Source organism: Myotis daubentonii, chromosome 16 (genome assembly GCF_963259705.1).
Source record: "Myotis daubentonii chromosome 16, mMyoDau2.1, whole genome shotgun sequence".
NCBI lineage: Eukaryota > Metazoa > Chordata > Mammalia > Chiroptera > Vespertilionidae > Myotis > Myotis daubentonii.
In genome coordinates this window covers 48952577-49059254 of record NC_081855.1, presented here as the reverse complement: position 1 = coordinate 49059254, position 106678 = coordinate 48952577, and the positions used below count along the sequence as shown (strand labels likewise).

At 48.0% G+C, this 106678-nt stretch overlaps 4 protein-coding genes across 9 annotated transcripts; 2 read left to right on the top strand and 2 right to left on the bottom strand.

The window, feature by feature from the left end:
- Window positions 1–38010: 38010 nt before the first annotated feature.
- Window positions 38011–50199, top strand: IKZF3 (IKAROS family zinc finger 3). Of its 2 annotated transcripts, none has more exons than XM_059670895.1 (3): window positions 38011–38198; window positions 38437–38553; window positions 48880–50199. In XM_059670895.1, exons 2-3 carry the CDS (start codon window positions 38469–38471, stop codon window positions 49581–49583), a joined length of 789 nt encoding a protein of 262 aa, XP_059526878.1. In that variant the 5' UTR covers window positions 38011–38198; window positions 38437–38468; the 3' UTR covers window positions 49584–50199. The 2 variants fall into 2 exon arrangements, with proteins under 2 accessions (XP_059526878.1, XP_059526877.1); XM_059670894.1 differs by having other exon boundaries at window positions 38192–38325.
- Window positions 50200–62686: 12487 nt separating this feature from the next.
- On the bottom strand, window positions 62687–73242 carry GRB7 (growth factor receptor bound protein 7). 4 transcript variants are annotated; one of them, XM_059670890.1, is made up of 15 exons: window positions 72406–73242; window positions 67521–67723; window positions 67268–67418; window positions 66932–67088; window positions 66683–66804; window positions 66487–66564; window positions 65795–65932; window positions 65338–65448; window positions 65019–65117; window positions 64659–64739; window positions 64437–64553; window positions 64183–64243; window positions 63985–64072; window positions 63795–63888; window positions 62687–63206 (listed from the first exon to the last, which is right to left on the bottom strand). In XM_059670890.1, the coding sequence occupies exons 2-15, from the start codon at window positions 67670–67672 to the stop codon at window positions 63060–63062; spliced, it is 1596 nt and encodes a 531-aa protein (XP_059526873.1). In that variant the 5' UTR covers window positions 67673–67723; window positions 72406–73242; the 3' UTR covers window positions 62687–63059. The 4 variants fall into 4 exon arrangements, with proteins under 4 accessions (XP_059526873.1, XP_059526872.1, XP_059526875.1 ...); XM_059670889.1 differs by having other exon boundaries at window positions 67521–67677; window positions 72406–73240; XM_059670892.1 differs by lacking the exon at window positions 72406–73242 and adding an exon at window positions 72298–72320 and having other exon boundaries at window positions 67521–67677.
- A 3279-nt stretch (window positions 73243–76521) lies between these two features.
- MIEN1 (migration and invasion enhancer 1) lies at window positions 76522–77880 on the top strand. The gene is made up of 4 exons (XM_059670893.1): window positions 76522–76680; window positions 76782–76879; window positions 77275–77351; window positions 77434–77880. Exons 1-4 carry the CDS (start codon window positions 76592–76594, stop codon window positions 77515–77517), a joined length of 348 nt encoding a protein of 115 aa, XP_059526876.1. The 5' UTR covers window positions 76522–76591; the 3' UTR covers window positions 77518–77880.
- A 580-nt stretch (window positions 77881–78460) lies between these two features.
- On the bottom strand, window positions 78461–102354 carry ERBB2 (erb-b2 receptor tyrosine kinase 2). Of its 2 annotated transcripts, XM_059670887.1 has the most exons (27): window positions 102061–102354; window positions 95842–95993; window positions 94578–94791; window positions 93687–93821; window positions 93075–93143; window positions 92774–92889; window positions 92506–92647; window positions 91854–91973; window positions 91448–91574; window positions 88991–89064; window positions 88814–88904; window positions 88432–88631; window positions 87948–88080; window positions 87774–87864; window positions 86348–86508; window positions 84083–84130; window positions 82717–82855; window positions 82517–82639; window positions 82149–82247; window positions 81689–81874; window positions 81402–81557; window positions 81238–81313; window positions 80783–80929; window positions 80343–80440; window positions 79994–80182; window positions 79469–79721; window positions 78461–79342 (listed from the first exon to the last, which is right to left on the bottom strand). In XM_059670887.1, exons 1-27 carry the CDS (start codon window positions 102131–102133, stop codon window positions 78972–78974), a joined length of 3783 nt encoding a protein of 1260 aa, XP_059526870.1. In that variant the 5' UTR covers window positions 102134–102354; the 3' UTR covers window positions 78461–78971. The 2 variants fall into 2 exon arrangements, with proteins under 2 accessions (XP_059526870.1, XP_059526871.1); XM_059670888.1 differs by lacking the exon at window positions 95842–95993 and having other exon boundaries at window positions 102061–102353.
- Between the last annotated feature and the right edge of the window lie 4324 nt (window positions 102355–106678).

Genomic DNA, 106678 nt, shown 5'->3' with positions numbered 1-106678 from the left:
CATGTGATCTACTTGTTTTGGGTCATTTTCAACTGCTGTAGCTGCCTTTGCTATTTCTATCACCTTACCTCTAATACATGTCAATGGATTGATGGAATATCTGTGAGTTTTTCTCAGTTATTAGGGCTCTGGGAGTGTCATACAGTACTTGGTATAAACTAGACGGTATAATCAACCATTCTAAATAATTTGGGAGAGAAGAAATGGTTCTTCTTTCTAAGCCTGATTTAGAAAGAAACGAATAGGTTAACTTTAGTGTTGAAAAAGTAATCCATTATTTCATGATTAAGCTCCAAATTGATTACTGTATTATTAATGTTGGCATTTAATCTGGGTCACATACATTTGCAACAGGTTATAACCAGGCCTCTGCCTTTTATTTTATTTTATTTTTAAATATATTTTTACTAGAGGCCCGATGCACGAAATTCGTGCAAGAGTAGGCCTTCCTTCGCCTGGCTGCTGGCACCAGCTTCCCTCTGGCACCCGGGACCTGGGCTTCCCTTGCAGCCGGGAAGGACATCTGGTCTAATTAGCATATTACACTTTTATTATTATAGATTGATTTCAGAGAGGAAGGGAGAGGGAGAGAGAGACAGAACCATCAACAGGCCCCTGCCTTTTAAAAAAACAATAATATGAACAGTATATTTAAATTATACACGCTAAATTATAAAATAATAGAATTGAAAAGTAGGTGGTGTGGTTCACTGACTTAGCGTCAACTCACTGACTTATCAACCAGGAGGTCACAGTTCAATTCCCTGTCAGGGCACATGCCTGGGTTTCAGGCTTGATCCCCAGTAGGGGGCGTGCAAGAGGAAGTTGGTCAATGATTCTCATCATTGATGTTTCTCTCTCATCATTAATGTTTCTCTCTCTCTTTCCCTCTCCCTTCCTCTCTCTGAAATCAATAAAAAACCATCTGAAAAAGAGAGAGAGAAATGCAGTTAAGGGCTGCATAATTAAGGTAGAACCTCAGCTTTTTATTTTAGTCTTTCTTCCTCTGAAATTGGATGCTCATCTTTGCCATTTCCCACTTAGAATATGGAAGGAAAGATTCTGTCCTGGCATGTATGTTTTGAAGTTGTGATTCTACATGCATATGCTGGTGGCATTACTTTTCTATCTTTGAATAATTAGGGAATATTTATTTGGCTACTAACTCCCTGCATTGAACACTCTACTGGCCCCATTTTCAGCAGCCCCCTGCCAACTACCATTCCTTTCTACTTACACTTGCAGTTTGTTCTGGAGATGCTACGGGGCAAAAAGTACACAGTGTACCTCACTATCCATCAGCATCAGCTATTTACCCTAAGTTGTACATTTACCCTTTGTTTGGTTTCATAGGGCTTCTACAACAAATGACCACAGTGGCTTACAACAACAAAACTTTATTCTCTTACAGTTCTGGAAACTAGGAGTCCCAACAAGGTGTAAGCACAGTCGTTTTCCTCTAAAGCAGCAGTCGCCAACTGGTGGTCCGTGGACCACTGGTGGTCCGTGAGGTCCGAGAGGTTGGCAACTGCTGCTCTAAAGGCTCGCCCTTTATAGGCTCTAGGGAAGAATCCTTGTCTTTTTCTAGCTTCTGGTAGCTTCTCATATCCTTGGTGTTCCTTGGCTTGTGGCAGCATAACTCCAGTCCCTGCTTCTGTCAGCACATGGTCTTCTTCCCTGTCTTCTCTTCTTGTGGGGACACCTGTCATTGGATTAAGGGCCTATCCTAATCCAGTGTGACTTCATCTTAACATTGACCTTATTTCCAAATAAGGCCACATTCAGAGGTTCCTGACAGACATTAATTTGGGGGGATATTCAATGCTAGTACTACATCCTTCATCTCCCAAATTTTTACAACTGAATATAAAATATACCTGGTAACTCATGAAATAGATTTCATTTTAATTAATTGTACAGTGGTGATCAATTAGTGTATTTGTTTAAGTACTTTTGTTGTGTAAGAGTTAGGATAGTACCTAATTCCATGAGAAAAGTTGAACTTGATAATTTTTTGAAAGGCCTTGCATTTTCTCTCTTGCAATACCTTATGTGAAGCTTAAATCAAAGATAAGAACTTTCATTAGAAAGTGTGCTCAAAAATTTTTTCCCTCTTAGGAGATAAAGTTCCCATCTTCAGTAGCTTTCCATGTAAGAGTCTCAATCTCTTTTGAGGTGTACAACTTTTTTGTACTCATGAGAAATACAAATTACTTTGATGCTTCTGAAAGGGGAGAGAAAAAAAACAAGCCACATTTGCGGTTCATGGATGCTAATTACTGCTACATTCAGATGTGTGAAGGAGGGGCCAATGGCTGGAGCGAGCTGGGAGAGACCAAGTAAGCCTCGCCTAGGCGCTCACTGAGGTTCCAGCGGTACTGCTCATACACGCAAATATATGCTTCAAAAGGAAGTGCCGTTTTTTATCAAAATATTACATCTCTCAAGCCCAGATCAAGACCTGTCGCTCATGGGATGCAGGGGTTATCTTACAAAATCAGCAGTACTTTGCTGCAGCAGTTCACTCACAGGGGATTTCTGTAAGTACTCACAATGGCAGAGAGGCGTTATGGCTTCTACTGTGTCAACGGGTAAGTTCTGTTGGTGATAAAACCCAGACACTTCTGCTTGAATCTTTTAAAGAAAAAACATCATATTAGAATTTTTCTTAACCAAGCTGTATAGCACAGTGAACTACAAGGAACTTACAGGAAGATATTTGGCATCTGCCAAAGAGAAAGGGATTGCTATAAAGGTTGACAGAAAAATGGGCCTTTCCGCTGTCCTTAGTGGGTCTTCTGAGACTCTTCCCCTCCTTTTGCTTTTCTTTAACTGTGGAGCAGTAGTACTGGTGCCTCCTAGCAGTGAAACAAGATGAGTATGAAATAAAATGGATTCCAGTCCAGTTGGTTAGCGGTATATGAAATACCTATATGTGCCTGCTAACTTGCCTAGCATCAGTTCTTGCCAAGTGAGTTTTTCTGCTCAAAGTTTGACACCAGCCATCATGTCCTGGGCCATTGTATACCCTGGTGCAATTTGGTAACCACATGAAGGCACTCTGCCAAGAGATAAGTGAGGAGTCCCAGTGTTGTGCCACAGTCAGCTCATAATCCATTGTTAAATTTTCAGGAATTTTGTGAGCTGGCTGCCTTCATGTTGGTAGCTTGAAATAGGCCATGGTGTTTATACCACTGACATCAGCAAATGCTACAGAAAAAAAGCCCGTCCTCCACTCTTTGATTTGTAAGCATTTACCAGCGCACCATTGGACTGAGGAATGAAATCCTGTTCTGGCTCACCAGGTCATCGTTTTTCATAATTTGTCAGAGAGGCGCTTTTTTTCTTCTTGTAATTTGCACGAAGGAGAATAGTTTTGGAGATCAGATGAGTATATGAGTTCTCTCCACAAAAAGGTAGATAGGATTCAAAAATTTCATCTTTAAATATGGAGGTCACATTATTGTAAATTTAATTAAATATAGGAGTTTGGGCTAGATACTATTACAAAAAGCATAAAGCAACAGCGGTGAAGTTTAGACTAGTCACAATTGACCATACATTAAATTTAAAAAGTCCCAAGTGATCATGAGGCAGTCACTTCCCACCGAATCCCATGGCATAAGAATTTTAGCTTGCTCCTGTCAGAGACGGGAGGAGCAGAGGACAACTGGAGGCAATCACCATTCCTGTTGGATCCAAATCCATACATATTGCACTGTGGCAGGGTCTCACTGTACTTTATTGTTTACCAAAGAGTTGATGAGGTGGCAAGGACAGAGTCTTTTTTAGTCTTATTCTTTTATGCTATAGTTTGGGGTACACAGTAAAAGCTCAGTATTTCTTCTTCTCTCTGCCTTTCTACCCAGCCATTTATCCATTCATCTCCTGCATTGTTCCTATTGCTCACTAAATCATTGTCGGTTACATAAAGTGAAAAAGAGCATATTGCGTACATCTTGACAATATGGTCTTTTTTAAGCAGTGTTCTTCAACCTGGGATAAATGGAAGACTTTCCAAGGATTACATGAATGTGGATAATTTTAAGAGAATTAATTGCCAGGTCTTCAATTTCATTATGTGTTCTTTCCTAAAACTCTCTGCCCAATAAGGCTGGTGTAGTTAAGGTTCTCCTTTCTGTCCTCCCTTTTCACAATGATCCTTCTCCATTCTATAAAGAAAGGCGTATCTCTTACTTATTTGCCATGAAATGCTAGTATACATACTTCCAGGATGCCAAAAAAGGGTCAATTGGATAATTCCTTTAATAAAAAACTTTCATAAATGCATCTCCTTTCATCCATCTCATTCAAGAGATACATTCCCCAAATTTTTACTTTTTATATTTAATAATTATTGATCAAGATTTGTAATATACCTATATTTTATCAATTGTATGCTAATAATTATAATAATAACTCAATCGAGAAGAAATTTTCTAACAGAATGTCATGGTAACAAAAATATTTTTAATTTATATATATTGTTGTTGTAGAGACATGTGACAGGATTAACAATAGAAGATGCAAGCCTAAAAGAATAATAGATATGGATAAAATTCTATGAGGAAAGTGAAATTGAAATAAAAATTTAAGAAAATTTATGATTAAAAAACTTATGTATTTTTAAATTTGTGATGGAGTAGATGAAATTACTAAAATGTATATTCCATTAGATACATTTGAAAGGGTGCAATAACAATTTAAACCATCATTATTTATAATAAACAAAAATTGTTTTAGGCCTTTAAAGTTTTTATTCGGGTACCCTTGAAAGAATTTTGAAAAATTTTGTTTCTTATACAAAGTAGATATTAATTGACATCTAAAATTTTTATTATAATCCACAAAAAATTTAAAGGCTAACCATTGTCATATAAAGCATAGCACAGAGGCACCTTCGATTTAAACCTGAGCCTGTTTAAAGGCATAATACAAAGATTCTCACCCTGAGATTTCAAGATTTGAGAAACCTATTAAAACTATGTGAAATTTTGTGTCTATGGGCATGTGTACATTTTTTGGGCAAAGAGTACAGTTCTTAAATGAGGTCTAAAACTCAGAAAAGATGAAAAAGCCCTGACCAAAGTGTATAAGGTCTTAAGGCATCTTAACTTTGCTATTTTTATAATAGTTTCATACGTAATGGACTATAGAATTGCTGCCAACATAACCAATTATGGTTCAGTTTTGTATGGATATAAAATAATATATACTAATTATGAAAAAGTCATGTGGTAGGTACAATCCCCCTTTCTTTAACACCGACCTGAAACCTGTCTTAGAGCAATCTTTTTATTTTGTTCCTTGCTGATTCAAAGCCTTTTCTTTTCTTAATTTTGATGGAAAAAGTTGCAAATGCTTCATCCATAGTAAAATGCTGGATGGAAATTTGGAAAAGTTTTGAAAAGAACAGACATCATCTGCCCTTGACAATTCTGTTATGTGGTTCCTTCCAGCGTCTAGTACTCAGTAGTCTAGTAATAGGTTAGCATAGTGTTCAGGCTTAGAAATAGGAAAATTACATTTGGAAATTACAATTCCTTTAATAAAATTCAAATGACAACACAGTAGTATTAAAGCTTTGGATTTTAAAGTGTCACACACATAGCAGATTAATGAAGATGTCAGTGCCAGGCCTAAAGGAGGGCCCTGGTAATCCACCCCTTGGTGTATAACCTTCAAATACCAATAAACAAGATTATCTGGATTTAACATGTGACCTTTCTCATTCTGACTGGTAGGTCCAGATGTTTTCTCATTCAGCTGCCTGGTTGAAATCTGCTTTTTAACCAACAATTGCAATTGGATCTAGATTTGAGATTTCAGGAAAAACTAGATTTTGCAGTGAGTGATGCTGTCTAAACGGTAACCTAGGGAGACCCATGATTTAATAATTAAAAATAATTTGTAACCTCATGGTAGATATTTCACTGTATTAGTCAGTCTTGATGGCATTAAAGACATTGACAAGATTTGTTAGAACCAACCTTTTCTGCACATGCATCTACAAAAGCAGAAATCCCAGTCATGCCTTTGTTACCCTTTGTTAACCTCAAGGAAGTTCATGGCAGCTCCAGAGCAATAGGAAAGGCTCTTAATTAGCTTCTCTTAAGTCAGTCTAGGCTTGTGGCCATGATTCTGTCACCAAACTTTGGACACAACTTAATGTACCTTTGTTACCTCTCTTCATTGCTTGGAGCCCAGAACTATTTCTGGCTTTTTTGTTAATCCTCACCTGAGGACATTTTTTTCCCATTGATTTTTTTGTTGTTGTTAATCCTCACCGGAGGATATTTTCTCCATTGATTTTTTTAGAGAGTGGAAGGGAGTGGGAGAGACACCTAGAGAGAAACATTGATATGAGAGAGACACATCAATTGATTGCCTCCTCCATGCACCCCAACCAAAAATGGGGATCAAATCTGCAACCCAGGCATGTGCCCTTGACTGGGAATCAAATCCACAACCCTTTTGGTGCATGGGCCGACTCTCTAACCATGTAGCAACACTGGCCAGGGCTCTGGCATTTTTATATGAACTGTTCCTTGCTCATTATCACCTTGAATTTCTGATTCTAGTCCTTCAGGTTATACATGGTTCTCTCTCTGAGACTGTATAGAAAATATAATTTATTTTCTTATGAGAGCCTCAGCAAACCCTCAGAGAACTTCCCCGTGGACTTTACTACTGTTGACTCATAGGTCCAGGACAGTGCTCATTAATTAAATAATAAAGCCTAGTAAAGCATACTAAATTATTAACAATAGGAAGTGAGGCCTAAAAGCACATAAAAAGACATATAAAGCACAAAATATTACAAAGGAGTAATATAATTAGAAAACTATGGATATTTATAGATTTTAGAACAATTTAGAAAGAGCAAAAATCAGTAATTACTTAGGTGTTCTCTGAAGTTGATAATAAAGTAATTAAATGTGGGAGATGTCCTGAGGCCAGCTCTTTTACAGTTGATTATTTCAGCCTGCACCTTGTGTTGTTGTTTTTTTAATCTTCATCCAAGGAATGAGGATATTTTTTCCATTGATTTTTAGAGAGAATGGAAGGGAGGGGGAGAAGAGAGAAATCCTATATAATAAAAGGCTAATATGCAAATTGTCCCCGTGGGAGTTCAACTGGGAAATCAGGAGTTCGATCTCTCACTATGATGTGCGCTGACCACCAGCAGGTAGTGCGGAACATGACGGATGACCAGCAGCAGCAGCGGGGCACTGAGGGAGCAAGGGAAGGAGGAGACAGGGAGGCAGGGAACCTGATCAACCCTGATCACTGGCCAGGCCTAGGGACCCTACCTGTGCAAGAATTTCGTGCACTGGGCCTCTAGTATTTATATGAGAGAGACACATTGATGGATGATTGGTTGCTTTGGGATTGATCCTGCAACCCAGTTTTATTACCTTAACCAGGTTCCCAATGCTCTAACCACTGAACCACACTGATCAAGCTTGCACTCTGTGTTTTTTAACATAACACTCTTTGAAAAGGGCATGAAATCAGTTGTATAGGACCGAAAGGAGTTAAAGATAGTCTTATGAGGATTTATCATATGGAAGTAGCTCAAAAGGCTACACTTATTATGATGTTTCTTGTAGTAGTGGTGAATGAGTAGCCGAACTCTCAAGACAGAGTCAGTATCAGTATAACTAGCTATCAGTTAGGTTTTCTAAATCCTTTTAGGGGTCTTTTAAAAAAAAAAACAGCTTTAATCCTATATAATAAAAGGCTAATATGCAAATCGACCAAACGGTAGAACGACTGGACGCTCAATGCAGGAACTGCCCCCTGGTGGTCAGTGCGCTCCCCCAAGGGGAGCACCGCTCAGCCAGAAGCCGGGCTCATGGCTGGCAAGCACAGTGGCAGTGGCAGGAGCTCTCTTGCCTCTACAGCAGTGCTAAGGACCCAAGGGAGCGGGCCTAAGCTGGCAGGCGGACATCCCCTGAGCTGTCCCAGACCGGGAGAGGGCACAGGTCAGGCTGAGGAAACCCCCTCCCCCCAGTTCACGAATGTCGTGCACCGGGCCTCTAGTGTGGTTATAACTTGAATACCTGTAAGTGTTCAATTCAGTGATGTTCAGTAAATTTATAGAATTGTGCAACTAGTGCTATGTTTTAAAACATTTCTTTCACCTGTTTGCAGTCAATCCCTATTCTTGCCCCTCTGCCCCAGGCACCCACTACTCTGATTTATGTCTCTATAGATTTACTATTTCTGGCTATCTCTTGTAAAAGGAATAATAACAATGTGTAGTCTTTTGCTTCTGACTTCTTTTCATTTAGCATGTTTTTTTACGTTTATCAGGTTGTTGCATGTATCAGTATTTTTTTCTCTTTATTTCTGAATAGTATTTCATCATATTGGCATAGATTTTGTTTATCAGTTCACCAGCATTCTGATTGTTTCCATTTTTTGGTTCTTATGAATAATCCTGCTGTGAACATTTGTGTACAAGTCTTTGTGTGGACATATGTTTTCATTTCTTTTGAGTAGATAGTTAGCAGTGGAACTACTGGATTGTATGGTCAATTTATGTTTGCTTTTGTACGAAACTTGTCTATATTAGTGCCCTGGCTGGGTAGATGAGTTGGTTAGAGCATCATCCTGATACACCAAGGTTGTAGGTTCAATCCCTGGTCAGGGCATGTATGAGGAGCAACCAATGAATGCATTAATGATGTGTTTTTCTCTCTCTCTCTAAAAAAATCAATAAAATTTTTAATAAAAAGAAACTGTCTATTTTAGTTATCAATTGCTATATAACAAATTACCCCAAACCTTAGAGCCTAAAACAATAGAAATTTATTATCTCAGAAATACAGGCACAGCTTATCTGGGTCCTCTGCGTCACACTCTCTCACAGGGTATTGACCTGGACTGTGGTCTGGTCTCACCTGAAGGCTTGATGAGGAAAGGATCAATTTCCAGACTCACTCCTGTGATTGTCAAGATTCAGTTCCTTGAGGGTGTTGGACTTAGGGCCTCATTTCCTCCCTGGGCGTTGACTAGTAACTGCCTTGGGTTTTTGCCTTGTGGGCTCTCTAGTTTACTTCATCAGAGAAGCACCAGAGAGAGAAAATAAGAACAAGCAGAAGTCACATCTTTTATAAACTAATAGCAGAAGTGATTTCCCATCACTTTTGCCATGTCCTGTTAATTAGAAGCAAATCACTAGGTCCAGCCCACATTCAAGGGGAGAAATTATACAAGGATATGAATTCTAGGAGTCAGGAAGCATTCAGAACCATTTTAGAAGGCTGCCTACTCTTGTACCAAACTTTATTCTAAATGGCTGCACCGCTTTACATTCCCACCAGCAGCACATTCAAGTTCCATTTTCTCCACATCCTCACCAACAATAATTGTTGCCTGTCTTTTTGATGATAGCCATTCTAGTGGGTGTGAAGTGATGTCTCATTGTGGTTTTAATTTGCATTTCTCTAATAACTATTGATGTTGAATATCTTTTCATTTGCCTATTGTTCATTTGTATAAATTCTTTGGGGAAATGTCAATTCAAATCATTTTCACAGTTTTAATTTGGTTATTTGTCTTACTGAGTTGTAAGATATTTTCATTTATGAATCATGCTTTGGTATCAAATCTAAGAAATCTTTGTGTAGCCCAAGGTCACGAAGATATGTGTCAGCTACTATCCTAGGCTTGTATATACATTACTTTGCCTACTTTAATTACTGTAACAACCCTGTTAGGTGTACATATTATCATCATTGAAGAAATGAAAAAATTCACAGAAGTCAAGAGACTTGCTGAGATCACACTGCTAGTTAATATAAGTTGAACTGACATTCTTACTCCAAAGCCCATGGTCTTTCATCAGAACTTAAAAACAAAAAACATTCAAATATATTTTCAGTGGGCAAAATAAGAGGGAAATAACATATTGTTCCTTTCTCATCATTACCAATACTCATTCTGATGCTATTTGAATACTGTTAGTAGAAACCTCTCTATCCATGATTTTTCTTTCAAAATATATTTTTTATTGTTGATAGTATTACAGATATCTCCCATCCCCCCCTTTACTTCCCTCCTCCCAGTCCCTACACACACCCCAGGTCTATCCATGATCTTAAAAGTTGCCTTTTGAAACAAAAAGGGGTGTGTATTCTAGTTTGTTGGTTAGATTTCATTCTAGTATTATACTGCCAGACAGTATTTCTTCCACAGTTTCTGGTGGAGCTAGGATGCATCTTTGCTCGAAGCCTTTAAGTGTTACTGGGCAGCTGTTAAACAGTTGTTATACTTTACCTCCAGGGATGAACATGTTCCAGTGACAAGATAGCTTCTTCCCTTATGTGCTTTTACCATTGTACATTCACCTAGGACAAGTGAGTGCTGAGTTTCTTTTCATGTGTCTTCGTGCTCTATTCCATTATTTGAGAGAGAGAGAGAGAGAGAGAGAGAGAGAGAGAGAGAGAGAGAGAGAGAGAGAGAGAGAGAGAGAGAGAGAGAAGAGAGGAAGAAAAGTCCGAATAATATATAGCAGGTGGTAAATTTTATATTATTTTGTACATATTTTCCCCCCAGAACCTAAACCACTCTCTTTATTAGAAAAGAGGTTAAGCCATGCTCCAAGTAAAAAAGACTTGTTATAGATGGTAGTCAAAGTCCTTGGGCATCCACTGGCGCTATTGTGACCACTGAAGAATCTTAGATTTGTCCAAGTGGTTGCAGCCTGAGAACACTAATTGTTAATGTCATCTGTCACTAGAGAGCAACCAATGGGTGTATTGCTGCTGCTTTTTAAAGGGCAGTTTCTCTGACAAAATGTAGTCTTCAGACATGCTCTCATATTTAGTATGAATGTCCGTTTTTATAGTTTTGAAAGAGTAATCCATTTCTTCCTGGAGGCACTAGCTCCTTGCAAATTTCATAAAAAACATTCACTTTGTTGATAAGAGTCCTTTTTTTTTTTTTTTAGCTCCTGTCTCAGCTGCCTGACCAACAGTCTCCTGTATATATTTTGTTTTAATCAATTAATCTTTATTTTGTGTTTAGTTAATTGATTTTTAGAGAGAGGGGAAGGAAAAGGGAGAGGGAGAGAGGAATACTGATGTGAGAGCAAACCATCGATCGGCTACCTTCTGCATGCCCCCTACCAGGGATGGAGCTGGCAATTTTTTGCTGCATGGGATGACGCCCAACCAACTGAGCCACACTGATCAGGGCAAAAAAGAGCAATAATTTTGGGGGAGAGCAAGAATTTTTTAACACTTAATTCTTATATCATTTCCTTCTCTTCCAAAAATCCTATAGCCTTTGGGTCTGGTTGGCATACCTTAAGTAAGAAATGGTATTTATTGTGTTTCTCTGCTTTGACCTAATATACTAGCCTTAGGCAAAATCACAACCTGTGCAATTTTTTTTAACATCTCTAACCTTAATGTTGTACTTGAAGTAAAGAGCAGAATAATTATCTACTCCTTCCTTCCTTCTTGCTTTCCTTCCTTCCATTAATTTGGTAAGCAGTCACTGAAATGTATGCCAACCACAGTGCTAAAGCATAAGGATGCAAATGGAATAATAATGGCATCAAGCAACCGTTGTGTAGATCAGTGGTTCTCAACCTTCTGGCCCTTTAAATACAGTTCCTCATGTTGTGACCCAACCATACAATTATCTTCGTTGCTACTTCATAACTGTAATGTTGCTACTGTTATGAATCATAATGTAAATATCTGATATGCAGGATGGTCTTAGGCGACCCCTGTGAAAGGGTCATTCGACCGCCAAAGGGGTCGCGACTCACAGGTTGAGAACCGCTGGTGTAGAGGGAGAAACGAGGACTACTATAGGAGGAGCAGGTTTAAAAGGAAGTAAAAAGGAGAGAAATAATGAAATAGGTTGCAGATTGTTAAGTGTGAAACAAGTGTAAGAAATCCAAGAAGTGATTGGAAGTATCTGTTGGGCTCGGCAGGAAAGACTAGGCTGGAAATACAGATTTGAGAGTCATCAGCAACAAAAAGTTGGATCAGGAGAATATGTAGAGTGAGTGAAAAAAAACATAAGGTTCAAGAAACAGGACCCTGGAAATCATTCACACCTGAGACAGAGAAAGAGGAATAAACACAGGGGATAAATAGATGAGGTAGGAATAGGACCAGGCATGAATAGAACTCAAAGAAGAGGTTCAAGAAGCAGGGACTGGTCAGGACACCCTATTCCAAAGTGGTGGAGTAGGAGGGGCAGAAGCCAGACCTCTGTGGGCAAAGAAGTCAATTGGAGAACTGGTTGATGCTGATGTATCATGAGGAGAAACTCTGCATACTACAATTCACCTTTAAAATGTTATAGAGAGGTACTGCTCAGTGGTTAGAGTGTCATCCTGCAGACCGAAGGGTCTGGGGTTCGATTCCTGGTCAAGGGCATGTACCTGGGTTGCAGGTTCGAGCCCTGGCTCTTGTCAGGGCATGTGTGGGAGGCAACCACTCAGTGTGTCTCTCTCACGTTGATGTTTCTCTCTCTCCCTCCCTTCCATTCTCTGTAAAAATCAATGAAAAAAAATGTCCTTGGGTAAGGATTAAAATAAATAAGTAATAAAAATAAAATGTTATAGACAAGTTAGGGAGAGGTATGCCAGATTGACTTATTATTTCTTCCCTGCCTGGTCTTATTATCATTAAATTGGTTTAGGTTGCCCAAATAGTTAATTCATTCATTTATTCTTTCAATATCTATAATAGCTGGGCCCTCTGAAAGGTCCTGGGGTCACAAATATTATTAAAAACTGGCCCCTGCCTTGAAGATCTTTCTCATATTTATGGGAAATAAACATGCTGTCATATAACATGATACATATTATGTATACCAAGAACTTCTAAATGCTCTGGATGTAGAAGAGAATTCATTCCTTCCCTTACTCATGATCCTGAGTTTGGTGTTGTGACAATCAGAATATTTTCAGTCAATTTAATTGTATTTGGATGACAATTTTTGGATTTTTCTAAGAATCATGTTTTAATATGCTTTAAAATTTTTTTATTCTGTTCAAGAAAGAGTGAATATTTTATACAAGGGTATTATGAATGAAAATTAAAAAATTTCATCTGGATTTATAATTGAAATGTGTACTAGGTACATACTTTAGTCTATCCTCTATTATGTTAAGCAACAACTAAAGCCTTAACCTCATTAAATGCATTTTCATTCATTAACTTTCATTGGATAACAGTTATTTTTTAGAATACTATAATACATAGGTTAAATGAGCAATAGAAAAAGTTTATAGTTATAATGGACAAATGAAAAACTACTTTATATCTGTGTACTTAAAAAAAGAATACATATATATATATCAATTATATATATATATATATATATATATATATATATATATATATATATATATATAATTGATTTCAGAGAGGAAGTGAGAAGGAGAGAGAGATAGAAACATCAATGATGAGAGAGAATCATTGATTGGTCCCTCCTACATGCCTCCTACTGGGGATTGAGCCCGCAACCCAGGCATATACTCTTGACCAGAATCGAACCCAGTACCCTTGAGTCCGCAGACTAACACTCTATCCACTGAGCCAAACCAGCTAGGGCATTTCTTTATAGTTTAGAAGGAACTTTCACGCATCATGGTTTTCAATCCATACAACTCAAATAAAAAATTCACCTGGTCCCATATCTGAAGAGCTTAGCCCAACTGAGCAGCTCATACCTTACCTACTGCTCATGTGTAGTGTATTCCTGTTGTTAAAAGTAATAAGTCACTGAGCTGGTTTGGCTCAGTGGCTAGAGTGTCGGCCTGTGGACTGAAGGGTCCCAGGTTCAATTCCAGTCAAGGGCACATGCCCAGGTTGCAGGCTCCATCCCCAGTAGGGAGCATGCAGGAGGCAGCCCATCAATGTTTCTCTCTCGTCATTGAAGTTTCTATCTCTTCTTCTCTCTTCCTCTCTGAAATCAATAAAAAAATGTTTTTTAAAAAAAGTAACAAATCGTCTTGTTCTAATGGGAAAGCAAGGAATTGCATTGAAATTATGAAGCAAAATTATTTTTTTTACAGCAATGAATGAGCTATTCGGTAGTTGGACAAAAAGACAAAGATTAGCCTGGCTGGAGTGAGTTAGTTAGTTGGAGCATGATCCCGTGCACCGAAAGGTTGCCTGTTTGATTCCTTGTCAGGGCACATACCTGGGTTGTGGGTTTGATCCCTGATCTCGGGGCGTGTACATAAGGCAACTGATTGATGTCTCTCTCTATCTATCTCTCTACTTTCCTCTCTGTAAGCATGTCCTCTGGTGAAGATTTAAAAAAAAAAAAAAGACAAAGACTAATGTCATTAGTAAAATTGAGGGTGATTCCTTGGTTCCTTAGCAACTGAAACTGTCTTCATGTTTTAATGCTAGTACTCTTCAAGGGAAAATTAGATCTTTAAGGGCAAATTTAAAAGTCTGTGTTTTAATGAGAATTTAAACCAAACCAAATATTATACTGCTATCTCTTATTTCACCACAATTGAGATACTAATATTTTATCACTTATTAGTCTAATTCATCTTTGATAGTTTTTTCCTAACTTTAAAATAGGTGTTTTAAAAATTACTAGATATCTTTAAATTTTAAAGAAGAGAAAAAAGAAAACAGTGCATTGTTTAAATCAATGACCAAAACTTTCATTTTAACTGAAGCTTTATAATTTTACTGGTTAGCAGATATTAAAACTTCTTATTCTTTAGTTCTCACAATATCATTGTTTTTCCCCCTCCTCACTTTACACATAAAAATGTAAATTAGAAAATGAAAATGACCCATAATTTCACTATTCTTGTTCATAATACAAAGAGGCCATTGTGGGAAAAGAGAACAAAATTTTATAAGGAAAACTGTTCTAGTTCATGTATTTGTGCTATATTGGGTCATAGCAACAAACTCTGTAGACTAAATGTCTACAATCCATATATCTCCCATTTTGCTCTTTAGTGCTTTGAGCTTCTAAATCCTATTAACAGCTGTCAAAACCTGGTAAACTATTTAGATGCTTGCACAATTTGTTTAATTGGATAGTTAGAAAATGGCATGCCAGAAAAGCCCACCCCCTTTCTCTTAGCCTGGCTGAACATCTGTAGCATTAGGGCCTCATTATCTCTGAATTGGCATAGCAAATCAGTGGCATCATTAAAATGCCACATTAAGATGATTAAGCTTCTTTGTTATCCAGTTGACTTTTGCATGTGCTGAGGATTTCATGGTTATGACCCCCAATCCTTGTAAAACACTTAAACAACATCACCCTTTTGTGTCTTCCCTGTCTAACAGCCTTTATTTATTTATTTATTTATTTTGGCGGGGGGAAGGGGGGGCGGGGGGCTGGTGTCCCTTCTCACAATATCTCTGGCAAATATAAGGCTGTTACTCCAAACTTTGTCCTTCTTTCAGTTACATCTCATAGTTCAGAGTGGAAATTCAGAGCCCTCTTTTTACACTGGGAAATTCCTACTTACAACATGCTAAAACACCCAACTGGCCTGTTCTCTTTGCCATCTTTGAGAGGTTCTTCTCTCCAACTGAGCATTTTATGTGCCTGTAAAAACAAACTGAGGCACAGTTGGCTGAGACTGCTATTGCCCCTGAAGGATTTAGATGTTGGATCCTTTCCAAGACCCATTGTTTTTGCAATGTCTCAGGTGAAACCAAAAATGTCTACTCTGGAGTGCAAGCCTTTCATGTGATAACCATCACCCCAGGAAATGAAACCATGTGCATCAGCCCCAGTGAGCCAAGCCTTTGTTCTCTTCAGCCTACAAAATTCTCTGGGGTGTGTGTGTGTGTGTGTGTGTGTGTGTGTGTGTGTGTGTGTGTGTGAGATCTTCCTAAGAGGCCTTCAGAACATAGACAAAGATGGAAGCAATTGTACCCTAGAGTAGTTCCTTTAGAAAGAAGTTAATTTTCTGTAGGTTAGATTCAATTTAGACATATTTTGCTCCCCTCTGGGAATGTTTAACAATTACCTTTATCAGCAATTTGTGGTTTGGTATATCCCTTTCTCCACAAGTTCAATTATAAAAGATTTATTCAGGAAACCTTTAACATTCTTTATTGTGGTATGTAGCATACATACAAAATGGCAAATATAAATACATGTATAGTTTAAAGAATAACAAAATAAGTATCCATAAGAAGCAAAATATTGCTAGGGCCTATGAAGATTCTTGACAATCTTTCAAGGGGCAATTTTAGCTGCGTGTCTAAGAAACCTGATACATATAACAAGAGACTGGAATTTACAAAATCAAAATTATTCACATTACAAAAGCTGTATTCACTTTACAAAAGATTTCGGGATACTGTAGGGCAGTTCCTCAGGTATACTCAAGTATTTCTTGCTAGATTTTAAAGATTTTTTTTGTGTGTTTAGATGTTGCCAGATAAACACATCTCTGAATGTATAAGGTAAATCTGTGGAACAATATTATTGGTTATACATATAACCTTTTATGAACACATCAACTATACAAGGTGAATCTGTAGAGGTTAATAACATTATGCTAAATATAAAGTAGAATAAAGTAGGTATATGAGAAAGCACAGGAATTGGAAAAAAATTTCTAATTTAGGATATCAAGGAAGACTGGAAGCAAAAGCATTTAAACAGCATCTGGAAGTTTGGATAGAATGTTGATGTGGGGGAAAGACTGGAGAAGAGGCTTGGAAAACTGTGATTAGTCATATTGCTACTGTGCTTCTCAAACTTTAATGTGCATAACAATCATTGAGGATCTTGATAAAATGATAACTGATTCAGTGGGTCTGGGATGGGGCCTGAGAGTCTGCATTTCTAACAAGCTTCTCCTTCGACCTCACTGAGTAGCAAGGTCCTAGTCTAGGAAAAAGGATGATTCAAGGTGAGTAGTGAGAAATGGGATGATCAGGTATCGTCAGGGCAGGTTCTGGAGAGGCCCTTTTGAATATCTCACTAAGGAGTTTGGACCTTATTCTGTAAGCAAAATGAAATTATTGCAAGTTTCTGAACAACGGTTTTAGTGCAACAGGATGGTTAATCTGACAATAGGATACAGTATAAATAGAGGTCACATACTCTGTGGGCCAGTTAGGAGGCTAATGCAGTGGTATATTCACGCACTGAGTATTCTGTATATACTTTATGCAGAATACTGTGTTAAACTCCACAGCAGTGGTTCTCAAATTTCACTGTGCCTAAGATTTATCCAGAGAGCATGTTTTTAACGCAAATTTCCCAATTAGTAGATCTATGGTGAGACCCCCAAAATTTCTATTTTAAAACTACACAACCTCTGGTCTTACATAAACAGGTGAAGCAATGTTACAGGGGATGCTAAGTTAAAAAACCAAACCAAACCTGTGTATCTTCTGACCTCAGTTTCCATGTTCATACAGGAGATGAGGCGAGTTTATTAGTAACTCAAAAAAGGATAGATTGTTTTGTAGCTGAGGGAACCAGGGACGGCATACTGGGGGGAAATTACATATTAGTTTGGCCTTAGAAGATGTGTAGGATTTAGACCTGTGGCAATGTGGGGAAAGGCCTTTTAGGCAGTAGAAATAATGGCATCAAGAATACTTAGTTGTTTAGTTAGGTTCATGACGTCTGAGTAATCAAAATGAATGCTAACAGCCCTAGCCGGTTTGGCTCAATGAATAGAATCTTGGCCTGAGGACTGAAAGGTCCCAGGTTTGATTCCAGTCAAGGGCACATACCCGGGTTGCTGGCTCAATCCCCTGTAGGGGGGCCTGCAGGAGGCAGCCAAGATTCTCGTCATTGATGTTTCTATCTCTCTCCCTCTCCCTTCCTCTCTGAAATAAATAAAAATATATATTTTAAAAAATCAATAAATATTACAAAAGATAGGTTGGAGCCAGATATTGAAAGGCCCTTTGAAGTCTTTGTTTCTGAGTTTATATTTTATCTTGTTGACAATGTAGAGCATTGAAGAATTTTAACAGGGCGGTGATATGCCAGAGCTATCATTTAGGAAGCACAATATGGTGGTAATGCATAGGATGAGCTGGAAAGGAGAGAGAGAGGCAGGGAGAACAATGTGGAGGCCACCACAATAGATCATGGAAAGGGTCTGATATTTAGGATAATGGGCATGCAGATTGGACAGAGGGTACAAAAACAGAACCAATAAGTGATTAAATGTGGGGCACAAACAAGAGGAAGGAAAGATGACTGTAAAGATTCTAGCCTGGCCGAAACCGGTTTGGCTCAGTGGATAGAGCGTTGGCTTGCGGACTGAAAGGTCCCAGGTTCGATTCCGGTCAAGGGCATGTACCTGGGTTGCGGGCACATCCCCAGTAGGAGATGTGCAGGAGGCAGCTGATCGGTGTTTCTCTCTCATCGATGTTTCTAACTCTCTATCTCTCTTCCTTCCTCTCTGTAAAAAATCAATAAAATATATTTAAAAAATAAATAAATAAATAAAAAGATTCTAGCCTGAATAACTGAGAAGATAAATAGGAGGCCTTTGGAAATAGAAGTCTGAAGAAGGGGAGATTATACCTGGGGATATATGTTTGGGGATTACTCATATAAAATGCTAGTTAAAGCCTTAAGAGTAGATGAAATTGCCATAGGGGAGAGGGTGTGGCAGGGGGGGGGGGGGGAGAGTTAAGGACAGTAGGAGGCAGAGGGAGGAAAAGGAGCTGTAAAGAAACAATCTGAAAGTCAAGGAAAGAAGATAGTTTCATTGGAGAAGTATAAGTAGAGGAGAACAGGAATAGTGATCTATAGTGTCGGGCTCCAGAATAATTGGGGAGAATAGTACACAAAAGGCCATTGGATTTAGGAATCAGGAAATTATTAATTTTCAGGGGTGCAGAATCAGTGAATTATGCAGGCGGAAGCCAGATTACAGGGAATTTTACACCAGTTTTGAGGCTATAGGAACAGTAAGCATGGATTACTTTTGTAGTACATCATCTACAAAATAATTTTGAGGGAGAATGAGTATAGTATAGATATGATGAAATGAGAGGTTAAACTGAATTGCAAATGGAATAGAAGAGAGGACTTGGCATCTTAGAGAGCCTGAGGACATAGAATCTATAGGTCCTGGAGACTGACTTGATGTGAGATTGAAAGGAAAAGAATTCAAGTTTCAAGGCTTGGAGACCAAAAGAAGGAATGCCATTTGTAAATATAAAGAAGCCATACATTAGCTCTATCGGTTTGGCTGAGTGAATAGAGCACCAGCCTGCAGACTGAAGGGTCCCCGGTTCGATTCCGATCAAGGGCATATGCCCAGGTTGTGGGCTCGATCTCCAGTGTGGGAAGGCAGCCGATCAATGATTCTCTCTTATCATTGATGTTTCTATCTCTCTTTCCTTTTCCCTTCCTCTTTGAAATCAATAAAAATGTATATATTTTAAAAAGCCATACATTAGAAGCAGGTTTGGGTTCAAAGATGGCAAGTTTCATTATATATATATATACATACATACATACATACATACATACATACATACATACTAGGGGCCCGGTGCACGAAATTCGTGCACTGGGTGTGTGTGTGGGGGGAGTGTCCCTCAGCCCAGCCTGCCCCCTCTCACATACTGGGAGCCCTCAGGCGTTGACCCCCATCACCCTCCAATTGCAGGATCGGCCCCTTGCCCAGGCCTGACGCCTCTGACAGAGGTGTCAGGCCTGGGCAGGGAACCCTCATTTCCCCCATCACTGGTTCTGCCCCCAGCCCAGGCTTGATGCCTCTGGCCCAGGCATCAGGCCTGGGTAGGGGACCCCCAGACCCCTCCGATTGCTGGCTCTGCCCCTTGCCCAGGCCTGATGCCTCAGCCAGAGGCGTAGACCCCCATCAACCTCTGATCACCTGATCGGCCCCTTGCCCAGGCCTGATGCCTCCGCCAGAGGTGTCAGGCTTGGACAGGGGACCCCCATCTCCCCCCGATCACTGGCTCTGGCCCCCGGCCAGGCCTGAGACCTCTGGCCCAGGAATCATGCCTGGCAGGGGACCCCCATCTCCCTCTGATCGCTTGCTCCACCCCCTGCCCAAGCCTGATGCCTCTGACCCAGGCTTCAGGCCTGGGCAAGGAGACCATCATATCCCCCCAATCCCCAGCTCAGCCCCCCGCCCAGGCCTGATGCCTCGGCCAGAGGAGTTGACCCTCATCACCCTCCGATCACCAATCACCGGATTGGCCCCTTGACCAGGCCTGAGGCCTCCGGCAGAGGTGTCAGGCCTGGGCAGGGGACCCCCAGCTCCCTGCGGTTGCAGCCTCCGCCCCTGCCCAGGCCTAACGCCTCTGCCTGAGGCGTCCGGCCCGGGCAGCGGGGACCCGCAGCTGCAGCGGCCCCGCGATCGTGGGCTCTGCTTTAGGCCCAGGCAAAGGACCCCTAGCTCCCGGGACTGCCAGCTTCGACCGTGTCCAGCTCCCATCGCTGGCTCCACCCCTACTTACTGCTATCACTGGCCAGGGCGGCAAAGGCGCCTGATTCTCTGATCATGGCTGGGGGGCAGGGCAAAGGCGGCCCCAGGGCCGCCTTTGCCCTGCCCCCCAGCTCTTAGCTCCCCCCTGGGTTTCTGATCACTGTCAGTGGCAGGGGGCTTCTTCCTGCTTTCCCTTTCGCCTCCCTGCATTGTGCCTACATATGCAAATTAACCGCCATCTTGTTGGCAGTTAACTGCCAATCTTAGTTGGCAGTTAACTGCCAATCATAGTTGGCAGTTAACTGTCAATCATAGTTGGCAGTTAATTTGCATATAGCCCTGATTAGCCAATGAAAAGGGTATCGTCGTACGCCAATTACCATTTTTCTCTTTTATTAGTGTAGATAGCTAATATGCTAAGTGTCTGACTGTCTGACCAGTCGCTATGATGCGCACTGACCACCAAAGGGCAGACACTCAATGCAGGAGCTGCTGTGATGTGCACTGGCCATTTACAGAGAAATGGCACCGCATACCTGGTGCCCACAAAACACTTGGCTTCCCGCAAGTGGGACACAGGCCCCACCACCACCCTGGAGTGACAGCCCACCAAATTGCAGCCAACTCTGCCGAGACACCATGGCACAAAATGTGGCCCACAACCCAGCCCAGCTTGAAACGGTCATTGTGGGCTCTGGGTAATGATGTCACGTAGCAATGCCCAGCTTCCTCTTCCTAGTGACTAGCCTCCTTGTAGTTTCTTCAGCCCAGGAACACGACTTGCTTTATAGACAGGTGCAAACATTTTACACTAACCAAGTGTCTCCGAAGTGTTTTCCTGTGCCTCATCTCATTTGATCCTCACGGAAGTCCTGGAGTAAGTAGATAGGAGACTCTGTGGAATCCTGTTTTCTTTTCATTAGCCAGAAAATGGAGATTTAGAAAGCTTAGAAACTTGACCCAACTGAAAAGAAGTAAGAAATGGTGGACCTTGAAAATGACTTCAAGTTTTCTCACTGCGCAGAATATAGTCAAACACTGCTACAGTTAAATATTTTACCCTTTGTTCTCCCTGCATGATCTACAATAATAATCTGCTTCGTGTTAATATTTACTGCTGTGTTGCTGACGATTACCTGAAAGAGAAGTTGGGGTGCTTCACTGGGCAGGAAAAAGTTTAGCTAAATCAGAAAGCAGGTCTAATTAAGCAAGTTTATTCTATATTTATAAAAGGCTAAGTTGACTTATGCATGCACGATACATATAAAGCTCTCGCTGACACCAGTCATACACGTGTGTTTCCATCTGTCATTGTCAATCGTAAATTTGGTTGACACTTCAATTATAGAGAAAGAACGAATAGCGATATTAAAATATTTCTTCTAATTTCCTTTCAGTGTGCACAAATTCGTGCCTCAGGCCACTAGTGTATTAATATTTTTAAGAGTTAATAAGTAAAATGCCCTCTTTTTCTCTGTTCCAATAAATCTACCTCCTAGGGCCATGGTTTTCAACCTTCCTAATGCCGTGACCCTTTAATACAGTTCCTCATGTTGTGGTGACCCCCAACCATAAAATTATTTTCGTTCTACTTCATAACTGTAATTTTGCTACTGTTATGAATCGTAATGTAAATATCTGATATGCTATATGTGTTTTCCGATGGTCGCAACCCACAGGTTGAGAACCGCTGTCCTAGGGGATGGAATCTCTTACTTAGAGCAGGCTAGTGTCTTTCTGGTGGTTTTGATGAACTATATTTGGAGGCTGGGCACTAAACCCAATAATCTCTCAGGAATGCCAGCTGTATCTTAGATATTGATATCTTCTAATATTTGACTCTGTTTACCTTCACATGGTAAACCATAATGAATTGTTGATCTCCTATAACCATACAGAGAAGCCATCCAGATTTTTAATCTAAAACTGGTAAGACCCTAGCCCTGGCCAGTATGGCTTAATTGGTTGGAGCATTGTCCTGTCTGCTGAAAGGTCACAGGTTCATTTCCTGCTCAGGGCACATACCAGGGTTCCATCCCTGGTTGAAGTGCATATGGGAGGCAACCAATCCATGTTATTCTCTCACATTGATGTTTCTCTCTCTCCCCCTTCCCCTCTTTACTTTTTTTTAAAATTTTTTTAAAATATGTTTTATTGATTTTTTTACAGAGAGGAAGGGAGTGAGATAGAGAGTTAGAAACATTGATCAGCTGCCTCCTGCACACCCCCCACTGGGGATGTGTCTGCAACCAAGGTACATGCCCTTGACCGGAATCGAACCTGGGAACCCTCAGTCCGCAGGCCAATGCTCTAGCCACTGAGCCAAACCGGTTATGGCCCCCTTCCCCTCTTAAATAAATAAATAAATAAATAAATAAATAAATAAATAAATAACTGGTAAGGCCCTGAAGGCAAACCAGCATCTATACTGAGAACTCTTTTGGTCCAGTAAGTCCAAGGAACTTCTCTAATGCCTATCCATTTTCCCTTAGGGCCCTTGTTCTCAAATACTGTCTTCCTTGTTCTACAGCTAAGTCCCACAGGACAAGCATTGAGATTTTATCTTGAGCCTTGTCAGTGTAGTCTTGAGTTCTAAGTCAAGTTCATTGAAGCCAAAATCCTGAGGGAAGGTGCAACTAATTCTCTTATGTTCTGTGTTTTTAGAAAGACCCAACATGTTGATCTTACTCGTTTTAAATTGTCACTGACCATGGAATGGCCTAGTCTGTTCATATTAACATTTATAACCCAAATTAAAAGGATTATTTTCTGCTGGCTTTTTTCTATCTGCTGTTTTTGGTTTTCTGTAGCTGAAGTTTTCCGTTGAGGTTCTTTTTAACGCCTACATGCAAACTGAAGAGCACTCAAGCTTTGGTGGGATATCACCCACAGCTGGAGTGATGGAGGAAGGGAGGAGAGTACACACCTCAGGTGCATCCTTCTCTTAAAAAAAAAAAAAAAAAAAAGCAACCCAAACACTTAAGCAAACAAATTTCATCTGAAAGCAGGCAAGACCTGTCTAGAGAAAGAAAGGAATGAACCTCTTTCCATCTAGGAAATGGATATCAATTCATATATAACCCAGATGCACTGGATGAGCAAATTTGAAAGATGTTGGCACTGTCCTGCAGTCCTACATCTCTTTTAATCAAAGAGTGAGAGGTTGTGAACCATGAACCGTGGTGAGAAGTGGTGGAACAGTGTTGCAGCAATGGCTCCTCTGTTGGTGGTTAGGCCCTGTCTTGCTCTATTAAGCAAACACAGTTAAGATAGATGAAAGGTAAGCTTGATAGAAGTGAAAATTGAAACTTGGTTGAAGGTAGTAAGCCAGGCACAGCTGCAGTTGTACTTCCTCCTATGTGGCAACAGGAGCTGCACTCACTGGTGTTTTTGAAGGGATGTAGTTTTTTAAAATATCTTTTCTTCAGAGTGTTTTGGTTTTTAACATCTACACCATTGATGAGAGAGTGTGGAGTGTGGAATATGTCAGTAATGAGCTACTTAGACTTTATGTGCCGAGTGTGTGAAGTCAAATCCAACTTCAGCATTCTAATCCTATCTGTTAACTGGCCCTGTAATCTTAAACAAATCACCAAGAACATCTCTGTTCCCAGATTTTCTTATCTGAAAAACAAGGAATTTAGATAATCTCCAAATTCCCTTCCAGCCTTAAAATTCCATTGATTTATGATTCCTCACGAGGAAGTATAACTTCCAGTTTCTAAGTACAAATATTTTAGAAAGTAAGCATTTCTGTAGCATGTTTTAGATATGAAAAATCCCTTACAAATGTTTATTATTATCACATCAGATTTGGTTAGTGTCAGTACATAGATTTGCCTTGTTCATTTCTTATGTTCTTAGGTTGCAACTCTTTTAAAGATAGTACCTGGTCAGCCAACTTAGACCAGACCCTCTTCCCTATCCAGTCCTACAATTCTTGGATCTTGAGTTTAGCTGGTATAGGTCCCTTTCCCCTTGCTTAGGTTGAGCTCCATTTAGTTATGTCAATGAAAGTGACTCCTCAGAAGGTTATGTTAAAGAATTACTTCTCCTTTTATCTTTCTCAACAGTATTTCACTAGTACTGCCAGCTTCCTCTACTTTCATTGTTGTCTCTTTATCAGTTCCAGGACAGATAAGACTCATTTTAGCAGTTCATCTACATGGAAAGAGCAGAGGCAAAGCATGGCTTAAAATTAGAAAAGCTGTAGTTATTATTCAACTTTCAATCTTAGGGGTTTAAAATGGACGCATTAGAAGAATTAAAACAGTACTTTCTTCTTGAAACCAAAGAGCATATCATCTTGGCTTTTAACTGAAGCCACCAAAAAAAGGTACTAGGTCTGAAAACTTTTCTTCTCCCCAGTACTGGAGAAGAGTTGCTCAAAATGATTTTTTTATAGTTGCTTGAGAAGTCATAGCTAAAATCTATTATATCTTATTTTATGAATGGCCTAAAATACTGTCGTGTGTGTGTGTGTGTGTGTGTGTGTTTTCCCTGACTATGGTTCTGAATTTCAATGATGAATGATCATCTTAATGGTATTTCCTTGTTTTGTATATGTACAATATTATGTTAGCTTCATTTGGTATTTAATTGTCAGTTGTGAGTCTGCTCTCTGAGCTGCCTTGATAGATCCAAATATAATCATTGTTTATTTCTTGCATTTTCCTCCCTGCAGACGATTCAACGAAAGTGAAAGATGAATATAGTGAAAGGGATGAGAATGTTCTGAAGCCAGAGCCCATGGGAAATGCAGAAGAGCCTGAAATTCCTTACAGCTATTCCAGAGAGTATAATGAATATGAAAACATTAAGTTGGAGAGACATGTTGTCTCATATGATAGTAGCAGGCCGACCAGTGGCAAGATGAACTGTGATGTGTGTGGACTATCCTGCATTAGCTTCAATGTCTTAATGGTTCATAAGCGGAGCCACACTGGTAAATAGTCTCCTTTATCCGTTCTTCTGAAAACTGTCCTGATGCAACCATGTGAGAAATGAACGTGGGACAACTTTTGATTACTTTCATTGATTTTTGCAATAATTCTGATGTATCTCTCCCTCTCTGCATTTCCATTTACCCAGTAATTTTTATTTCTGCTTCACAATGCATTTGGCAAACATTGCAAATGCTATGAATAACAGGAGTGTAGAGAGCAGTGTTCTAGGTTAGCCAAATATTTTTTCTTCAGTTAATAAGTAGGAATTGAATTGTGTAATATACTTCTTAAGCATCTTTCTTATGTTTTTGCATAACTTCTATGGAAAGCAGATCTCATTATATTGGGCTCAAATTTGGTAGATAAGAGGATTTAGTTTTTATTACCAGTTTTAAAAAATTTATCTTCAGACAATAGTCTATGGAAATGCATACAAATGTAACACCCATTGAGCCCAATAGATTCCATCTGTTATGAATACTTTTAAAAGAAGTATTTCTCTCCCTTAGTAGCTAGTCTGTGGCTCTTTTTTCAAATTGAGATATTTTAAAGGAATGCTGAGTAATGTAAAAATTTACATCTAGAAAGCTCTTCTAGAGCTACTCTTATTTTTGTTTTTTTGCTCTGATTCAAGACAAGGTGATACCTAAAATAGCCTTGCAAGGTGAGTGCTTTTTCTCTTCTGGAGGGAAGTTTTCATAAGGAAGTCTTATGTTCGCCTGGAAATACAGCTCTGAGTTGACCCCAATAAAAACAGACTGTCTAAAAAGTGAGTTTTTGCCGTAAGCATCTAACCTGTGCATAGGCTTCTCCATTTGCCAGTGATCAGAAATCTCCTTTTTGTCCTTTTTAAAGGTGAACGCCCATTCCAGTGTAATCAGTGTGGGGCATCTTTTACTCAGAAAGGTAACCTCCTCCGCCACATTAAACTGCACACAGGGGAAAAACCTTTTAAGTGTCACCTCTGCAACTACGCATGCCAGAGAAGAGATGCACTCACAGGTCATCTTAGAACACATTCTGGTAAGTGAGAGCAAGGAGCATTCCATATCTGGTACATGTTTCTCAGTGCCCATTGCGGAAACTAGAAAGAGTTAAGTATGGAGACTTTCATCTGTCATTACTGTTGAAGGGTTACAACAGCAGAGACCTTTAGGGCTAATTACACTTCCATTAAGGCATTAATTGCTCTCCGTCTGGCTCAATGGGGATGATCATCTCCTTACCATCCTTGCTCCCCTAGAGAACAACACAGACAAGAAGAGCCTGCCTTATAAAAATGCCTTTTTAACTTTTTTTTTTTTTTGGGCAAAAAAATTAGAGCCATCAGTATTTTCTTATGGTAAACTTTATTAAAATATTATTTTCCTTGAAAATACACACACTTTTCATTCAAACTCTGGACAAGCCAATGTTGTATAGTTTGTAAATTATGTAAAACTGTAAACGGTATAAATCATTAGTAGGTGGTTACTTTTGGCTATTCTGGGCTAAACTTGAAGTTTTTTGGCCATTCTTGGCTAAATTTCTTTTTAATTGAAATATAATTGACATAATATATCATTGTATTAGTTTTAGGTGTACATGGGCTAAATTTCATAAACTCAGCTTTCTTCTTGATCAACCTTATTATTTTTAATCTCTAAAAGAGGAGCAGCAATAAGAATTCATAAAAAACAATGTTCTGTCTTGTTTTTCACTTCTTATTTTAACCAAGCAAGATGATAAATTTGTTTTGAACATTTAGAACTTCCCTCCTAGAAAAATAAAACTGACTTTATTTTTCAAATTTGGGACCTCATGTTCTTGATGTTATCTGACAACATTTTAATTGAAGAAGAAAAAGAAAGGTTTGTTTTTATGTCAATCCACACACTGCTTTGACTAAAACTCAGCCCCAAATTCTCAAATGATCACAATTTAGAGACTAAGGAATAATCAAATCTGCCCCAACAAAATCCACCCTGAGACATCATAAGTAGCAAAGAAGGGTTTTATTTACAGCTGAGTGTTCAAAGAAATGAATTAAGGCTGAGTTTGGTCCAAAAAGTTAGACTAGTTCTCTTCTGTTGCTTTTTTTCAACTAAGATCTAACAGTAGTAGTCGTTTTTAAGACAGATTTTAGAAGACACCAATTTATGCAGAAACTTAACATTTTTAGCCCTAGCAAACCTACATTTATTTTAATTTGGGATTCCATAAAGATCTTTTAGTGCTTTAAATCCCAACGGCTCTGTTTTAAACAGAGCAAGAGAATTAGAAAATAAAAATCTCAGTTTCTAAAACTCTGACAAATTTATAGGGTACATTTTATCAACAAATCAGAAAGGCCAGCCCTGCACACAGAGTTCAAGTTATTTTTTAGATATTTTAAGCCAAAGAGCATTTGGAAGAGTTGGGATGATAAATGGCCTGAATTGTATGGATGAACTTTTGAGGAAACCTTTATTTCATCTTAGAAATTAAGATGAAGTCATTTTTGCAATTTATCCTTATTTCTGTTATTCAAAATTATCCTTAGTTTATTGCTCAGTTTTTATCAATTTAGCACAGACTTTATATCCACCTAGCAAGAATGAGCTAAATTTATGCAAATATGTCAACATTCTAAGGCCATCAATTTCTAGCTGAATGGCTAACTCCCACATCATAGAGCATTTTTTACTTCCAACCAGATGGACATCACAAAATAAGTGATCCCTTCCTGTTTCTCTCTTAAGCCACACTAACCTCCTTGAAGAATAAAAAGGCCCCATATTATTCTCTAAAGAACCAAGATTGGATCTGGAGCCAAACCACTATATTCAGTGATAATCACTAAATCCAAATCCTGTTATTTGTGAAAGGAGACTGTCCTTTCAAAGAATACATCATAATTCATCATAGACCATAACCAAACTTCAGTTTATTAAATTTAAAAGTAATGCAATTGCAGAAGTATCCAAATTCTCTGGCTGCCCTCAGAAGTCTCAGTCCTAGTGAGCAGTTTTCATGGAACTCCAATGCACCATTTGTTCTGTAACCCTGAGGGTCTCTGAGTGCCCCCTGTGCTCTCCTTATAGTTGAGAAACCCTATAAATGTGAGTTTTGCGGAAGGAGTTACAAGCAGAGAAGTTCCCTCGAGGAGCACAAGGAGCGCTGCCGTACGTTTCTTCAGAGCAGTGACCTTGGTGAAACCGGTGAGTTCATGCAGCACTCATTCTGCACAGCATCTACTGTGCTGGGTGGTGGGATACAATAGTAAATAAAAAGACCAAAAGAAAAATCATGCACTTGTGGAGTTTATATTTTCATGGGGAAAGACAGACCAAAGTAAATAAGTAATGTATACAGTGTATTAGGAGATGGTAAATAGTATCAAGAAAAATGATGGGTGGGGGGAAGACAAAGAGGGTAAAGAGGATCAAATATATGGTGATGGAAGGGGACTAGGCTTAGGGTGGTGAGCACACAATAGAGTATATGTTATAGATAAAGCCCATTTTCCGGGGTTAGGAGCTGGCCAACTGAATTCTGTTGGTTTACACTGCTTCTGCTTTTTATCCTGATGGCATCTTTGGCTTTATCAAGGAGTTGGATTTCCTCTTTACATTATAAAGTTGTACACCTGAAATTTATAGAATGCTATTAACCAATAAATAAAGAATATTATTAACCAATGTTAACAGATTTAATAAGAAATAAAAGAAAAAATGGGGACTGAGGGAAGTCAGTGAAGGCTTCAACCAGGTGACATTTAACAAACTTAAAGAGATGCAGAGAGAGTCCTGCCTTGCTGATAACTAGGACATAGCAAGTGCAAAGGCCCTGGGGCTTGAGTTTGAAGAAGTATAAATAGTCCTGTGTAGTTGGAATAAAAGGACAGAAGGCCAGAGAGGAAATGGGAAACCAGATCTTATCAGACCTTGTAGGCCATTGTAAAAACTTCAACTTTTACTCTAAGTGAAATAGAAAATCTTTAGAGGGTTTTGAACAGAGGTGACATGATTGGGTTTCTCCTTTGAAAATAATCACTCTCCTTGCTACTGAGAATAGATTGTATTTGGGGCAAGATCGGAATTTGGAGAGTCTGGTTAGGAGGCCATTGCAATCATTCGAGAAAGAGAAAATTGTGTCTTGGTTGTGGTAGGAGCTGTGAGAAGTGTTCTAATTCTATGTATATTTAAAGGTAGCACCAACAGGATTTCCTAACAGATTGATGTGGGATGTGATGAAAAATGCAGTTGCCATGGACTGAAATAGCAAAGACTGAGGGTAGAACAGCCTGAAGGGTGGCTAGGACAGAGTTGATTAAAACTGCAAGGATTTTCTTTGCATAAGACTCCAACATCAAATACTTCTCTAGTCATATTTTATGCAGTGTTTTGAATTATATGCCCCATGGTGATTGGTTGAAACACTAAATTCTTTCCATGTATAAATTGTGGTTTTATTTTATTTTCACTCTTCAGTCAAAATAGCCTGAAACTATTTTGTGTTGCATCTCTGCAGCTGTCCTTTGTCCTATCCCACTGACTATCATCCTGGTTCTGTAGCTTGGGTTGTCTGGCACTTTAATTTGGTCACTTGAAGTACTTGCTTATGTACAACTCCTCATGAGATTTGGTGTTTGACAGTAGTAGTTGCAGTTGAATAGTCTAAACATACTAAAGCAGAAAGATTACAAAAAGATGATAGAAATAATGTGAAACTCAGGGAAAATGGAGTGGAAATCATGAGTTTAACTGTACCCGTTTTGAGTGAGAGGAAACTTTTGTTATAGATAAAGCCTATTTCACGGTGTTAGGAGCTGGCCAACTGAATTCTGTTGGTTTATACTGCTTCTGCTTTTTATCCTGATGGCATCTTTGGCTTTATCAGGGAGTTGGATTTCCTCTTTATTTCTAAAGAGAAATATTTACTCTCTTGAAAAGAAACCCATCCAAAACGTGGGTTTTGATATCTTGAGCAACATTCTTAAGGTTAGTCAGGCAATGCCTAGGCATCTTCACTTATAGTTCCATATTTCATACTATAGACACAGCTTTTACTCTGAGGAATCCCCAAATTATGAAAATCTATTATATTCCAAATAGAGCATAATATTTAAAGCTAGAAAAATTCAAAAGAGCGTCTAATCCTACGTCTTCATTTAGAGGTAAGGAAATAGAGATTTATCAAAAATTCAGTGACTGGCTTAAAAATCACTAGAACTGTCATTGTTTTCATGATTAGCTATATATATATTTTTTAATTTATGGAAGAGCCCTAGCTGGGCAGCTTAGTTGGTTAGAGTGTCATCCGATAAGCCAAGGTTTCGGGTTCAATCCCTGGTCAGGGCACATACAAGAAACAACCAATGACTTCATAAATAAGTGGAACAACAAATGAATATTTCTATCTCCCCTACCTCTCTTGCTCTAAAAACAATAAATAAAACAGTTTTTAAACTTATGGAAGAGAGAATTAACATACCATAAAATGCATATTTTAAGTGCACAATTTAGTAGTTTTAATATATTCACAAAATTATACAACCATCACCACTAATTCCATAACATTTTCATCATCCTCAAAAGAAACCCTGTCTCAGCCTTGGCTGGTTTGGCTCAGTGGATAGAGCGTTGGCCTGTGGACTAAAGGGTTCTGGGTTCGATTCTGGTCAAGAGCACATGTCTGGGTTGTGGGCTTGATCCCCAGTGGGGGATGTGCAGGAGGCAGCCAATCAATGATTCTCTCTCATTGATGTTTCTATTTCTCTCTTCCTCTCCCTTCCTCGCTGAAATGAATAAAAATATATATATTTTTTAAAACCCTGTCCCTGTTAGCAATCACTCTCCCTCTCTCCTCTCTCCAGCCCCTGGAAACCACTAATCTGCCTTCTATGGACTTGTTTGTTATGAACATTTCACATAAATGCAATCATATAATATTTGACCTTTGATGTCTGGCTTCTTTCCCTGAGCATGTTTTCAGGATTCATCCATGTTTAGCATGTGTCAGCATTTCATTCCTTTTTATGGCTGACCTAGAGGCCCGGTGCACAAAAGTTAGTGCACTTGGGGTGTCCCTCAGCCCGGCCTGTACCCTCTTGCAGTCTGGGAGCCCTCAGGGAATGTCCACCTGCTGGCTTAGGCCCTCTCCCTGGGGGATCGGGCCTAACTGGCAGACAGACATCCTTAGTACTGCCACGGAGGCAGGAGAGGCTCCTGCCACCACCGCTGTGCTGGCCAGCCATGAGCCAGCTTCTGGCTGAGCAGTGTTCCCCCTGTGGAAGCACACTGACTACCAGGGGGCAGCTCCCGCATTGAGCATCTGCCTCCTGGTGGTCAGTGCGCGTCATAGCGACCGGTCATTCTGCCATTAGGGTAAATTTGCATATTACCCTTTTATTACATAGGATAGTATCCCATTCTATGGATTTACCATGTTTTATTTATCCATTCATCAGTTAATGGACATTTAGTTTTTTTCTACTTTTTTTTACTTTTGGAAAATATGGCTATATTTTTAGAAGGTTATATATTATCTGATTAGCAAAAGAAATATAGTAACACACATACATATGTATATATGTGTATCTTGATTCTCCTGGAAGTGGGGGAAAAATCAGTACCCTATCATCTATGAACAGTAAGCTCAAAATTATTGATTTTGAAATTAGGTTACCACCCATAATCTTTTTTAGGAATTTCAAATTAGGAATTATCAAGATAATTATTTTAGTTATCTTCAGTGGTAGAAGGTGATTCAGGAAATGCTGAAATACAGAGGTTAATTTGCATTTCATAGGGTGGTTTGATGGATGCGTGCAGCATACTTTAAGTCTCAGCAAAAAAAAAAATAAAGGGTTAACTAAGTCAGCAAGTTTTGATTTAAATAAAACAAATATGTTGTAATGAACTAGAGGCCTGGTGGTTTCAGGTTACAGAATGTATAAAGTCACAGTTTAATCAAGTATAATAAATACTTCATGTCAGTCAATATATTATTCTCTCTTCTATTTCAAATAGTTCCCATGATTTTTCCTGAAGTCCAAAATGTGAAGAATATTTAATCCAACACAAGCCAATACTTTAATGATTGCCATTGCTTTCTATATGGTTTCCTTCTTAAAATTTGGGAATCCCAGTCTAGACATAGTATTCCATTCTGAGCCTGATGATTAGAGTATCACCAATGGTATATCTTACCCTTCATCCCTAGCTTTTAAAGTGATGATGCTCCATAGCTACTGTGGATGCAGCACTTCTTCATCGAGTGCTTGTTGTAAACTGAAGTGCCTAGTGTGAGAACCAAGCCTTGGCACCAACCTGCCCCCAACAGGAAGTAGACCTTTATGGAAGCAGAGCAGATAAAAAGGCTTTGGGCTGGAGTCTAGTCTGCAAAAGAAAGCCACATTGAGCCCTAACCAGTTTGGCTTAGTGAATAGAGCATTGGCCCGCGGACTGAAGGGTCCCGGGTTTGATTCCGGTCAAGGGCATGTACCTTGGTTGCAGGCACATCCCCAGTGGGAGGTGTGCAGGAGGCAACTGATTGATATTTTTAACTGTCTATCCCTCTCCCTTCATCTCTGTAAAAAAATCAATAAAAAATAAAATTAAAATTAAAATACTGCAAAAAAAAAAAAAAAAGGAAAGCCACATTGAGCAATAGAACTTCTGACCTTACTAATCATTTTTCTCTTATTCAGGTAGCGTTTGTTTTATTCTCTATGTGTCAGGCTGTGTCAGAGCTGAATGTCAAGATAATCCAACAAGGGAATGGGCACTTGATCTATTGACATAATACAGAGGTCTAATAGAGATATGTGTGATATTGTTACTTCAGGCCACATTTCTTCACGAGATGTCACAAGTGACATGATCAAGATACTCCAATTCTGCTGTCTTAATGCAGTATACATGAAAAGAAGACTGAATAGGGAAACCCACAAATTTCATTTTCTCATTAGTTTGATCCTTATTCCAGAGAGGGACTAACAGTTTATATAGAGATTCATTTAGCCTCATTTCACACAAATTATGCATACTTGGACCAGGACATTATTTTTGTTTGACAAGTTCTAGCAATTAGAAGATTTTTTTTAAAATATATTTTATTGATTTTTTACAGACAGGAAGGGAAAGAGATAGAAAGTCAGAAACATCAATGAGAGAGAAACATCGATCAGCCGCCTCCTGCACATTCCCCACTGGGGATATGCCCGCAACCCAGGCACATGCCCTTGACCGGAATCGAACCTGGGACCTTTCAGTCCGCAGGCCGACGCTCTATCCACTGAGCCAAACCGGTTTCGGCTAGAAGATTTTTTTAAGTAATTAGATAAATTATATTTATTTTAGAATGTAGGAGTCAAAACCTTTTATCTTCATTTTCATTGTTTCAATTGTGCTAATAGAAGCAAGAGAGTTTCTGAATAAACTTATCGAGTAGCAGACCAAAGAAAAAGTTTAAAACATTTTAAAAGTCTATTTTCCCAACTGATTATTTTGCTTAAAAATTGATACTATCCCCTGGCTGGCGTGGCTCAGTGTTGAGCATCGACCTATGAACTAGGAGATAACGGTTCGATTCTAGTCAGGACACATGCCCAGGTTGCGGGCCTGATCCCCAGTGGGGGATGTGCAGGAGGCAGCCAAAGATTCTCTCTCATCATTGATGTATCTCTCTCTCTGTCCTTTCATCTCTAAATCAATAAAAATATATTTTAAAAAATTGATACTATCTTACAGGTAATATTCATTCTACTTGCTAAAAAAGGCAGTAATTTTATGTAACTTTTTTGTTAGAACCTTCCTTGGTCTTTGATAGCAATCTCTTGTTAGACAATTCTGATTGCACAATAACACCCCTTTGTTCCACTCTCCATTAGCTACTGACACCATAGAAGAGGCAGGAAGCATGCCTCTTACTTGAGCTCTATTTAACACTTCACGATCTAATGAAGGATTTTGAACAAAAACAAAAATACAACAAATTACATACTTAAATCTGCAGTCCCTTTGAGAGAGAAATGGCATCATGGGAACAGTTAACAAAAACCAGACAAACTATTTCAGACTTGCACAGAAATAAAAGTAGTAATCTGTTCTGTAATTAAGACTTCATATTCATTTCATTATTTATTTTTTTAGCATGTCTTTAAAATCATTTTTCTAATGAAAATTTGTGAATTTACTATATACTAGGCAAGTGATATGAAGGGAAATTGATCCAGAATTACAGTCCTACTCCTATGCTCTTCCATGAACCAAGTGTGCAAGTAGTTCCTTGCCACAATCCCATATCCCCACACCCACCCCTTGCAACATTAAACTGCCAAACACCACCCAGGAACGGATTTCCTATTTCATCATTTAAACCCATTATCTTGTTCCCTTACTATCTTGCCAAACTGGTTTCCCTCCACTTACATTTCTGAGACATGATGCAGCAAGATAACAAGTCTAGACTGTTTGTATAAATAGACAGTTGGGTCCTAAAGTTGAAGCAGAGGACCAAAAGCCAATAGTCTCCTTTTTCTTCCTTTTTTGTGTATTATCTAAACTCTGTAATCCACAAAAAATTGTCTAAGTCAAAAGCATTTATTTGTGTTTTAAAGGGCACTCATTTAGTGGTATTGCACAGCAGCTGGCCAAGAATTGCAAGGCAAAGACTAGCAGTTTGGGAAAGAAAATGACAGTGCAGCATATTCAATGGAAAGTTTAGCCTTTGCCTAACTTGCCAATTAGAAAGTAGTTAACTCAATAAAGATTAACTTAATCTTTGCAGCGTTTCTCAACCTGTGGTCTCGACCCCTTTGGGGGTCGAATGACCCTTTCACAGGGGTCGCCTAAGACCATCCTGCCTATCAGATACTTACATTACGATTCATAACAGTAGCAACATGACAGTTATGAAGTAGCAACGAAAATGATTTTATGGTTGGGGGTCACCACAACATGAGGAACTGTATTAAAGGATCTAGGAATTAGGAAGGTTGGGAACCACTGCTTTAGAGTGTATTCACACATACAGTGAGAATTGGACTCATGGATTTGATATTTTGAGTGAGGGTGTTGGTGGAAGAAGCCCTCTGGTTTAGTTTCAGAGGATTTCTTTCAATCTAACCAGAATTATGGAAATGGGAAAGTCTCCACCTATGCCTCAAATTATCTGTCTATCCATAACCTCCAGAATTTCATGTTTTAAAAACGTGAGTCATTTGGTCACTGATTTACAGGGTATGATTTAACTAGAAATAACTGCCAAGACAAGCTTGGTGAGTAACCAGGGATAAAAAGGTGATGTTATCTCAGAGCGTTGCCATTTAGTGACATGCCCTAATTACGTTATTTAGGTCAATGTATCCCCGCTTTGGCACCCTCCCAAATATAGAGGATATTGAGTATGTGTCCTCAGACAACTGCTGTGGTAATTGATAGTGACTTTGGTAAAACGTAGACATTGGCTACTGAGAGACAAGAGGGGAAACTAGACTGGCAGCAGATTGCTTGGGGAAAGTCCTGGGACTAAACGGCCTTACCTCTGGGTAAGGACAGGGCCATTAGAATAGTGACTGAAGAGACTAATAAGAATAGTGGTAAAATGGGGATAAAGTTAAAAATTCCCAAAGTACTGTTCTTCATTCTAATTTCACTTTAAATCTTTTTTATAATAAATACAGGGTGTGGGAGGAGCCTTACCTGGATTTAATCCTCTCAAAGGTGCTCAAACCAGAATGAATGTTCCCAGTCAAAGCACCAGTTTTGCCTCTCTGATGCTTCTGAGAAAAAGCCTCCTTCTAACAGCCTCAGGAACTTATTTCAAATCCCAGGCCTTTGTTTTTCATCTCTCTGCTCTGAGTACTACCACATCTGGTGGTGGTTTGTGTGAAAGGAAATAATATATATATAATAGTTTCCTGTTTGGTCATTTAAACTTATTCCTGTGCTGGACAGAATTTGATACACTTCACTCAGTAGCAGTGTCCTGTCACTGAAGTGCCAGTTGTTTACAATGGCTGTCAAAGTTGCAGTACCTCACCACTAGCCCCAAAGTTGCAAGCCTCTTACTCTGACCTTACTGTTTTCATTACACAAATAGTATTGTTAATAGCTTAAACTGGAGGGTGGGATTTATTTCTTTAGAACATAAAATTACATTTTTTATAAGAAACACAAAATACAGTAAGTATGACCATTATTATCATCTTCTTAATCATTTCTGGAGCCAGATTCCATTTTATTTCTGATTTTTAAAAATCCTGAGTTTCTAACTTATTGTGTAATGATTGGTGTAGTGTTGTTGTTTTTAAATCAAAAACATGCCAATAAAAATGAAAAAATATTTAATACTTTGACTTCTCTTTTTCTAATTTGGCTTTCGCTCTTTTGCCCTGACCATACTTGATAGTCTTGCCCTGGAAGTCTTTCTCTGTCTCATTTACTGCATAGGTGACCAGTGTTCCCTCACTGAGAGATCATAGAATTGGTGACATTATTTCCGTATATTAAAAACTCTTCACTCAACAAACTCTTCAACTTCAGAACAAGCACTGACAGTTCCTAAGTCTATGTATATAGTTGCGGGGGTGGTGGGGGGGTGGTGGATCTGTTCTGCAATTATCACTTGCCTTTTACTCTCATCATGTAACTAAAACCAATTCCTTTTTCCTTAAAGACATTAGAAATGTATGGATCCTTCATTTTAATTAGGACCTCCTGAAATGCTTACAATGAAACAGAGAGAACTGTTTGTAGCATCACAGTATATTTGCTTAGGGCAGGAGTGAGCAAACTGTGACCCTCGGACCAAATGTAGCCAGCAGCCTGATTGTGTACAGAGGTTTTTACATTTTTAAAGGGTGGTGGGTTGAGTTTTAAAAACCAAAGAGACTATGGAACACAGACAATATGTTTCCCATTAAAGTTTAAAATATTTACTATCTGGCCCTTTACAAAAAAAGTTTGCTGGTCTCTAGCTTGGGTTTAGTAGCATCATGTGTTAAAGTTTAAAGCCCTATATTTAGAGCAGCTTGTATCTCTGAACTTTAAGCATGAACTCTTGTAGGGGACTGCTTGCTGTACAAGAGTAAATTATACTATATTTATTCCCACTAACTGTTTGGTTGATTAGATATTCTTCTAGTGGTTCTCAATTCTGGCTGCATTTTAAAATAATTTGGAGACCTTTACAAATCTGTTGCCTAGGCCCCTACACCAGAGATCCTGATTTAATTGATCTGAAAGTGGGGCCTGCGCATAGGTGTGTCTTACATGCTCATAATCGGTGGCACATCTGGGAACCACAGGCCTACACCACTGGAAGGTCTGTTCGTGGATTAACAATTAGATCACTTTCTTAGGCAATTTTTATTCACATTTTTTCATTAGAAATGTAATAAAGATGCATTATACAAATTGCTCTTTAATTTCAAGACAGACGTGTTGCTCAGGGAAATTTTAACTGAGACCATTTTTAAATGTGAAGAGCATATGAAACAGATAATGCAGAGCCCAGAGAAATAGAATTTTAAAAGATAGGAACTGAAAGAAGCATGCTGGGGGGAAAAAAAGAAAGAAAGAAAAAAACCACTCACAATTTCAATACACAAATCACTGAGTAGATTTCTTGCTGTCTGGGTAAGAGTATCTATTTTCAAAAGTGCTATTAACATAAACAGAGCAGTAAATCTGGGGCACCATACTTTTTTTTTTTTTCCAAAGTTGTTAAGAAGAATTATATCAGTCTGCAGGTGTCACACGCAGTTACTCAGAATCAGAAAGAAGGCTGATCGGAGGTTAGAAGATCTCTCTATCTTTTTGCAACCAACCACGTCCATTCTGTTTATTTAATACTTCCTCTTGCTAATGAAGGTACTATTTGGGGATGGGTTGGGCTTTTCCATCTCAGCAGAAGGACTGCAAGATTTGAATGTGCCCTGTTGCTGTCTTCACTGACCACAGCAGGTCCCCCAGGCAGCAATCTGAGCAATAATAACCGGTAACAAAAGATGATGTACCAGATATCTGACATTTTTTCTTCCAGTTTATTTGTTGTTCTTCCCCATTTACCAATTTTTCCCCCTCTTCTTTTTACATTTTCCCAAACCAGCAAGTGCGGAGGCAAGACACCTCAAAGCAGAGATGGGGAGTGAGAGAGCCCTGGTCCTGGACAGATTAGCCAGCAATGTGGCCAAGCGAAAAAGCTCCATGCCTCAGAAGTTCATCGGTAAGAAGAAAGCCCTCTTCCTGCTGCTGTCGGCAGAGAGTTTGAATGCGATAACATAGGATGCTTATTACACAGGCCCTTCCTAACTTAATTTCTGTTCAAACAGGTTATTGGTTTTCCATTGCTCACGTTTATTTTTTGTGATTCATTTTGAGAACTAGAGCAAATAGAATAAAATATTTTAACTAAAGAATCTTCACAACTGAAGATGGGAGTATTTGGTATCCAATTTCCTAAATGGAGTTGGTGTTTAAAATGCTATTCCTTCCTCTTTATTCTGAGTGACATATGTTGCATGAGTTTGTGCAAGTAAGATGTTCAAGATAACATTTTTTGTAATCTTTTGTAATTATATTTTACAAGTTGGTTCCGTTATCATGCTCAAAACTTTTTTCATGCTCTAAAACGTATTGCCATATTTTCTTGAATTTGATTCATAATTGGCTTTAAGAGAAAGTGTTTGGGAAAACACAGATTTAAATAATAAGATTTGATTTAGTCATTTATCTTACTGGAGTTAATTTTTATGCCATTGGTTTTCACATTGTCAAAAAATACAACATAAGGAGATGACTAAGAAATAATTATGTCCATTAAAGTATTAGGACTGCTGAAGGGCAGAGATATTTTGCTGAACTGTCCCAGATGCTTACATAAACATGACCATGATATTTAAAATAGATTTGTATTTGTGAAGTAGGCAGCTGAATTAAATGTATCAGTTTTGCTATAAATTGAAAGTGCTATTGAACAAAAATAGTTATCACATGAAAATAGACCTCGCTCGACACCAATGATATTTTAGAAATCTGTCAGTCTGTTTTTCCAAAGCTGCTGTTGCTGTTGATGTCTTATTCCAGTCCTTTTGTGTTTATTCATTCTTTTCAATAGCTTTTACAGATATTAAGTGCCTATCTGCTTTTTAAATCTTGTTAATTTATTCTGGTCTGGATAATTTCTTACAGGCTGACATTTTATGTGAATTATAGAGATATAATGAAAGAACCCATATATTTCAAAATTACCTAACTTGATATTTATGCTTACTTATTTTGATTAGCTGAAAAGTGTTTGTACCCTTTTAGTCACTTTAAGAATAAATTTTGTCAGACTATAGTTGTTGCATTTTAGTTCAGAGAGACCGCCTTCCTCCTTACCATCTTTCCTCTCCTTGGTGAAAGATGTCAGGGCGTATGTAGTAACTTCCATATGGAGTTAGGCACAGTGGACCAATTGTGATGCCAAGATATTATTTTAAGATGTTGCTCATATCTCTTTTGAGCTTTGCTTATATGAAGAAGTTGTGACTGGAGTACAGAAGAAAGCTTTGATTGTTATTCTATGCCATGAGCATAATTTAATTCGGGGAAGTTTTGACTCTAGCTGATGTGGGGAGGTTCATGGGGGGAAATGGGCAAGAAAAAAATGTAAAGTGCCTTAATTTAAATTCAGTTATGGTCAATGCATTTTGGTCTAAGAGAACTAAAATATGAGAGAAAGTACCTACTTCTTATAGCTACCCCACACCTATTGTTGAGCCATAGCCCTACCTAATATAATAAAAGTTGCTTTGGTATTTTCATGGATTTAAAAACACATATTTTACCCTGGTCAGTTTTGCTCAGTGGATAGAGTGTCAGCTCTTGGACTGAAGAGTCACAGGTTCAGTTCCAGTCAAGGGCATGTACCTCGGTTGCAGTTTCAATCCCTGGCCCTGGTCCGGGCATATGTGGGAGACAACCAATCGATGTGTCTCTCTCACATCAATGTTTCTCTCTCCTCCTCATTTCCACTCTCTCTTGAGATCAATGGAAAAATATCTTTGGGTGAGGATTAACATAAACAAACCAACAAGAACCCACATGTTTCATATGTCCAGGTCCATGCCATTTTACTCGTTGCATCAGGGATTGATGTTCCATTTGTTTGTTACCATTGTGACCAGAGGATTTTCATGCCTCCATTTCCAGACTCATGAGAAATGCTGATCTTGTAGATTGATTTCTTTCATCTTCTGAACCCATCACATTCTCTCTTTGTGGAATCAGGAAACCCAGTAGAGTTAGCTCTTAATTTGCACTGAGGTGTAGTAACTGCAGAGCTTCAGGGCACCCAAATAATTGGGGGAAGTTTTTTTGGTAAATTGTGGTATAGTGCAGTAGGAAGAACCCTGGATTAGAAGCCAAAAGACCCAGGTTCTGATTCTAGCTCAGTCATTTCTTAACTGTTCGTGTGTTTAGACAAATCATGTAACCTTTCTGAGCCTCTGTTTACTCATCTGTGAAATGAGGAGACCGAATAGGTGATGAAGTGATCAGAAAGGTCCCTCCCAGCTCTATCATTCTACAAGTCTGTGAGATGAGTTAGAAAAGATAGCAATTATGAATACCCTTTGTGTTTATCAAGCTCTTATGAATGACTTTATATAACTCTTTTCTCAAGGTTGTATAGGTATGGTGTTTATGTTAGGAACCATATCATATATTTTAGGGGTATTTTTAATAAGATGAATCTGAGATTCTATAAAACAGCTGTGTTCGCTCAACAGTCATATATCTGACTTAGAAATCACTGCTTGTTCATTCACTTTTTTGTCCATTCATTCATCATGAGATGGTTATAAAGCTCCTGCCACGCACATGATATTCCTGTGTCTAAACATTGTTCTAATCTTCTAGCATTACCTTATATCCTGAACCTTTTAGAGATGTTTTTATAAGCTTTTAGGTCATTTAACTGAATCAATCTTTTTGATAGAAAATATCAAGGGGGGCAGGAAAAGGAACATTATGACAATGTGATATGAAGTGATGTAAAATATATGGGGCTAATGTTTCCCTCCTCCCCCTTCTCTCCTCTCTTCTCTCTCCTATATTTCCTCTCGGTTTTCTGAAAAGATCAGCTGCCAGGGAAATGGCAGTGGGTAAAGTGTGAAGGAAGAATGAGTCACTCCCTTTAATCCTTGCTGACAGTTGCACAGCTCTCAGACATACCTTGGCTTCCCTGCCCTCTTGAACTATGAGGGTAAGGGTAAAATTATATAATCAGGTCAGCCTGATACTTTCCCAGCAGGCTAGAGATAATTACCAGTAGGTAACATTTCTCATCCATTAGAATCGAACTGAGGAAGAGGGACCTATTGGATTAAGTTTAAATGCATTTAGAAACACAAAAACTATGACTCTATTGAAGAGTAAGAGTGCAATTACATCAATAGGAGAAAAATAAAATCATTTTTCCCTAATTCTCCAATAAATTTGTATCACTTTCTCTAAAATGGGAAATAAATTGACACGCATTCATTAGAAATCAGCATCTTCCATCATCAAAATAATTATTCTTAGTTGTTCTTTTCAAAGAACAAGAAGACTTTACTTTTAGTGCCCAACCCTTTTAGGGGTTGTCCTTTCTCTGAATCTTTTTCTCCTATTATAAACTTGTTGGACTATACTTCTAACTAGGCCATCTTCAAGTACTTGGCTCAAAATAGAGGCCAGATTTCTTTCCTGAGGGGAGGCGGGAAATGATGACATTTCTGCATATTGCTTTTTCTGATTTACATTCTTTTTCCAAAAACAGATGTGGTATTCAGACCATAGCATCTCCTTATTTTATTTTATGCATTACTTTATTAAAGGAAGTTTTCATGTCTAAATGAACATGAAAAAATATCTCACTCACCTGCGGTAAACATATGAGTGAGGTTTTGACACTTCAGCAAACACCATCGATTCTCCCTGTGAAGTAACTGAAGAGAAATTGTCCGCTTTGGTTAACAGAGTGACAGCAGCAGTTTTAATACCTGTTTCTAAAAGCACAAAGCAACTTCTCCCACCCTGTCCCAAAAGGCTGGAATCCATGCTCCTATATGTATTAAGTCATAGCATTTTAGATCTTGAAGGGACATTAGGAACCACCCAGTGAAGTTCTTTTACCAAGGAGGGAAAGGGGGTCAGAGAGATAGGTGACAGAGCAGGGCCAGAACCTAGAGCTGAAAAGCAGGGCCTAAGGGGCACCCAGAGCAGTGTGTGTCATGTGTGGGGCACGGGGGCTGTGGACAGGGATGAGTTTAGACATGAAGCTCGTGGAAGAAAAGCTCTGAAAAAGGGCAGTCGTTCTCCTTCAAGGGTGTGTTCTCATTTTTTATTACTGAATTTATTGGGGTGACATTGGTTAATACATTATATGCGTTCCCAGTTTATAATTCTGTGATACATCATTTCTTATTTCATTGTGTGCTCACCACCCAAAGTCTACTCTCCTTCCATCACCATATATGTGGCCCTTTTACCCTCTTCATCCTCCCCCCATGGTGTGTTTTCTTGAGAAAAGAAGTTATCTCCCACTGGTGACTCCATCAGGACAGACAACATCCAAGTAGCACTTCACAGAGGACAAGACCTCTGCATAAAAAAAAAAAATTGTGGTCTACAGCTCAGTTTTCCTCACTGCCACCCTCACAGCTCTCTCTGTTCTCTCTCCTTCCTGCTTCTTATTCTGTGGCTCCCCCTCTGCTTTCCTCCTCCTGGAAGAAGTGTTAGTCACTTTAGTCTTATTTAGATTGAGATTAGAGCCATAATCATCATCAGATATTCCATTTACCCTACTTAACCTGCCTTTTTTCTTTTTGGATATATGCTTGCAGTAAGTGATAATACACATGGAAAATGGTATGAAGGTAGCAGCAATACATTCAAGTGACTTGAAGAAACTTAAAAACAAAGCAAATCTGAATATTTCACATTACCCATCATGATGATGGTAATATTGGAATTGTGTTATTTTTATAATGTTTAAATCATTTCCCCCGCTTCAAAAAAAAACTTCCAATGGCTCCCCATTGGAATAAAATCCAAACAATGCAGGCAGTCTGAGCCTTCCACACTTTGTCTCCAATTTACCTTTTCTAATATTATTACTTCAGCCAACTACTCCCTTCATTCAGCCACAATGTACTCGCACTTCTATACTGTTCTACTTCCATGTAATGTTCTTCCCATGCTCTGTCTGAAGTGCCCACCCTCACATCTGCCCTTAAAGGTACACATGGTCTACATTCCCCTACTCTCCTGAGCTCTCTCCCTCTGCACTCAAGGCAAGGTTAACCGTCTGCTTTATGTTATATATGTGTCTGTCTCCACTACCTCCCTACCACCACCTCCCATCACTGCCACCACCTCCCATTGTAAGAAAACTTTAAAGAAAAGAATAGATTGATATTTGTGCTGTATTATGTGTGGCATAGTTGAGAAGTGGTCTGTACTTTTCTCTTCACTCACTTGGCTACTCTATACTTGGTTTCACCACATAGTATTAAGGATATTGATTTGTAAGAAACTGTGTAAATGCTGCATCTCCTATGGATTGCAATTATGTGTGTATTCTTCAAAACTCCTAAAATGGTGTGATGGTGATGATGATGATAGATCTATCATTTATTGAGTTCTTACATATGCCAGACACTCCATTGAACACCTTGCAGACATCACAATTCTGCATCATAGATATTTCTTGAATGCATGGTGCTGGTTCTTAGAGAACAAAGCAGTGCTGGGATTGTGCCACCTTGGGCAAGGTAGCGACCAGGAAACAGCAGTTAATGCTGAAACACATAGTGGGTTTGCATCCTGGTTCTCCATTTTACCAACTGAGCAACCTCGACAAGTTAATCAGACTGTTTGCACTTTAGGTTCTTCATATGTCTAAGAGATGATAATTCATCTTAGGTAAAATGAGGCAATATGTAAAGTACCTAGGACAGCACTGGATATATAGTAGAGGCTCAATAAATAGTAACTATTCTTATTAGTATTACAATGTAAGGCATAGTGCTGGGTACTGTGCATTATAAAGACCAGAAGTAAACAGATTAGGGTGGTAGGTCTTGTACCTTGACCCTAAAGGCAGAGGATGGAATCCACATGCTCTTTTAGCTTTAGGCTGTGATTCTATACTTTGAAGTTGGCACTTAGAAGCCAACAATCATATACCCTGGCCACATTGCAGCAATTCAGGACAGGTGGTTGCTTAGTAATATTACCAAAGCCTAAATATTAGGGATCAACACCTTTAAAAATAATTACAGGCCCTAGCTCAGCGGTTCTCAACCTGTGGGTCGCGACCCATTTGGCGGTCGAATGACCCTTTCACAGGGGTCGCCTAAGACCATCCTGCATATCAGATATTTACATTACGATTTATAACAATAGCAACATTACAGTTATGAAGTAGCAATGAAAATAATTTTATGGTTGGGTCACAACATGAGGAACTGTATTTAAAGGGCCAGAAGGTTGAGAACCACTGCCCTAGCTGGTTTGGCTCAGTGAATAGAGTGTTGGCCTACAAACTGAAGGGTCCTGGGTTCGATTCTGTTCAAGGGCAGGCTCCATTCCCATTAGGGGGTGTGCAGAAGCAGCCAATCAATGATTCTCATCATTGATGTTTCCATCTCTCTGTCCTTCTCCCTCCCTCTCTGAAATCAATAGAAATATATTTTAAAAAAGAATCAATGGTAGGGAATGGCCCAACCAAGCAGCCTTGGTTTCTAAACTTAGGACTTGTTGTTGCCATTTGTATTTTCATTGGAAGCAAAACCTCTAATTCAGCCTAAAGCTGCTATCATTAGTCATTCAAAGGTGTGGTATGATTTTGACTAGAAGCTGGACTAGAGGCTCCGTGCAGGTTTGGGAGCAGTTACACTGTTGTGGTTTGACTAACCTTTTTTATGAGTGTGTTACTAAAGAAACGTGAGCTGTTGGCTTTTCAATTACTGTAGCTTACCCCTTCTGAGTTTCATACACATTGAGTCATCGAGTCTACAGGTGACTGATAATCATCTGCACGACTCAAGTTACCGTAACCCAGAGATGAGGGGATCTGATGACTGCAGGGTACGTGCACGTGAAGATCTGAGGCTCTCCCATCCTCTTCACAATGAACAATGGTCTGCGTTAACCGCAGAACACAGTCACCTATTTCCACTCATCCAGGGGTTCATTTTCCTCTTAATGTTTTGCCTCTTACAACTTTAGCACTCAGCTGTTCTCTGACATGTGCTGCAGGTGGTATAGATTGTGAAATTGTAGGCCTAATGAAGTATAACCAACTCTTGGGAGAAAGGATAAAAGCAGAGTTTGTGTTGTACCTGTCCCACCCTAGAAAATTTATGGAGCCTCATTGTTGGGAGAAAAGATAAAAAGATTCTCAGGGACCCCTGGTATGGGGAGTTGAGTGAGCTAGCCACACTGGAAAATCATCAGCAACCTTGAAAAGGCCAAGAAACCAAAGTTCATCACTTCTGTGTCACTCTTAGGGGAATGAACAATTGTGACCTTAGCTGGCTTTCCTGTTGTCAGTCTCATTCTTCCAAACAGCCTTGATCAAAGATACATCTGATCTGGAAGCTGAAAATAAGAAAGCAAATGTCTGCTTTTCTGTTGCTTTTTGTTGAGTTGCCAAGGCATGATGTTTTTCTTTGCATATTTTTTCTCTCAGGTATTTGTCTAAAGTCTCTCAGGTTGGCCTTAAGGTAGTGGGGATGTGGGACAAATCCATTCGATTACATTAAATCTTTTAGCTGGTCTTTCTAGCTCCAGTTCTCTATGTTCTGGTTCATCTTACACATTGCTGTTACATTAATATCCTGAAAACATTTCCACCACAAGCCTCCCTTGCTCAAGGGCATGACATGGTTTGCTGTTTATTCAAATCCAAACCTTATGGTTGACCATTCAGAATGCCCATCATGTGGTCCCACCATGGGTTATCTTTTTTCAGTCTCTCCCAAAATGTGGGATACAAAGTGCCAGGAGGCCCACAGGCCTTTTAAAAACCTTGATCCACATGGCAAGAAATTTATTTTCTTTTTAGTTCTTTTTCAATCTCCCTGATTATATCAAGAAGAAAGATTGGAACTTATTTTAATGCTAGTCGTTGAACACTCTTGGTGATTTCTGTTTTGAACAAAGACAGGGTGGATCTTTGTCTCAAGTACTCACAGTAGAGTCTGATCAAAATTGAATTGATTACTCTGTTTCATCATCTTTATTTTTCATAGTTACCTTCTTTTTGTGGCAAGTGATTCTGGTTTTCCATATATGTTAGTGACACAGTGTTCTTTTTTTTCTTTTTTTTTAAATATATATGTCTTTATTGATTTCAGAGAGGAAGGAAGAGGTAGAGAGAGATAGAAACATCAATGATGAGAGAGAATCATTGATCGGCTGCCTCCTGCATACCACCCACTGGGGATCAGGCCCACAGCCCAGGCATGTGCCCTTGACCAGAATCGAACCTGGGATCCTTCAGTCCCCAGGCTGAAGCTCTATCCACTGAGCCAAACTGGCTAAGGCGTGACACCGTTTTCTTAAAAAACTGATTTATTTTAACAAAAGAAAAAAAGGAAACTGATTCAAACAAAACAAAAAAACCCTGATATTTACCAAGTATTTTCTGTGTGCCAGGTACTGTTCTAAATGCTTACCAGGGAGTCTTCGAGGTAGATACGATTATTATCCCCATTTTACAAGAGGACTTGGAGCCATAGAGGTTAAGTAACTTGCCCAAGGTCATGCAACTAGTAACTGATGAGCCAGCATCAAATCCAGTCCATGTGACTCTAGTGTTCATGCTGTCAACCACCAAACCACCCTAGTGTGTGAATATTGCAGAATGTGAAGGACTAAGTGAAGCTTGAGAAATACTTTATTTCATACGTCTGATATTAGCTATATCCAGACTTTCAGTCTTCCTTGCTGTAGACCCCCTTTTCTACCTTCATTCATGCTTCTCCCTCAATTAGGATGTCCCACCTACCTCTATGAAAAAATCAAAATCCTACCATTTCAAGACTCTTCTCAAAATTTAGGTTATCCAAGAATGATTTCCCTACCCCAAGTATTCCTGAAATGTTTGCATTCATTTAACACTTAAGTAAATGATTTGTACCAAACCACCTTGCCTTATAATTCTTTTTACAGAAGACACATTACTCTCCTGCGTAAATGCTTCAAACATGGCATTTAGAATAAAATCAAAGGCCTCCATAGGGCACATCCCTTTCACAACTTTTAGCATTTTTCTCCAGTTCCATATATACAGATCTTATTTCTCTCCTATTAGGTTGGAAAGATCTCAAGAAAAGGAACTTGTTCTTCTAATCCTTTTGTTTTCTTATATTGGCTTTTCATTGTTGAACCCTTTACTGTCTGGTGGTGACAAATTTTGGAACCACAGCATGCCTAAGAAATGTTACAGAAGAGAGGGTATGGTTCAGCAAATCTCTCCAGAACCCAATGTCTACAGAATGAAAAAGCATCACATTTATGCCCACTTCCAGCTCTTGACACATCTTTCCTGCTTCTCTCCCTTTGACCTGCCACTCACCACTGAGCACATCTGCCATTTCTGTACGCCCTGCTCCTGCCTTCCCTGTGGCCAGAGAGCCTTGGTTTTCTAACACACAACACCCACACGCCTTAAAGGTGGCTAAACTCTGTTTTCAAAATCTCTCAGCAGTTTGACATGAGAAGTAGGAAAGGGTGACCACAAATAATTTTTTCAGTTAAGTGTGAGATAGGTCCTAATGATTACATATGTATTAGTGATACCTTTTTTTAAGCAAAAGAATCACACACTATATGAAAGGGACAAAGATCATGATCTTTCATCAAGAAAACTTTTCTAAAACTTTCTACATTTGAAGCTCTTTTACTTAAATCTCAGTCTGTCTGGTGGCTGATGCGTTTGGGGAGTGGCAAGTATAGGGAGTGGGGAGTTTCTGGAGCTATTATTTCTACCTCTGTAGCTATTTTAAAAGCTGCAGGCCAGTCATAGATCATCCCCGCTTTTGGCAATACGTCCATCGCCCTGGCTCCCTTGGTGTTACCAGGAGAAAATAACAAGCAAAATAAAAGTTGGGGAATTGACTGTGTCTTAGTAGTTCATGCACAGAAGTGCAGACGCCCCCGTGCCCCTGCACAAGGAGCCCCCACTAAACCTTGTCCTCGTGTTCTCTCGCTTCACTTCCTCCAGAGTTTCCCTCTGACAAGAGCAGTGGAAACAACTCACATTGTAGTTTCAATGTAATGACATCTCTGACTCCCCCTTTTGCCTGCTAACCTAATTTATGTGGACTGCCCTAACGTGTGCTGTCAGCCACTGTCCCCTGAGACGTCAGCACCGTATGGAACCATTCTGCATGGGTTGGGTGTACCTGCAGGCAACATGTCCTTTCTCTCTTTTCAAGGACTCTGGAAAATCATTTTATAATTGCTCTGCCTTTGTGTTTTTCCTTTTGTAATTCATTCTTTTTACTTGTTCTAGGTGAGAAGCGCCACTGCTTTGATGTCAACTATAATCCCAGCTATATGTACGAGAAAGAGAGTGAGATAATACAAACCCGGATGATGGACCAAGCCATCAATAATGCCATCAGCTATCTTGGTGCCGAGGCACTGCGCCCCTTAGTCCAGACGCCGCCTGCTCCCACCTCAGAGATGGTCCCTGTTATCAGCAGCATATATCCCATAGCCCTTACCCGTGCAGAGATGCCGAATGGTGCTGCGCAGGACCTGGAAAAGAAACAGATCCACCTGCCAGAGAAGAGCCTACCTACTGAAAGAGGCCTCTCCCCCAACAACAGTGGCCATGACTCCACAGACACTGACAGCAACCATGAAGAACGCCAGAATCACATCTACCAGCAAAATCACCTGGTCCCTCCTCGGGCCCGCAATGGGATACCACTTCTGAAAGAGATACCCCGCTCTTATGAACTCCTCAAGCCCCCACCCAACTGCCCACGAGACTCCATCAAAGTGATCAACAAAGAAGGGGAGATGATGGATGTGTATCGGTGTGACCACTGTCGAGTCCTCTTTCTGGATTATGTGATGTTCACCATTCACATGGGTTGCCACGGCTTTCGTGATCCTTTTGAGTGTAACATGTGTGGGTATCGAAGCCATGATCGGTATGAGTTTTCATCTCATATAGCCCGAGGAGAACACAGAGCCATGCTGAAGTGAACATCTGGCCCCAGAGATGATTCACGCCTGAGCATTCCACATTGTTTTTAAAAACCGATACCCCTACCTAACAAATCACTCTCAAAACAAACTCAGTTCCAGACTCTCTTTCGTACCATTTTCAGTATCCAGAGGGTCATGCTCACGTGGGCAACAGAGAAACACTGTCTCCATTCAGAAGTTGCAGATAATGCCAATGTTACTACTTTTGTGAAACCTTTGTTTTCCCATCAGGGACATGAATTTTATGATATTTAAAAACCAGAGAAGTATTTGGTCACTTTCTTTTGCATCAATAGGACAGGCATACCATGGAGTTTGTTGCCAATTGGAAGAGTCCCCCCGTAGTGCTGCATGAAACGCTCTTGTCAGCCAAGAGTGCCAAAAGGCCATGAGCCCAGGTCCACACAGAAGAGCTGGCCAGTGACCTTATGGGAAGTCTTGTCCTTCTGCATTTAACAAAAGGCCGAGAGTTAGCATCTAATCTCCCCATCCCAATTAGAGTCTAATAGCATGGAAATGACTATCCACAAAATAACTGTCTGTTATCAATAACTGAAGACTCAGATTGGAACATCAGATCCTTTTCTTATCACATAAGCAAAAAAAACAAAAACCCGAAGTCATCTGATAATACATCTGCTTCTACTCTTTACCCTCCATCTCCAATTAAAAGCTGCTTTGGGTTAAAGAAGTCATCTACAGGAGAAATCCTACACAGAAAAACTGATGGTTTTCAATATAGACTGCCATGGAAACTCCAGGAAGTTGTCCACTGTGGGCTATGGCATCCATTTCCGGTGATCAAGATGGGCAGAGCTGGGCCTTGGCCAGTATCTCAGTGGTTAGAGGGTCAGCCCATACACCAAAGGATCAAAGGGTCTTGGGTTCAATTCCTCGTCAAAGGCACATACCTGGGTTGCAGGTTCAACTCCCAGCCCCAATAGGGGCGTGTGTAGGAGGCAACCAATTAATGTGTCTTTTTCACATTGATGTTTCTCTCTCTCTCTCTCTCTCTCTCTCTCTCTCTCTCTCTCTCTCTCTCTCTCATTCTCCTGTCCCCTCCCTCATTTCTACTCTCTCTAAAAATCAATGGAAAAAATATCCTCGGGTGAGAATTAAAAAAAAAAAAGATGGATAGAGCTGGGTTCTGAGGAGGAAGATGGTTTAGCAGCACCAGGGGAGAAAAAGCAACACCACCACTACCTGAAGTTCTTTGTCTCCTTCATAGAGTATTAGTGTGCAGACCCAAAGCAAACTTTCCAACCATTTAAAAACAACAAAAAAACCAAAGAATCCAAAAAGGATAACTTCATCTCCCTCTCCCCACAGGAGAGGACTCAGGGATAGACACCATGAATGTTGTTTAGGTCAGAGCTGAGCTTCATGGTGGGGTGAGGCGGGGGCGCCTCCACTGGCAGGCTCTTCGTCGGACAGGTTGTTTTTTGTCTCTTTAAATGGAGCCACCGTATTCCGCAGAAATTCCTGAATGTCTAATCTTAGTTCTGCAGATGGTTCTAGTCATCTTTACTCTTAAGAGAAGCATGCTATCAAGGAAAAGCTCTGTTATAATTGTAAAATTAACACTGGAATAGGGGTCACAGAATCTGTGTGCTAATTCCACATTTGCCCCTAATTAGCTGTAGGACTTTGGGCAAATCGCTTAAACTCTTAAAACCAAGTTGCCTCAACTTTTGAATAAGAGTTGGATTTAGACATTCTCTAAGGTCTCTTCCAACTTTAAATTTATGTGATTATGCCCTAACCACTTATTTTTCAAAGCTTTTAATGTATGGGTATTAAATACCCATGAATGTTTGTAAAAGTAAGCATTTATGCAGCATTAAGTATTAAGCAGAAGAGTCTGTATATGAATATCTGTTTCACATATCTTTGATGTGAAAATGGTAGTGTTGTTAAGTTTTTCCTTTAACCACCAAGTTGTGAATGTGAAGAGGATGGTGGAGAGGAACAAAAAACAGGAAGGTATTTTGATCTTCCCCAAAGTGTACACACAAACTGGCACCTGCAGCTGCTTGCCAAAGCCTGTTTTATTTTTTCCTTTGTAAGAGCTTGTGTTAGGGAAAATAAATTCTGCTTCCAGGGACAATTTCACCGAGCCTATTTACAAATTAAGAGTCAGCTTCCTGAACATTTCCACCAGAGCCAAGAATCCCAAATTCCTGGTAAATTTGTGTTTTATGTATCTGCCTTGATATTTCTAAAGGGTGTAAGCACTAGGCTCAGACTCGTTTATGTAATTAAAATGTTCCACCTCTGACTGCACAAATGGCTTATCCCCTCTTTGTAGCATGGCGTCTGTCTCGGGAAAAAAGATTTTGTGAAATTCCATGGCAACAGTCCCAACATGTTGGAGATTTCAGCTAAAAGACTAGATGTGTTTTGGTGTGTAGTCTTCACTATATCACTGTGTTTCCATAATCCTAGACTCCAAGCTGTGCCAGGTTCCTTATACTCATTGCTTATTATATTCTTGAAATATCACACATCCTGTTGACTCTTCAGGGGACAAAAGAAAGAATCTGGAAGCAAGGATTAGTAGGAAAGAAAGCTAGGGAAATCGAGCATTTCTGCCAGATTATTGGGAAGTCTTCACTGAAGACACCAACTTTTGCACCCCAAGGTAGTGAAACTAAGGCCCACCCCATCCACCTAGGGACGCTTTTTGTCTATATGACCCTCATTTTCCCTGTGACTAATGGGTTTTCTGAATGACTTCCAAAGGCTGCACTTTCATTGTAACATTCTGAGCCTGGATGGGGGCCACTTCCAGTCCAGATAAAATTTATATGTGGAAGTTCCACATTCTTAAATCTTAGAGTTGAACCAGGTGGTATATAGTAGTTACCACCACATAGGTAAACACTGCCTTCTGTAGGCACTCCTACTGACTGATGACCCCTGCCATCCTCTGCTGGGGATAGTGGGAGAGGGTGAAGGAGAATCTTAGCAAGATACCCAGGGACTCACATCTTTCCCTGATGGACAGGAAGTCCTAAAGCAGCTTCAGGCAGCACATTGACCTTCTCAGCCACAGCCCCTCTGGACAAGAGCCTAGTAGGTCTCTCTGCTTCATTTCCCACCAGCTCTCTCATAAAGCAGGCCTCCCACCACCTACCTAGGAGACCACAGTCTGAGAAACAACCACCCCCTGAAAAGTTCCCTTGCAGCCAAGATGACATAATTGGGGTGAGGGTGGGAAAGGAAAAGAACTGCCTCCCCAAATATTTTTTTCATTAATTGTGGCCTAGGTATGTCCTACTAGCAAAGAACTAAATGGAAGTGTCTCCCGTTGCCCACCACCACCATCACCAAAAAGACACGTGCTTGGTGCAGAGAAGCCAGCCAATCTTAGGCTTTGTTACCTCTGAGCTGTCCTGACTCAGTTTCTGACTGTCAGTGACAAAACTTCTCACCTTTTAAATGCTTAACATTTTGTTAGGAGGCCCACCTTCATTAAGGCCCAGATATAAAATGACCTCAGACTTCTTTCGCCAAGAGAAAATTTTAAAAACACAAAATTTTACTTGGTTGAAACACTGTATTACCAAAACTCACATCAACATAAAGTTCTTCCAAATAACCTCTATATCACTATTCTTTTTATCCTTTGCTAAATGTGAGGTTTTAAATGTTTTAAGGGGAAAAGTAGTATTTTTTATATATATCCCAGGGCAGGCAATAAGACCATAATGGAAATGTCAAATGTTAAATCTTTTAAAGTTCTAACTTTTAAAGTATATCTCACTGGGAACAGGTATCTAATGGAGATTTGGAAACTCAGGGACACTCAAGATTTGAGCCCTCAGACATGTCTAAGCTCTTTCACAAAGACTCAAAGAGTCAAAAAAGAGAAGAACATTTTGTCCTAGAACATAGCATCAGGCTGTGCAGAAGAAGATGTACAGTGATCTCTCTCTCTCTCTTGATTTTTATTGAATTTATTGGGGGTGACATTTAATAATAAAATTATATAGATTTCAAGTGTATAATTCCACAATACACCATCTGTATATTGTTTGTTCACCATCCAAAGTCAACTCTCTGTCACCATTTATTCCCCTTTACCCTCTTCTGCCTCCCCACCCCCTTTCCCTCTGTGTTTATGATACAGAGATACCTATCACTTTTTAAAAATTGGGAACTATTTTTGTGCTCAGACAGTATAGTTCAGAGACTCTCTGTAGGCAGAGTTCAGAAAAGCAGAATAACGGGATCTAAGTGCCTATAAAGACAATTGTGACTTAAAACCAAAGGCTAGACCTGGGTCACCCTAGGAAAAGGACTCTGTTCTCTAAGGCTAAAGGACTGAACGGTTCTGAGAATGATCAGTGAACCGGGTTTGGGGACTGCTGCCTCTAAGCACTTTGGACTCAGAAGAGACATGTTGGCTTTAAACTTGTGTGAGCTCGTAACACAAGACTGTGCATCTGTGTATCCAAGCTGTATATAGTCTACCCCACAGGCCAACAATATGGTAAACAAATCTTTGTATGTGGGAGAAACAATGCAAATTTCCTCTAAATGTCATAATAGTGGACTGTCTTTTACTTTGAGATTGAGTTGTTATTTGAAACTATAATGTTAATATTTTGATTAAAAATGTAAGGTCATAATGATATCTACCTCCCAAGGATGTTGTGAGGTTTTATGTAATATTGTGTATAGGATAATGTTACTTTTTTTTTTTTTAAGGGGCTGGGGGATTATGTTGGATACTTGCAAATTTTTCACTGTATGTACCGTATCTGGGTTTAAAGACATGGAAAGTATTCAAGGACCATCCTAGGACCATAATAATAATTCAGTTGTCAGGAGGCCGCTGGTCTCTAACAGTTTCCTTTATGTTGTTTTAATGTATGAGAGTAAAGAATGTGTTGGACCAAAGTGAGTTAACCACATGCTACAGGTACTTCACGGCATTGCAGCCAGGAAAGTAGAATAGCTTTGCTCCGCCATTGTCCTATAAGCCCTCAGCCATTAATTCCCCAAGCAACTTACAGTTTCTCCAGATGGCCCTCGCTGTCCATCTCCCCGCTGCCCCATCCAGAAAGCCTAGAAAGCTGTCCTGCAATGCCGCCACCTTCTCCCGAGCCTGTGCCCTGCACCCGTGGGGCCTATTCCACGTTCTCAATGCAAGTGCAGCTTTGCTTCTTTCTCCTTATGAAAATAGGGTATATTTTCATGTCAGGAAAATGGGGCAGCCTTAAACATGACTGATCCCATTGCCTGTGACTCATTTGTACAAGGACTCTTCCAGGTTAGCAGACAGGGCCCTTTTCGGTGGGCCTGCTTCTGTGGGTTCACAGAAACCAAATTACTGTGGGTTGCAAAGAATTAGCAGGTCATTTGAAAAGCAGACATCCCTTCACCCAGACTGTGGTTCTCAGGTTCTCAGTCTGAGCTTTGGTGAGGGATTATTTCGGCGGCTGGAAAAACCAGAGCTTATTTTTAATTTCTGATTGCCAAAGCCACCACACGTGTGGTCTGTGGATGACCTTCGTCGGCAGAATGACAGGGGAGGGAGGGAATGTGGTTTGGGGCCCGGTGGCCTTTCCACCAGGAGCGAGGGAGGGAGCCCTCGCTGAGCAGTTTGACACAGCCTGTGCTCACAGCAGTCTCATCTGCGTTTCTCAGAAATGCCCCCCCCCCCCCCCCGCCCCCAGCAGTGACCTTCCCTCTTGACTTCTCTTGAGTTTTTCCAGGAGTCCAACCTTTTGGAGCTTGGTAAGGTGCCCTGCTCTCCATAAAGTGCTTAGAGCCAGCTTCTGAAATGCAGCCATGCTAACCTTGCCGGAACCATAATGAGTGCATCCTCGCATCAAAACCGACCCTGCTGATCGTTTTCAAAGTTTTATTGTGTTTGATTTTTATACTGAAAAATAAAAAAAATACTGGTGTGTTTAAAATTAGTCATTGTGCATGCCTGTCATTTGTAGTTGCTGCTGTCAGAAAACGGGAGGCTTCAATCCTGCCTCCAGGAGCATTTCCTAATTTAGGCCCTCTGGCTATTGCTTAACGCCCAAGTACCAAGATGAACGGAACTATCGCCAAAATAAAGCTTCGCACCAGACGCCGCGCTGAGCTGCCACTGGTACCCTGTCTCCTTAGTGAGGTTCTGGTTCCGCTGGTCCTTGGTTCACTCGGGACCCGAGGCATTTGGGGCCTGGACCTGACAGGATCGATACACTGAGCACAGTGTCTTCAAATTAATTTCAAGACACCACTCTGCCCTCCCTCCCAGCAGGGATGCTTCCTGAAAGATAGGCCAGTCCTGACTTCATCTCTGGGGTTCCAGAAACATCCATGTTGGGAAACTCAAGTTGCAGTTGCTGAACCACACATACATGTAGCCTGTAGACGCCTGGGGGCCCCCACCTGAGGGGCTGGGGAAAGGGAGACCGGCATAGGGAGTGCACAGGATTCTTCCTGTCTCGATGCCTTCTGTTGTCTCTTAGAACATGTCAGAAGAGAGTCTGAGAGGTGGTCTGGCTGCTCAGCCTCATCCAACACACCTTCCCTTTCCCTTCTGTGGGAGAGGCAGGAGGAAGCTATTGCTGAGGTTCAGGTTTAGTAAACATGGGGCCAGGTTGGTGGCAGCCTTCGCCAGCTCCACCTTCAGTGCCACCGGGCTGTTGGGAGGCTCTGCAGCAGGTTGTCCAGTCTCACCACCAAGGGCAGGGAGAGGGCACTGGCACTGCAGCCCGTCTGTATTGTAACATCAAACACACCCAGAAATGCCCTCTCGGTAGCGGACGCTCAGCCTTGGGGAGACCAGTGGGTGGTTGTCTCCATCCCGCTCCCTCCTCAAAGCAGCAGCGGCTGGGGAGAAAACGGACGACAGGGACACTCAGATCCCCTCTGCCAATGAGGAGCAGAGAGAGATCACAGCTGGCTGGTGCTGAGGTTGGGGCTGAAGGGATTTCCAGCTCAAGGACAGTTTCCTAATTCTTGGGAACTAATTTAATGCTTTAGAGCAGCGGTTCTCAACCTGTGGGTCGCGACCCCTTTGGGAGTCGAACCACCCTTTCACAGGGGTCGCCTAAGACCATCGGAAAACACATATATAATTACATATTGTTTTTGTGATGAATCACTATGCTTCAATTACGTTCAATTTGTAACCATGAAATTGGGGGTCACCACCACATGAGGAGCTGTATTAAAGGGTCGCGGCGTTAGGAAGGTTGAGAACCACTGTGATAGAGGGTGGTGGGCCTGGCAGTGGAGGCCACCCCACACCTGCATCCTCCTCCCTCTCCCCCCACTCAACACAACCAGGCCATTCACACAGGCTCCACCTGCAGGCAACGGCCACCCGAGGGCAGGAGAAGGAGAAGGACTGTCTTCCCTGCCTCCCGCCTCCTAGCACCCAGAGTTTGAGGAAGAGTGGAGGTGAGAGCTCTGGGAAGGCCAGGAAAGCGGAGGGATGGTGGAGGCGTGCATGCAGGCCAGGACAGAAGTTCTGGCTGCAAAGCATTCCTGGGTCAGACGGTTGTTTGCATAAAAGCCAGAAGCCACTGCACCTGGGGTGGGGAGGCCCTCTGGGGAGGTACTCCCTGGCTCGGGGGAGAGGGGGAAGGAAGGTGTCATGGAAAGTCCCTGAAGGACACGGGGTGTTGAATTTGCTGTGGTTTTGTTTTTAACCCTGTCTTGACCTGTGAAGTAGGCAGCTGCCTCCCTTCCCCCCAAAGAGCAGACCTTACCCCCAAATAACATGAACATACCCAAGGAAAGAGCGCCGCAGTGGAAAGAATGGAGGTTAGAGGGTGATGTAAACGGCCCCCCCTTCCCTAGGACTGAGGGGGCAGGAAGCCCCAGAGCAGCCTTTTCCCATCACCTCCCTCCCTCACCTCAGCCCTCTGGCCCCCTAGCCCAGAAGAGACAAACCACAGCCCTGGGGCAGCTGATGGCTGGGAACTAGGGGGGCAGATGCCACCTCCTCCCCCAGGCTCATCCTTCCACTGCTTCATCCCCATGCCACCCCCACTGGAATTACACTCTCAGCACCTCCACCTCCCTCTCACAGCCCCTAACTGCCCTCCCTAGACCTGTGTGTGTGTGTGTGTGTGTGTGTTGCAGGGAGGGTGGGGGGTTGGGGGGGGAGAAGCAGCCAGAGTCCCTGACTCCAGAAAAGCTCTGAGGTCTCCATAAAGCAAATGACTGCCCGGTGCAGCCTCCAGCTGGGCCGTTTGGACCCCTGGGCTCCTATCCCAGCTCTGCCACTCTCAGGGTACCCTGGGCACTTGGCTTTCCCTCGTTGGGCCCTGATTTCGCGCCCCCCTCCCCCCCTTGTTGGATCTCTCAAGTTGCTTCCACCTGGGACTCAGCCTGGTCTGAACCCCATGGCTCCAGCCAGGCCTTTCCTCCAACTCCAGAAGCAAGAATAGCCGAGAAGGCCTGTTCCCTCTTCCTTCTCTCCCACCCACCCAGGTGGTGCGCTGGAGCTGGGGCGACTGCGGCCGTGGTTTCCCAAGTGGTCGCTTTTTTAGGGGGGGGTCTATGAAATTCCAGTCCTGGCCCATCGGGGTGCAGCCGGCTGGGAGGTGACAGTGGGAAGCTCTGAAGATGGGCACTGAGGCTGGGTGTGAACGCTGGGCCTCCGTCCTCTCTCAGGACCTCCTCTTAATTCTGCGTGAACCCAGACACCAGATTCCCAGGTTGGGGGTGCCTGTGAGAGGAAAGCTCAGGCTGGGCAGAGGGGGGCAGGGGTGCGGTGCGGTGCGAGGTGGGAGCTGAGGGGGGTGTGAGGGGAGGGGCAGCTGCACTTCTGAGAAACAGCTCGGCATCTCAGCAGCCCGCAGCCTAACCCCCCTGCCTGCGGCTTCACAGCTCCCTCCTTCTGCCGCCCACGCCGCTCGGGGCCTCTCCGGGGGTCGGCAGCCCCCGCGGAGGCGGTGGCAGCTGGGGAGGAGCGACAGCTCGGGGGACAGCGGAGTGGAACCCATCGGGCGATGGAAAATGGACGGGGCGGGGGCGGGGGGTGCAGGACACCCCGGAGTAAAAACCACCCCCCACTCGGGGTCCCGAGCACTGGACCTCGGCCCGCCCGCGTATCCCCCCTCCACCCCCACCCAGGTACTCTCCCATCACACCCGGCAGGATCCAGAAGTGAAACCGCTCGAGGTCACAGCCCAGCGCCGGCGCTGCGCCCCGCCCCGCCCTTCCGGACACTGCAGCCCTGCAGGATCTCCCAGCGCTCGGCGACTGCAGGGAGGAAGCGGGGGGAGGGGAGGAGTGGGGCCCCGCGGGAGTCTGCAGAGCGGAGCCTTCGCTCCCCGGGGTGCCCGCTGGTAACCACGAGTGGAAACCTCGATGGGCACCGACCTGACACCGGGAGAGGCGCGAACAGCGCTTGCACTTCCCACCGCGGCCGCTGGGTGTCACTGCAGCCGCGCGGCTGAGCCGGCCCGGGCGCGGGTCCCTGGGAGTGTGAGGACCCGAGCCCCCGCGCCGGGCGTTCGCCCCACCGACGCCGCACCACGAAGCGAGGATGCGGCGCTCAGCCCTCCAGCCACCCTCCTGGTCTCTGGAGGCTGCCGCTCAGCCCACAGACTCGCAATGAACAAACGAACCCCCAGCTCCGCGACGCATGGACTCATGGCCGGGGCGCTACGGGGACCGACGACGCTGAGCGCCAGACACCGCCCCCCCCCCAAGCGCGCCCCCTGGCGAAGCGGCCGGGCCTTCCAGTCGCAGAGACAGGGGTGCCTCTGCTGAGAAGGTGCCTGCACTCCACCCCCCGGATCCTGCCCGGCCGCCCAGTGCCCCCCGCGTGCAGACAGCTTGTTCCAGAGGGAGAGGGGGCCGGAAGGGCGAGCTGCGGGTGCGGATCACACTCCGCACGTGCTTTGGTGCCAGAGCGACTACGGGATGGTCCCGCGGTGCATCCAGGCTCACCTGACTCAGGTCATGCCCTCCCACCCTCCAGCTCACCCCTCCGATGTGTGGGACGGGTGGCTCCGTTCGGGAGAAGGTAACCGAAAGGTGGGGACCTGCATGGGGACTGATGGGTGTAGGTGAGCCAAGGCTGGGGGGAAGGAGATAGGTGGAATGCTTTGGAAAACTGGAGTAGTCTGGTAGGAATGCCCACTCCTGCCATCCCAAATGTCGCTCAGGGCGCAGGTTGGGTAGGTGGGTGCAGAGGAACATGCCCGGTTGGCTGTGGCTCCGTGGGGGTGGGGGTGGCCCATCCCATCCCTGGGTGCAGGTTCCCCTCCAACTCCAAGGTCATAGGGCCCAGCTCCATTATGGAGACCCTAGCAGGATCCACGTGGTGGCCCTAAAAGAGGCCACCCCATCTCCCTCAGTCTCCTGAAAACCACCCCAACATAAACCCATACCATGGAAACGCAGCTACAGCTCAACGGCCCAGGTGCCCAGCAAAGAAAAACCTGTCCCGCCCTAGCTGGTTTGGCTCAGTGGATAGAGTGACGGCCTGCGGACTGAAGGGTCCCGGGTTCGATTCCGGTCAAGGGCACAGGCCGGGTTCGGGCTCAATCCCCAGTAGGGGGCGTGCAGGAGGCAGCTGATCAATAATTCTCTTCATTGATGTTTCTAACTCTCTCTCCCTCTCCCTTCCTCTCTTCCTTATAAAATTAAAAAATATATAAAAAATAAAATCTGGCCCTAACCGGATAGAGCAGCGGTCTGCAGACTGAAGGGTCCCGGGTTCGATTCCGGTCAAAGGCATGTACCTTGGTTGCGAGCACATCCCCAGTAGGGGGTGTGCAAGAGGCAGCTGATGGATGTTTCTATCTCATTGATGTTTCTAACTATCCCTCTCCCTTCCTCTCTGTAAGAAATCAATAAAATATATTTTAAAAATAAATAAATAAAATCTGTCCCTTCCTTGGGGGCGCCACAATCCATTGTTCAAAGCCCATGGATTGACTGGCGGCCTCATTAGGGCAGGTAGTGGACAACCCTTCTCAGCCCAGACACCCCTTCCTGTACGGAGATTCTCCATTAAACATGTATATAATAATCAAATTTTTAAGCTTAGAGAAGAATTTAATGACCCCTGTGTACTCTTTAAGCAGCTTTAATCCAACATCAATTCATAACCAACCAATGACTATACCCACATCCTCTCCCCTAACCTCTGGGTTATTTTAAAAACGAAGCTGAGCCCAGCCAGTGTGGCTAGTGATTGAACATTAACCCTTGAACCAGGAGGTCACGGGTTTTTTGTGTGTTTTTTATTAGGAGGCCACGTTTTGATTCCGATCAGGGTACATGCCAGGGTTGCAGGCTCGATCCCCAGTAGAGGGCGTGCAGGAGGCAGCCGATCAATGATTATCTCTCATCATTGATGTTTCTATCTCTCCCTTCCTCTGAAATCAATTAAAAATATATACATACATATTTTTTAAAGCAGAGATATCATTTCACCAATAAATAGTCCAGACTGCATTTCTTAAAGACTTTTTAAAAAGCATAACCACAATACTATTATCACACTTTCAAAAATTAACTAATTCCTTAATATCACCAAATATCTCAGAGTTCAAATTTCCCCTAATTGCTCATAAATGGGTTTTTTTTTTTTGGTTGGGTTTTTCTTCTTCTTCTTCTTCTTTTTTTTTTTTTTTTTTTTGCAGTTAACTAGTTTGGATTTGAATCAAATAAGGTCAATGCATTATATTTGGTTGATGTATGTCTAAATTTCTTGAAAACTAGATTCCCCATCTTTTCTTGAAATATGTTTTGTTGTTGAAGAAACTGGGCTGTGTGTTCTGATGTTTCCCAGTCTGGATTTTGGTCATCGCGTCTCCATGTGTCATCTCGCATGTTCCTGTTCCCTGAATTTCCGATAAACCAGTCCAGTGATTTTCAACCTATTTCACCACTTGGCTCATATAAACTAATGACTAAAATTCTGCGGCACACCAACAAATATATGTTTTGCTGACCTGACAAAAAAATAGGTATAATTTTGATTCATTCACACAGGACGGTTATTGTTGTGTTGGCTGTTGCTTTTTTTTTTTTTTTTTACAATCTAAGGGAAAAGAGGTCAGTGCCTGCTTTAGAAATTCTTGCAGCACACCGGCTGAAAACTGCCAAACTAATTGTTGGATCCAGATTTAGATTTGATTCCTTGGCAAAAATAACACCTAGTTGGCCCTAGCTGGTTTGGCCCAGTGGATCGAGTGTTGGCCTGTGGACTGAAGAGTTCCGGGTTCAGTTCCAGCCAAGGGCACATGCCTGGGTTAGGGGCTCAATCCCCAGTGGGGGGTGTGCAGGAGGCAGCCAGTCAATGATTCTCTCTCATCATTGATGTTTCTATCTCTCTCTCCCTTTCCCTTCCTCTCTGAAATCAATAAAACTATATATATTTTAAAAAGAGCCAAAATTATTAAAATTCTTAAACAAAAGTCTTCAGACAAAATAAATAAATAAATAAAGGCCGGCATGGGCAGTGAGCGGAGACCTGACCCTGCAGGGTCTGTCTGGGTGTAGGGGCAGGCGCAGGGGAGTGAGCAGATTTCTATGTTGAAAAGATCACTCTGGATGTTGAAACTAGGTTGGAGAGGGAAGCGAGACTCAGAGGGCTGAGTGCTGGAGGATTCCATAAAGGCTTTCTGGAAGGGGCAGAACTATTAGGACGGTAAGCAGATCTAGGGTTGGAGAGGAGAGAGGGGGGTTGACAGTGGGGGTAGGTACTGGAGCCGTTCTGTGACTTGGTGGTGGACATATACCTGGGTGTTGGTCAGGACCAGTCAGCCCAGGACTTGTAGAGGATGGGGATGCTGTCTGACTTGTCTCCACAGCCCAGGCCCATTGGAGTCACCTCCATAGATGTAGGCCCTACTGGGAAATCTCATCTGGATGACAGTCCCTTGTCCACTCATTCATTCAACAAGCAATTACTGGGCACCCTCTATGGGTCAGGCTCCATGCTGGGCACTGGGGGCTCTCAGATGACCCAGACCACGGCCCTGCCCTCAGAAACATCCCGGCTGGCCAGTAAGGGGCATCTATCCATCTGACACATTCACCAAGGCCTGATGCACACCTCTCCTGCCCCCCTTCTCAACTCCAGCGAGCCAGGTCTTGCCAGACTGAACTCACAGGTGTATCCAAAAATAACCTTTATTGTAAGGAGTATAAAACAGATCAACTGGCCTCAGTCTGTACAACGTGTGGGGCATCAGACCACCTGGGCTACCCCCATTTCTCCCATAATGCCTTGCCCCAGAGTAGTGCCCAGAAAGGAGCTCCCTGAAGGGGAGAGGGCCACCCCAAGTGCCTTCCCTTGAGAAGAGGGATTAAGGGTGAACTGGGGGGAGGGGGAGGGGGGCCACTTACTGCCTCAGTGAAGCAAAGGAGCAGAGGAGAAAACTGGATTGGGGGGAGCCTTCCACTCGTTCTCGATCCTGTCCCTGCCCCCTGACCCTCCGAGTCCACCCTAGGAGCCCGGGGCTGAGACACGGGCCTGCCGCCGCCCGGTCAGAGGGCCACGCGGGTGCAGCAGTGGCGCAGCAGGCAGGGCAGGATGCCGCGGTTCAGCTGGTGGAACTCCACGAGCTGCAGCAGGTCGGTGAAGCGCGTCTGGCCCTCGTCCATGCTGAAGTAGAGGCGGCCCTCCTCCTCGCTCTGGGGCAGAGCCAGGGGGTGGGCGGTCAGGGGGGAGCATGAGCCTGAGGGGCTCCCTCCTGGGCCAGGCCCGAGGTCCCCACTGCTTGTGCAGGGAGAAAGGAGAGAGCAGGAGACCCCAGACACGCTGGGGACCAGGAGGGGAGGGTGGAGGCGACAGGCTGCCGGGAGCCCCATGTCTCCACTGCGGGCATCGAGGGCAGCGGTCGCCAACCTTTCGGACCTCACGGACCACTGGCTGGCGACCGATGATCTAGGGCAGTGGTTCTCAACCTTCCTTATGCCGCGACCCTTTAATACAGTTCCTCATGTGATGGTGACCCCCAGCCATAAAATTATTTTCGTTGCTACTTCATCACTGTAACTTTGCTACTGTGATGAATCGTCATGTAAATATCTGATATGCAGGATGTATTTTCATTGTTACAAATTAAACATAATTAAAGCATAGTGATGAATCACAAAAACAGTATGTAACTATATATGTGTTTTCCGATGGTCTTAGGCGACCCCTGTGAAAGGGTCGTTCAACTGCTAAAGGGGTCGAGACCCACAGGTTGAGAACCGCTGAGCTAGGGGCTGACTCACCGGCAGGATAAGATAATGCTTGACTTTCTGCAGATGGCACAGAGACAGGACAAAGCCCTGCGGGTTCCGCTGGCTGTCCCGCACCAGGAACAGTCTGCCAGGAGACAGGGCCACGTCAGCGGAGGACACCGGGCTGCTGCCTTCACTCGGGGTCTCCCTTACTGCTGCCCTGCCCAGCCCTGCCCCTTACCCGTCTACCAGGCCTTGCTGGGAGATGAGCCGCTGGCTGTCCTCACGGGAAATCCGTCCATGGAACCAGGGTTGGGTTCGGTGGATGGCTGGGGTGAGAGGCAGACAGGTGGGCAGTCACTCTGAGGGGATCCTCCTACTAACCACCGCCCCCCCCCCCATGAGTGCGCAGCCCCAGGGAGGCTGTGCCCTCGCCCACCTGCACTGAGGCTGGTGCTGGAGCTCGGGGTGGGCAGGCTGAAACGGTGGTTCGTCTTCTTCTGCAGGACAGAGGGGACACAAGGGTCGGGGGTGGCAGGGCCTGGCTGGGGTATTGCCCACCCTGAAGAATGTAGAGCCCCCTTCTGCACCTCCCCTCACCCCTCCCCCTCCCCTTCCCCCTCCCCCTCCATGGAAACCCATATGGAGAGACGTTCCCCAGGACAAACATGCAGGTGAGTGCAGGCGCCTCACCCGCCAGGCATGGGCCTCCTCCAGGGCGACACTCAGAGCCTCCTGGGGGTTCTCGATGATGCGCCCCGTGTGGCCAGAAAAGTCCATCGCCACCAGGGTGTTGTCCGAGACACTCCTCTGCGCGCGGGACAGAACGGGAGGGGAGCGGTCAGAACAGGACCCCAGTGTCCCCGGAACAGGGTCTGGGTACCCACCCCAACTCACGCCCCTGTGTACACTCACCAAGGGTGGGGACCCCACACAGGACGGGCGCAGGTGGCGAGACTGTGCCTGCTGGTAATTCTTATACAGCTGCACCCCATACTGGGGTGTGGAGAGAGAAAGAGGGCCCGAGGTCAAGCAGGTGCCGGGGTGCGGGCCGGGACACCCCCCAGACAGGCCCCCCCAGGAGCAGGGCTGTGTCTGCCCCGGGACCAGGAGTGTGCTGAAGCCAGAGCGGGGACTCCAGCCTCGGACCCGGGATCCGAGAGCAGAATGACGCCCCTCTTTCTGGAGACCTCCTGCTGGCAGAGCTGTCACTCCTCCCTTGTGCTGAGGGTCCCGAGGGCGGGGCCAGCCCCCATGCTGCTCCCGGGGCCTCACCTTGAAGAGGCGGAAGGCGGATAACCAGCAGGTGCGGCTCTGCTCGTCCTCACTGCAGAAGATGCTCAGCCCCTTGTGGCCATTGCGAAGCTTGTTGGGCTGCGGGGAAGGAAGCTGGCTGATTCATTATCTGCCTTTAGGCCCTGACCTCCGATTCCTGTCTGTCTCCTGCCTCCTGTCTCCGTGGGGCAGGGGCATGGGCAGGCGCAGGCGCAGGGAGAGGAGCCTGGGTGTCCCAGACAGAACTCAGAAGCCCCAGGTAGGATCCCGGGGGGCTGAGCAGTTCCCACTCTCTCCCAGGCCAGGCCCGGGCCCTCACCTTGATACAGAAGCCGAAGTCGGTGGGCATCCCGTACAGCTTGCGGCCCTGAGTCACCACATACGCATTGGACTCGTTTACATCTGCTAAGTACTGCAGGTGCCTCGGGTCCTGCGCAGCACGGTGAGAAGAGCTTGGTACAGGCAGCTCTATCCCCCAGTTACTGCCCAACCAAGCCAGCTGAGGAGATATCAGAGCCGGGGGTGGGGGGACGGATACGGGGGAGGGGGGGGCAGAGAAGTGCCCCAGCTCACACAGCAAATCGAAATAGAGGCAGCACTCGAACTCAGTCCCCCTGCCTCCCCCACTGCTACCTCCTGGGGCAGGTAAGCTGGGCAGGAGGGAGGAGCAGCCGAGGGTCTCAGGGCCCAAGGGGAGAAAGGTCCAGGAGTTCCAACGGGGAGAGGCGACACCTAGCAGGGCCCGGACGGGATTTCGGAGGGGCTGGGGCCGTCACCTTGGAGGTGCCCTTGGTGGAGTAATAGAGGCCAGACCGGCGCAGGAAGCAGAAGAAGCGCTTCCAAAGCTTCCGTCCCGAGCCCCGCAGCTGCAGGAAGCCCTGGATCTCGGGGAAGCTGCCCGCATTCAGGAAGTTCTGCGGCCAGGGGAGAGCAAGAGGGTGAGAGGCCGCCCCGCCGTGTGGCTCCGTGGACAGAGCGCCGGCCTGCGGGCTGAAGTGTCCCGGGTGCGATTCCAGTCACCGGCACAAGCCCGGGTTGCTGGATCCCCAGTGGGGGGCGTGCAGGAGGCAGCGATCAATGATTCTCTCTCGTCATTGATGTTTCTATCTCTCTCTCCCTCTCCCTTCTCTGAAATCAATACAAATAAACCAAATAAAAATATATTAAAAGAAAAAAGAGGGTGAGAGGCCTAGAGGGGGCCACACACTCACACAGAAAACACGCAGCACGCAGGCACTGCCCCTTCCCAGGACCTGCCCTTATGAAAGGAGTTGCTCCACATGCATTTATTGTCCCCGTTTAACAGATGAAGAAACGAATGCTCTCGCAGGGAAAAGACACGTCCCCTCGGTTCTCTCCACCCCACGGAGGGAGGCACAAGGCTTCAGGGCCCAGAAGCAGCGGGGGCCGGGGGAGCCGAGGGGGCCGGGGGAGCCGGGGGGGGCCGTGACGATGTGAGTTCCCTCACCTGGATGAGGTCTTCGTGCGATAAGCCCGTCGGTGCATCCAGACAGCTGGAGACCATCTTCTCTGGGAACAGGGAGTGCTGGGCAGACGGGAGTCCAGAGTCAACGACTGAGGGCCCAGGTCAGGGATCAGGGTGTCCCATGGCCGGAATCTGTCCTCCCCCCCACCGCCCCCCCCACACACACACACACACTCACTGGGGAGCTCTTGAACAGTTCGTACTTGGCGAAGTTCTTCCGGAAGACAAAGCGGCTGTCGGCGCCGATCGGCCATGCAGCTTGTACTTCCACTACTGACTCATGGTCCTCCAAGACCCGCTCTGGGGTCAAGGGCAAAAAGCAGGGGTCAGTGGAGATCAGCTCAGACCTCAGGGATGAGCCGTCCGCTTAGCCCAAGGTGTGAAGCATTGCCTCCGGGCCCAGGCAGCCCCTTGCACCCCAACTCACCCAGTGCTAGATGGGGGTGGCACTCCACCAGCCCCCAGTTCTCATCACTGAGGGCGTGAGCTCGCTGCACCAGCATTTCACACACGTAGCGTGCGGTGGCGCCCGCCGCCACCTCCACGGACCGGCAGGCCCCGTCTTCGCTGTACACTTTTACTACCTGCACCCCAGGAATTGCAGATGACTTGAGGAAAAGCAAAGGGTGGTTCTTCCCCGCCCCCCCACCTGCTATACCCTCAGGGACCCCTGAGCAAATGCCCCGCCTCCAAGTGGTGCTGTCCCCCTCCCAGTCCCAGAGCCCTCCCAAGGCCCTGCCTTCTCTTTCCCAGGACAACTCACATGGGGGCAGCTGGTGTCTCGAGGGAGCAGCCCCCTTGCACTGGAGAGTCCCCCAGTAATGGGCGTTTGTGAAGGAGGACTACACAACTCAGGGAAAGGGTTGGGGATGGAGGGCAGAGAGGTTGTCCGCAGCTCCTCCTCTCGGAGTTTCCTGTGTGGGTTGGGGAAGAGTTGACTTCAAGCTTCTATTGTCTTTCCCAGTGCTGGCCGCGCCCCTCCCCCAGCCCTCCTCAGCCCCATCACCCCATTGCACCTGCTGGTCGGGATGGACAAAGGCTGGGACCTCTTCACCTCCCCAGGAAGGGGGGCATCGGGCGGCGGGGGAGTCCCCGGCGGGGTCCCCGGGGCTGGGTACAGGTCTTCTGGGGAGCTGCTGTGATGCGGTGGAGACAGGCCCAGCTCCATGGCATCTGAGGGAGAAGAGGGGTCCGAATGCAGCCTCCCTTGTGCCTGGTCCTGGGGAGAGGGGCCAAGGGGACCCGACCTCTGACTTCCCACAGCGGTCAGGTGCCCTCGGCGTTTACCCAGCACCTCACTGCTCCCCCTCTACCTGGAGCTTTCCTGGAGCCTTTGGGGAAAGAGTGAGCCCGTTTTGCAAAAGGGGACACTAAGTCCTGAGAAGCAAACATGTTGTTGTTGTTGTTAATCCTCACCCAAGGATATATGTTTTGTAAATGTTTTTCAAAATATATATTTTTTTATTGATTTTATAGAAGAAGGGAGAGGGACAGAGAGACAGGAACATCGATGATGAGAGAGATAGAGCTTGCAACCCAGCATGTGCCCAGACTGGGAAGCGAACCATGACCTTCTGGTTCATAGGTCAACGCTCAACCACTGAGCCACGCCGGCAGGGCTAAAATATGTGTTGTTGTTTTTATTTGTTTTTACAGAGAGAGGAAGGGAGAAACATTGATGAGAAACATCCATCAGCTGCCTCCTGCACGCCCCCTACTGGGGATCAGGCCTGCAATCCCGGCTTGTGCCCCCAATGGGAATTAAAAGGTCAACCTCTTGGTGCCTGGGTTTAGGCTCCACCACTGAGCCACACTGGCTGGGCCCGAGGATATTTTTTCCATTAATTTTTAGAGAGAGTGGAAGGAAGGAAGGAAGGGAGGGAGGAGGGGGGAGAGAGAGAGAGAGAGAGAGAGAGAAACATTGATGCGAGAAAGACACATAGATTGGTTGCTCCCGAACACACCCAACTGGAGTTGGGATCGAACCAGCAACCCAGGTTCGTGCCCTTGACCTGGAATCCTTGGCCCTTCGGTGCCCGGGCTGACACTCTAACCACTGAGCACACCAGCCAGGGCGAGAAGGGGACATTCTTGCTCCCACCACAGGTGAGCCAGGGAATAGAAGCCAGTGTTGGGACTGCTAGTCCAGTGCCCTTCCTTTCACCCCAAGTTGCCCAGGGGAAGAGCTAAGAGGGTCACCCCAACACAGCCAAGGCACAGCAATAGACGCCACGACCCACAGACTGTCTTGGGCTCCAGCTCTCAGCGTCAGGCCAAAGGGTCACCTCTCGGTCTCCGGAGTGTGGGGCACTCACTCCTCTGGGCTCTGCGCTGGGTTTTTGTTCAGTTGCCAGACCTGGCTGCCAGAGCCTGTTGTGGCAACGCATGCCCAAGTGCTGAGTGATGCACAGAGGGGAGAAGGAGGTGGGGAAGGACAGGAACCAGGAAGGCAGGAGGCAGGCTCAGTTGTGGTGGGAAAAGGATACCTTCGCCCCAGTAGCTCCCAAACCTGTGTGCCCTCCCCAGGCCCTTCCTCCTGCCCAATGTTCTTGAAGTTCTGATGCTAGAGGTACCTCCTCTGAGAAGCCTTCCTGAAATTTCCACATCAAGTCCAAAGGGCTCCCAGGGCACTGTGCTGGCCTCCGTGACAATTACTGTGCTCCTGTCTTATCCACCCCGCGGTCTCCTCGGCAAACCAGGGTTTTCCCCACGTCTTAGCACCCACAGGTGCATGGGAACCCAGGACAGGTAAGAGTAGGAGAAATGGGGCAAAGATGCCCACTGTGGGGTAGAGGCAGTGCAGGCCCCTCCTCCACAGGAACCAAGACCCCCTTGGCTGGTTGAGACCTGGGAGGACCTGGAAGACCTCACTAATTCCAGCCCCCTGCCCACTCTCTGGATCTCAGACCAGGGTTGTTAGGCTGCCTTGGGCACCTGGGATTGACCCCCATCCCCGTCCCCCAAGGATGTGGCAGGCCCCTGGCCCGTAAGTGAGAGAACGAGGGGACTTGGGGGACAGGTGAGTCAAGGTGGGGCGGAGCAGCACTGCCTGGGGCTCTCCATTCAACCTTGACTCATCTGTACAACTTCCTGGCTTAGGAGAAACACAAACAACCCTGCCTCTACCCACCACCTACCCTCTACTCCCGCCCCCAACCTACCAGCGTGGGAGGAATGGGAGGCTCAGGATAGGGAACAAGATGGGGGAGGAAGAGGATGCAGGGCCTGAGGCTCCTTTGACATAATCTCCTCCTTCCCTACCCTTGGCCTGCCTCCACTTCCCCAGTCCAGGTGGGACCTGTAATCCCTAGGTAAGCAGTCCAGTAACTATCACCCAGCCCAGGAGTCCCCTGACCCAGGAAAGAGAGAAGAAAAGCCTGGCCTGGATTCAGGGGCCCATCTGGAGAGGAGCCAACCTCCCAGTGGGTGCACCTCACTCGCCCAAAGAAACCTCAAAATGCTCCGTCCCTTGTCTGGGACCTCCCAGGCTTTCATTCTGCTGCTGCAGCCCACCTCTAGCACCCAGGACTCAGCAGGTCCAGGAGACTCATCCCCATCTCCCTTGTGGGATGAGGGTCCTCCAAACACATTGTCCTAGTGTCCTGGCCAGAGGTGTACCCCAGGACCAGGAGTGAAAAGTCAAGACACCCAAGAGGACAGACAGGCAGGTTAGGAAAGGCCTAGGGGAGAGACAGGGAGGGGCTGAGGGTCTTGCTGGAAGGGGAAGACACACCCACCATCACCATCAACAAACACCAGGATTTCAACACCAAAACACAATTTCACCACCACCACCACCACCCCTTGCTAACATCTGTCAAACAGCCCTGGTAGCTTCATTCCAGGGAGGACTAGGGAGAGGGGCTGAGAAGGGCTGACGACCCTCCTAGCTCTTCCCCTGGGCAACTTGGAGCTGTTCCCAGGAAGGCAGAGACCAATAGTGGGGTGGTCTGGGTCCTCCCCCAAAACAGATTCCGGTCAAGGGCACATGCCCGGGTTGTGGGCTCGATCCCCAGTAGGGCGCGTGCAGGAGGCAGCCAATCAATGATTCTCATCACTGATGTTTCTATCTCCCTCTCCCTTCCTCTCTGAAATCAATAAAAGTATATTAAAAATAAATCAAGTTTTCAAACTGGGGCCCTAGGAAATTCGCGTGTTTAAGAAACCAAACTCCCAAATCAGTTTGACCCCTCAAGGCTGCACGTCCCAGCGGCGGCTCCCCCAGCGCCTCCCGCCCGGTGGCTCCGGCCCCACCCTCCTCCCCGCCCTCCGTGCCTCCTTGTTTACTTCCTGAATCTTGCCCCACCTGGCAGGCCCCAAGGTGCGGAGGGTGGCAGGGCCCTTTGTTTGGGGCCGATAAACAGCAGGGCCATGGTCCGGCTTCCCAGGTGGGGGCGGGGCTCACAGGGCAGAGGCCTGGGCTGCGGGTCTGGCTGCGGCGGGAAGGCCCAGGTGTTGTCCGGTACTCCACGCCCCGCCCCCGTCGGGATGGATTGTAGGGGGCAAGGCTTAACCTTTGGGGGTGCTCTTGGGGTGCAGGGCCCAGGTGAGGAGGCGGTAAACCCCTTTGTGACCCGGAGTTGGGGGGAGGGACCAGGACCTGAGGCCCCGCCCACTCCCTCGCTTAGAGAGAGAGAGAGAGAGAGAGAGAGAGAGAGAGAGAGAGAGAGAGAGAAAAGCACCCAATGGGAAGGGGGCAGCTCTTTTAAAGTTTAATTTGGGAAGAATGCTACAGGGTCCGCGGAGTTAATCATTACAGGCCGCTTGCCTTCCAGAAGGGCCCCCAGCAGGGGACCAGGGGGAGAGCAGAGTCCAGGGTGGGCAGACCAAGAAGGGGCCTCTGGAGAGGCGGTAGGGTAGGGACGCCTGCCAACGGCGGACAGGTGCATTCTCCATCCCCGCAGTGCCAGGGCGACCCAGACCCGGACCCGGCTCTTTCTCCAGCAGCTCAGTCATCCCAGACCATCTCCCCCTTCCACCCCTCACCCTCCGCCCAGGACACTCTCTCCGCAGGCCGCGTGCGCTGCAGACCACCCACTGCGAAGCCCACCGCGTCCTGAGCCAGGAGCCCCCCCGCCCCGGCCTGCCCCGTCCCCGCCTGCCCATCGAGGGCAGGACTGTGGTCCTGAGCGGAGAGATACAATCATCCAGAACCCCTCTCTTAGACTGCCCCCCAAACAGATGGGAGGGTGCCCCCGGCCCGCCGTGGAGACGTTGGTCTTTGATAAACTTGGGGAACCTCAAACTGGGGTAAAACCAGGCTGGACCGGGAGCGACTCCCGGCAGCTGGCTCGGGATTCAGCCCCCCTCCCAGCTCGCCTTCCGGGAATGGGGAGGGGCTAGTTTCAGCGGGAAAGCGCGTCCCCGAAAGGGAAGGATCTGAGCTCTGGCTTCCCCGCGCCCATCGCCTCGTCCGTCCAGGGAGCGCGGGGTGGGTGCCCACAGGGCGGGCGGGCGGGCAGGAGATGAGAACGGGGCGAGTCTGGGGGCAGGTGGTGAGGAGGGGGCGGGGTGAGAAACTCGAGGAAAAGAGCCAGTGAGGCCGCCGGGTAGCTCGGCAGGAGGCCGAATCTTTCCACCTGGACCCCGGACGTGCCGGGGCTCCGCACCCCCAAGACAAAACGCCCGCTTCGGCCCTTACCTGGACCTTGCGCACAGGTACACCTGGCTGGGGCCGCGGGTTCGGGAGGGAGGCGCCAGGCCCTGAACTACCTGTCCCCCTCCTGCCCCCGCCCTCGGCCTGACATCACTGAGTGGGGGAAGGGGGAGCCCGTCGGCGGCTCAGCCGCTCACCTGGGCAGCCAGCCAGCCCGGGGCCCTGAGACCACCACAGCCTGGGGCCCCGGCGGGTCTGGGGGGCGAGAGCAGGTTGTCATCTGGGATCGATCTCGGTCCCCTTACCTGGAGAAGCCTCAGCAGGAGTCGTGGGACTCAGGGTCCGAAATCCGGCTCAGTCCAGGGGCCCTAGGGACCTGGACTTGGTTGCAAATCCACTCCCTCTTCTCTACAGGTGGTAGCAGGGTGTCCCCACGTCGGAGGTACAAGTCGGGGGTGGGGGAGCGTGAGCAGCCCTGTGTGTACCCGCTTCTGGCCCAAGGAAACTAAAATTTGTTGTGCAGGTGGAGGCGGGGCCTGGAAAGGGGCCTGGGAGGAGGAAGCACCCTAGAGGCGGAGACTCCCTGAAACTCGACGCCGGCTGGGATTGTTTTTGTCCTTTTCGGCCTGGCAGCAGGTGCCAGGGAAGAGGCGGAGACAGTCGACCTGAACCGCCTCCAGAGCGAAGATCTCGAGTCCTCGTCGCCTGTAAGGGAGAAGCTGGGGGCGGGAAAGTAGGGGGAAGCGGCCCCGCCCACTCCTCCCCTGGTCCCTTCTCCAAACCTGTTCATTGGCCAAGCCGGGCGGCTATCGGTTCCACCCCCTGGGGCAAAGGGCACTCTGCAAAAGGGGGAAGCCTGCCCCTTGACCTCCGGCCAGTCTAGTTACCCAAGCTGCATCCTGGCTCCCAAGAGGCACCCAGAGTGTGTCCTCCCTTCTAAGCAAAGTCCAGAGACTCAGCTTCTCCTTCTGAAATGGAAGGGGTAAGTCAGGATCCTCTCTTGGTGGGAGGAGTGATCTAGGCAAAGCTCTGGCCAGGTGCCCGGGACGCCGGAGAGCCCTCCCTCTAGCTCTCTCCTGCAGCACTAGGCAAACACTGGGGCTGGCGGAGGATCTGGGAAGCTGAGATCAAAGGCAGCGGCCACCTCCCCGCCAGAAGTGGGTAATGGTTGGGTAAACAAACAATCCACAAGGTGATAAGAGGTCTGCCATGAGAAATGGCTCCAGCCTCAACTTTCTCCAAACCAGATTTTTCTAGGAAAAACCAGTATGAGTGAACTAAGCAAAGAAGTAGGGCGGGGGGCCGGCGGGGGGGGGGGGGCCTAGGCCACCTGGGCCTCGGGGCAGCTGTGCAAAGCACAGTGGACAGTTCACTCAATGATTCCTTCATTCATTCAGCTGGTATTTGTTAAGTACCTACTATATGCTAACCCCATGCTTGGTACTGGGGAATCCAGCCGTGAGCAACAAAAACAAACCCCACCCTTGTCCTCAAACAGCCCAGGCAGGGAGACTGATGTTAATCAAAGGATCATACAAACAATAAGAAATGATAGGTGACAACTATGCTGGGAGAATGACTCACCTAGGGAGTCAGGGAAGTCTTCTCCATGGAAGTGACAACTGAGCAGAGGGGAGGCTGTGTGGGGCAAGAAAGTGGGTGTGGAAGGTAGGGGGAAAGGCAAGTGCTTTGGACTCAGTTGTGCTTTTCCCAGTGCGGCCTGTGACCGCCTGCCTCCAAATCTCCCTAGCCTTGTGCAAAAAACAGATCCCTGTGGTTCCCTGCACCCCCCCCCCCTTACTGAACCTGTCTCTGGGGCCAAGATAGGAATGTATGGTATTGACAAGCCCTCAGGTGGTTGTTCTGTAAACCTGGTTTAAGAGCCACCCATCCTGTCTGTCCAGACCGGCAGGAACTGTGGACAGAGGCCAGACCCTGCAAGGCCTATCTGGGCTTACGTAGAGGCACCGAGGAACAGGCCCGTTTCTATTCTGGAAAGTTCACTCTGGATGTTGAAGGATAGGTTGGCGAGGGAAGTCAGACTCAGAGGGCTGAGTGCTGCAAGATTCCACGTGTATGGATTTCTGGAGGGAGCGGAACTATAAAGACAGAAAACAGATCTGCGTTTGGGGAAGGCGGAGAGGGGTTGACAGTAGGGGCACAGGGACTTACGGAAGGTGATGGATTGTTGTGTATCTTGGTCATGATGATGGATATACAACTGTGTGTGTCAGGACTCACGTACACTCAAGAGGGTGAATTTTACTGTGTATAAATTGTATCTGAATTTTTAAATAAAAAAGAAACAAGAAAAAATAGATTCATAGCTCAATGAAACAGAATCAAGAGTCCAAATATAAACTCTTACATTTCTGGTCAATCGATTTTTGACAAAGGATCCAAGACCATTCAATGTGGGAAAGGATAGTCTTTTCAATAAATACTTCTGGGACAGTTGAATATCCACATGCAAAGGATGAATCTAGATCCTGACCTCACACAAGGCACACAAATTAATTCAAAATAGATCGACCTAAATGTAAGAGCTAAAACCAAAAAACTTCTAGAAGAAACCATGGGAGAAAGTCTTTATGACTTTGTATCTCAAATACAACAGCAAAAGCACAGGTGACAAGTGAAAAAATTGATAAATTAGGCTTCATCAAAATTTTAAATTTTTTGCCCTTCAACAGACACCACTAAGAAAATACACACACACACACACACACACACACACACACACACACACACACACCCCTTGTCAAACACTGGGAGTAAATATAGCTGATTAGGGACTTTGTATCCAGAATATATAAAGAACTCTTACAAATCAATAATAGACAAACAACCCAATTAAAAATGGGCAAAATATTTGAGTAGATGTTTTTCCAGATAAGATATATGAGTGGCTAATAAAGTTGCTCTTGTAAAGATGCTCAACATCATTCGTCATTAGGTTAATGCCAATTAAAGCCACAATGCGCCCTGGCCAGTTTTACTCAGTGGATAGAGTATCAGTCTGTGGACTGAAGGGTCCCGGTTAGATTCTGGTCAAGGGACGTACCTGGGTTGCAGGCTCAATCCCCAGGCCCCAACAGGGCCCTTGTGGGAGGCAATATGTCTCTCGCATATCAATGTTTCTCTCTCTGTCTGTCTCTCTAAAAATCAATGGAAAAATATCCTCGAGTGAGGATTAACAACAGCAAAATCCCACAATGATATACCACCTCACACTCATCAGAATGACTATAATCAAAGGGACAGATAAGTGTTGACAAAGATACGGGGAAGCAAATCCTTATATATTGCTGGTGGGAATGTAAAATGGTACAGCCACTTTGAAAAACAGTTTGTCAATTTCTTAAAAAGTTAAACATAAACTTACCATGCAATCCAGCAACTCAATTCCTAGAATCTACCCAAGAGAAATGAAAACATGTACCAAGACAGTTACATGAACATTCATAGCAGCATTATTCCAAATAGCCAAAAACTGGACTTTCAAATGTCCATCAATTAGAATACATAAACAAAAGGTGACATCCATAAAATGGGATACCAAGCTACAAAAAGGAGCAAACTGCTGGTACAGGCTACAGCGTGGATGAACCTCAAAACCTTTACACTGAATGAAAGAATCCAGAAGCGAAAGACCACATATTTTATCGTTCCATGTAATATACGAAATGTCCAGAAAAGGCAAGTTTATAGACAGAAAGCAGGTCCGTGGTTGCCTAGGACTGCAGTTGAGAGCTGGATTGACTGCAAGCAGGCAAGAGGGACCTTTTGAGGTTGATGGACATGTAGCCATGGGCACACAAGTCTATATGTCATTGTTTTAAAACGAATGGTTTAAAGAAATGCTAGAGTGGGGGACCTGTTAGTATATTATGGCGGGCCGCCAGCGAGGGAAGAGGCAGGGAGACCTCCTTCCCAGCCTCCATTTCTAGAGTCGCAAAATGGGAACAATGGTGCCAGCCTGTAGTAAGGCTGGGACGACAGGGGAGGTGCAGGGACTGGAGGCACGTGATGGGATCAGTGAGCGTAAGGAGTGAGAGCCCCAAAGCCTATGGTCCCCAAATGCAGGGGGAGAGGTGGTCACTGCCCCAGATTGTAGGGCCTGTTGGATCGACCAACGCCGGGTCCTGAGACTCTTTGCTCCACCACATTCTCTTCCTGGAAAGCGCCTTGCAGTTTAAGATATTTTATTCGATCAGAGGCAGCAGCAGCCTCCCAGCCAGAAGTGGGCAATGGCCGAGAAGTCCAGCGGACACCGGGTGCGGGACAAGCCCCCCCGAGCTCGCCCTGAAGGCGGTGTGCACTGGCCCACCCAGCCGCGAGCCTCCTGGCCAAGGCTAGGGTCAAACCCTAGCGGCAGCGGCAGCCGCGGCCTGCAGGGGGCGCCCGGACGGAACGCGTGGCCCCGCCCCCTCACGTGCCCGCGGCGTCACGTAACACCCGGAAGCAGCGGCCGGAGCGGAGCCGACAGCAATGAGCGGGGACGCGGGGCCGGCGTTTGCAGCGCCCCATCCCGGGGAGCTCGAACCGGGCAGTGGGGTCCGCATCGTGGTGGAGTACTGGTGAGCGGCTCCGGCCGGTGAGGTTCCGGTCCGGATGAGGGCGGGTCCGCGGGCGGTCCCTGCCCCGAAACCCAAGCGACCCCCAGGTGTGGTCTCCCTAGTGAACCCTGCGGCTTTGAGGCGACCTACCTGGAGCTGGCGAGCGCCGTGAAGGAGCAGTACCCTGGCATCGAGATCGAGTCGCGCCTGGGGGGCACAGGTGAGGCCGCAGAACACCTGCTGAGTCAGGGTGCCAAGTCCCAGCTGCCCCGCTCTGTCTCCGGCGGTGGCTGGCACCTAGTGACATGTCCAGACAGCTTGACCCCCCCTTCCATCGTGGACGGGGTCACAGACAAATCCTGTAAGGGAAAGACGGTGAGACTGTGAAAGGACAGGTTTGGAGGGGAGGGAGCCCTTCCTGGAGTTCAAAGGGCTCACATGCGTTCCTTGTTCCTTTGGCCTGACCCCGGGTTGGGTAATGTCTTGAAGAGCTGCAGGTCTCTAACGGGGCCTGCGGAGGACATGGGCGCCTGTGCCGACTCTGAGTGCGGAGGGCCTCCTGACCTTTGCCTTGTTCTCAGCAGACAGTTGATTCACTGGTTTATTTAATACCAGGGGCCTTTGAGATCGAGATCAATGGACAGCTGGTGTTCTCCAAGCTGGAGAACGGGGGCTTCCCGTATGAGAAAGATGTGAGTATTTGCAGTGTTGGAAGCACCCCGGGGTCACCACCCTCTGCAGCACATCATCCCACGCCATCTCTCTGCCCTCCAGCTCATTGAGGCCATCCGGAGAGCCAGTAACGGAGAACCCCTAGAGAAGATCACCAACAGCCGCCCCCCCTGCGTCATCCTGTGACGGCATGGGATTCCAGGTTCCTGTGGTGTTCTGGGGTACAAGCCTTGGTCTCCCCTTTGGTCCTGCTGAGGGTTCCCCACTACCCCTTTCCCCTCACTTAGCTCCAGGTAGCTGAGACCCTGGCCTCCACTTTGCCCCTTTGGGTACCAGGAGGGAATAGAAACTTCTGTTGGTCTGGAGCATGGGAGAGCCTCTCCACTGATATTATCACAGCCACCTTGTACCCCTTCCGGGGATCAGTGTCCACAAAAGCTTGCTCCCCGCTCCAGCCTTGCTGCACCTGTAAGAGGCCACTCGTTCTAATTTATTTTCTACTAGCCCCGGGCATTGTCAGCTATTGGCAATAAACTGGCACTACAAACACTTGTGCCAACCAGTGTGTGTTATGTCCAGCCTGGGAGTGTGGGGGAGGAGCAGGGTGGCTGTGCTGGGTGGGCGGGCTTTTTCTGGATAGCGACTTCTGGTTCAGTGATCTCTTCTCATAGCCAATAAGGAAAATGAGTGACCCAGTAGACACTGCCTCTTTCCCACCCACCCCCCTCCTTATGGTGGGTGGGGTGGGTGGCCTGAAGGATTTGTTTCTTTCTAAGCAAGAATGATTTGGTTGGCAAAGGGCTCTCAGATCAGTATCCTCAACTCCCAGATCCCCCTCAACCCAGAAGCCAGGACGTTGGAAGATAGGCTTCTCATTCAGGCTTCTTAAAGATGACCAGTCGCTCCCTCCAGGAAAAGATGAGTTGAGTGTATGTTAGGCGGAAAGCAATACGGGAAGGCACAGAACTACCCCCAGGCATAGGCTGGTGCCCAGCTGTTTTCCAAAATGTATTTGCAGATGGAGACAGTGGGTGTGGAGAAAGGACATCCCCAACCCCAGGGACCACTCCCCCTTCCACAATACCCACTCTCCCCGAGTCCTTATTTTATCTTTTTTTTTTAAAAAAAAAACAAAACACACACAAAAAAAACACGTAAGTAAAAACAAATCAAAGAAAGCACTCTGTACAAGGACTAGACCCGGGCACCGCTGCTATTCCCCTCTTCCTGGGGGCAGCGCTAGGACTCAGAGACAGTCTCTGAATGGACTGCTCTTGCCCTCGACACTCCTTTGGGGCCTCTTGCCCTCCTAGGCCCAGCTCCCCTGAGTCCTTCAGTGCCGGGGGTGTGGGAGGAGACAGCCAGGCTGGGCTGCTCCCTCAGGTGAGGAGACTGTGGCTGTGGCATCCATTGGGCCCCAGAGTCTGCTGGGACAGGGCTCCTTCCAACCAGGCTGAGCTCCTCTGAGCCATCTGGGAACTGGGAGAGGAAAGAAGGTGCCTGGCATGGCGGGCTCCACTGATACGGTCCAGGGGCCCTTCCCCACGTTGTCCTGACACAGGGTCCGACACAGGCCGGAAGTCAGGCCTCCCCCACTCCCCGCGGGTTCAGCAGGGTCTAAGCAGACTTGGCCTTTTGGCTCACACTGGCGCATCCAGGCCCAGGTACTCGGGGTTCTCTGCCGTAGGGGTCCCTTCAAAGGTGCTGGGCAGAGAGCCACGCTCGGCTGGGTCCTGGTCCCAGTAATAGAGGTTGTCAAAGGCTGGACTGAAGGCGGGAGGAGGGTGGGGCTGAGGGGCAGCCCTGCCGCGGGGTGCCAGGTACTCAGGGTTCTCCACGGCACCCCCAAAGGCGAAAACGTCTTTGACAACCCCGTTCTTCCCAGGGGACAGAGTCTTGGGGGAGAGAGTCTTGGGCTTTTCCAGAGTGGCACTGGCAGATCGAGGAGGCGGCAGGGGGCCCTCTAAGGGTGAGGGGGGCTTCAGGCGGACCTCTGGCTGGTTCACGTATTCTGAAAGGGCAAGAGGGGGGGTTTGTTAGGGAAAGAAACCCATGTGTCTCAGCTACTAACACAGCCCCCACGGTGGGTCCCCCCCCCCCCCACTTCCCAACCTCAGCTCAGGCCTGGATGCCATACCTGGCTGGGGACTGCAGGTCGCAGGGGCAACGTAGCCATCAGTCTCAGGGGGCAGGGGCACTGTGGGGTCCTCACTGTACCGCTGTAGAGGGCTGGGGTCATGTGGGGAGAGGCTCTGCAGCCCCTTGGCCGCCCCCATTCCCAAGTCGCTCTCAAACACATCAGAGCCCGCCCCCTCGGAGGGCGCCAGTGGAGATTTCGGGGGCTCCTCCTCAGGGGGCTCCAGCCCCAGTGTCAGTTCACCACCGCCACTCTGGGGACAAGAGAGAAGGTCATGATGGTGGGGTCATTCATAGATTTGAGATGGAGACTCCACAGGGTCACAGGAAGGAAATAGAGGTCCCCTTTGGGGTATGGCACGGTCACCATGGGGAGAGTGGGGACATGGGTTGGAAGGCAGCAGGAATCCTTAGGGAAAATGGGATCTCCATGAGGCAGTGGTTGGGGGGGCGGACATCGAAGAAAGGGACCTAGTGCATTAGGAGAGGTAACCACACCCACCAGAGTGTGACCAAGGGCACTGACCCTGGTGGATGAGCTGCGATGCCTGCGGTGGGCCGTGCCCCCCGCACCCGGGGCAGGGTCTGGGCAGAAGAAGCCTTGCTGGGGTACCAGGTACTCCTCGGCGTCCACCAGGTCCCCCATGTCGTCATCCTCCAGCAGCGATCGGTAGAAGGTGCTGTCCAAGGGGCTGGCGGGGCCCAAGTCCTCGTTCTGGGGAGGAGGGAGACAGCGTGGCAGCCTCTCCCCAGCCCAGTGCCCGGCCTCCCGGGGAAGGCTGGCTCAGGGAGGTGCTGTGCAGGAGGCACGATGAGTCAGGCAAGGGGCCGGGCTGGGAGGCCTGGGACCAGGGAGGTGGTGGGTGGTCCGGTACCTGGATAACCACGAAGCGCTGGGGGTCCCTGGCCATGCGGGAGAATTCGGTCACCAACTCCCGGAACCGGGGCCGGCATTCAGAGTCAATCATCCAACCTGGGAGCGGGAGGAGGCTCAGCATCTCAGTCCCAGGGGCAGTGGGTGTGCGGCCCCGCCCCTCCCTCTCCAAGCTTGTGTAGTGATTCCAGTCCAAAGCTCTTAGGTGGTAGAGACGAGGTACCAGAAGCTTTGAGAATCTCGGTAAGTTTGCCCTTTTGATTTGCGTCTAAGTCTCTTTCTAGCTGGTCCCTGGAGCGTCCCTGGACTGGTATGTGAAAGGGAAGCGAGACCCTGTGGAGGTTCCTGTAACCATGCGGGGCCTCTGGGTCACATGCATTCTGGCTTGGCCCCCTTCCACGTTCCCTGGAGACCCTCTACCCAGAACCTCCCGCCACGCACATTTGACCATGATCATGTAGACATCGATGGTGCAGATGGGCGGCTGGGGCAGCCGTTCCCCCTTCTCCAGCAGGTCAGGGATCTCCCGGGCTGGGATCCCATCGTAAGGTTTGGCCCCAAAAGTCATCAGCTCCCACACAGTCACACCTAGGGCAGAGACAGGATGAGACGGGCAACAGGAGCTTTAGCGTCCGCGTCCCAGAGGCTCTGCCCAGGAGCCTGGCACCGTGGGGGAAGGAGGAGAGGGATGTGTTGCCAGAGGGCAGGAGCTACCTCTAGTCTTCCCCCACCCCTGGGACATGCACAGACCTAGAAGGTTGGAGCACTGCAGTCCTCCCTTCCAACCCACATTTATGCTGAGATGTCTCCGTTCACTCTCATCCTTTCACCAACATCCCACCATGGACAGAACCATGGCTCCTCGTCCACCCCGCCCAGTGCTGCCCCCCACGCACCGTAGCTCCACACATCACTCTGGTGGGTGAACCGTCGGCGGAGAATGGACTCCAGCGCCATCCACTTGATGGGCACCTGAGAGGGAAGAGAAGTCCTTGGACTAGGTGTGTTGGGGGTGGGCGGGGATTCTCGGAGCGCTCCCAGGGCCCAGACCCCACTCCACCTTGCCCCCATCTGCATGGTACTCCGTCTCGTCGATGTCCAGCAGCCGAGCCAGCCCAAAGTCTGTGATCTTGACGTGGTTGGGACTCTTGACCAGTACATTCCGGGCAGCCAGGTCCCTGTGTACAAGCCGCACTTCCTCCAAGTAGCTCATTCCCTGGGATTGGAGGCATCCTTGTTAACCAGGCTCTAGCCACACTCTCCCAGGAAACCTCCCCATCCCTGCCCTGCGTGGGGGCAGGCTTGCTCTCAGGGGCACCCATGGCGCCCAGACCCCCGGGTGCGTACCTTGGCAATCTGCACACACCAGTTCAGCAGGTCCTGGGAGCCCAGGCGCCCGCGGTGTTCGCGGACGTGGTCCAGGAGGCAGCCATAGGGCATGAGCTGTGTCACCAGCTGCACCGTGGAGGTCAAGCAGATGCCCAGGAGGCGCGACACATACGGGGAGCCCACGCCGGCCATCACATATGCTTCCTGGGGGCGAGGGTGCACACTGAGGGGGTGTGGGAGACCACGAACCCCAACCACCACGCGCCCCTCCTGAGGGCCAAGGTGTGACTGGGGACCCCCACTGGACCCGACCCCACCTGACGCCAACCAGAACCACAGCCCACAGGATGGGGAGGTGAAGAGTCCAGGTTTGGGGATAACACGTGTCTCCTTAAATCCCAGGGGAGAGGGAGCCCAGAGCCAGGCCTGCAACCAGGGGCCCTCCCTTGCTCCCGGCTGGGAGGGTGGAGGGACTTACATCCAAGATTTCTTTGTTGGCTTTGGGAGATGTGTTTTCCCTCAACACTTTGATGGCCACTGGGATCTTCACATTCTCCCCATCGGGGATCCAGATGCCCTGGGCAGAGAGCGGGGAATGTGAGCAGGAAACGGCCGGCCCAAGCAGGTCACTCCTGTGTTTCCCCACGCCTGGGCCAACCGCACAATTTACCAACAGCCTCAGTATCTAGCTCCACTCACCCATCCCTTTCCCCTGTTGCAGCCTCTATAACTGCCCTACCAAACATCGCTGTCCCGGCTCAGGGCTGCCTTCCCCAACAGAACCCTTGGCCACACCCCAATGCAGCCTCTGGGACCGCCCACCCCAACTTTGGCCCCACCCCTGACCTTGTAGACGGTGCCAAAAGCTCCGGATCCGAGCACCTTCACCTTCCTCAGCTCGGTCTCTTTGAGGATCCGCATCTGGGCCTGGTTGGGCATCGCCCCGCTAGGCGTCAGCGGCTCCACCAGCTGTGGGGAGAGGGTGAGCCTGCGTCAGTGCCTGGGGGGCTGGGCCGCAGACCCCAAGCAGGCAGGGAGGCCCTCACCTCCGTTTCCTGCAGCAGCCTCCGCATCGTGTACTTCCGGATCTTCTGCCGCCTTCTCCTGATCAGGACGCCGAGGACTGCCCCCACGACCATGACCAGCAGAATGCCCACCACGGCAGCAATGATGGACGTCACAGGGCTGCCGAGAAGGGCCAAGGTCAGGGATTGGGGAGCAGTCTTGGGGAGCAGGGCCGAAAGGGCCCCATGGAGGCGCAGGAAGGGCACTGGTGTTTGGAAGGGTGACCCACAGGCTTCTACCCTCTCTTCCCTGTTTTAAAACCTCCCTTGGCTCCCTGCTGCCTCCAGGATCAAGTCCAAACTCCTTGCTGGGTATTCAAAGCTCTCACCACCCACATCCCCACATTGTCTATGCTCTTACCCCTGGCGTAGCCCAGGATTCTCCAACTTCCTGACAAAAACCACCACGAGCTTGTTAAAATGCACAAGCCTGGAGCCCCGCCCCCAGAGAGCCTGACTGCGGGAATGGGGTGGGGGCCCAGGAATGTGCACCCAGTGACTGATGTTCCGGCCACACTTTCCACCCAGAGGTCACGGTTTTCCACGCCTCCCAGCCTCTGCCCGGACCACCACTTCTCTGTGGGATCACCGTCCAGACTCGGCCTGGAATCGCTGGCACCCCTGGGCACTGACTGTCCTCCTGGCCCCTCCCCTGCCTAGCCAGGGGCTGGCGCATTGCAGACTCTCGTGAACGCTTGCTTCCCAGACAAATGATTGCCTAGGACATACGCCAGTCTTCTCCCCAAAGCCCAGTCCAACCCTGTGGCCTGCTGGTGAGGGAGGCCCCGTGCCCTCCAGACCCAGCCTGAGCCCGACTCAGACTTCACGCTGTATCCCTCCTCTGTGCTGACTAACAGCGCACCACGCCAGGCCCTTCCAGGAAGCACAGCCTAGGTTTTTCCGACCCTTCCCCAGGACGCCACTTAAGCTGCTTTCCCCCTAAGGCAAGTGACGTACCTGCCCCTCTTTCAAGGCCTGGCTCAAATGCCACCTCCTCCTTGAAGCCCGCCTCCACCCCCTCCTCTCCCTCAGGGCTGCAGCTGCACCCTCTTCTCCATCGGCCTGGAGTCCCAGGGTCCCTTACGAGATGTCTAGCTACTCGAGGGTGGGAGGTACTGGGAACCTGTGCCATCTTTTCCCTGTTCCCCAGGCCACAAGCATCCTGAGCAGGTCCTCCATCCACTTGTTGAAACGAATTGGAAGGAGGACCCACAGTGGAAGAGTGGGCAGGAAAGTGACCTGTGTCATGTCAGGAGGCCCCCTCCCCTCCTTCGTTCAGCAGTGACCACCCAGGGGCCGGTGGGGGACGGGGGAGCAACCAGGGGCATGTCCTGGGGACCAAGCTGACCTGGCTCTCTGCTCGGCGGGGCAGCCCTTCTCATCCAGGTCCACACAGCTGCAGGAGAGAGAGGCCTGTCAACAGGGCTGGCACCACCTCCTGGGCTCCCTCTGGCCTCCCAGCAACCCCGGGGGTAGGTGTGGCTGCCTGGTTATCCCCGCTGGACAAAGGCAGAAACTGGGCTCAAGGTCATGGGTGATCTTCCTACCACCCCACAAGGGAGTCCCGTCCAGCCGGGGAGCCCCCTGCCCCCGTCCTCCTGCACCTCCCGTCCTCCTGCACCTGCCCTGTGGGGGCCCCCAAAGGAGCACCGAGCCCCAAAGCCCAGCCATCCCCTCCCTGAAAGGCCAGGGCAGCGAACCGGCCCCACGTCTGCAGGACAGTCTGTGACGCAGCAGCCCCCTCTCAGGGTGTGCCCTAAAGATGCCAACACCAGGGGGCATGCCCAAGATGTTCACTTGTACAAGGAGCTCCCGTGCAATAAACTTCCAAAAAATGAAAATAAAAGGCCCTGGCCGGGTAGCTCGGTTGTTCAGAGTGTCCCCCGAGACACCAAGGTTGTAGGTTTCATTCCCATCAGGGCACATGCAGGAAGCAACCAGTGCATGGGTAACTCAGTGCAGCAACAACACTGATGTTTCTCTCTCTCTCCCTTCCTCTCTCTCTCTGAAAATCAATCAATAAATAAAAATTTAAAAATAAAAAAACGCCTAATCAATATCCCTCAAACAGGGACATGGTGAAATAATATATCCCAAGTCTGATCCCCTTCACAATGAAAAAGGCACACACACAAACCCACACTGGTTACATGTGAGTTGAAATTGCCTTTTCCTGGGCATTTCTGACCTACAAAAACGGCAATCTTCTATGACGCAGCCCAGCGTGTTTATGTGAATGGCGGAGGGAAGCCTGCAGGAGGCACACACCCCAGTGAATCCGGAGGCTCTCCCCAGGGAGGGGGGGGGGGGGCTGGCAGGGGCAGGGACCGAAAGGGCACGTGCGCTTTGCAGTGTTTATACTTCTGAATTGCTGAAAATGTTTGTCACAAGGATGCATCCACAGAATTCATGTGTAATTAAAGACAACTTGGGGGGGGGGGGGGCGGGGCAAATAGGGTAGATCACCGTGTTAGGACATGAAAAAACACTGCAAGATCCTGTCAAGTGAAAAAAAGCCATCTGCACCCTAGCTGGTTTGGCTCAGTGGATAGAGCGTCGGCCTGGGGACTGAAGGGTCCCAGGTTTAATTCCAGTCAAGGGCATGTACCTTGGTTGCGGCACATCCCCAGTAGGGGGTGTGCAGGAGGCAGCTGATCAATGTTTCTCGCTCATCGATGTTTCTAGCTCTCTGTCCCTCTCCCTTCCTGTCTGTAAAAAATCAATAAAATATATATTTTTTAAAAAAGCCATTTGCAAACAATACGCATGATGTATGGTATACGACACCATTTTGGTGGGGAGAAAAAAAGGCTCTAGCTCAGTGGTTCTCAACCTATGGGTCGCGACCCCTTTGGTGGTCGTCTAAGACCATCGGAAAACACATATATAATTACGTATTGTTTTTGTGATTAATCACTATGCTTTAATTATGTTCAATTTGCAACAATGAAATTGGGGGTCACCAGAACATGAGGAACTGTATTAAAGGGTCACGGCATTAGGAAGGTTGAGAACCACTGCCTAGCTGGTTTGGCTCAGTGGATAGAGCGTCGGCCTGGCGACTGAAGGATCCGGGTTCGATTCTAGTCAAGGGCACATGCTCGGGTTGATGCAGGAGGCAGCCAATCAATGATTCTCTCTCATCATTGGTGTTTCTACTTCTCTCTCCCCTCTCCCTTCCTCTCTGAAATCAATAAAAATATATTTTAAAAATTTTTTATAAAAATAAGTTAGAATACAGATAAAAACAACTGGAGAACAGTAATATGCATACATATATGTAGCATGTTGTAATAATATACGTTAGAATGCACAGATAAAGACAACTGGAGAGTATAACATGTTAGAATAATATATATGTAAGCATGTGCCCAGATAAAAACTAGGGCAAAACACTGTAACTGATAAACAGTGGGGACAGAACTGCTAGCAACACTAGTTTATATTTTATGTTTTAATAAAAAATGTTAACCTGTTACTTTTGGGATCAGACAAAAAGGAGGTGAAAATGAAGCCTCAGGTTTTAGCAGAGCAGAGCTGCCCCCTTTGGTAATGCCGCAGAGGCTCCTGGGACAAAGCCCGCCTTTATGCAGAAAAGGGCCCCCAGACTCACGAGTGGGTGCAGTTGATGGGGCATGGCTGGCACGTGCCCTCCTCGTCGGGGAACTTCCAGATGGGCATGAAGGAGTGGTCAGTCTTCACGCCACTGGGGCACCGAGCCACACAGAGGGGGGCGTCCTTGTAGTGGGCGCAGGCCATGCACTGGTCGGCCTCCTGGGAAGGCAGGAAGGTCTGTGAGGGGCTGGGTGCAGGGTGAGGCGCCTGCGTCCCCTTTGAGCTGCCGACAGCCACTCAGCAGCACTTTTCACGCTGTTCCTGGGACAGCCTACACCTGCTGTGTCTACTGCCCCTGCTCTTCATCCAGGCCCGCCCACCTTCACCTCCCTCCTCACCTCACCCCCCACCCCCGCTTCAAAGCTTGATCCCTGAGCGGGGGGCTTCAGGAGAAGAACTGGAAACCAAGGGCGGGAGCTCACTGCTAAGGTCTAACAGGAAGTAGTAATAGTCACGAACATGTAGAAGCCTCTCGGTGCTCAGGCCGGGGCAAACCCTATTTTACTCAGTTCTTCCTGTCCCCTAAGGGAACGGGCACCATGTGACACTCGCTTTACACACGAGGTGGAAGCAGGCCCTGCACTTGAATCCAGGCAGCCTGATGCCGAAGCCCGCAAGTCTATCCAACCGCCTTGGCACAGTCACAGCCAAAACGCAGGCTTCCGCCCGGCCAGCGTGGCTCAGTGGTTGAGCGCCGACCCTGTGAACCTGGAGGTCATAGTTCGATTGCCAGTCAGGGCACATGGCCGGGTTGTGGGCTCAATCCCCAGTGCAGGACGTGCAGGAAGCGGCCGATTAATGATTCTCTCTCATCATTGATGTTTCTTTCTTTTTCTTTTCTTTTTTTATATTTTATTGATTTTTTTACAGAGAGAAAGGGAGAGGAATAGAGAGCTAGAAACATCAATGAGAGAGAAACATCGATCAGCTGCCTCCTGCACACTCCCCACTGGGGATGTGCCCGCAACCAAGGTAAATGCCCTTGACCGGAATTGAACCTGGGACCCTTGAGTCCGCAGGCTGACGCTCTATCCACTGAGCCAAACCGGTTAGGGCATCATTGATGTTTCTCTCTCTCCCTTTCCCTTCCTCTCTGAAGTCAATAAAAATATTTTTAAAAGAACGCAGGCTTCCCTGGGATCTCTGCACAGTCTGAAGGGTCTCAGGGTCCATCACACAACTCACAGTCTGCAGCATGGAGTCTCCTTCCACCCTCCTGCTGTTCCACCCTCCTGCTGTTCCACCCTCCTGCTGTTCCACCCTCCTGCTGTTCCACCCTCCTGCTGTTCCACCCTCCTGCTGTTCAGGTCTGAGCTCAGGGCTCTCTCCACAGATGTTTTACCAGACTTGGCCAAGTCCCTGGCAATCTGCCCCAACCCACCCTTGCTTCCCTCCACCCAGCTCTGAGCCCACCAGCACCTCACCGATCCTAAGCAGGTCACTGAGCCATTCTGGGGCTGGCACTCGGGGTGGCAAGGCAGACAGTACCTGTCCTTCACATACTCCCTGGGGAGCCTGTGAGAGGGGATGGCAGGTGAGGGGGTCTGGAAGGAGCCCCCGTGCACCCCTCCGCCCTCCCCCTGCTCCGCCCCGCATACCCCTGCAGTACTCGGCACTCCTCCACGCACTCCTGGCCCCGAAGGAACTGGCTGCAGTTGACGCACTGGGTGGGCCCCGGACCCCAGCAGTGCCCGTGGGCGCACAGCGGGTAGCAGGCCAGGCCCTCACCCACTGCAGTGAGAGGAAGGAGTCAGAGGGGACCCTTAGGGAGGCTCAGGCCCAAGTGAAGCAGGGGAAGAGGCTGTGGGTGTGGCTTTGGGTGGGAACAGGGCCTGGGCAATGCAGGGAGAGAGACGAGTTCTGAGGTCCCAGGAAGAGAGAGGAAAGGGGGGAGGGGGATGCCGAGGCAGTGAGGCAGGGCTCAGCTAGAAGCCATGCCAAGGGGTCAAGCCGGCCAGAGCTGTGTCAAGGGTGGCGCCCCGGGGGCGGGCAGTCTGCACGAGTCCCAGGTTGCTGCTGGGAGGGCCCCGGGCACGGTGTGCTGGCAGACGGGAGCGGGCAGCGCTGGGCTCCCTGTCTTACCACACTCATCTTCTGGCCGGTTGGCACTGTGGAGCAGGGCCTGGTGAGGGTTCCGGAAGAGCTGGTCCCAGGGCACCGTGTGGACAAAGCAGAGGTGGGCGTTGCGGTGGATGAGGGCCAGCCCACTGCCCAGTTCCCGCAGCGAGCGCAGCCCCAGCCATCGGATGCCCAGTCCTTGCAGGGTCAGGGAGTAGGCGCCGCTGTGGGAGAAGAGTGTCAGCTGCAGGGTGGGCAGCCCTCACTGGCCCCTCCCCCGTCAGCAAGGGCTGCCTCACCTGCTTTCCCCATAGAAAGGCTGCCACCGGAGCCCCTGGGGAGCAGGACGCCCCACATGCCCACGTGCCTCCCAGCCCCCCTCCAGCCCCCTCCTCCAGGTGCTCACTCGTGCAGAACGCGTCCCCGGATCACTTGCAGGTTCTGGAAGACACTGAGGTCAGGCATGCTGTCTGGCCACGCCGATATGTACAGGTAACCTGCAGGCACAGAGGGAGGCTAGGGTGCGGGGACAGGATGGCGCCCCCCCGGCCCCTTCCGAGCAGGACGCAGGGGCAGAGCTCACCTGTGATCTCCTCCAAGGTCTCAAACACTCTGAGCTGCTCAGGCTCTAGGGGGGCAGTGTTGGAGGCGGGGTTCCTAGAAGAAAGATGAGAGGAGTGAGCAGGGCCCGGAGGGAGCGAGCACAACCCCAGGGCCGGCCCTGCCGCCCTCTCCCCGCTCCCCTCTATTAATAACCGCACTTAAACCCTTTGCTCAAGCCCGGCTGTTCCCATCTTGAGCTACAAAGCCCAGGCCGTAGTTTGGCAGGACCCATCAACACAGTATTTATATCCTTTGATCTAGAAATTCTGCTTCTAGGAATGTGGCCTGGAGGGACACGGCCCCTGAGGCCCGTACAAGGCAGAACTGTTTGTAAGAGCAAAAATTGGAAACAGCCCTGGCTGGTCTGGCCCACTGGATAGAGCGTCGGCCTGGGGACTGAAGGGTCCCAGGCTCGATTCTGGTCAAGGGCATGTACCTTGGTTGCGGGCACATCCCAGTAGGGGGTGTGCAGGAGGCAGCTGATCGATGCTTCTCTCTCATCGATGTTTCTAACTCTCTATCCATCTCCCTTCCTCTCTGTAAAAAAATCAATAAAATATATTTTTAAAAAAATTGGAAACAACCTAAGCACCCATCGGTAAGTAGGGGAGCTGGTAAATATAATCCTGATCTCTCCAGACTACAGACAAAAAGCTAACACCCAGGAGTTCTCAGTGGGTGCCAGGCACTGTTCTAAGAGCTTGTGCATATTAACTCAGTCACACTTTACAACCACTTCATGAGGTTGGAACTACTTGTGCCCCCATTTTTTACAGAGGAAGGGAGAGAGATAGAGAGTTAGAAACATCAATCAGCTGCCTCCTGCACACCTCCCACTGGGGATGTGCCCGCAACCCAGGTACATGCCCTTGACCGGAATCGAACCTGGGACCTTTCAGTCCACAGGCTGACGCTCTAGCCACTGAGCCAAACCGGTTGGAGCCCTTGTGCCCCCATTTTAAAGATGAGGAAACGAAGGCCCAGTAAGGTCACATGCACAGTAAATGGTCGAGCCAGGTCTCAAACCCAGGCGGTCTGGCTCCCAGGCCTGGGCCCTTAGCTGCTACTCTTTGCTGCTGCCACCTGCTCCATAGCTGTCGAAGGAATGAGGCAGAACCGCCACGACCAGCTCCCTAAAGGAAGGAGCAGACAATACCCAAGGTATGCTCCAGCTCCATTTACCTAAACCAGTGGTCGGCAAACCGCGGCTCGCGAGCCACATGCGGCTTCTTTGGCCCCTTGAGTGTGGCTCTTCCACAAAATACCACGTGCGGGCGCGCATGTACAGTGCGATTGAAACTTCGTGGCCCATGCACAGAAGTCGGTATTTTGTGGAAGAGCCGCACTCCAGGGGCCAAAGAGCCGCATGTGGCTCGCGAGCCGCAGTTTGCCGACCACTCACCTAAACCAACCCCCTCCCTCCCCAGCAGAACTACTGAAACGATGTTTCTGGTCCTGGCCAGGCAGCTCAGCAGGTTAGCATGGTTCCCATACACCAGGGCTGCGGGTTTGATCCCGTCAGGCCACATGCAAGAACAACCAATGAATGTATGGAACGACATATTGACTTTGGCTCTCTCCCTTCCTCTCTCTCTGTCTAAAAATCAATAAACTTAAAAAACCTGACACTATGTTTCTCCGTGTGTCTATGTGCAGATAATGGTCTAGAAGACACACAACCCGTTAGCAGTCTCCCCTCTGGAAGGGGCAGTAAAGGTGGAAGAAGTGCTGAAAGGAATCTTCTCTTTTTTATTGAAATATAATTCACATATAATAACATGCACAGACTTTTACTAGGCAATTTGATGAGTTTTGACAAATGCATTCATTCAAGACTCCACCAAGACACAGAACATTCCCATCATCCCAGAAATTTCCTTCCTGTCACTTTCCAGTCCTCCCACCCCCCACCCCCCACCACCATCCCAGGACAACGCTGTTCTGACTGCTATCACCAGGGTGGTCTGGCCGGTCTGGAACTTCACATAAGGGGAATCACAGTGTGGACTTTCTTGTCTGGCTAATTTCCCTTAAGATAATGTTCTTGAGAACATGTATGTGATCAGTGTGTTTCTTTTTGTTGCTGAGAACTTCATTGTATGGACAGACCATCATCTACTTGTTCACCTACTGATACACATATGTGTTATTTCCAGGTTGGGACGCAGGAGATAAAGCTGCTATGAACTCAAGGAGAATGTAACTTGACCTGGATGGCTTGACCGCCACACAAGTGCACGCTCACGGATAACGTGTCATTTATGGAAATAACACCCCTCCCGGGAGTCCCCACTCTCTCTGAATTCCAGACCTCCCACCTCTGGCTCCTGCCCCCCCTCCCCCACCAGATGCTGCCACTCCTGGGTCTTCAGGAATCGGTGACTGCCCCGATACTGTCTGCGACCATTGTGCCCGCCCTTAATCGGAGCATCCTTACCCCTCAAAGCTCTCTGGCAGAAACGCCAGGCTCCCAAAGATCTTCTTGCAGCCGGCAAACTCCTGGATATTGGCACTGGTGACTGCCCTCGCCTCCCGCAGGTGTTCCATGCCCAGCCCATAGCACACTGTGGGAGTGGGCAGGTGAGGGGGCCATGTCAGCCCCACATGGAGCACCAGGAACTCAGACTCCTGGGTCCTGTCCACAGTCCCCCCTTAGGGACTCATGCCCTCTCCCCACACTGGCAAGATATGGGGGAGCTTGTGGGACTGATCTGGGGGGGGGGGCAGGGCATGGAGACAGTGGGAGACAAGGACTGAGTCCCAGGAGGGTCGACACTGGGCGAGGCCAGACAGGGTGTGCAGAGCGCCAGGAACCACAGCATGGTTTGGGAGGCGGCGGGTACCTCGGGCACAGGGCTTGCTGCACTTCTCACAGCGCTGTGTTCCGTCCTCAGCTGTCACCTCTTGGTTGTTCAGGGGACAGACCAGGGTGCAGGATCCCACGTCCGTTGACAGGTAGTTGTCTGAGGAGACCAGGATTATGTGTCCATGCGCCCCAGCCCCTCACACCGTGAGCAATGTCACAAAAAGAGTGACAGCAGCCAGGACTGAAAGGCCCTCCGGCAGGCCTGAGCACTTACCACTCGCGTACCCGCACAACAAACCTATGCGGGAGGCACGGTGAGACCCCCATTTTGCCAAAAGGGAAGCCAGAGCACGATTTGATGTAAATTACTCAAGGTCATTGCGCCAGTGAGTGGAGGAGCCAGGACTTGAACTCCTTCAAACTTCATAACCACCTTAGGAGGTTGGGGCTATTATTTACCCATTTTAGAGATGAGGAAACTGAGACACAGTAGGGGCACATGACCAGTCGGTGCTCTGGCTCCCAAGACTGAGCTCTTAGCTTCTACTCTCTCTGCTGCCCCACAGCTGTTGGAAGAACGAGGCAGCTCCCCAAAGCAAGGGGCAGACAGCACTCACCACAGGCCCCCACTTACGTAAACCAACCTCCCCAGCAACATCACTGAGACCCTGCTTCTCCGTGGCACTCACAGGGACAGGTGGTCACACAGCTGGCACCAAAGGTGTAGCGGCCCTCGGGGTTGGGCATGGACTCAAAGGTGTCCGTGTTGTAGGTGACCAGGGCTGGGCAGTGCAACTCACAGATGCCACTGTGGTTGAAGTGGAGGCAGGCCTGGGGGGACAGGCAGCTGGTGGTCACCGGGCTGCTTTCCCCTGATGTGCCAGGGGCAATAGGGCAGGACCAGGCAGGGTGCCCCTTCCCTAGCTCCCCCAGGGGTGGGGCCCAGGGGGCACATACCAGGCAGTCAGAGTGCTTGGGGCCCGTGCAGCCGGCAGCACACTGCTCGTGGCAGCAGTCGGTGGGCAGTGAGCCCTTGCAGCGGGCACAGCCGCTGGCACACAGAGTTCGAGTCACTGTCAGGCAGAGGGCAGGATGAGGGCTGGGTGGCCACCTGGACACCAGACCGCCACCAGCATCATCTTCTGGGGAAGAGTCCCTGCCCCAGGGGACACCCCTGAGGTCCGGTAACCCACCCCTCCCCACTTCACCTCTATTCCACCAGCCCGGCCCCCCGACTCCATGCCTCCCGGAGACTCACAGATCTGACAGTCCTTGGAACTCTCTCCCCAGCAGTGGGAAGGGCTGCAGGATGGAGAACAGGGTTTGCCTGGGGAGAGACAGAGAGACAGTGAGACCGGCCAGGAGGCAGCATGCACAGTGAGGGTGAGACCCAGGCGAGCCAAGGGGACCCCAAAAACGGAGACACAATCGAGAAGCAGAGGGAGCCTGGCCGGGTAGCTCAGTTGGTTAGAGCTTCCAATGTGCTAAGGTTTCGGGTTCGATTCCCGGTCAGGGCACATGCCCGGGTTGCAGGCTTAATCCTCAGTCGGGGGGTGGGGGTGGGGGGGGATGGGTGCAGGAGGCAGTTGACTGATGATGCTCTTTCCTCATTGATGTTTCTCTCTCTCCCTCTCCCTTCCTCTCTCTGAAATCAATTTAAAAAAATATTTTTTTAAAAATCAATAAATAAAAATTAAAAAAGAAACAAAGGGAGACAGAACAGAGGGCCACAGAGATGAAGAGATGGCAGGAGGCACCAAGAAAGAGGAAGTGGGTGGTGTTGGTGCAGGGTTGGGGGATGTAAGCAGGATTTGGCGGAGGGGGGGCGGGCTGAGGAGGAGGAGGCTGCAGGCGGGGAGGAGCGGCTTACAGGCGCGCGAGCGGTTGGTGTCTATCTGCAGGAGGGCCAGCCGGTTGTTCTTGTGGAAGATGTCCGTCCACAGGACCGTGTCCTGGTGGCAGAGCTGTGGGTTCCGCTGCATCAACACCCCTCCCTTCAGGATCTCTGTGGGATGGACAACAACCAGGCATCTGTCTGTCAGCTTCTGCTCCCGCCCCCCGCCTTCTGAAACACACCCCAGATCCCCCGGGGACAGAGAGGACACCCTCAGCATCTTTGAGCCCGACCAGTGCCATCCCCCGCCCCGCCGCCCCCACATACACGAAGAACAGACTGAGGTCCGGGAGGAGGGAGATGTCCGTGTCCAGGTCCAGATGCCCAGGGACTCTCCCTCCTCCTCCCGCCCCTGCTCTGTGCTTGGTGTAAAAAGCCGGACTCTGGAGTCTGAAACCCCGCCTCACCACCAACTAGCTGCGCAACCTCGAGCAAGTCACCTATCCTCCGTCAACCTGTTTTCTCATCTGTAAAGTGAGAACACCGTGAACGCTGCCTGGCGAGATGGCGGCCTGACTGAAATAGAGTCACTGCACGCACAGCCCCTGGCACGCAGGGCTTGGGCCACTGTCAGCCCCAGGGCTACCGTATACAGTGACACAGGCTGTTCCCCACACACGCGCTCTCAGCCAAGGAGTGGGCAAGACCCACCCAGCATCCTCCTGTCAAGCTGCGTGGGCGGGACAAGCTGCGACTTGCCGGGACGAAGGGAAATCTTTTTTTTATTCTTCACAAGGACACCTTTCCTAGCGCCACCTGCACCCACCCAGAGGGGATGCAAGTTCCAGGCCACCCCACGCCTCCTGGCTAGCAGCGGCCCCGGCCAGCTCTCCATCACCAGGCGATGTCAAGGGTGACGGTGACCACCTGTGAGGCTTCGAAGCTGCAGCTCCCGCAGCCCTCCTGGGGAGGCCCCGGCGACAGGGGCGGCGCTGTCCTGCTGGTCTCCGTTGTCCAGCACGGCCAGGGCGTAGCTGTCCTGAAAGAGCTGGGTGCCTCGGATGACTCGCAGCCGCTGCAGCGGGACCTGTGTCACCTGGCTGTGAGCGATGAGCACGTAGCCCTGCACCTCCTGGATATCCTGGGAGGGCGCAAGGGAGGTTGGGGTTGAGGCAGGCCTGGGTCCTGGAACACTACCCCCCTCCAAGGCCTCCTCAGGGGTTACCCAGTGCGCGGGGACCTTGGGCAAGGCCCCTAGCCACTGAACGGTCCTGCTCTCTTCATGTGTAAAAATGGAAACCAAGGCCACTCCCCAAACCAGATTCCTGTAGATGAGGAAAGATAATGGTGGGGGAGCACTCGGTAAGCTGGGAGCAGATGCCCCACCCTCTCTGCATCTCAGTTTCTTCATCTATAAAAGGAAAGGCCTGGACGAGATGCCATCGGTGCATTGCATACCTGACCCCACTCCGGGGCACCATGGAAAAGGTTCAGCAGGCTGGTTTCCGCTCTCCTGCTCATGACCCTTTCACATACATTTCCCATTTTATCTACAAAATGGGGGCGTCAGAGCATGCCTACTGCTCCCCATATACAGATAAGAAAACTGAGGCCCAGAGCAGACAAGAACCTAGACCACATTCGCATGGTCTGTCAGTGGCAGAACTGGCCCTGACACCCACATTTCACACTACTCCGGTGGGAGAGGGACAGTGGCTGGGCAGTTGGACGGGGGGAGGTGATCGTGCTGGAAAGAGAGCAAGAATTTAGCAAAGGGCCTGGCCAGTGTGGTTCAGTGGTTGAGTGTCGACCTATGAACCCACAGGTCACGGTTCGATTCCTGGTCAAGGGCACATGCCCGGGTTGCAGGCTCGATTCCCAGGGTGGGGCGTGCAGGAGGCAGCCCATCAATGATTTGCTCTCATCACTGATGTTTCTATCGCTCTCTCCCTCTCCCTTCCTCTCTGAAATCAATAAAAAGATATTTTAAAAAAGAATTTAGCGAAGGAACAGATGCATTCCACCTAGAGATGTCCACGGCCAGCCACGCTACAGAGAAGGAATCAGCTGGTCTTGCAATAGAATGGAGAGGGGTCAGACATCAGAAAGGACTTCCTGCTGAGGAACCGCTAGCGAGGAAATCTAGGCCCAGCTGGCGGCAGGGACCGGCTGGGTTGCCCCTGGCTCTCACCTGTAGGAAGAAGAGGCTGGCATTGCCAGGCAGGTGGGTGAGCTCCAGATTACCCTGCACCACCTGACAGCCCTGGTAGAGGTGGCGGAGCATGTCCAGGTGGGTCTCGGGACTGGCTGGGAGCCGCAGCTTCATGTCTGTGCCGGTGCACACTGGCAGGAGGGAGGAGGCGGGTCAGAGGGCACCGTCCAGGGAGATGCTCCAACCCGGCTGCCTCCTCCACACTCACTCCCCAGAGTCATGCCCTTAGACAAGGACCCCCTCCTCCCATGTCCCTTGCACCTGCAGAAGCTGCAACAGCCAAAGAAAGTTTGCAAGTTTGGGAAGAGGAGGGCAGTCAGGGGAGAGGCTCCGTCTGACTCAGCCCATTCCAAGCCCTGCTGTGTAAGCCTTAGGGAGCTTGCCCTCCCAATCCGGGGGGCTGTTTGCAAAGAAAGCCTCTCTTTGTCCCGAAGCCACGACTCAGGGCCAAGGGGTAAAAAATCCCCCAACGGAGGTGCCGATGAATCACGAGCCCTCTGGATACCCCCTATCTCTCTCCCAAGCAAACAAACTCCGGGTATTCTCCCCAGCCCATTCCAATGCCACCCACGTGCCAGCCTCCTGGCAAGGGATACCCACCCCCACAATGCCACCCAGAAAGTGGGGAAGGAGGGTCAGCTGGAGTCATCGCGGGGGCATGGAGACCACCAGCGGCCTGGCCACCGCAGGGACCTCTAGAATTCCCCCAGGCAGAGACGAGGAGCGTCAGACCCCATCGATGGGCACCCGGACCCAGGCTGCAGATCCTGGGCCGGAATGATGCCTACTCTGAAGGCTCCTCCTCTGGTACCTCACCCTCGCCACCTCCTCAGGGCAAGACTCCAGAAGCAGCTGGCACAATCTCTGCCACGAAACTCCTGCCACAAGAGCACTACGTCAGCCCTGAGTACCTGCCCAGTGCCAACTATCAGCCAACTATCACGATGAGCTGCCCCCAGGCCTACCTGGACCCCAGCTGGGTGTCCCTGAAACCAGAAATGCCCATGGAGCCCAGAAACACAGGACGGGTAGACTACCCCTGGTGAGGGGGCGCTGGGGGCAGCAGCTGGCACCATGCCTGCCAGCAGGGGGGAGATTAAACTGTCCAGTTGAACTTGTTTTTCTGCTCTGGTGAGAAGATGAATCACCTGGTGCGTCTTGCCCAGGAGGGTGTGCCGGGGGGAGTGGGTGGAGGGCACCCCCAGGTACACAGGCCCACAGGTGCCTGAGCTGCCCGGAATTCCTGCTGGTCCCCACTCCACTTCCTACAGTCTACGTGCAGATTCAGGGGAACAGCACGGTGGCTGACCTCGAGGTCTGACACCAGGGCTCCTGCTCGCCCATCAACTCGGAGCTGGAGGTCAAATCCTGAGAGGGGCAGGTAACAATACCCCCGGCCTCCAGAAAGCTGGGGAAAGGCTGGTGGGGCAAGCCCCACCCTGCCCCCCATTGCTTCCTGGGCCTCCTAATAACCTCCAGAGTGCTCTCTGTTCCCACCCCTCTGGGCAGAGACAGAAGGAAGCAAACAGAGAGGAAGGGGGGAGCCCAGAAATAGAACCCAGGGTCCCTCCCCCCAAGCTCCCAAAAGAAACAGGAGCGGGGGTAGCAGGCCAGGCCCAAAATAACGCCCGCTGCCAGGACCTCCCCCAGTCTCCGCAGCTTCAGCTGCTTTGTAGTCACAGCTGTCTCCAGGCCCAGACCCCGAGGCCCTGGCCCAAGCCCGGGAAAGGGACCAGCAGCGCTGGGGCAGGGGCTGTCTCCACCCCCTGCAGCCCTGTGCGGCTTCCAAAGGACACCAGCTGTGGCAGCCAGGCAATAGGAAAACAACAACAATGGAAAGTGGGGGCAGCTGCATTAACTGAGGGCCTACTGTGTGCTCAGCAGGCACTGGGGGGGTGGGGGTGGGGGGGGAGCTTCATAACATCCTGCAGAGGCTGGGACTGAGACCTCTATTTTGCACAAAGGGAAACTGAGGCTGACCGGGGTTATTCTCCCAAGATGATGAAGCCTGTAGGGAGCAGGATTTGAACTCATGTCTGTGTGCCTTTAGAGTCTGCGTTTCTTCCACTCGGCCTAATTGCACACACAGATTAACCCCACCCCCCCCACACAAACGTAAATACACATCAATTCCACCGGTGCCACTGAAAAACATTACAGGTGCTGGGCAGGGCAGAGTTGCTGGGCTGGGCAGGAGCAGAGAGAGTAGCAGCCCCACCCGACTAGTGAATTTGTTTGTGGCTCATTTGAGTCTGATTAAGACTTTTTAAGTGTTGGCAACAGGTGGTAAACTAGGTGCCCTGAGACCCACTCCCAGGGAGCTGGAAGCTTGTGTGCTAATCCCGCATGCACACACCAACCTGACAGAAAGCCCAGAAGGCCTTCCTAGCACCTCCCTTACCGCCACCTCCCTCCCCTCCACCAGGACCCGTCCTCCTCTCCTACTCCCCTATCTCGTCACCAGCTCCCCACTCCTCAGTCCCCACCTTCAGCCCCCACTGATTTTCTTGGGGGAGGGGGAGGTCCTATTCCCTACAGGGGAGCTCTTTGTTTCCAGCACACCTGCCCCTTAGGAGCCACAATTAGGACAGGGCACACAGTGGGCACTGGGGGATGGATGGATGGATGGACGGATGGATGATGGATGGATGATGGACGGATGGGTAGATAAAGTCCAATCAAGAGTCTCCAAACCAAAAGGGACCAGTTGAGGTCACGGTGTTCATCCCACTGCTGAGAGGCTGGTCACGGTCCCTCTCACCTGTCCCTCCAAATAGACTTCAAAGGTCAGGGTTTGGTCCCAGTTCTGGGGGTGTCCTCAAGTGGGTTCTCTCCTCCCCACCAGCCTTCAGGCCCAGCTGCTTCTCTTGCTCTATACCAGCATGAAAGCCAATACTTCCTTTGGTTTCCATGAACACAACCTGCATTCCCAAAGCTCACCTCCCCGAGACCCACCAACCACACACCTGGCACATCAGGGGGCCTGGGCTCAGGGTCACCAGACCAGAACCCAGCTGGGCCGCTCACTCTGTGACCCTGAGCACATCCTGGGCCTCCAGGATAGAGGCCAAACCAGCTTCATCTCTGCGGCCAGCAGTGCCTGTGACTTAGTAGGCCCTCAGTGAATATTCACTGACCTGAACTTAGCTATAAGGAGGGAGTAATAAAACAATAACAGCCCTTCCCTTCTGCAGAGAAGTTACATGAGAAAATGAATCAAAAAGCAGTTTGTAAACATGACAAGGCTCGGTAAACAGAGCTGGGACAACACAAACATTGGCTATAACTCTCCTACTCCTTGAGAGAGAGCACACCCTTCCCCCCACCTCCACTCTCTTCTCAGGGGTAGACAGGAAAGGTGGCCTAGCAAAAGATGGGGGTGTCACCCCAGAGGGGCTTCCCAGAGGCAGAGGGCGGGCATCTTTTTCCAGATCATTCCAGCTACCCAGGGACAGGCATAACTATCTGGGCCCCACACCAGCTCTCCTAGCCCCTGCCTCACCCTGGCTCCTCTTGCTCCTAATGCAGCCGTCTCCTTCTCCGCAGCCCCGCCGGTCCCACTGGCCTCCACCCCACTCCAGCCCTCAGTCCCCTGCCATTCCAGGAGGGCGGGCCCAAGCAGAAGGCAGGCATGGGGTGGACAGGGAAAGATGACTCCTAAGCCAAGAGGGGACCTGGGGTGGGCGGGGGTGCCCGGTGCAGCCCCATTTTCGATAGCCTAGATAAGGAAGTCATTCGCCTGAATAACAGAGTAGCACCTCTACCCCAGTCTGGCCACCTGGCTTCCCCTGAGGCTTTGCTCAACTCCTTCCTGTTCAAGAGAGTAAGACTGATCAACTCTGAAGACCTCCTCATTAGAAGCCAAAAACGCCCTGGACATTACTGGGAGGCTGGGAAGCCGTGGATAAGTCGCTTCATCTCCCTGAACTTCCGTTTTCCCCTCCGTGCAGCCACTTCACAGGGCTGTCGCAGGGGTGGAGTGCACCTGTCCACGGATAAGAGCCCGGCATAGACGGAGCCAGCTGTGCATATTTGAGAAGTGAAGACAGGGAAGCTCCTATAGCAGAAGTGTGGGCCATTCCCCACCAAAAGAAAAGAAAGTGCTCTGTGTTCCGAATGTAACGTCTTCCCTTTTTGCATTTGAAGCCCTCTTTTCAATTGTTTTATTGTGAATATTGAAATGAGGTTACTTTCCCTAAGTATAGTCAAAAGAAGAAGGAGAGTGTTGGGAGAATCATACAGGGATCAAATATGAGCTCTGCAAGATAAAAAAAGAATGTGTTTGCTGCACCTTACAAAACCTGAACGCCAAGAGAGGGTCTCAGCAAAGTCCTGGGATTTCCCCATCTCCCCTCCCCCTCCACGCTCCTACCCTCAGTCCGGGGATGCCACAGGGGTGGCTAGAGGCAGCTGGGCGGCGTGCTACCATTTTAGCCATTCCCTGCACCGCACACCCAGCATCTCTCTCTGCACCACCCAGCAGTGCACCCTGAGGAGAGAGAAGACGGAAGGAGTCCCCAGTCATTGCAGAACCGACCCCTCAGATCCCAGCACAGCAGCAACCCAGCCGCTCCCCACCTGCCCAGCTCACAGGCCCCGGCGAGGACAGCCACTGGGCCTGACAGCCCAGCCTGGCCTCGCCCTTTTCAGCAGGAGGTCAGGGGTGAAGATGCCAGCCTGGGAAACAGGGAGGGAGGGAGGGATGGGCTCCAAGGAGAGGAGCCTTCGTCCAGGGAGAGAAGGCGGGGGCCACCTCCTGCACTGTTTACAGCAGCGCTGGCCCAGCACCTTCCTCGAGAGGGCAGAGTTCACCCCAGTCCCCAAGTCAGCAAAGAGAGACTTTGTGTTTAGCAACACAAAGCCCAGACACACACACACACAGACCACACAACTCCAGAGCACCCGGGCACAGAGGCCCCTCAGCTATCACAGCAAGGCTCTGTCGGAGGGGCCCTCCGGCAACAGGCAAGATGACACCCCCCCTTCTCCAGACGCAGGACCTGCTAAGACCACCCACCACTCCCAGAACCCCTCCTGTATCTCCCCTCCACCGGGTGATGGGGAGCGGGTCCCCCATGGCTCAAGGTAGACGGGCAGGGAAATGTGTGCTGGGGGTCGCACTGCCCCCCCCCCCCCAAGCCCAGTTTCCACCCGGAGGACGGGAATACCACAGGCCTTCTCTCCTGGGACGGGTCTGAGGATTAAAAGAGGGAACACACGCAAAACACCATGCTAGGGCCTGGCCCCGGGTGTAGGTCCAGGTTCAGTCGTTCTTGCAGACAGACAGACGGACAAGTGGGGCAGGGCACGGTGCTCCCCTATCGCCCCTCCCCGCACGCAGCACGAGGGAGGGCAGGACTCCCAGCCTCTGCACAGCCCACCTGGCCCCATCCCTGCGCCTCCCCTCACCAGGCGCCCGGTGTCCCTCGCGTTATGCCTCAGACCAGGACGCCCACCCGTGCTCTCCAAGTCACAGGGCACCGTCCCTGCGCTGGCCTCGAAGAAACGGATTCAAAACCCAGGTCTCGCCCTCCCCCAGCCCCACCCCCACCCCCAGCCCCAGCCCAGGCTCCAGCGCCAGGCGACTCCGCGGTCCGACCGGCCACCCTCTCCTCCGGGCTCTCGGGCTCTCGATGGACAGGCTGCTCTCCCCACCGCCCCCTCCACACCCAGGTCTCGCCTGAAGCCGGAGAAGCTAAACCCAGTCGTCCGAGGAGGGGCGGGAGGGGGGCGGCCAGGGCTGCAGGGACCCCCGAGGAATCCAGCCCAGGCCGGTCCGGAGGCGGAGGCTGCCAACTGGAGAGGCTTTGAGAAGCTCGAGGGGCTGGAGAGGAGGCGCGCACACACACACACACACACACACACGCACACACACACCCCGTGCAACACGCCCTTTGAGGGAAACTTTCTGAACCATTTCAGGGAACTTTTCTGACAAGTTCCCGGCGCGATCCCGGAGTCTGGAAAGCGCCGGTCTCCCGAATGGGGCAGCGAGAGGCGCCGCGGGGTAACTGCCCCCCCCATCCCCTTCTTTTGCCCCCTCCCCGCCGAGAGCTGGACAGTCCGAAACTTCGGGTCCGGGAGCTCGCACGGCCCCCTCCGCCCGTCTGCCCGGGGGTTTCGGGGGGGGGGTGTCCCAGGCTGCGGGGTCCCGTCGCGGCTCCCTGCCCTCCCCACCCCACCCCACCCCGGACTCACCTTGGGTGCCCGCGGCTCCGGGGGGCAGGAGGGCGAGGAGGAGCCCCCAGCGGCACCAGGCCGCCAGCTCCATTGTCCTCACCGCGGCTCGGGTCCCATGGCTCCGGCTGGACCAGGCTGGGGGCGCGGCGGGCGCAGGGGCCGGGAGCTCCGCGCCGAGAGGGCTCCCCGCGAAGGGGCGGGCAGCTGCCGGGGGGGCTCGGGTCGGCTCTCTGCGCGCGCGGAGGGGAATCTCAGCTCCACAACTTCATTCTCGCACTTCCTCGAGGCTGCCTCCTCCTCCCCCGCCTCCTCCTCCTGTGATTGGGAGCCGGCGCGCCCGGCGCCCCCCCACCCCCTCCAACCACATTCCTGCAAGTCCCTGGGAGTGGCCGCCGCGGCTTCACTTTCTCCCTCCGCGCAGGCCTGGGTGCGTCCCGCCCAGCGCCCGGGCGCCCGGTGCCGGCGGCCGTTCCCACCCGTGTCCGCGGAGAACCCCCCAAAAGCCGAGGAGGCGGTTGCGCCCCCTCCCCCGGGAGTCGGGGGCAAAGGCTTTAGGCTGCCCTCCGCGTTTAAGGCGCAGGTTTCACCCGTAAACATTCCTGGCGAGTTTGCAGCCTACTCCATCACATGCCCATTCGTTTTAATAGCAAATAATGGTTTTCCCACCCCATCCTTAAGGAGCATCGGTAGCCGGGGGTGGGGGGGTCGGGTGGGGGGGGGAGGGGCGGGGGAGGGGTCGTGCTTAACTTGTGGCTCCCAGGACTCCCTGACTTACCTTCTCGAATCTTTTAGGTATATTTTCTAGTCTGAAAAGCAGGGTTTTAAGAGGGTCTGCAAGTTTGGGGAGAGAGGGTCCAGTTGGAGGCACCGCCCATTTGAAGAACATCGCTCTTGTTTCTTTACCCCTGGGGCACTCCGCACCGATTTATCCAAGAGTTCCTGTCTGTCCCGCACCTTCCATTGGCAGCTCAATTTCCCCTCCCCTCCCTGCATTCCAGCTGCAGCCCCTGGCCCGGTACTTAAGGCCCAGTGGGGGGTGGATTGGGGGTGGGGGGCTGGAAGAAAGACAACACGTTTTTGTTGGAAATTCCAACAAAATATTTCATGGGACATACCACTAAGTCTTACACTGACAAATTATTCCTTTTTGATCTGAAATGCTAATGTAACTGGGCGGCCTTATTTTTATTTGCCAAATCTGGCCGCCCGGGATGGAATGCCTCAGCCAAGAGCACGCTTGTGCTGCTCTTGGGGGTGAGGGGGTGGGGGTTATCAGAGGCACCTCCTGGGAACTGAAGAATGGAGTCCAGCATTTCTTCCTTTTTGTTTTTTTAATCATCACCCAAGGATAGTTTCCCATTAATTTAGAGAGAGTAGAAGAGAGAGGAAAAGACAGAGAAATACCGATGTGAGAGAAGCGCATCATCAATTGGTTGCCTCCTGAACAAACCCTGATCAGGGCCTGGGCTGGGACGAGCCTGCAACCGGGGCTGATGCTCTATCCACTGAGCAAAACAGGCTAGGGCTAGTATTTCTTCTTTAAAAAAATGTTGATTGATTGCTGGGGTCCAAACCCAGCAGGTCCAGGGGTCCCCAAAGGTGTGGACGGAGTCGGCGAAGAAGGAATGACACAGAGACAGCGTTCAGTTGATCAACAGCCTAGCCAGGATCTCTAGCCAAGTTCTGGTCAGGATCTCCAGCGAAGTTCTGCCTTTTATTGTCTTGTTACATCCGTATTTATACCAGTTGATTTTAATCCTGTCAATTTCTATTGCAAAGGTTAGGGCATTTCTTATCTCCATTCCAGGGAGTAAAGATTATGTAGCTTAAGCGTGATTGTTTGTAGTTAAAGTGATTAACTACTCACCTGGCACTTAGTTAAGGAGTTTTATCCCCTCCCTGACTTCAGGGAAAAATCCCTACCTGGGGAAACAACCTTTCTCAGAGAGGTGACCTTGGTTAAAACACACAGCGCTAAGGGGAGCAAACATATTAAGAACAGTATGCTATATACGCCAGGTCCCTTGAAACATATGCTGTGCAGATGTTTCTTTCCTGCAGCGACTGTGTCAAGCAGCAAGGATGGACCGGCTTCCGGCAATTGATTTGAGAAAGAGAGAGAGAGGAAAACAGAGAGAGAGGGAGAAAGAGAGAGAAACATCGATTTGCTGTCCCAGTTACTTATGCATTCATTGGTTGATCCTTGATGTGCCCTGAGTGGGGATTAAACCTGGAACCTGGGCATATCTGGACGACGGAGCTAACCAGACAGGGCTGGACAGTAGCCTTTCTTAATCTGCCTCCCTATTCCCTAGCGTGGTGACAGGCAGGCACTTTCACAATAGGGGGCATGGAGAATAGGGTGCTCTGGGGCCAGAAAGACCTGGGTTCAAATATCCACTCCACCACAGGTTAGCTGAGTGACCTCAGGCAAGTGGCTGAACCTCTCTTAGTCTGTTTGCTCACTTGTGAAATAGCATCTGTGCTCCAGGTTAAAGGATAATATTACTGAAGCATTCGGCACAGTACTTGCCCATAGTAATTTCTCAATAAATGGTCGCAGGGTGAGTGTATACGGCTGCAGATCCAGGTTTTGTGGGGCCTGAAAGTTATGAAATTTGGGAGCTTCTTTTTAGGAAAAGGAATACAAAAGTTATGAATACAAAAATTGATGCATGCTCCAGCTCTAACCAGTGATAGTCAAACTAGAGGCTAGGTTCTAGAACAGCCGTGGGCAAACTACGGCCCGCAGGCCGGATCCGGCCCCTTTGAAATGAATAAAACTAAAAAAAAAAAAGACCGTACCCTTTTATGTAATGATGTTTACTTTGAATTTATATTAGTTCACACAAACACTCCATCCATGCTTTTGTTCCGGCCCTCCGGTCCAGTTTAAGAACCCATTGTGGCCCTCGAGTCAAAAAGTTTGCCCACCCCTGTTCTAGAAGGTCAGTCATGAGTCCAATTTAGATCATTTAGACATTTTTTGTTTGTTTGTTTGTTTGCTTAAGAAATAGAACAGAATGCCCTGGCCCGGTAGCTCAATTGGTTGGAGCATTGTCCTGATGCATCAGGGTTGGGGGTTCGATCCCCGGTCAGGGCACATGCAGGAGTCAACCATGGGTGGGCAGATTGATGGGTGGAACAACAGCTCAGTGTTTCTTCCTTCCTCTCTCTCTCTCTCTCTCTCTCTCTCAAAAATCAATAAATAAAAATTTAAAAACAGAAATAGAGTGGAATCGAAAAGATTCATGAATATCACATGCAGGAAGGGTAAGGGTGGTAAAGGTATGTGTGTCCCGGGGATGAGGTCCAGTGGATTTATTCCTTGAATAAGACTCAGAAACGTTCAAGAAATCCTGGTGTGTGTGGAGACACCGCTGCCCTTCGGGAAGGGCACCAAAACCCCTCTTTTCTCCAGGGTTCAAGTTAAGAGTTAGAGAGGGTGAGGGTCCAGGAAGCAGGTCAAACGAGTTAACCGATTTGCCCAGGACCCTCTCATGGCTAATGAGGAAGAAGTGGAACAGCCAGCAAAATCACCCCCTCCCCCTCACCCCATCACACAGCCCAGGGCCTGGGCAAGGTGCCTCTCAGGCCCTCGGGGTGAGGAGACAGTGACCTGGCTCCAGGAGTCACTTGCTGGCCACTCACTGGACAGCTTGAACCTGGGCTTGTGTGATTTGGCCTTCAAGAGACCATCAGAGTGTTAGGGTCCCCCAGCCCCCCTGACATTGGGTTAGGACAGTGGTCGGCAAACTCATTAGTCAACAGAGCCAAATATCAACAGGACAACAATTGAAATTTCTTTTGAGAGCCAATTTTTTTAAACTTAAACCATATAGGTAGGTACATTGTTATTAACTTAATTAGGGTACTCCTAAGGCTTAGGAAGAGCCACACTCAAGGGGCCGAAGAGCCGCATGTGGCTCACGAGCCGCAGTTTGCCGACCACGGGAGGGCTGGTCCAGCCGGGAAAGCTGCTGTGACAGCTTCACTGAGCCCCCTACTCTATGCTAAAGCCAGAGGAGGCAGGTGTCACCTGTCTCGTCTTGCAGAAGAGGAAACCTCAGGTTCCCAGATAATGGGAACTGAGGCATGAATGAGGCCGTGGCTTCATCCATTCCACTCCAGAGCCAGAATGAAGGGTACCACGAACCCACCTTCACCCCGTGCCCCCACAGGGGATCCAGAAATCCTGGAAAAGAACTACCGGTCCCAGCCCCCTCTCCTGCCCAGCTCAGCCAAGCCCACCCTCTCTGCATCCCAGATCCCTGAAGGAAACCCCAACTGGAGACAATGGTCAGTCCGAGTGGGCTGCCAAGGGGGGCGGAGCCAGCGGGCGGGAGTGGGATAGGGAGGAGCAGCGGTCTGAACTCAGGCTCTGGGGAGGAGGCTCAACAAGGGCCCGGGCTCCCAGAGAGAATGAGCCCATTCAGAGCTGGGAAGGAAGGGGAAAAAACCTTGTCTGGTGTTTGACAAGAGGAGAGGAAGGGGGGCCGGGGTGGGCGCTGCCGATTCGCTTCTCCCCTCCACGGCCCCTCCAGCAGGGCCTGGCAGGAGAGCCAAGGAAAGAGGATGTCTGAGGGACAAAGGCTGGGAGGGGAGGGCACTGGGGGAGGGCGGGAGGGGGGGACCA

What these genes read in the sequence shown, in the direction of transcription:
- MIEN1 (XM_059670893.1), top strand. Translation starts at nt 76,592, where the DNA reads ATGAGCGGGGACGCGGGGCCGGCGTTTGCAGCGCCCCATCCCGGGGAG. An exon ending in CGCATCGTGGTGGAGTACTG is followed by an intron (nt 76,681 to 76,781) that starts GTGAGCGGCTCC and finishes TGGTCTCCCTAG; the next exon opens with TGAACCCTGCGGCTTTGAGG. An exon ending in GTCGCGCCTGGGGGGCACAG is followed by an intron (nt 76,880 to 77,274) that starts GTGAGGCCGCAG and finishes ATTTAATACCAG; the next exon opens with GGGCCTTTGAGATCGAGATC.
- ERBB2 (XM_059670887.1), bottom strand. Translation starts at nt 102,133, where the DNA reads ATGGAGCTGGCGGCCTGGTGCCGCTGGGGGCTCCTCCTCGCCCTCCTG. An exon ending in CCAGCCTCTTCTTCCTACAG is followed by an intron (nt 94,792 to 95,841) that starts GTGAGAGCCAGG and finishes GCGCCCTCCCAG; the next exon opens with GATATCCAGGAGGTGCAGGG. An exon ending in ACCATGCAGATGGGGGCAAG is followed by an intron (nt 81,314 to 81,401) that starts GTGGAGTGGGGT and finishes CTTCCCTCTCAG; the next exon opens with GTGCCCATCAAGTGGATGGC.
- GRB7 (XM_059670890.1), bottom strand. Translation starts at nt 67,672, where the DNA reads ATGGAGCTGGGCCTGTCTCCACCGCATCACAGCAGCTCCCCAGAAGAC. An exon ending in TTGTCCATCCCGACCAGCAG is followed by an intron (nt 67,419 to 67,520) that starts GTGCAATGGGGT and finishes CAACCCACACAG; the next exon opens with GAAACTCCGAGAGGAGGAGC. An exon ending in CGCACGAAGACCTCATCCAG is followed by an intron (nt 65,933 to 66,486) that starts GTGAGGGAACTC and finishes CCCTGGCCGCAG; the next exon opens with AACTTCCTGAATGCGGGCAG.
- IKZF3 (XM_059670895.1), top strand. Translation starts at nt 38,469, where the DNA reads ATGGGGAGTGAGAGAGCCCTGGTCCTGGACAGATTAGCCAGCAATGTG. An exon ending in CATGCCTCAGAAGTTCATCG is followed by an intron (nt 38,554 to 48,879) that starts GTAAGAAGAAAG and finishes TACTTGTTCTAG; the next exon opens with GTGAGAAGCGCCACTGCTTT.